The sequence below is a fragment of the Rhipicephalus microplus genome, chromosome 4, assembly GCF_043290135.1.
Source record: "Rhipicephalus microplus isolate Deutch F79 chromosome 4, USDA_Rmic, whole genome shotgun sequence".
In the NCBI taxonomy this organism is placed as follows: domain Eukaryota; kingdom Metazoa; phylum Arthropoda; class Arachnida; order Ixodida; family Ixodidae; genus Rhipicephalus; species Rhipicephalus microplus.
Window position 1 is genome coordinate 31712901 of NC_134703.1, and position 144179 is coordinate 31857079.

The following is a 144179-nucleotide window of genomic DNA, read 5'->3' on the forward strand; positions in this document are numbered from 1 at the left end:
GCTAAGCCAAGGATTCGTAATGGTATTTTAACGCTTCTCGGCCATTTGGCTAGGACCACCAGAAAAACGTCCCCATCCACTGGTGCACGCTCTCTGCGTCCTTTTCTCCTCTATGGTCTTCTTCATCTACTGCTTCACTCCTGGAATACGTGCACTGATAACTCCGGCGCGTTATACACTAACCAGGCCGTGCGACGGGTACAAAGAGAGAGGGGGAGCGAGAGAAATAAACGAAAATAAAGATACCAATAGAGAGAAATTCGAGGAGGAAAATGTTTCGCGAGGCGCGATTCGAATCCCCGTACACACTCTCCGAAGGCGAGCCGCTAGCATAGCACCTAGTGAAAGAGCAACAGGGTGGGAAAGGAAAGTCAGGGTGTAGAGGAAGGAAAGGAAGATATAAAAACATCGCATAGAGAGAAACAGGCACAACGAAAGGCCGAAAGAATGATATTTCAGCAGGAGCACTGTGATGAAGGCATGTCCTCTTGCCGAAACGTCAGTGAGAATTGCGGTTTATAGATTTAGATTTTTGTCTCCTTCTTTAGTGCATTTTCTACCGCAACCATTGAACCTCCTTTTCGTTATATATATATATAAAGGAAAACAATTTTATACTTAAGGGCTCGTTTCTCGTGTTTTACACAATATTAATGAGATCTAACAGACAATAATGCCAAGGAAGCTATAGGGGAAGTTATTAGGCCAATTGTAATGTAAATTGTTATTAGGCCAATTGTAATGTAGACAGAGAAAGCATTCGAGATAGACGTAAAAAAATGGCAGAACGCGAAAGAAAGACAGAAACAAAGAGAGTTTGGGTGAGAGCGGAAATGCCACCAGCTCCGCTGTTACCTCACTCTTCGCAAGACTAATGTGGAACCACCCCACTTTTTCTTTTATGAATGAATCGAGAGATAACTGATTCAAGTGATCGTGGCTGTGGACCGATGATGAGAAGGCGCACTCTTGCGAATATTATTTCGTAAAATGAGCGTTGGACTGAAAGGCACTGACAGAACGACTGATCCAGTGTGCTTACGCAATTGCTTCACTGCAGTGCAGACGGGAGACTCTTGCTCCCATTCCCACTCTACGGCAAGGACACGGGGATGCTGAACGACTCTTTCCGGGCGAAGATCAACAAGAGATTGGCACCACGCTACTGATTTGATTACAGCCGTTCTCAATCAACGCCGATAAAACATCTTAAGATTACCTACTTGGAATCGGTGCCCAATGGTGCCGCCAGCTGCCCGCTTGTTTACATTAAACGTTTTTGTCGCATTATCAGGAGGCCTTGATTAATGCATGTTTCGGAGAAGGCATCCTACGGAATCGGGGCATTAAGGCTGTGGCGTTTTAAAATATGAATCTTTTCTAGCGTAGTTTCTCTAAGCACCAACTTTGCCACTAAGAATCACTTTCAAGAGGGTATGTTTGTTCGTAATCAAAAGTTCTGAATTGCGTACACAGGGCAATGACTAAAGGAGGAGATGACCGCTAGGGAGCTTTCATGAGGCGGCGCGCACATGAAGGCTCCCTAGTGATCACAACCGCGCAGTGCCACTATGCGTGTATCAACAATAAACTTCTCTGGAAAGCAAGTTATTTGACAGGTGAAGTTTGCAGACGCTGTGCTCGTGGACTCACGAGGCACTCTTCAAATGTTTTCAGCTTATCTAATATGTGTTGCCAACTTATCACTTATCGTACATGAAGGTAACAGTGCCTGCACCGATTATAGGTTGACTGCCACATGTCTTAAGATGAATCGCGAGCCATCCAACACACACACACACACACACACACACACACACACACACACACACACACACACACACACACACACACACACACACACACACACACACACACACACACACACACACACACACACACACACACACACACACACACACACACACACACACACACACACACACACACACACACACACACACACACACACACACACACACACACACACACACACACACACACACACACACACACACACACACACACACACACACACACACACACACACACACACACACACACACACACACACACACACACACACACACACACACACACACACACACACACACACACACACACACACACACACACACACACACACACACACACACACACACACACACACACACACACACACACACGTGTGTGTGTGTGTGTTTGACATCTCAGCGGACATTCATTAAAACTCTTAGGCTGAACCCCGAAATGCGGGGAAGTGTGTGTGTGTGTGTGTGGAAGAGACACCACTTAGCGGTTGCCTTATTTTTTATTTCCAACGGTTTCGATCGGTGGACCGGTCTTGTTCCAAACTCTCACGAAGACTGGTCCACTGGTCTAAACCGTTGTAAACAAAATTAAGGCAACCGCTAAGTTGTGTCTTCTCTTCCCAATTACGTGTGGCCCATTAGAAAAACTTGTATATATATATATATATATATATATATATATATATATATATATATATATATATATATATATATATATATATATATATATATATATATTACATTGTGTAGCATCTTTAACGCCTGTAATTTGTAAGCCTTCTTGTCGAGCCTATGTATTTCGTACCAGAGAAAAAGGATATCCTGTTAACAACTCTTTCTGCAAGAAACATTGGCCACTCTGTGTTCCTTGGCACGCGAATGGGGTTTCCTTTCGCTCTTACAGCAATGGCATAGGCTAAGACGTTTGCGAGGGGCCTAAGAAAAAAAGTTTACTTTGAAACGTGCTGTAACTTTCTTTTTTTTTCTCTGATATTTTATGGAGGTGCGGGATTACCGCCACTTTTTTTCAAATTAGACCTAAAGTTGAGTACAACACTGAAACTTTCTGAGTAATACTTCACCAACACTTTTAACGTTTAAAGAATGAGCAGCTTCTGATAACCGATTGAACTGGTGTTAAAAACTGACGTCGACGTCATGTTCACAAGACTTGGTTAGAGCGATGGAAGCCAAGCTGGACAAAAGATCGTTTGGACCGCTAGCATAAAAATAGCGGTAGGAAGGAACCTTGCTACAAATTAATTCTCGTCATTTTGAAGATGAAGCACTTCGCAAGTTCGAAGATGAAGCTTTTCGCAAGATGAAGTCGAAATTGCAAGTTCTACTGCCACAGAAATGATCCAGCTACATTGTAGATTTCATGGAACTGTGATAGTTGTTTTGTAAAACTTTCCCTTTTATTATCGCTTTACTAATAAAAAAATAGCCTTTAGTGTTTATAGGTGAGCTTATCTGTTTTTGTTTCGATAAAAACGGTGAACGTGATGACGCACAACAGCGGCATTCTTTAAGATGCTCTGCTAATGCCTTATACAAGAGAGAGCGAACATATTCACGAGAAGGCTAGCCGCGATTACCGAGCGAGAGCAAGAGTACGATGCTTGCGTCATCGAATGCCGGCTTCTCCACATCTGAGAACCGGGAGATGCGGGAAAAGCAGCGCGAGTCCCCGCGCGTCCCGCGTCCCGAGTGATGCCCGCGCCGCGCGAAGGGGAAAAAAAGAACAACTTGGGGGGGACACGTGACCAGCATCCGGCCAATGGCGTCCGCGCAGCTCCCGCTCGCGCATGCGCCGTCGGCCACCGGCGGCGGACGCGCGGCCCCCACATGCGCGCGACTGGCAGAGCCGCGCCGAGTGTATTGCTAGCCAAGTGTGTTGTGCGTGCGAGTGTGTGCTGAAGCCGCGCCTCCCACAACGGTCGTATGCATGTTGTGCTGTGAGTTTCCAAACATGGCGCTGCACAACGGAGTATTGGATTCGGTTGTCATCCACAACGGCAACGGCGAGCTGGCACCCGTCAAGGACCACGACGCCATCAAGCTGTTTGTGGGCCAGATTCCGCGTAACCTGGATGAGAAAGACCTGCGGCCGCTCTTCGAGCAATTCGGAAAGATCTACGAGCTCATCGTGCTCAAAGACAAGTACACCGGAATGCACAAGGGTGAGTCGGTGAACGAGCCCACAAGGTGGGCACAGAGTGCTTTGCCGCGTAGCAGCAGTGTCAAGCCGAGAAGCCCACGCTGACGGCCGCCGAGCGCTTTGTTTGGACCGCGTGCGCTCCCGCTAGCGTCGGCGGCAGCGGGACGCTCGTGAAGCGCGCGTCTTTGTTTCGGCACCGAGGCCAGAAGCGTTCGCTCTTACGTCACCAGACTCCTTGTCACCTGCGCCACTCATGGAGCCTCGGGTGCCCCGCTTGTAGGCGCCGCCAAACTCGGCTGACTCGTGGCGAATTCACCCTGTCAGCGTGCATTTGCATTTGACATACAGCTGACATACAGCTGACATTTGACATACATTTGCATTTGACATACACTTGCATTTGACATACAGCTGTAGCGGAGGGTCGGAATAAGCATCCCTAAACCTGCCGATAAGCTTGTAATCCGCGTTTGGCATCTCAGCGGACATTTATTGAAACTCTTAGGTTGAACCCCGAAATGCGGGGAAGTTTTGGAAACGGCAGGCACGCTGCACTGAACAGTTATTCACCTCTCCACGGGACAGTTCTGCATTCTAGTGATAAGAAGAAACCAAATACGAGCCACTAGTTTCTACTTGCTTGTTTGCACCGTCGATTTTTGCTATGTCACTAACTAATGCATCGCGAAAATGCCACCAAGACGTACAAACTCCATTCGCATTAGGTTCACCTATTACGGCGAATCGAATACCGCATACTGCCTCTGGATACGTCCAGACATTTTCCTCACGGCCTACGTTTCTGTCATTGTTAAGCTGATTCGCGCTTGACAGAAGAATGGGGACATCAGCAGGGAGGTGGGGAAGAAAACCGGGAATCCGGTTTGCTACGCTGCTCATGGAGGAAGAGAGAGGAAAGTATAATGCATAGAAAGTGCTAAACAACACCTGACCATTACTGTTGAATGTACAGGATAACGCCTATCAGTACTAGGCACTCTGATTCGTCCGTATATTTTGTTCGCCAGAACAGCAATGATAAACTAGTTCGTGTCATCTGCGAATGCTTGTGATGTCGGTACTATTGAAATATTTCTTTTGGAAAAGTTCTGTCATAAATATATACCTGCAAACGCAGTGACGAGCAGTTTTCGCTAAATGCTGCATCGCGGTTAGTGGAAGACGTTGTACTGAAGCGTCTCTTCGAAACCCCATTTAATATGCACAACGTTGTCATCCGATACACATTGTGGCAGAATTTCCTAAAGCTAAGCCATAGATGCTATGGTAACGTCACACCAGCCGAGTTGTGGTCAGTCTTGAACCAAGGTGTGTGATGATGAACCAAGTGTGCGCATGACGGTAGCCCATGTATGAGCAAACACATAATCGAAGTTCTCTTCGTTACTGCAGATCGAAGCGAGTATCGTTTTTCATACGGAGGAGGAACACTACCTCAAAGAGGTAGAGTAGCTAGCTTAATTTATTTCTCTCTAGCGCTAGTATATGGGCACCAGTGTGCGCCATCTACTCGATGGTATGGTAATCACGTTTGAATACATTTCAAGACAGCTCGTCTTCCGGTAATTCCTGGAACTTTAAGACGTACTTGCGCTTTTACTACTCACAACATGCGTGATGGTGGTCTTGGTGCTGGTGCAAATACGTACTCAAAGTGGCATCGGTCATTATTAACCTCGCAGAATGCCCCTCGTTGACCCCTAAGTGGTAAAGCAGCAATGTGACTATACTGAGCACTTGGCAGAGATGAAGATTAGATACACACTAGACTCATACGGTCTGTAGCAATCATAATTGTACATAGTCGAGGTGCACCTCGAGCCTCAGACAAAGTTAGTCTTGAAAACATTCTGGGTTGCTAATACGTAGATTGGTTCTATTCACCAGGACATACGGGTTGTAGAGCAAAAAAAAAATAACAGGTGTGCTTTGTAAAGCTGCAGTGTGTGGGAGCTTCAGTAGTGTATAATACACGAAGCACGTAGTGATACGCGCCGAACTTAATTAGCTGTGTGGGTGTGGATTACTTGCTGTACAAACATTCCTAAATGCAGTGTGGAATACATGTTCACGCCAAGCGCTCCTTGTAAGCAAGCATGGCGCTTATGGGTACATGCATCATTCTATGATTGTGTATTATACATAAGCTATGCACTCTCCATCAGCAAGTGCACATTACAGTGCTTGTCATACTTCGCGAAAAGATGGAAAATTCACAAAATGCCTTCTGAGGTATATCATTTCTTCTGATTTAGTGATAAGCGTGCTTATCGTAGCAGCCTCATCATTTGTTGGGTTTGTGGGTCTGCATACAAAATAATAATAATCGTAAGAAACTCTGCCGTTGTCGTTGGTCGAGCTTTCCAGCCAGTTATCTCAAAGCGCTGCACCTCCTCTCTGTTCATGCTTATCTCACATTACCATCACGGCGGCGCGCCGGCCGATGACACTTCTTAAATTGACTTTTGATGTGCCAAGCGAGTCAAGAAACTTGAGGCCACACAGCAACACCCAGGGTTGATTGTCAATTCCTTCACGAAACAACGGGCCTATCTCGATATTTCATGTAGCTCTCCGATGTCGCCAACAATCTGTTACTCATGTTTTTTTCCTTTTCAATGTTCTTGTTCTTTATTTTGCGGGAAACAGCGCCGGAGAACCTCGTCTTTTTTTCCCCTTCAAATTGACGTTAAAGTGAGATAAAACCATTTATTCGACGTTGAAGTGCTATTTTTTGATAACTTATTCTCTGAATTTTTCGTTTGTTCAACAAACGGAGAAAGTTGGCGGCACGTGCCCGGTTATAACAAAAAGAATAATAATAGTATGCGGTTCTTGTCACTATAATTGCGAATGAAATAGTCCGTGGAACCTTATCAGCCTTTGTATAAATATCGTGATAGTTTTATATAAGGTAGTAAGGCATCAGTATTCCCCATTTCGCTTCGTACTTTCTTCGGCGCCATTTATTTTGAGTGTGTTCGCAATTTTTCAGGCTGCGAATCTCTGAATCGAAGCGATCCCGCACGTGGTGTTTTATCGACCCATTTTATGATTGGCACTGAGGTATAAGCATGCCATCCTTGGCGGCGGCATTTCCACGAAGGTGAAATGCTTGAAGCCCGCACACTCAGATTTAAGTGCAGGTGGGGTCCAAACGTGCGGAGCTTTCCAATACGACGCCTCCCACTATCGTACCGGAGTTGCGGCATGTAAAAACCTATTATTATTATTATTATTATTATTATTATTATTATTATTATTATTATTATTATTATTATTATTATTATTATTATTATTATTATTATTATTATGGAATAATGCACACTACTAAAATGTGATTGTTGGTAAGCTATTGAACGTGGATGGTGCCCAATTGCCTGTCAAGTGAATAGACGGGGGCTACCCGTACACATGTTTGTCTCATACTTCAGAGATTTATTTCTGAAAGAAAAATATACGTGTTTATAATACTTCCAGCACTTCAGAGGTTCCGCAGAACTGATCAGGAATAATTCTTATGCGTGCTCCTCAAGACACTGGCGCACGGGAAGACGTATGCTGGAAGTTGGGAGAAATCATTTAGCAGGGAAACAGGGAAAGCGACTTGGGTCAACGTCTTGACATGTGAAATGATCTTTGTCGCGGACTCTATGAGGACAAGTCCACTAGTACTAACATTGCTATTTCTCAAAATAACACGTATACTGGCTCTCATTTCAAGCTTTCTTGCCGTAGCCATTTCGTCTTGTCTTTTTCTCGTTCAATAGTTTTACGAAAACAGCGATGACTGCTACTTTTCACATAATAGAGACAAACAACGTGAATATACATTAGCAGATAAGAAGCGAATTTGCCGCTCCAACACATTTTATCTTTGTGTTTTCTATTGTCTTTAGCTTTAACACACCACACACTCATAATTCCACTCAAGCCATTCATCTCTACACCACCACACTTCTCCGTCACAGTAATATTAATTCTTCCAGCAGTGTGAATACCAAGTAACAGCCGGCCATGAACGTAGTCAGAGAGGGTCGAGTCCACGCTGGAACTTATGCTGTTAAATTTCGTGCATACAATGCATGCGTACATACGAGTGAAGAAGCACACACATCCCGGTGTTCGGACCCTTCCTGAAATAAAGTCCTGGCTGCGACCTGTGGTCGAACAAGGAGCGCCCATTGCAAGTCATATCTCGCTACAGGATAAGTAGTAACAGTAGCAGTTGCTGCAGCCAGGACGGTCGTACAAAACGTCGCAGCTCCAAGCCTGAGGCGCCTTGAATACGTGTGGCCAGACGTGCCTCTCGGTTTGCAGCAGAGAAAGGAGCAAAAGCAGCGGCTGGTGCCGGTCGGCGTTCGATTTCGTCCGCACTCCCTTATTGATTAACTCGCGCTCGCTCATTGTTCTTGCCCCAGCGCACTATGGACGCCACACTCCGTCGACAGAAAAGAGAAACGTTGAAGCAACGACGGACGAAACCGCCCGCACCACGCACTCGAGCCGAGAGAAGCCCTGCGGGTGGGCTCCTTGCTTCTCGTATTGTACGACGTGCTATAGTTGCGGAGGGTGCGACGTCTCGAGCGCAAGTTTTGCGCGCTGCCCCGCAGTGCGCGCACTTATCGGCTAGCCGGAACCACGAGGTCACTCCTTCTTCCCTTGTGCCTCGGCCACTCAAGTCACAGCCATCGCTTTCCTTACTCGTTTTTTTTTTTTTTTGTCACGGTGCATGTCGATTCGGCTCCAAGGCTTCCTGCACCGCCTTTCCCAGTGTGGTGACGAGAGAGAATAAAGAACGCTTGAAGTGAGAAGGGAGACAACGGTGTCTACGCATCGCTTATCGAGCGAAGACTCCGCAGGCAGTGAATAAGGGATAGAGGGTGGAATCCCTGCGTGATTGTGTATATATGACGAGATTCCGTGCTACGTTCTGTCTCTACCAGATATAAGATCTAAGTTTTAACTAATATTTGGTGACGGACGGTCTTCATGCAAAACAAATGTATCTGTTTATTCAAGGCGAAGAGTTCTTATACCTTCGTTAAACGGCTGTCAGTGATAGAACAAAGTCACGTCAGCTGATACACGTGTGGAGGCAGCTGGGAATTTCGGTTAGCGCGTTTGTCTAGGCTATATAGCAACGTGTCGACTGGATGTTTTCACTATGCACTGATGCCGAGTCATGAGATTATTTCCGTAGATGTAATAAACTGCTCTGTTTTGCATATTCATGCAAAATGGCGTAGCCCCTGATCAGCTGCAAGGCACGCCGACGGTTCTCACACTGATCATTCGAATGATACTGAGAGGACTGGCAGATCGCTTGTGCAAGTTCTCGTATGTGTACACGAGGGTGGCTTGTTCACTGCGGAGTGGTAAAAGACACACCTTGTTGACTTTGTGGCGTCCGTCAACGAACTGAGACAAGTCGCGTGACAACAAGCGATGACATTACGTAATGACGTCGTCAGGTTGGCTGGTTTTGGTTACAGTGAAACACAAGTGAGGCACGGGAAGCTTCAACTGAGCGGTACGTCTTTCAAGCGTCTTTCATCGTGTCAGCTGAAATTAAAAAAAAAAAAACACGCCTTGCACCGTAAAATGAAAAAAAAAACACCAATGCCGTCTGAGGATACATTGAACCAAAGTCACAACAGCCAGCCGCAACGGGAGTCAATAAATTGTCAGTATTTTTGTTTAAAACAAAAATATATAAACATAATCATCTATATTCTTATCTTCCTATCTTACAGCTTACCAGTCTATATTCCCGTCGACACGTTGAATGTTTGAAGTTTCTTATACCTTAATTATTTCCCGATGGTTTCCTTTACTCAGCAAATATATAGCACACGCTAGACCAACGACCACCCGAAATAACCATGAGTTAAACATGTCTACTTTCGCTCACCGTACGATGACGTTTAAATATAGTTTTTTTGTTCATTCTATTGAATTGTGGAATTCTTTGCCTGGTTACGTTCGATCTTTGTCACTGGATGAATATTTATTGTATATTACTAACCATTGATGTAGAGCGCACTTGTTATGCCCTTCTATGTATGTATTTGCCTACTCCTGCGATAGCCCTGTGGGGCTGCAGTATGTTGAAATAAAAAAATGGAATAATAAGAAATTTCACAGATAGGGGTATGTGATAAGCCAGATTTGTTTTCAAAAGAACGCAGGCTCTATCTATTACAGTTTGAAAACTGCAGTTACTAGGTAGATCGGACGCGTGTAAATGTTCGGAGCACCGTTTAGGGTCGTAGATAATGTTGGCCTGGAGGTGAGCGACTTTGAATGAGAATGCCGTGTTTGATCTGGGATTGGTAAAGCTGTAAAGGGCAAACAATATACATGCTCAACAAGCGCATGATATGATGAGCTGTAAACAGTTGTTCAGAGTGCATTTTGTGATATGCCCGTTAGCAATCGTTTCTAGCACGTCCTTTCGTGGTATTAACAGCCTACTGATACGTCTCTGTATATTGTACTGCCATGCACCAAAATGAAGCATTTTTAGTGCAATTTAAATAGCTTTGCGTTTTGGCAACGAATGCTGAAGGTTTCCAGAAAATGCGAAGTATGCGTACAAGTTTAGTTTTCAGATAGTTTGTGTGACCATCTCAGAATTAATTGAAGTAAATGGTGCCCGATGATATTTGTAACATCTTATGTAATATCTACCTAAGGTTATGTACAGCGCAGACAAAAATAGCTTAAGTTTTCGCTCAGGGGCATGTGGCTTTAATCTCACTCGAGTGGCCAAATCCCCGTCCTCGTTGGGCAGATTAAAAAAGACGCCATAAAAGCACGTGCCAGTATTTTAAGTCAGCGCGGTCTTCCAGTCCCGACGTGGACGCGGCCAGCAACTGCGGCGGACCCCTCTTAGGGGTTGTCTGACTAGTTCTCCGGGACCAAATAAAGTTTATTTCACTTCACTTCGCGCACCCACACATACTGTTGTGAATTCATATATATTTGTGTCATAGTTGTGCAGAATAAAAAAAAATTATGCGCTTTCTAAACCGCGAGCACAACCATCCGAGTGTTTCCGACGTTACGTGCCGCTTTCGACTGCGTCTTGTGAATAGGACGACACGTCAGTTCATAACCCTCTTTATCAGCCTGTGTACGTGAACGCAATACACGGTTTGTCTTCCTGCTGCTGCCTGCGCCGTCCCCACGCCTCGACGTTATTTGCTGACAAAGCAAGGGCGCCGTGCTCCCAGCGCAGAAATGGAGCCGCGAACAAGAATCGGCCCTCCTTTCACTCTTCCCAAACCGGGAACAAAGGGCGTTTTGCGGCCCGAAAAGCCCGAGCGAGGCTCCACGCGTGGCTTCGCGATTGCTTGCACGATGTGTTCGTCCCTCGCGATTCATCGTTAGTTGCCCGACCAGTGCCTGTTTTTTTTTGTCTTTATATTTCAGCCTCCCTCTATAAACGCTGTTCAGCGGGCTTTATCGTGTCAGTTCTTTTCTTCTTTTTCCTTTCATGTCATTCGGATTGTGGCTGGCCAGCTTCACCGTTAGCGAAGGCTGGCAACCTCTATTCTGGCTTTAACGTGACACTAATGCTTAGCTATGAACAAAGACGACTAAATATGACCGTGACTCAAGACTACACTCACTCTATACATGGCCCGTCTGCTAAACGCTATAGCTTTGCCTTCTGAAGGTCTTATTTAGTGAATTTCTGTACATACGTATGCATGCGTAAACGAACAAATGCCCAGGGTGGTGGATAGATGTCTGTGTTACAGGACGTGTCGACTGCCAATACGATGGTTGTGTTGTAGTAACAGCGCGACAATTGCAGTAAGAGACAAGAAAGGTAGGAAAGAGCGCTCTTCCTATCCTAATCGTTTCGGACAGAACGTCATGGCAGAAACATGTAGAAAGATTCCTTCATGACACTTTGAAAAAAATAATTGACTTTTCAAGACCCGTTTCTTGTAAGAAGCTCTTCCGATTGGGTCCAGGAACTATAGGAAGGATTTCGCTTCTCTGCGGCGGGATTTTCTATAGACGTTGTGAATCTTCATTTGTCTGTTCCTTGGGATGGTCTTATTTTGGCTGTGAGGAAATGTTTTGAAGAACGGAAGGTGCACTTTCAGAATACTATATATACACGAACTCTGACAATTTTATTATGCTTTTAGAACTTTATCTCAATTCGGCTACCATTAAATACGATGGGCAATTCTTAATCCAACGCACTGACGTATGTATGGGTTCATCATTGGCCACACTTCTTTGTGACATCTTTTTATCTGTTATTGACAAACGCATTTCTGCTATGTGTTCCTGTACGCCGTGTGTATCGTTACGTTGACGATTACCTTCTTCATGTTGAAAAAACTGGACAAATGTGTTTTAATGGCAACGTTGAAGCTGTACTAAACGTCTTCAAAGAGTACTCCTTGGGACTCAAATTTACGTTCTAATTGCCTAAAGACAACGGCATTAATTTCTTAGACGTTCACCTTTCTTTTTCTGATGATGCTGATATTTGCTGGTGCTATCAGCCCATGAGTGCAAAGAATGTCCTTCCTTTTGATAGGCATTCAAAAATTAGTAAAAAAAGAGAAATATCCACCTCGTGTATTCAAGCCACCCTTCAGAAGTCACGTGATCAAGAGGATGAGGTCCGCCTTAAAAAAAACAGATTAAAAAACTAAAAGATGCTGGGTATCCCAACAGCATCATCACACCCATTTGCGAATCCCTCCTGCAGAAATCAAAGTTATCGAAACAGGACCAAAAGAAAAATAGACTGATAAAAAACATTTGTATGTTATACTGTATGTACATAAGGTACCCCACAATTCAAAGAAAATAGCGAGCATATATGATATTAACTTGTTGTTGTCAGCCCCTTGCAAGCTTTCAAAAGTGTGTGTACTAAACAGCAAGGGGAGGAGTCGTTCTTGCACCATTCGTTACGAGCCGGTTTACTGAATGCCAATCTAATGTTGTGTATGATATATCGTTGACATGTGGAAAAGTAAACATGGGACAAACTGGACAATGCTTCAATGACCGAGCAAGACAGCATGCTTTAAATGTTAAGAGTGGCTATGGTAGTCTCATGGCCGTATACTGCAAGGATTGTAAGTGCAGTCCTATGTTCCATAAAACGCGGTTTTTGAAAAAAAGCAAAGGTGAAGAATGAAAGAGAGATAATAGAAGCATTTTTTCGTCAGAAAGGCCAAAGATCAATGCATCAGTACATCATCACTTCTCCTCCTTTACGAGAGAGAGAGTATTATTTTCTCAGTTAAGAATATTTTGTCTTGGACACACATGAGTCGTCGCGCGTTAGCACTGTTCTTGCACTCTGTATAAAAGCGGTCGTAGCACCTTCAATAAAATTAAATGAGAAACAGCGCTCTTTTCTCTCCTTTTTATCTCTACCTGCAGTTATCTCGCTGTTACTAGAACACAACCACAATGAACCAACTGGCCCAAATTAAACTCTTGTTGCAAAAAATTTCATATTTTCTGGAAAAAAAAAACTGAGTGCCCTCCTAAATAATTGTCTCATTTCAGCGCCGTCAAGTATACATGTCCTCACCCCGTTGCCGAAAATGACAGCGTTGTTTGCCTCCAGGGACGACATGACTGCCTACCTGCTCAACTGTCGCAAAATTTTCGCTCATGACTGTGTACGAAACCGCAATTTTAACCGAAGATGCATCCATTTCTCCCGTTCATGCCAACTCTATGCATCACTATTCACAGCGAAATATTTCCGGAGGTCCACAAGATCGACCACGTGAGATGCGGCATTCCGTGACAGCATTACTCCCCTCCCCCCCCCTTTTTTTTTTCGTTGCACTGGTAGGTTCGAAACCATTACAGGGAGAAAACCGTCGCTTGTTGCAAGGGTCCCTTTTGTTTCTATTTTAATGTGGCGTTCACGTTGGTACGAGTGATGTTTTTCTCGAAATCAGTCTGGGAACGACCATTGGCATGGAATAATTGATCTGTCACGCGACGTGTGGCCAATTTCGACGGTGAACGTTCAAGCTATTGCGTTAGAGGCTGGTATAAAGCTTACTAAGCTGGGGGAAGGGGAGAGACAGAAAGATTAAGTGAAAGGCACAGGGGTTAACCAGAGAAAAATTTCTGGTTTGCTGTCCTGCACCGGGGAAGAGGGATAGAAAAATATGGAGGAACGAAAAAGAATGAATACAAAAAACGCGTACACACTGAAGCACGGGAGTTTCATAGCAGTTTTGCGAGTCCGGTTGACTGCAGAAACTTCAGCAGGGCCTTCGTCGCTCTTTGGTTGGAGGTATGAACGTTCCAGCACTCCAAAATTGACTGCTCGGAAAGTGGCTGGTCATTGAGCCGTGCTAACGTTGCCGAAAGCTGTTGTCTTTGGGAGATGTATTGTGCACGATCAGAAAGGTCGTGTGCGATGGCTTCCTCGCTGACACAGTTATCACGCGCTGCAGTGTCTGCCATTCCGATTCGGTTAGCAAGACTGTTCATGAATGGCACTCCAAGCCACAAGTGGTGCAAGACCGTTGGTACGGGTCGGGATAGTACAGATGGAATACGAAGTTGAGGGGACGGATTCAGAGAGTGAAAATGAATATGCAGAAAACCAGCCGTGTGCTTTGGGAGAAGCGTTTGAAGCACTTATTTCACTGAGCTATATGTAGGATGACGGACAAGGTATACGTTTAAAAAGGGTTTCAATATTACTGACTGATGCAAGGGGCGTGAAAATACTTTTTCGTGATTCAGGAGTAATTCGCTCACCCTCTTGCAATAATTCAGTGCGCTCAATGCAACCAAGGGTTCATTATACTAACCTTTTTTTTTTAAGTTTTTGCGCTTGAAAGTTATCAACCGATTCTATGGTCGTATGTTTTCTGTATACGTTGAGTGTGTTCCATCCCCGCGTCGTCGTTGGGGCGTCTCAATATCCGCTGCAGCAGCAGAGGAGCGTTGGTCCACGACGCCATGGAATCACAGCGATATACCGCCCCCCAACGAGACGAGGAGGAGGCGATCGAAGCGATCCTCCGCATGCAGAGGGGAGGAGGGGGTTGCACCAAGCAGAGATTGAGCCGCTCGGATCAACCCCACAGACCCATTATTTTCCGCTGGGCTGAAGGCGAAGGCCTGCCCCTCCGTTTCCTGCTTCACTTTCAGGCGTTCTTCTTTTTTTCGTTTTATTTGTACGGCTCATACTGTACTGCTCACCGGAGCAATGTTTTAGAAGGATTGATTAATGGCTGCCCCGAAACCAAAGCGCAGGAAGCGTGCGAGTAGGTTTTTTTTTCTCTCCGGCGCTTCATTTCCTTCTATTGACGCTTATCATTGTTTTCTATTTATTCAACCTTCGGTTTTATGCCCTTTTACTTTCTCTATGTTCCACGTCCACTGCGTTACTGCGGGTTCCTATATAAGCTCAACGCGCCAGCTCTGCTCCTTCAACGTACACCACTGAACCAGCGGTCTCGATAGCCGTAGCTCTCCAAAGGCATAAATTGCTAGCTTTAAATATAAGTGCTTGCCCCTAAACGGTGTCCGCTCTGAGAAGTTCGTCGGTAAGGGCACAGCGCCTGAAGGGTCTCGCTTTATGAAAAGCATTTCATCGGCTTGGAAAACCGTTAGAACGCAGAACTGCATTGTACGCGGCTTTGCACGCGCCGATATGGTCTTGTGTGCCTGTAGACGAACTGGAGGAGTTCCTCAACGCGTCCGCTGGGCCTGATGTTGTGTTGAAGCTTGGTTTATTATTGGGGCACGCTGAAAAAACCTTTTCATTTCCAGTTGTTAAGGCTACGTTTTACATATTAAAACAGACGTGTAGAAAACAAACCAGGAGCTTCTGGATCGTTAATTCCCTCGTTTCTCTCTTTTGATATAATAGGTCCCCTTTCTTTATGTTATAAGCACTGTAAAACAGCTGTACTTCCTTGCTCTGTAACAAAGCATTTCAATCGCAGGTACTGCACAGTTGTACACAACTATGCCACGCAAAGTTTCCACGTAAAAACATCTGGAAAAACATTTGGAACGTACGCAACACCGCATCTATACAGGCCAAGCACCTCCAATACGCCAGAAGCCCTATCGCGTATCGCCTTCCGAAAGAAAAGTCATCGCTGAGCAAGTTGAAGACATGCTAAAGAAGGGCGTCATACAAGAATCGTGTATAGTCCGTGGACAGCTCCTGTCATTCTAGTCAGGAAGGATAACTCATGGATATTCTGCGTACATTATCGTCGCCTAAACGCCATCACAAAAAAGACGTCTACCCTTTGCCACGTATAGATGACGCCGTGGACTGACTGCATTCTGCCTCGTATTTTTCTTCTGTTGACTTGCGTTCTGGGTATTGGCAAATTCCTATGCACTCCTCAGATAAAGAGAAGACGGCCTTCGTAACACCAGACGGTCTTTTTGAGTTTAACGTTATGCCCTTTGGTTTGTGCAATGCTCCAGCGACATTCGAGAGATTTATGGATACAGTACTCCGTGGACTAAAATGAGAAATTTGCATGTGCTATTTAGATGATGTGATTATCTACGGAAATACTTTTCAAGAGCATAAACACCACTTGTCACTCGTGTTTGAATGCTTACGCGAAGCTGGCCTTGTTCTAAACTCAAAGAAGTGGCATTTTAGAGAACGTCAAGACCTCGTATTAGGCTTTCTCGTGGACAAAGAAGGCGTACGACCAGACCCACAGAAGACCGCAGTGGTTCGCAACTTTGAACAACCATGAACAGTGAAGGACCTGCGAAGTTTTCTTGGTCTGTGCTCATATTTCTGCCGATTTATTAAGAACTTTGCACGACTTGCCTCCACACTGACGTCCCTTCTTCATAAAGACACACCGTACTTGTGGGATAATAAATGTGAGGCTGCATTTCAACAGCTGAAGTTTTTATTGACTTCAGGGCCCATCCTGAAGCATTTTGATCCTGACGCTTTGACTGAACTTCATACTGATGCTAGTGGGCTAGGTGTTGGTGCTGTGCTGGTCCAACTCTGCAACAGCCGTCAGCACGTCGTAGCATATGCCAGTCGCACACTGACCAGAGCAGAGAAGAACTACACCGTCACCGAGCTCGAGTGCTTAGCAGTCGTCCTCGCCATTCAGAAGTTCCGACCGTATTTACATAGCCGCGAGTTCACCATAGTGACCGATCATCACTCACTATGCTGGCTTGTGGGACTTCGCGACCCGTCTGGCCGGCTGGCTCGTTGGGCGTTGCGCCTCCAAGAGTACAGGTTTTCTGTGACGTATAAAAACGGACGATGTCACACGGATGCCGACTGCTTATCCCGCCTTCCTTCAGTACGCACCAATGCTGATGACGACGACATTGATGACTATTTAGTTTCTGTATCGTCCGGCTTCCCAGATACCAGCAGCTTCAAACGTGAGCAACAGCGCGACCCTACCCTGAAACCCTTGCTCGAAGCTGTACATAACTCCGCCGACAAGCACTTTACAATTTCAAATGTCTTGCTGTATAAAATAAACTATTCAGCCGGTGGCCTCCCGTTACTTCTGTTGGTGCCGGAAAGCCTGCGCCAGGTCGTCCTTTGTTCTATGCACGATGACATAACATCCGGTCATCTTGGTTTCACACGTACGCTACATCGACTACGTGAGAGGTTCTACTGGCCGAAAATGTGGAAGACCACAAAACAGTACGTCGCCAGCTGCGCTATATGTCATCGCCACAAGCGATCCACCACTGCCCCGGCAGCTTATTTGCAGCCCATCCCTCCACCGACATCCCCTTTTGAAAAAGTCTTACTCGAACCCCTTCTCACTCTTACAAACTTCTTACGAACTTACTCGAACCCCTTCCTAAGGCTCCATCCGGCCACCGATATGTTATAGTGTGCGTGGATTATTTAACTCGTTATATGGAAACGAACGCACTGACATCGGCCACAGCAGCTGCTGTTTCTTCTTTTCTGTTACAATGGGTCATACTGCGTCACGGTGCTCCACGGGTTGTCATCAGGGACCTTGGACGACAATTTATCGCCGATGTGGTTGAAGAAATTTTGCGCCACTGTGGCTCCTCTTATCGCCACTCCACCCCTTACCATCCGCAAACTAACGGTCTCACTGAGAGAACGAATCGAACTCTTACGAATATGCTATCGATGTACGTTGATGCCGACCGCCGAAACTGGGACGCCGTCTTACCCTTTGTTACTTACGCATATAACACCGCCAAGCATGAAGTTACTGGACATTCGCCCTTCTTTCTGCTTTACGCACGAAGCCCACGGCGTTTTCTAGACACTCTATTACCTTTCTCGCATCAGGAAGATCTGTCCGTCGCTCAGACGTTGTGTCGTGCTGAAGAAGCACGTCAACTAGCGCGCCTTCGAACATTGTCTTCTCAAGAACACAGCAAGAGTCGCTACGATGCCAGGCATATCCCCGTAGAGTTTTCTCCTGGAGACTACGTCTGGCTGTGAATTTTCTGTTCGCAGAAAATGATTGTACCAGAAGTTTCAAGCAAACTATTCCGGCCCATTCGTGATAGTCACTCGTATCAGTGACGTGAATGACGTTGTCGCCCGAGTCACAGCCAATAACAGGCGTTCGCGCCCGCCTCAAACTGTACCATCATAGGCATATTTAACTCGCTCGGCGAGCTTCGTCTGCCGCCGGGGGAAATGCAACGAAGATGCGCGAGCTTACGTGGCGCGGAAGAAGAAGAGTAGTGGAGCGGTGCTTGAACTGTGGGGTTGGGTGAACCGGACTAGGCCTGTCTAAGAAGTACGCTGCTCTTTCCCAACGCCATTTTCACCTCATCTGTAAATAAACACAATCACTCGTGACAACATGCTTTTTTTGTTTTTTTTAGAAATTTAGCCACCAACAGATAACTGTTGTATGTAAAATGAGTCGGTGACTAGATTAATTTTGTGCAATAAGGTGACTACTCGTACAACAAATAAATATTTACATTATAATTGCAAATATTGTCTTTAAAATAGACAGTCAGCAATTCTAACACGTTATCTAATATTAAACTGAGTCTGGAGAAGGTTTGCATCCAGGCATTTGAACTTTCCGTACATAATAGACAGTCGATCATAATGCTTATCTGGTGAGAATAGAGGTTGATGACGGTCAATCTCGGAGTTCCAGAGACGCGCTGAGGTGAGTCATAACGCGATGTATTTGTTCATCTGCGTTTTTTCTATGATACCTGCGATTAGACAGCGACTGCTGCATTCAAGGTTCAAATCAGTTTGATTGTCTGCGTGCGCGTGAAATCACATGTGTAACTTAATTAGTCCGTTCTTGAACACATGTTTGAATTGTGCGAACAAAACACGGACGAAAAAGAACGAACAGTACATCCTGTTCCCTCTGCTTCGTCCGTGTTTTGTTCGCGCAACCCAAATATGTGTTCGAGAATGCACCAGCTTGCCCAAATTAAAGCTTCACTGTAATTAGTCCGGCAGTATACACTACGAATAAGGTTATGACCCCAACCTCATGTAGTTGTTTAATACGTTGCTACCAGCATCACTGCTACGCCTTTTGGTGAAGCTAAAATTTCTTGAAGGGCGCTTGATGGAAATGGCAGCAAAAGCGTGCAACGCTGCTTGTAGTTGAACAAAATTTGTAGCCTCGAAAATATTTAGTGGCCATGCATAAATGTATTTGCTATGCGGGCTAACAATTGGCTTATAAGTACTACTGGAGTGTCTCATACCTATAGGCCACTACTGAATGCCACGATTAAAGGGAGGTTCAAAGCATACAGGGAAGTTTCATACAGCAAAACCTGATTCTGGGAACAATTGATGGTTAAACGAGCGTCACCGCGACAAACTCAACTATTTCTTAGCATTAGCATTGTCGGCGCCCACTGCCATATTTTCAAAGAAAACATTCGCAGAAAAACGAGCATTGCCAGATTAAGGAAAATGCACTGTAGCAAAACAGCCATTTGGGCTAGTTGGTGACGAATCTGTCCAAAGGCAAAAAGCACGGCGCTGTACGGAACACGCACAAGAGACAAGCGTGTCGTACGCCAGTGCCATCATTCTTCTCTCGGTCTTTGTTCTGTACAGCAACCAACTTTTTGCATTTAGAAAGAACAGATTAAAATAGGTGAAGGCCAAAAAGCCCTGCATGGAACACTCCTCAGTAACTAAAACCTTCGTAAATATGTAACCAGGAGTCCCAACAGAATGCGGCCGTAAGATTAAAAAAAAAATGTCTCATAAACGAACGACACCTGAGCAATGTATGGAAGAACTTGCAGTACAATAGAAGGGAAAACGCCTCGAGGGACGCGGCAAACAGCGCAGCATAGAGAGCCGTGCAAAAGAGCTTCCTCGTTAGTTCTCCAAGAGAGCAAAATATTCAGCGCAGGCAGCTTTCTTCTGATATCCTTCTTAACGGGGATGATGAGTTCTTATAAGCCCTCCGCATTCTGGATGTGGCCGACCCCAATGCTTCATTACTGAGGCAGCGACACGCGCTGTTCTTCTCTGCACTTAACATCGATTTTCCGATATCGAGCGCTCGCTCGCGAGAGAATGAAGCAAAAGTTTCCGCTTCGCAATGTTTGAGTGGCAGACAGCTTCAGTGATTGGGAGGGGCCCCGATTTCGGAGCTGCGTTACCTTGCGACGCCGCCACCTCTGTGGTCACTCGGAAGGTCCGTCACCGGGGCGAGCATGGTGCGTTTACATTGCGCCATCTGTCGCTAGGACGGAAAATTGGTGCTTGCATTGTTGTCTACTAAATGTCCGAAAAAATGCTAGCGCGACAGAAGAAAAGTTTTCGAAGGCTTATTAAACCCAAACTCGCATAATGTAGCAACCATGCACCAAGAATGAAATAAAAAACTCGTAAAACAACTTTGAAAGCATAGTGTGCAAAAACGGCAAACATAGGTTCGCTTATTTCTGAGGCATGCGCAGACAAGTTCTCGTGCCTTCTTTCTTTTCGACCTCCGTGCGCCTTCGTCGCTATTTGGCGTCTGTGCTATCCTCGCTTGTTTCTTGTGTCCTTGTTTGCACAACCTGCTATTACGCATCTCAGTTATCTCTTACCAACTACGTCATCTCGCTGTTATTCTAAAGAACTTAGAGAGAAGCTTGAGTTGGCATGGAGCGCGGAACAATCTTAGTAGCTGCTGAGTGGGCTTATCTCGGTTATAACCAACTGTTTGAAACGTCGACCCGAAACCCAATGCGTCACGCTTCAATGAATACCACGTACGCTATGAAGATTCTTAAGGGAATTCTAAAACAAATAATGCGTGATGTGGTAGTAGCAAAATGGCTCCCTGTTGTCTTAGAGCGTTTTTCAGCAGCATGACTTCAAGCTTACTTGGGAATATTAGGCACCTGTCTCTTTAGCAATTGAAAGACCTTGGTTTCAGCAGTACAGTCATTGCTTTAATGTCGCAAGCATTATTATTGTTGTTGTTTAACGTCCCAAAACCATCATATGAGAGACGCCGTTACGGAGGGCTCCAGAAATTTTGACCACCTGGGATTCTTTAACGTGCACCTAAATATAGGCACACAGGCCTCAAGCATTTTCCCCTCCTTCAAGAATGCTGCTACCACAGCCGGGATTTGATCCCGCGACCTGCGGGTCAGCAGTCGTGGGCCTTAGCCCCTAGCCCACTGTGGCGGCAATACCGCAATCAGTGTTGCCGTTGGTGGCTACTTCGCGCCAAGTTGGCTATAATTTTCGGCCCGTTTGACGACCAAAATTTTTACTTGGCTCCGTCACTATATTCTGGCTACCTTTAAACTTCTCGTTTTGCTTATTCAATTGAATTTGTAGTCAAGAGTCTGTCCGTAATACCACGCGTGTCCTATTTGGATACCAGTTAGGCAGTAATATTAAATGACATGGTTAGTTAAGAGTACTTTTAGGTTTAGTTCTGTCGCCTTTTGAGGAGGGGGAGGAGGAGGAATGTTTAAGCGGAAGAACAGGGAGGTTAGCCAGTTCTTAGTCCACCCAACGGTAACCTTGTCCGCTGCTAACTGCCTTCGCATAGAAATTCAGTCAAGGCTTTATTGAACCTTTTAAGTGGTAGTGGCTTGTTGTTAGTGGTTCATGAGGAAAAGGAAGAAGGCACCTAATTTCTGTCTGCCTACAGGCCACACGGCGCAGTGCCGAGGCAGTGGCTTATCGAATAAGCTATAGCACCTCCGCTCCTGTTGATTTTTTTTCTTCGTGCGTGCCACTTTCTTTCCGCTTTTCATGCCGTCTTTCTTTTCCTTTTGCCTCCTTTTAGTGCAGGATAGCAAAATGGAAGCTACAATTCCGGTTTTCGTCTTTCCTGCCTTTCCCTCATTTTATTCTCCCCCTCTCTCTGAGTTTCTGCGGCATTTTTTTTTCTGCCTAACATGCTTAGGCGCTTGATTACGTCATGTGAGCGAGCGTCAGGGTCGAACACCATGTTTTTTAGTGCTTTAATATTAGCATTGCTTTCTTGTATATTATATCCGCTTCTGCTTTACTAGTTATGCACCTATCGTTGCTCATGAAGATGCGAAGTGAAGCAATACACATCGAAAAGTCTGAGAGTGCCACACGTGAAAAAGACGCATGCTCCGAAATCACCTGTAGGTGTTTCAGGCAAGCCTTACCCTCGTATTCACAAACGCTCCTCGACTCGACTTTCACCCTTCACTTGACAGAGTTGAGCACTGCGCCGCCGCTCGACTGAAAATGGCGCCGCGCTACTCAAGAATCGCAGCAGATTATCGCTGATGTGCAGTGACTTGTCGTGACTAGAGACGGCGCTCCCATCGGCTTTCTCAAGTGAAGATGAAGCGTTGAGTGAAGGGACGTTCTAGAATACGGGGGTGAAACACGCACTTTTTCTGAGTAGTTCGATAAACCTATCTCAACAGTGCGTAAGAAAACTGAACGTGTAAGCGTAAAACCAAGTGCTGTTCTTTTTTTTTTCAAGTACATAAATGGTGCTGATGACATTTGGCGTGGGCTTGGGGCCATTTAGAACGAGCGCACGGCAGCATATATGAATTGACAACTATATGGCCCGAATTAGACGTGCGCCCGGTGCGTGGTCATGAACACTGAACTGTCAGTAGCAGCCTCTTCGCTAGCGCCCTTAGGCTGCAGAGTTATAACTTATCAGATGATACTGTAAGGTGTCGATGCAGCAAGACCGTGCTATTGCTTCACGTGATGCGCTGACTGCTAAGCAGAACTAGCGAAAAACAAGAACCCTACACAGGAGTAGAATACTGATTACAAGCGCGAAATCATGAGTTTGATCCATTTACAGGGGAAGTGATTTGATTGATTGATTTGTGGGGTTTAACGTCCCAAAACCACGATATGATTATGAGAGACGCCGTAGTGGAGGGCTCCGGAAATTTCGATCACCTGGGGTTCTTTAACGTGCACCCAAATCTGAGTACACGGGCATACAACATTTCCGCCTCCATCGGAAATGCAGCCGCCACAGCCGAGATTCGATACCGCGACCTGCGGGTCAGCAGCCGAGTACGTTAGCCACTAGACCACCGTGGCGTGGCTTACAGGTGAAGTGGCCCGCAGAAAATATTGTTGGTTTTACTGAATCATGAGATACGACAGACTTATACTGAAGTTGGGTTTCTCAGGAGAAGCGCTGGGGAGTTGGCTGCAAGCACATTAAAACATAGCCTTTTTTGTTTTTGTTCTTTCTAAGACTTTTTTTTTTTCACAGTACTGAGCAGCTAAGTGGACTCACGTGTAAATAACCATCCGTTTCAATGGTTTTTTTTTTACCTGCGTATACGAAACGCTTGGTATGTTTTCGTGGCGTATACGTGAAGTATTTCGCTCCCCATATTCGCGACACGTGGCGTCTCACCCGCTGCCGTCCTCGCTATATAAAACCGTTCATTGTGTTGTGTCGGTGGCTTCTCGAAGCACCGAAGGGAACGACAATGCACGCCGGCGGCACAACCGGGTTGTAACCTGACCGCAGTTCACCGGAGACAGAGCTCGATGCCTCCGACGCCCGCACCGGCCGGTCGATAGCGCAAGTCGCATTCCCGGCGAGTAAGCTTCCCCAGCGTCCCGCGGGGATTTCTTCTTGGCGCCCCCCCGACGTACGTGCTTGCCCCAAAGCAGACTCGTTTTCCACCTACCCGTGTAATCCTCTTGTTGTTGTCTTTCGCAGACTGACCTGCTCAGAAGCAATCTGCGATTTAGCGTTCGCCCTTTGTTCTAATTACGCCGTCAATGTCGCTGCCTGGAAACTTCGTTTGATTCTGCTGCTGCAGCCTGCTCCTAGCTCATTTGTAGATTCGCCGTAAGACCTGCCCTATATCGGTGCCAACCAAGTTTATTTTACTTATTTTTTTTTCTCTTCTCACGAGCCTTCCGTTGCTACTGTTGAAGAGCGGTCTCCGCATTAGTGGACCACGTGGAACACAGCAATTCGGTTCGATGGCGTATACATTCTCAATGACGCAGTCATCCGTTATCATTACGGAGATGGACGCAAATGCTGAGCTGCCTGTTAGGTGTTTAGCGTACGTACGTACGTGCGTTGCGAACATTGACTGTGAAATTTGTGAAAAAAAAAAACCGAAAGTAACAGAGTTGAAGCATCATCTGCTGTTGCTTGTCAGATTTTTAAATAGACGCCAGCCAGAAAAATGAAAAAAAAAAATCTGTGCAGCAAAGCTCCGCATTTGCACACCCTTCCCTGTCGATCAGTGAATGTATAAGCTGTGTCGAAAACGTTTTAGGCTGTACTGTGCCTCATTTAATGTTTTCTTTTCTTTTTAAGGGCGAAGCTCCTTAGGGCGTGGGTTGTTTTCTCCTTCGTATGTATGTATATAGCCACCTCTAGTTGATGACTTGCTCAATAGATAACGTTGTGTGTATATGTCCTTGGGAATAATATAACTAGATGCCGTTAGTGGTTTTCACAGCATATCCACGTAGTGAATGATGATGAGCAGAGCGAAACGTCCGTCCGTCCACGTATCCAACCGTCCATGCGTTCGTCCGTCCGTTCGCCCGTCCAGCCATCCGTCCGTGCTTCTATCCGTCAGTGCTTTCGTCTGTCTGTGCGTCCCTGCATTCTTTCGCCCATCCGCTTGTCTGTTCATCCGTCTTTGCATCCGTCTGACTGTTTGACCATGCTTCCTTCCACGCTTCCATATGTTCGTCCGTGCGTCTGTCCATCTGTCCGTTTGTCCGTCCGTCCAGATGAACGAACAGATGGGCGTCTCGCCTTACTGATCATCATTCACACCGTGGATATGCTGCGACTTTTTTTCAGCGTCACTAGTAGGAGCTAACATAACTTTCTTGAAAGAGAATATATACGTATACGTAATCGCCTATACTGATCTTGACGAGGGCTACTTCAAAGACATTTAGAAGTTTGGATGAAACTTTTCGATTAGAACCAGAACACCAAATTATCATATACCGCAGGACACTCTCTGGCTGCCAATTGAGGAAAAAAACTAAAATTTTAAGGAAGTTTTACAAGCGCACAATGTAGTCCGCTGGTGCAGAAAAGCGTAAAAGAGTATATCCAGTAAAGGACCCTTGCAGTCGACGTCAAGACTAAGTAGCTAATGTTAGTCTTAGAGCTGTTTTGACGACAATGAATCGAAAAATGGTGGCATTCCTTCAAACCCAAGCATGAGATTGCGCTGGACTGATAAACGCGTTTTTCAGAATTCGCCGAGACCATTAGTGTCGTCATAGAAAGCCTTCGCACACCTCTGACACGCTGACCATTATCCCGCCGCGCTGTGTCTGCCTCCTGCCACCTTGAGTATTTTCTCCACAAGCTCGCGCAACGTCCCTCGGTGGTATTTTTGGTGCGCGCGCACTATGTCTTCATTAAACGCGCCTTTTGTACGACGCCTTGTATAGCAAGGCTTTATCACAAGAAACCGGCTTTCTTTCTCTTCTCGCCCTTTTCACTCCGGGGTCATATTACTGAGCCAGCTCCCATTTGGGATGGTCCCAAGGGTCACTGTTATTAAGGCGCGCTTTTGGCTTTGCTGAGCGTATACTACGGGTACATTATTTTTTTTTTTTCGTTGGTTGCTCGCTTGTATATACCACCAACGTCCGTCCGTGCCTGGCACAAGGTGATTACAGCGAGGCAAAACGAGACAGCACTATGCGGTGCCCTCTTGTGTACTTGACGCGCACGTCGCGCCTTTCGCAATGTATCCATCATTGCATATTCCTCGAGCTCTTCTTCTTTTTTTTTTACGTTTATGTTGTCGCGTGTGCGTGCCGCCACGAAACCTCGACAGCCTGCACGGCGGCAGGGCTTTCCATTCTCAGTGATTTCCTGCGTGCTCGGTGGCTTTTCCGGACGATGAAATTTGGCCGCGCGCTCTTCCCTTTGCCTCGATGTGGGTATGGCGGGCAACATGCTCTGACGCATGAGCTGCGGAGGAGGAGTGGCACCGAGCCTTATTAAAGCTGTGCAGCTGTCGTATAACGTGGCCGTGTAGCGTCGGTGCATGCGGCCAGGGACTAAACAAACATCTTGGTTGCGTTATTAAGCCTGACCTGTTGCGTATAACGTTTATATATCGGCACGTTCAACGCTACCTCTTCTTCGCTCTATCTTTCGTGTTTGCACAGCAGAACTTGCAGTTTAACTTAGAGAGGTTCGTGGGTGTGATGTGTTTACGCAGGACAGCTGTCCTTTTGTCGCCCGTGATTAGCAGCAACACATATCTATTCAAGGTGAGGGTTATATATATATATATATATATATATATATATATATATATATATATATATATATATATATATATATATATATATATATATATATATATATATGCAGGCATGGTGGTTGAGTGGCCGTAGCGTTGCATATAGTCCAGTAGATCCTCCGTGAGCGGTCACAACGTGGTTTATTTCGACGTTTCGGCCTAGAGTCAGGCCTTCATCAGGATTCCTGATGAACCATCAGGAATCCTGATCTGCCGGGTTCTGCCGGGGCTTAGACTGCACGCTATGGCTAGATGTTTCCGTGGTGGAGGGTTTCAGTTATGTAACCGTGAAGCACCGTCCTGCGCGAGAAAGCCCGCGAACTGAAACACTTTCGCTGCTGCACAGTTTTAGTAAGAGTGGTGCACAGCTTCATTACCGCCATCTTGTCAGGCGCTGCTGCGGCTGCCTCTCGCTGACGAGGCGTGCGAATGACGGCGTGCTGTGCGCTGCTTACTGAGGTTGCGAAGCGAGTTGTTTGAGGCGCAAGCGGCACATATCGTCTCGGTATAGTTCACCGAGAAAAGCGAGCCACCGCGTACCTCGGGACTCGAAGCGCATGCAAGGCGAAGCTTCGGAGGACGGATTGCTGTTCATCTGATTGATTTGGGGGGTTTAACGTCCCAAAACCACCATTTGATTATGAGAGACGCCTTAGTGGAGGGCTCCGGAAATTTGGACCACCTGGGGTTCTTTAACGTGCACCCAAATCTGAGTACACGGGCCTACAACATTTCCGCCTCCATCGGAAATGCAGCCGCCGCAGCCGGGAATCGAACCCGCGACCTGCGGGTCAGCAGCCGAGTACCTTAGCCACTAGACCACCGCGGCGGGGCTTGCTGTTCATCTAGCGGCTTCGCCTCGGTCATATGCCGTGCGAGCGGAGGCAATCACAGTCGTCAAATTTAGTGTGTGCACTCGGCGCTTGAAGAAAGTCTTTCTGGAAACTCGTTTTTCTCTGGTCAAAACTCGCCTCCTCTCGCTAGGCAAACGAGAAAAAAAAAAGGGAATAAAAAGAGCGCAGCGCAACATGAATGCTTTGACTTCGCGCTTGCCTATTCACAGAGAATACAATTTAGTTAAACGGTGCTCGTCACTAGTGCATTCTACGGTTATGAATCCCTGACAGACACAAAGCTTTTATTGAGTTGCGAAGGCGAAAAGAAGCCCCAGCTTATTTCACCCAGCCTTCCACTCACGGATCTCTTTCATGTTTACTGATTCAGGCAGGTCCCTGTTAGTCCGGTCCAAGAAGTGTAGCACAGCCGTTGCGGAATTTGAATGCTTTTGAACTGCGATTCTATAGGGTCCGTGGAAGCGATTTTAATATATGAAAGAGCCACTGGGTGGTTTATTATGTGTGTGACGGCATGTCTATATACAGCCTAAACACTTCCTCAGAAACACCTTCCTTTGCAGCCTCTTTATTTGAACTATTTGACTTTGCTCTAGCGCATCACATATTTTTTTCAGCAGCAGGACAACGCCACCTGCAGGGCTAGGACGTCGTCCATTTTTCTCGAATAAAGCTGGTCGTTTTCTTGCTGAGCGCCACGGTATCCTAAAAACCTTCATGTCATCTGTCTAACGAACCACCTGGCACCCCTGCCGCGCTTGCCTTCTCTTGGAATGCAGTGTTTGATAAAGAGGGGTACAAGGCATACACATACGATTTCTCTATCACTATTCATGGCATATTTAAAAAAAGTTAACAGTCTGTCTGTAAGGGTCGTCTATCGTACTGCTTTTTTAAGATCTCTTTTTTGTGATGTTTCACTACCCTCCTCCATAGGGTTTCCTAAGTATGCACTAGAGCAAACTCTGGTGCTAGTGTCAATGGAAGCTGCAACGCACTGCGCTTAAGAGAGCATGGAAATTGTGGGTAGTACACAGATTTGCCTAGTCTTCGTACTTTACGTTCTTTCTGGCTTCGTGTGGCTTAAAGCTGTTTTGTCGCAAAACAACAGTATGCAAATGTTCGGCAGTTACGCTTCGCCATCTTCACTTTTCATGATCACCATTTTAAATCAGCTCACGAAGTTTAAGATGGTTTGTTGTTTCATTCGAAAAAAAAAAACCAAAACAAAGCAATAAACGAAGCCACAAGTGCGATTCGCCACCCAAAAGCACGAAGACTAGGCAAATCCATGCCATAACCATACTTCCCATGGTCACTGAGTGATCGCAGCGCCAGAGTCTCCTCTAGTTAGTTTTGGGAAACTCTATGCCGTCACCCCTTTTTTGCAGCGCAGGGTAGCCAGCTGGCCTGAGAACCAGCTAACTTCTCTGTTCTTCCTTTCCTGCTCATTTTCTCCTCCTAAAGTAGGTTGTCAAAACTTTTGATGGAACAGCAGGAGATCAGAGTTAATGAGAAATATTTTATAACCTGCTCCAAAATGAGTAAGTGAGGGGACGAACTGCAACACGTACATGTTCGCTGAACTGGGCAGGCAAAAAGTAAATAATGATGACCCTAGGAATGAACATGCTGAAAACTAAAGTGGGGATCCACAGTCTCGGAAGGGGAACAGTGGTTTGACATAGGTAGCAATTCATTGGGAGTTGTCAAGGAATCGCCTATTTATTTTGGGTAGTGACCGCTGATCCGAATCATGAGAATAAAGTAACTAGAATAAGGATTGGCTAGAACGCATTCGGAAGGTATTCTCGGATCATGCAATTGCAAATTTTGACAGGCACTCTACCAGTTTCACTCAAGAGTCAGGTATACAACAGCGTCGTCTTACCGAGGCTTAACTATGGGGCACAAACCTGGAGGCTTACGATAAAGGGTTAAAAAGCTAACCAATATAAAGAAGGAGCAAAAAAAACATACGCAACTGTAAAAGTAAAGAAAAAATAACATGGTAACGTAAAGTGAGCGTATAGGATTCGCTTTTGTAATAGAATAACGACGCACTTCGTGAGGCTGTAAGATCTTATAGTCGAGTACAACTTTAGAACACAGGAGAGGCCTCGCCCAGATGACTGAAGCGCAGCAGCCGATTTGCTCTGTGACTGAAGAAATAGTCCCACAAAAAAAAAAAAAAAATGTGACTGCTTCTAAAACGCGTATTTGTCGGTATAAGTGAGATTTGTGTATCGTGAAAAGTGTTTTGGTAAAACTGTAATGATGGAAATGCTACAGCGCATGCCGGATCACACATGCCAGATCGCACATGCCGATAAGCAACGTCCCTCGCACGTCACGCTCGATTTGGGAAGTGGCATAGAAACACATTTCAATGCTGGCATATCCCAACTGAAACACCATTGTTCCCTGATATTGTTGGCGAGCTCAAAATGCTCATTCGGGCAGCTACACACTCAGCTATCTTATCACACTGCTGCCAACGATCGCTCCTTTGCGCGCTGAACTGAAAACAACGAAGGCAGCAAGTTCACCGTCGGCCGGGCCACCGGCCATCCGGCTCAAGACGTCACCTGAAGTGCGCGCCTATTGGTAGAGGCTCGTGTGCATCCGCCCTTGGGGGAAAAATGCCGCTGCCTTCTAAAGTTGCGCCCGACTATAGTTGTGCGAAAAATCTACAGAACCAAAGCAACACTGCAGAAACTTCTCAAAATCTGAGAGTGATGTGTTAAAAGCGTTTTCACACCTAGTCATTTTTGCGTAAGCCAGCTAAAGATATCAAGATAATTTTCAGAACAATGAAAGAAATCACAGCATATCCATGGAATGAATGATGAGTGGGGCGAAGCTTCCATCAGTTCGTCCGCGCTTCCGTCCGTCCGTCCGTCCGTCCGTTCGTTCCTGCTTCCATCCGTCCGCGCGACCATCCATCCATGCGTCCATCCATTCGTCCGTCCGTCTGTCCATGCGTCCATCCGTGAGTCCGTCAATTCATCTGGCTGTCTGTCTGTTCGTGCGTCCATCCGTCTGTCCGTCTGCTAGTCTGTCTGTCCGTCCGTCCATGCGTCCATCTAGAGAACGCTCCAAGTACCGCCATCTCCCATCTCGCATCCCCTGTGGCACATACCCGCTCTAGAGCGGGTATGCGCCACCGGTGGCTACATACATACATACATACATACATACATACATACATACATACATACATACATACATACATACATACATACATACATACATACATACATACATACATACATACATACATACATACATACATACAAGGGATGGACAGATCCACGCCTTCAGGAGCTTCTCCCCTAAAAGCCAACGTGCGTAATGATCTTCGAGGGAATCATGCGTTAAAAAAAAAAAAACCCTTCCGTTCAACATGTCTATAAAAAAAAAATGCCCACAAAGTAGGCTGCCACAAATAAAACGGGGAGGTCACCGAGGAACCCGTTCTGTGTCTCAATCAGAATAAGTGCATCGCTCATTCGAACCACCGGCCGGAAGACGTAAGCGCTTGAAATGGTTGCGCGGAGAAATGAAGAACGGCCGCACATCGCAGGGAGCGCGTGCTCGTTTCATCTTGCGCTGTCGGGCGGTTCTGTAAGGCCTGCGAAGGCTGCGGAGTTACACAAGAAAGAAAGGAAAGAAAAAACGACACTTCCTCTGACGGTGTTCGCCCAGTGGTCAGCCGTTTTCAACAATGGCCGCGCGAAGTTTGATTTATCTTCCCCGTCTGCCAGAGCGCAGCTGAATTGCCCGCTCGCCCCAACAAAAGCGCTCCTGGTTCGGCACAGCATGACGCTTCGTAACTGCTTCGGGTAGCAGCGTTTCCGATGTGTACCAGCCGTGTTACTCCTTTTGCCACGATTGTGCTCACCGCCGAACGCGTTTGACCTAAAGCTTACGCAAAGCCCTTCGCTAGAGGCGTAAGAGTTGTTCGCTCAATCAAGGAGGCTTATGCTCGTGACAGCTCGTGGGTTTTGTGCGTATAACATGGAATGAAATGATGCGCCGAATGCCCGCTTTCATTTTCCCCCCTCGTAATATGAATGGAAAGATTTCGCTGCTCTTCGTAATGATCGATTCCGGATAAAATCGAGAAGACGTCACAATCACATCGACTGCCACGAATCGGGGTCTTTTTTAAGGCCACAGATGTTCCTAATCACGTTTTCAGAATGAAAGAAAAAAAAATTTGCAGATCCCACGTACAGTGGGAATCGATAATATGCGAAGCACTGATAAGAAAGGTTGATATGTCACTTTAAAACCAGCATAACGTTACGAGGTGGAGGTAAACGATGGCGTAAATGACTTCCGTGTCGTGATTATCATGTTTGGATGTGTCGATTACATTCGTCATCCATTCACGTCACGTGATAGCAAATTTTGTATATGTGGAGCTATCGAAACGGCCGCGAGCACGCTATGAGCGTCGTATGGTGTCATGTTCGTACATCACACGCGTGTCAGAATTATCATGTTTGCACCAGTCATATATTTCGTCATCCAGTGACGTCACGTAACAGCAAATTTGGTATATGTGGAGCTAGCAAAACGGCCGCGAGCGCATCATGAAGGACCCAATATACTCCAACGTAGCGTTGACGCGCGTGCACGCTGGGCACGGTGATGCTACGTTAGCAAAACGCGAGCACTGTATAGTCTGACGCCAAGCGCGACCAGCGTCCGTCGGCGCGGCCCGACGGCCACCGGTGCGTAATGTGGCTTGCTGCATTTCGCGCCGATGCGTTACACAGGCAACACTGCGTCTCCCTCTTTCTGTGACGGAGGGACGCCGGACGCGCTGAAACGCGCATACGTCAAAGCAACGTAGCGCGACCCGCGCCTGCGAGTATATGGCAGGACCGGCGCCTGGCGTGGTAGCGCCGGCGTGACGCGACGAAATGAACGCCGGCGAGCATGCGCACTGCGTCACGTCGAAATGTACTGGCGGCTTGGCTGTGGCATGTAGTCATGTTCCCAGATGACACGCATCTCATGATTATCATGTTTGCACCAGTCACATACCTTCGTCATCCATTGGCGTCACGTGATACCAAATTTGGCATATGTGTAGCTAGCGAAACGCCCACAAGCGAATCATTTGAATCACCAGTGTGGCATGTAGTCACGTTGTTACATGACACGCATGTCGTGATTGTCATGTTTAGATGTGTCATTTACCTATGTCGTCCATTTGCGTCACTTAATACCGAGTTTGGTACATGTGAAGCTAGCGAAAGGGCAGTGAGCGCATCATGAGGGTATCATGTAGTCATGTTGTTAGGGGACACGCATCTCATCTTTATCATGTTTGCACCAGTATCATAACTTCGTCATCCATTCACGTCCCGTAATACCGAATTTGGTATAAGTGAAGCTAGCAAAACAGCCACCAGCGCATCATGAGTGTGGCGTGTAGTCATGTTGTTACATGACACACATCTCATGATTATCATGTTTGCACCAGTCACATACCTTCGTCATCCATTCACGTACTGTAATACCAAATTTGGTATATGTGACACTAGCAAAACGGCCGCGAACGCATCATGAGCATAGCATGTGGTCATGTTGTTGCATGACACGCATGTCATGATTTTAATGTTAGGGTCTGTCGCTTGTGTTCGCCATACAATTAGGACATACCATACCAGTATTGCAACATGCCATTGTACAAAACCACCGCAAGATCTGCAGGACCATGGATTGTAAATTATGACATTCATGGTACACATCTCATGATATTCACGTTATGACTAGTCATATATGTTCTTCATACAGTCACGTTATGCCATACCAAGTTTGGTATCGATACCTTTATTGAAACGGCCAGGAGAGCTGAAAGTCATAGGCGGCTAGATGGACGGATGGATGGATGAATGGTGGATGGATGGATGAATGGATGGATGGATGGATGGATGGATGGATGGATAGATGGATGGATGGATGCGCTCAAAGTCGCCGAAGTTCGCCAAGAAATGCTTCGCATTAAAAAAAATATCCACCGGAAATATTACTTTGGCTCAAATGAACGTAGTCGTGTTTGCCTTTTTTGGAAATCACCACTAATGCCGGCACTTTCCACTTAGGTCTATTTTCTGTGTTTAGGACATCGTGTTTCAGAGTGCGGTTTTCCTATATTTATATTCTTGCGTATATACTGCTCACTCGTTACTACCTATGCAATGAAGCATCCTACACAAAGAAGGCGCGTTGACAGGAAGAAACATTTAGTCAAAGAAACAAAGAGAGGGAGAAAAAAAGAAATATATATATATAAAGAAAGATCAATAAATAAAGAACAAAAAAGGAAAGAAAAAATAATAAAGACTAAAAGCTCACGTGAAAAGCAGTCTCGTATAGGATTGCTATCCTATATCTCTCATTCACGACCTCTCAATTTTTAACGCGATAACGTTAAATAGCTCGCTTCACAGACATTCCAGCGTCATTGGTTGTGAGCTAATAATCATCTTGTTCGTGACCGGAAAATTAAGGAAGATTCAAATGAAAGAAATAATTGAGAAATCCTGGGTCCGAGTGAAGATCAAACCTGGGTCGTTTTCGTCGCAAGCAGCTGTTCTACCACGTAGCCACGCGCCTTTTTTGTTGTTGTTCTTTACTTTAGGTTGAATTTCACGCACGGTATGACGAGGTAAATATATTACAGTACACAATAAACACGACAGAACAATTACTACGACCGTCAAGCACTGCTGATAAGGCACATCACACCTTAAAATTCTTTCATAGGAAGCAGGGCTTCTGTCTTTTATAACCAAGAGGGGGAACGCATTCATTTCTTCTTACTACCTCGAGAAACGTTGATATGCTTTCTTTAAAATACTGTCTTGCGGGACTCATGTCAGGGGCACAGTGAAATCCAGCCACTCGAGAGTGCCCGTTTGCGAACACAGTAAAAATAACTTCTGCTCAAAAATGCAGGGAAAGTAACTTTCATGCTTTACCACAAACACACTCCTCCTGTGTAAATGCTTCAGAATACAACATAAACACTTTCTTTAAGAATGCGTGGTACAAGCGTACATTACCATCGGGAGTCGCAACATGTGATAATTATGATTTGAAGCCTGTTACACGTTAGCCCCGGCACGGTGGTCTAGTGGCCAAGGTACTCGGCTGCAGACCCACTGGTCGCGGGATCAAATCCCGGCTGTGGCGGCTGCATTTCCGATGGAGGCGGAAATGTTGTAGGCCCGTGTACTCAGATTTTGGTGCACGTTAAAGAACCCCAGGTGGTCGAAATTTCCGGAGCCCTCCACTACGGCGTCTCTCATAATCATATGGTGGTTTTGGGACGTTAAACCCCACAAATCAATAAATCAATCTGTTACACCTTAAACAAGGCGCACTGGTTATTGCGCGTATTCCCCTAAGACTACGTAGTGGGTGCACAGTGATTTCTAAAAGATTTCACGCGCATAACTGCTCCTGGTTTGAAGCAACTTCCTACACAGAACGCAGCCATATGCGAAAGCTTCACTGACACAAGCCACTTTCAACTTCACCGATTACGTTGCAGTAATCCACAATTTAAACATTTCGTGAAGCCCCCATACAATAAAAAGTATGCTCTAAGTGGTTGAAGTACGTACTAGAAAAAGGACATCGCGGTCGCGTTTAACTCTTAAAGGCAAAGCTTAAGGATCCTCCAATTTCTTTTCGATGCATTTATTTCTTAAAGTTGGTGTTATGTCCCGAATCATGATTGTTTGTTATCGTTCATAAGCATTGTATACTTGGCACAGAACACTCAGTGTTGTTGCGTCTTACAAAAATTGAAGATTTGTCACCACAAAGTTTGATCAATATGGACTGATGCTTGCAAGACCATCATTTTTTTCAATTATTTTTTCCAATGAAAGAAGTTTGCGTGATGTCAGAGGATTTAGTTAACCACAGATAGCAACGCGGACATGCCGTACTGTGAAGCTATAGCAGAGGAGCGCAATTGATAAAGAGAAACTGGAGAGAGAAAAATGAATAAGACTGGTAAGTTAAGCATATATTAGTAAGGGCTTTGATTCTTTGCTATGGGGTTGAAAATAGGGATCGGAAAGACAGCCTAGAACTACTATATATATATTGTCGTCTTGATGGCGGCGCATTGGATTACTACGCACGTCGTAGTGATGGGTTCAGTTTTGTCAAGCTGTGGTGATTTGGCATGCTCACAATCACTGCGTAACCATCCTTGAAGTGAAAGAAACCAGAGGGATGCACGCGTACACATATAATTTCAAATATTTATTTTCTAAACAAACACATAATATAAGTTCACACAAAAGCTCCTGTCCCCAATGCTACATCTCAAATGGCTGGTCCGAATTCGGCATCGTTAATTGAAAGTCCAAATCAAACCCGATTTCGCTGCACGTAAAACAATAAGTCCCGAAGGTATTTTCGTGTGTGGAACTTGGGTCCAGGGTTGTTTTTAACACTTGCTGGAGCTCTCGGGGCGTAGTCAGGGGAGGGACTTGACACCGAGGACCAGAACGCGTAGCCGATGTGGGCTCTGAGCAGACAAAGTCACTGCGCTTCTTCCTTTCACCCGATCAATGTTCCACAGCCTCGAGGCTCCAGGTCAGCTTCTTCGAAGGCACGCGGTCCTTACCCGAGATTCGGAGCCTTTTTTTCCTGCCGTGCCGGTGCGCACGGTGTTTACTCTGAACATTGTCCGGCGCCGGGATTGTGGGGCCGCGCTGAGGGCAACATCGCGTTCTGCTGTACGACACGAGGGGCCAGTCCACAGGACCGACTTCCAATTCGCACTGGCTGGCGATGTCGTCTCTTGGCGCAAGTTCGCTTGGCACTTGTTTATTCCATGAAGCCCGCTTGAACATGCACACTCATGACACTATTTCCCAACAACACGTTCCTGCGGGAATCCGGCCACCGATCGAATGCGTAATATGCTGTTCAACTGTGAAGGCCTGTCTCAGATTTCAGCGCCTCCTATATTACTACTTTAGCAAACAAACTACAGATTGTTATAAAATATGAAGAAAAAACTCAATAAAGAAAGAACTACATCAGTCGTCTCTTCTTAATCGAGAAAAAAATGACGAGTTTATTTCATGATACATCCATCTGTGCTGAAAGAGACACCAAACATTGATAATATAATTTATGCGGTTCAACGTCCCAAAACTACCATATGATTATTAGAGACGGCGTAGTAGGGGGCTTCGGAAATTTCGACCACCTGGGGTTCATTAACGTGCACCACCCAAATCTAAGCACAAAAAGGCTTCGTCATATATATAACGTGTGTGTGATTTTGCCTTTGCTCACCCGTGAAAAGCTTAATAACCTCTTTAAAAAATTTTTTACACGAACTAATTATTTCCCAGTTGTATAGCATTGGATGACGAGAACCGCATATCAGTTTTCAACTCGGTTTCCAGATTGTTACGCAACTTGGTCTCACGTGGCTGCAATGAGCTCGTTAGCAGAGTAGCCCGATAGATTAAACGGGGTCACGGAGCGTGGACGTAAATCTGGACAGGCCCGATGGCAAAGCAGCGACGTGCTCCTCGGCGCGGATGCTCGCCCGTTCGTCGGCGCACGTGACGCCATTGGCGGGGCCGAAATTGCGCGCTGGCTCCGACCAATAATTTCATCCCGGCTTTGTTGCCCCTCCGCATTGATTGTCTATCGCGCCAGAAAAGATGATCGTGAACGTAATCTCGGCTGCGCAGAAAAAGGACGTGCAGTAGTGGGTGCAGCGATATCCTTGTATGGCAGAGTGGGACCTTCCGATTTATGGCCGCTAAGCCGTCTTAACATCCGTGTGACTATGCGCAGCACGAAAGGCTCAGTATGTGTCTTTTAGGGCTGAGACGCTTGCTTGTTATGTATTCGCGACTGAGCGATTCTGTGTCATCGTACGCTTTCTCAAAGTTTCACACTGAGAGAGCTTCCCGCTCTAGGACAAGTAACATGCACAGAAACAAATTATAAGTCGTTAAACATGCGTACGGAGAAAGCAGTAGAACATTCTGGTCTATAAACGAGATGTTAGGAACGTGACAGCGATAACTTCTCACAATGAGGCTCCAATATTTTGCGCAGTTCCCCTAAATGAACAAGGGCGACCAGGTAACTGGTGAGTACCAAATAGTCTGCCATTCTAAGTAGCCTGCAAGCCTAATCATGATGGTACAGTGGTTACGTCACTCGGCTTGGCACTCAAAAGTTGCGGGGTTTCATCCCAGCCACGGCGGTCGCATTTCGACAGAGGCGAAATAGTAGACGCCCGAGTGTTTAGATTTAGGCGTATACGTTGAAGAGGTCCATGTAGTCTAAATTTCTGAATTCCTACCATACGACGTACCTCACAATGATGTCGTGGTTTCGGCACGTAAAGCCCCTGATAATATTATTTTGCGCCGGTTTGATTATTATGCAATATTACGAGGAAAATGTTTTTTTTTATTTTGGAAAGGGAGGAAAAAATTTGCTAGGTTATACCAGTTGATGGCTTGAAGACATTTGATAAAATCATATTTTTATTGCAGTAACCATTATTAACGGCAGATTTTTGCCGCTGCTGAAGCAATGTAGTATGCGTATAGGCATGCATGTCTATGAACTACACAATCAAAAGTAGTTCAAAATGAAGTCTTTTCGAAGTTCTATTGCGTTTATGTAACGACCCATCTCCGTGATTGGCGTAGTGCAGTGGCCATATAGAGCCAATAACTGAATAGCGAAAAGAGGGGCAAATATTTGCGAAATTCGGTCACATTGTCGTAACTTAATGCTCTGTTCTTCATTTGATGTACCGCGCCGAGAGGTGGACCCGGTACTCACAGTGCACCTGTTATAGCAAACAAAGGGCAAAGACGGTTGAAGTAGATCGCTAGGAAACACTGTACCATATTTTAATCTTTATTTATTGCTCACTATTCAGAAACACAAGAGGTAATAAGCGCTTCGTAATTCTCTCTGTATACCTCTTATTACCCCAAAGAGTGCGTTTCTAGAACAAGAACAAATGTTGAGTTGATCTTGATAAAAAAGGCGAGTCAGGGGAGAAAGGCGGTACAGGAGAGCGTTCGTGTGTGAGCTTTTTTTTTTTTTTTGTAGTGCAGTTCATGGTAAGTTCAAATGTACTGCCTGCAAGCCCAACGCAACGCTTTTGTCGACTTGGTCAGTTTTTTTTTTCAGCGCCATATGCAAATGAACGACACTAGTTGGGCATGCATGAAGCAGTGCCCGACAGAAACAAACTAATAAGCACTTGAAAAAAAATGGCAGTGGCTTAGCTCAGCTATGCCAGGATATACGTAGTCTTAGCAAAGGTTCAGCTGATTATTCTTAGCTTTTCAGATATCACGCTTACAGCTGTTGCAATGACACACACTAGGTATACGCATTATGTGGCACATGTATATTTATTTTGCCGGGCAACTACTTCGCGATCCGATGAGTTAAGCCTCTCCGCTCTACTGCACCGTTGAGCAGCATTTGCACTCTCCTTCTCCATGGCTATACCACAGTGGCAAACGCCAGTGAGAGTCGCTATCAAGCCACTCCAGGGCAGTGTCAGATGGTGACTGCACAGGGAAGGCGTGCCCGTTGGCGTTTATATGTCGACCAAGGCTATGACGGTACTCCTCTGGAAAGCGCACGCCGGCGGCGGCGAGTCGCGCGCGGCCGCGGCCGAGTGCGAGGGAGGCGCCGGCTTCGGTGTGTGACACCGCTGATCGTCTGCGCAGCGCATCGAATTGCGCGCACACAGGTGGCGGCGGAGTATCATTGCGCATGCGCATACTAGTGCCACGCGAAATTGGCTCAGCGGGGCCAGTGTAGCTAACGCTACAAAAAAAAAAAAAAAAACCACTGCCATGCACTTTGGTTACATCAAGAACCCAGTGCAAATGGGAGGAAAAGGAGAGTTAACATCACCTTCAAATTGCGGCGATGACAGACAGCATGAGTGGCTCTGATCGTATTCTTTTTTGTTTGTTCTCTTTCTCTTCTTTCCAAGATAAGCAGCAGTTCGTCCCGGATCGGGCTGGCGTGGCAATATCACGGTGGCCATTCACACCCACGTCGTATATTCTCCTTTGCGGCATCTCTCGTGGGCCCAGTAAAAGACGATTCGTCTCGGAGCTCAGCGGGAAGCGATCATTCACGCCGTGCGGCGGCGCGTCGCTTGTGCCGTGAGAAATTGAGATAAGGCATCGCGGCACAATGCTGCTGCCACCGCTCAACGCGCACCGCATTGACGGCACCCTTGCGACCGATGGAAGCGTTTCGTTCGCTCCACCGACCGATTGCTCCGATTGTTCCGCATTCGAGGGACAAATAACAGCACACGAGGCGAAACTCGGGTGCACGGGAAGAAATATCCGCGTCCTGAAATAATAATACGGTGCAGTCCACGCGATACACCGCTTTAGCTAGGGCACCCGAAAAACAACACGTTGCTTTTTTTGTCCCGCAAAAGGTTTCTGTACCGCATCTATAGTTATGACATGTGGCAATAACTCTGTAACGCATGTTATGGCAACAAATTACTTTTACTGGAATCGTGGTCACTGACAGCTCAGTCATTCATAATCAGTTCCGATAATATCTTTGCCAAAACGCTGCTGGGTACCAGACAGGACGGTCAGATGTGGAGTACCAATTCTGCATCTGGGCATCAGGGGTCACGCGTCTACACGTACGAGCAAGGCTTCAGACAGCGGCTACACTGACGTCAAACTACCTTCAAGGACGAGGACTGGAGCTGTCATATGAGAAATGCTCACTAGTTGCGTTCACGCGCAAGACAATGACGCCATACCGCATCAGAATTAATGGACACACAATCAGCTATCAAAAGACTCACCGTTTCCTGGGAGTAATAATAGATCGTGATTTGTCTTGGAGTCCTCATATCGCTTACATGAAGAAGAAACTGACCATGATCACCCACGTCCTAAGGTTTCTTGCGGGCAAATCATGGGGTGCATCGGTACGAGCCATGCTTCAGCTGTATGCTGCACTTTTTCTTGGCTTCATGCGCTACAGCCTACCTGTTCTTGGCAAGGCCCGCATAACAAACGTACACGTCCTCCAGTCATTACAAGCTCAAGCACTGAGAATATGCCTCGGGCTGCCGAGATGCGCATCCTCAGCAGCGACTGTCGCAATCGCTCATGAACACCCTATCACAACCTACATTCGTGTCGATGCTTTAAGAACGCACATAAGACATGCCACCCGGATTCAATAGCATCACCTCGCCTCCTTTCCAACTTCCAGGCCATGCTCTGCGTTCTGCTCTATTATTGCCCCACATCGCACGGTGATTCCCACGAACTTCACGCACGCAGCAAGACCGTCGTTACCATTGTGGTGTCTACATCCACTGGAAGCCCTGATAACCATCCCCGGATTGCAAAAGAAGAAAAATTTGTCAAATTTTGCCCTAAAACAAACAACATTACTGTTTCTGCAAGAGAAACACAGTGGACGCATTCACATTTACACGGATGGGTTGGTCACTTCAACAAGTTCAACAGGCGCAGTGGTGATTCCGGAGAAATCCATCACGATAAAGTTCAGGACCTCGCATCTGACATCATCCACGGCGGCAGAACTCGCCGCCATTCGTGCCGCTCTGGAGTTTCTAGTTGAAGAGCCGCAACAGACATGGTTAATATTCTCCGACTCCAAAGCAGCTCTCCAGGGAATTACCTCGCCATATCGTCATGGACCAAACGAACAGCTAATTGCGGAAATACGACTGCTTCATCACCGGGCTATAGAGAAACAACATGACATAGCGTATCAATGGATACCAGGCCACTGCAGCATTGATGGAAACGACCGTGCAGATGAAGCAGCCCGAACTGCTCATGATGATGCCCCTTGTGTAGCTATACCAGTATCAAGAACGGACGCCGCTGCAAGGCTTCGATCACTTGCACGAGAACTGACACTCGCTCAGTGGAATTCACCGGCATTCACCAACGTCCACCTTCATAATTTGGACCCGCACCTACAGCTCCGTCTTCCATCAGGAATAACCAGAGCAGAGGAGACACTTTTGTGCCGTCTGTGGATTGGGGTGGCCTTTACGAATGCTTATTCGTTTCGAATCGGAATAGCCAGAAGCCCGACATGTGACAACTGTGGCTGCGCAGAGACTTTCTCTCATCTTCTCTGCGAGTGTCCCCGCTTCAGCGTGCCAAGAAAAGAACTGTCAAAAGCTTTAGATAGAATAGAAAATCGCCAATTGTCGGAAAAAAGGGTATTAGGACACTGGCCGAGACCGTGCTCTGCACGCAAGGCATTGAGAGCGTTGTTGCGCTTTCTGCGGGCAAGTGGTCTTAGAGACAGACTGTAAACAGTGTCGTGGATCGCCTGGTGACCTTCTCTCTCTTTTTTTACAACGTCTCTTTTCTCTCATCCTTTATCCCCCTTACCCCCTTCCCCGGTACAGGGTAGCCAGCCGGTCTGAGAACTGGCTAACCTCCCTGTCCTTCCTAATTTATTCCTCCTCCTCCTCCTCCTACAACGGCCAACTGATAGACGTCATTAAAGTCTCCTTGTATTACAGCAAACTGTTTTATTTTCTTTCTTCAATTGCAACCGATGATGTAGCAAGGCAGGAAATGCCGATGAGTCTAGGCCGTATTTACATTGAGACACATGATAAGTGATAACTAGAATATCCATCATGAAACCGGGGAAGATATTCGGGACACAACTTTTGAACCGACCCTCTCTCCCACGGCTATGGGCCTGTCCTAGACGCTTACAGCTTGCACAATGTCTAGGATGAATTCACTTGTCAGGCTATTATACGCAGGAAACTGGGCGAAAATCCGGGAGTAAAAGGAGCAACACAGCGTCGCCTGCCACTTCGATAACCTGGTTCCTAATGAAAACAGTCTTAGAGAAAGACGGCTGCGTTTGAATATACTTGTACGTCAACTGCAACTTAGTCTAGAGAAAAGAATTACGTAAGCCTGCCGCATGTAAATGCGACACTACGTTGTCTGCTTGGGTCCCTTTGAGAAATAAGTCCGCCTTCGTGACAGGCTTTCGATATTTCTTTGCGACTCAAGGTCGGGCCGGTTATCGCATTCGGAAAACAAATAAATCGTCCCTCGCTTTTGTTTCATTACCTATTTTCAGTTTTCACTGCAAAAAAAAAAACAAGTTCATTGTTTTCTTTCTCGCCTGTTTCTAATCACAAGAAAGTCCGAATTTCTGCATGTTTAGAAAAGAGTTTACCCGAACAATCATCTTGGCGCAGTGCTTATTTCTGCTCTACACAATTACATTCTCCTTGGCCACTCTTTCCTCACTATCCAGTGTTAGAAAGTATCTTATTACCAACCCTCATGAAAACGGCATTACACTGCACTGAACGTTTGTTACCCTGAAAGGTTAAATATTCTGACTGATTTTTCTGTAAAGTAGTGGGTGGAGGTTCCAGATATTAAGCACTTGGCATCGGTGGTGTTTATTCAGTCAACATTGTAAAATTCTCTCAGAGGGTCCGGCAAGTTCGCGCTTTCACCGATAGAGCAAACTGCAAGTGCGGCTTTCTCTTTATAAAAAAGGAGAAATATGAGAACTAACAGGCAATAATGTCAGGGAAAGTATAAGGAATGCCATTAGAAGTGATTGTAATGTGAATGACGAATAGCGGACGAAATGATAACTTTGCCGCGGCTAGTTACCTTTTCATTCAAATTTCTTTTATCACATTTACATTACTATTACTTCTAATGGCATCCCTTATACTTTCCGTGGCATTATTGTCGCTTAGTTCTCATTATTATTGTGTCTACAAAAAAAAAAGAGCCTCTAAATTTACACCAGCATTTATGGAGAAATACGGTCATTCTGAAACATTGAACAGCATCAACGAGTATGTTGGGCCCCTTTCAATTGCTTGCCCCCCCTATGTGGACGACCTTTCAACATATGTGTGTTTGTATAACGTACTTACACATCTTTAGCGTCATTTCGTATTGTTTAGCACAATAAAAAAGCATTCCGCCATTACCTTCAAACATCCATTCCCACGTCATGCGAAGGATCTGCCAATTTTTCTATTCTTCAGTTTCTTATACCCTGTACAAGGTATACCAAATCTCCTTGTCTTTACTCCTTTTTGCTTTTTTTTCTATATCTCATAACGTCAACCACTAAGGTGGAAGACCGTTGTGTGATATTGAGTGTTGTGATTAAACCATCAGGTAGCATAAAGTTCTCGAGAATTCCCGTCTTTTTCCGTCGAAGATCTATCGGGAAATGGCAGCGCACGTTTCTTTAACGTTCCGCCTGATTGCGTTAACGGGATACTCGGTTACCTATTACACAACGAGATTTCTTAGCGAGGGCATATTTATCTGATACCCTGCAAGCCACTTTTATAATTGTTTCGCCAACGTATCCTCGCTCGCGCGCAGTATATATATAGAAACAATGCGCCACTGTATTCGTGCACGAATGCGTCACAGCAAAAAAAAAAAAAACTAACAGAAAAAGGAATGCCGCACCCTGCAAGAAGGGTTATGCAACAATGCAACACTTTGCCGCATGTATTTCGGTTACGGGTGCAGAGCAAAAAGATATCCCCACCCCACCCCAATCTCTGATTTCGTTTTTAGTATTATACTTTTCTGAAACATGAACTGAAGGTCCTGCTCGCTAAACCAATCAGCTGTTCGCGACTCTCGCTACTTCGTGAAGTGCCGCTTCGGACGGTAATGAGGGTGCATCAACCCATTTGCCATCTCGACCATGCGCCGTCGCTGGGACTTTCACGGTGCGAGATCGTCCGTCTCCGTGAAATGGCCCATTACGGGCACCATCTTTACATGTGAACAGCTTTATGATTCCCGAATTTAACACACACAAATATGTGCGTACGTGGTAGGATGCGAATGTTTAGTCTACACAGTTTCTGCATGCTGAAGTTTACTCTGTGATATCGATTCCTCTGTTTCGTAGAGTATCTTGTGCTTCCCAATATGGCGGGAAAGAGGGAAAGAGCTAAAACCTAGCCCACAAAGTCTTCTGTCAGATGTCCTTACTTGCCCACGATTCACACACACAAAAAAAAGGTCAGCTATTTGACCGAGAATGCTCGGAATTCCTAAACCAAAGGTTGCTGCAAGGTGATTTGTATTCATCCACGTTCGTTTGGACCTTTGAACAGCGCAATAGTCCATATATAAGTGCAATCTGCAGGGGCCGTCACTACTGGTTTGTAAGGACGCTTCGGTCCACGGTGAAGAACATTAGGTAGTCAAAAGTAATCCGGAGACCTCAACTATATACAAATTACTTCATAATAAGACACGGGAAAACACAGCATTAATTAGCATTTTTAAACAAATTTACAACTACGCAAAATGGTTTTTAGCCATTTCTTTTGCCCTTTATCTAGTGGCTAACGTACTCGGTTGCTGACGCATAGGTCGCGGGACCGAATCCCGGTTGCGGCGGCTGCATTTCCTATGAAGGCGGAAATGCTGTAGGCCCGTGTGCTCAGATTTGGGTGTACTTTAAAGAACCCCAGGTGGTCAATATTTCTGGAGCCCTCCACTACGGCATCTCTCATAATCATATGGTGGTTTTGGGATGTTAAACCCCACATATCAATCAATCAATCAATCAATCAATCAATCAATCAATCAATCAATCAATCTTTTGCCCCTTACCTTGCGGCTTACCGGGTGACATTTGGCAGCAGACATAAGAGTCTGCGTGACATGCTCGCTGAAACTTCGAAATCTACTCGTCAGCTAGTTGGTCACTAATTACGGCAAACGGCAGCGCACATCGGGTGAAGCTTTATTGTTCGCGTTGTTTGTGCCTTTATTTTTGCGTATACAGCGCAAAGAGAAATTGCGTACGAAAACAATGCGACCGAGGTTTGCCTGCAGTGCTGGGTGTATTGCATATATAGCTAAAAATTTCGCAATAGCAATATATCGGGTCTGTTTGCGCTCTCACAGTAGATTGATCCTCGGGTATTTTCATTTGTTTCGATTAGAGAAACGCATACGATACGACGTTGCATTGGGAAAGCTTCTTGCGCCCGTTTAATGCTGCAAAAAAATGCGACAGATTGCTAATGGAGATGTAAAATCCCTGTTGAATACTGCAAGTTTGCGGCACACGTGGCTGCATGGGCTGGACCCGTCTCGTCGTCTTCGGCCTTCGTCCGAAGAGAGGGGCTTTGCCTACTGAGGCTGAGGGTCACTTTCGCCGAATATTTTTGCTTTCCGAGTCTGCATGCAAGACTGCTTCTTGCGATCATTGGCAACGATGAAGTGACAGAGCACGTTCTTTGACACTGCGCTCGGTATACAGCGCGCACAGACTGCCGCTATAGCTGCCGCGTTAACCCACCTTGACGACAGACCCTTGTCAGAACAGTCAGTGATCTAATGCCGACACCATTTGTCTTTACACAGAAGATCAGTCAAGGCTTTATTGAACTTTCTAAGTTCTAGTGTCCTAGTGAATAGGCTATAGCGCTTCCACTTTTGATCAGTTTTTTTTTTGTCGCATTTCTACGTTTCTCTCCACTTTCATTCTCACTTTCTTGCCCCTCCCCTTAGTGCACGGTAGCAAATCAGATGCTACTATTCTAGTTGACCTTCCTGCCTTTCAATTTATACGCTCTCTCTTCCTTAGTAGATTATGATACTCGTAAAAAAAAGAATTACTGTTTTCTTACTTGCATGATGGCGTGAAGCGGCCACAAACAGTTTCCTACACCCGCAGTTGGTGGATCCTTCAATAGCGTGCTGCGCATTGAGCTCTCTTGATCAATTATGGTCGACTGCCGCCTTCAGAGCTCTTTCGAACGCGCCTCGTAAAACCACGGGCACGTCTCAACCACAGATGAACCGTCAGTGACAGCGCTGTTGCAGCGCCCTATAGCACCGAAGCACTTCTCTGTATGGGCTCTAAGAGGGCGATTAGCGAACAGCTTTCCGAGCATCGAATGTCGTTATAGCCTCGCGTGTGCTGCCTCGACCTTCAGTGATTTCATCAGTGTCGTTTATTTTTAGGCTGACCACTTTTTTTTTGTAACTAACGTCGTGCACGACCACCTGGATAAAGTTTCGTATTTAGGAACAGCGAAATACAGTGTCCTAAGCAGTTTTCTGCAGGTGGAAATAAATAAAGCGGTCTGCTTTTTAGTGCAATTGACTACCTTTGAAAGACGTAGCTTGTTTCTCATTTGTCATCTCTGCCTGTGTAGCTTTCGGCTAGCTCGTCGGAGCGCAAAAATGAAGAAATCGTTTGTGGCCCCTTCTTGAGAGAGGAGGAGAATGTAACGACTTTCATTCAATACGGCAACATTTGGAAGGATTGGCTCCTTCCCCAAGGTGGTAGCCACGAGTCCTCGTGCTCTGGTGGCATCCTCAGCTTGCGAAACAACTTTGAAGTCGCACATCATGGAGGCTGGGCGGTGTATAGTTTCCCTCTGCTCTCCGTTAATAATGTGCGTTCGAAATTTCTCGTGGCGATCCGTTCATGATGCGATCAACTGCAATACTGAATTCAGTTGATCATTACTTGCAAAAGAGTTTCAGGAACCTTTCAAGGCATTCACATTCACAGCGGTTATGCAGGCCGGACATGAAAGCTTATTTTCTTTTCACTCCTTTCTTTATGGCGATGATCGCCTTACGTGACAGATAGACAGACGAACAGTTCTCCTGTTCAGTGGGCCTAGAAAGACTTTCGTATTGAAAAGAAAGCGTTGTGATATGAAAAAATTGCAGGACGCTTGAGGGTCACATTCAAAAGTAGCTTGCTATTGCATAATTAGGCCTCGTGTTCCTCGCTTTCTGACCTAACATGCTTCGGTTCTCGAGGATTGCGTCAACCGAACCGTAAGGAAGCGAACGACGGTGCGCGTAACATATCCCGCGTCAATGTGTCACTGAATGCATAACTTCAAGCACAGTTGTTAATTGTCCATAAATGTTTCATATGAAAAACCGCGAAGGGCCCACTTCGCACCAGTAAGGCAACACTCGCACCTACGCAGCTCTTCACTTTATGACGGTTTTGCTGTTGATGCCCCGCCGCGGTGGTCTAGTGGCTAAGGCACTCGGCTGCTGACCCGCAGGTCGCGGGATCAAATCCCGGCTGTGGCGGCTGCATTTCCGATGGAGGCGGAAACGTTGTAGGCCCGTGTGCTCAGATTTGGGTGCACGTTAAAGAACCCCAGGTGGTTGAAATTTCCGGAGCCCTCCACTATGGCGTCTCTAATAATCATATGGTGGTTTTGGGACGTTAAACCGCACATATCAACCAATCAAATCAATCGGTTCTGCTGTTGATGATGATCAAATATGTCTGAGCGCCTTTACTGCACCCACTCGTTGCGCAAGTCGCATCTTTTGATGCCTGGCACGATTCCACGCTTCTGCCAAGCAATATCATTCCACTACATGACATTTATATAGTTTCCTTTTACGAAGAACTTTCAACAAAACTCGTGGCTCTCTGGCGCCTGCTTGCGACGCAGATGGCGTGGGTTCAATCCTCACACAGATCCGGATAATTTCATTATTCACTTTATTTACATCTTTCTCGCTTTTCACCCAAAACCAATGATGCCAACGCCGATGCCGACTCCGACGCCCGAATTTCTGCGAAAGGAGCTCCTTAACCCTATCGTTTTAAAATAGCAGTATGGGCGTCCGTCGAAGTAGGTACATTAAACAATCAGTCAAGAGGAGCATGATGATTACGACAAAATAATGGATGCACAAAATCACTCGAGGAAGTTCGTGTGGCAGCAATAAGGCAGATAAGAGATTATATGGCAGTCATGTTTCTTGGATGTACCGACACACACAACCAAGTGTTTTCAAAGGGGTCGATTCTTGGTACTTCTTTTTCTTCACGACATTTATTAATTTTCACGTAACAAAACAAGTCCTGCCAAACATTTTCATCAGTCAGGTGCACGCCTATGCTGTCAAGACAAGAAAAAAAAAGAGACTGACCAATACTCAGCATTATTACTCCTACCAATCAGTTCCTTAAATGAACTGAGCGAAACTCGACAGAGCTTGCCGACACTACAGTAGTCTCTCGCGCATAAACTATAAGAGAGGCTTTCGAGCTTAGAGATTTCACTTCCATAGGCCGTTAAAGTTTCAGCCGCACAGATTTTTTTTGCCAATTGACTTGGCGATGTTGACCGGCGCCGCCGACCGACCCGCCTGAAAGGTTGCTGCAGCGGGTTGTTTACACTCCCCAGGGCGTCACTTTTTTGATCAAAGAAAAGCGTTTTTTGTTTTCTTTCTTTGCACTCTAGAACCGTTCCTATGGCGACGCGGGGGGGGGGGGGGGCCTGTGCCCACGGTATCTGCTCGTTTTACACAGCCGCGAACTGCCAGCTCGGCCGCGCAGGAACAAGCAGAGCTGAAAAGGTATAAGCATGCTTTTGTGCTATAGCGTACGCCCAAGCATAGGTAAAAGGCAAATACTTTAGCCAACAGAGAAGAAAAAGAGAAAAAGCGCCGTGTCGCGTTGCCGAGCACCGAATAGCGGGAGAGGCCGGCGAAATGCGTGAAATTGCTCCTTCGTCTTTACGCTCGTAAATCGAAGCGAGTCCTTGGCAGCGTCTCTTCGCCGAAGCGTAAGTGGGTGCATGAACGCGTGTTCGTAAGCCTATACACTGAGAAGGCTGGCTGAGTGGCATGACAGGTGGCGAAAGCGCATCTCTCCTCCGAAAGCACACATCGGTGCGTACAACCCGATTCTCTTTTCTCGCGTTCTTCGAACCGAAAACTAGAGAAAGGACGCGCCTTTATCTACTGCGTTTTAAGCAACGCAATGCTTTTGCCTGTACAGTGTAAAAAAAAAAGGAGGGGGGGAGTGCTGAAATCCACGTTTCTCGAACTTTATAAGGCAGTTGGGGCTAGTGAAGTTTAGTGGCGTATATCGAACGTATCTTTAATGAATTATCTCGTTAAACTAGAAATGTGAGTCAAAAGGGCGAAACGCTTTAACCTGGATTATATGTTTCGCTTCGGGGAGAATAAAGCGGCCTCCAGGTAGTGAAAATTGAGGTGTTATTTTTTTGACATTGTTTTCTAGATGTTTCAGCATGGCTAGAGTTACAAGTCGTATGCGAGAAAAAAATACGTTGCACTGTGCGGTTTAAAGGCATCGTTCATGTGGGTAGACCATGATCATATTCTTAAATATTTAATAGTGGGGTGTCATAACTGAACGACCATTTTTTCTTTTGTTCCCACTTCCTACCTCGGCTTGATTATCTGCTCGTTATACATTAAGGTTATGTCAAAGATAGGAGCACTCAAAATTTTTTTTTCTTCACTCGAGTTAACGCGTGTTTTTCATGCTACCGACTTTTGCTACTGAAGATAAATGCTAATAACGGTCGCCAAACTTTTGAAATTCAGAGGAACTATAATTTAAACGAACTTGCTATCATTCTAAACATCGTCCCATGTTATCGCTTTTTCCAAGCACAACTAAAAAAATTCACTTCGGAATAATTATTCCTGCCTTACTAATTTGTAGTAATCTTTTTCGCATGTGTCCATATTCGAAGCTTTATTTGTTGCATAATTACCTTTTTTGTACATCAGGTGATTACGTCATTCCTGTTTTATTGTTTAATAACAGTGGCCACTTGCTGTGATAATATATTACGTGTTAATATGTATGTTTGCTGATCGTTCATAAATAATTCTAAATTATTAGTTTACATTGCTGGTGCCATTTCATGTTTTTGATATTCTAATGTTGCTAATGTTGTTAGGGACCCGGTAATAATTATGTTGAGTCCAGAAAAGTGTAAGATACATGGTGTAAATGAAGACTTGACACACAACCTTTATCCCGGTGGCCCTTTAGTATATACAGATTTTAATTGAGAAGTGAACGATGGTGTTGTATTATATTTATGACCCTCGTGAAGCTTTTCTCTCCAGCTAAAAAATAAAGCGTTTCCTCAAGTTGAGCAATTTATAAAAGCAGCCTCTGAAAATTGCCGTTTGCGTGCTTAGTGAAGGCTTATCTGGAGGAAATGAAAAAGAAAAAAGAAACCATGAGCTCTGATTTGTGATATCGCTGCAGTTGACTGACGGGCCGCGCAGTCCGAAGGGCACAGCTAGGAGGGCTGCTGTTGCACTATAGGCTACGAGAAAACGGTGGTGTTTTAACGCAATGGCGTTAGAGAGCTCGTGTCGCAGAAATGCCGCCGTTTGGCGTTGGCACCATTGGTTGGAAGCACAAAATCATCCGTGAGCAAAAAAGCTCGTGTCAGAGATTACCGCTGGAGGCTGCTACTTGCCCACGCGTGCGCGCACGATCACACTGAGAAAGCCACGCAAAGAAAAAAAAGAAAAAGTTCTCAAGGTCACGAGGTGCGGGTGACGTAGTTTCCTTGCCCCAGTCGCCCCTCTTTCCTTAGCTTCCAGCGCTTTCGTTTGCAGCATGTGACAAACCTTTGTAAGTCCACTCGCACTGGACTGATTATCAAAATTTTTAGGGCTTTGAATTCGCGAGTGAGTGAGTAAAAACTTTATTGAACATGCCCGGCGTCATTGAGCGGGGTGGGGCTACAAGCACCCCGGCCTAGGTGACGGCCTCGAGTCCTTGGACCCGGGCGGCATCCCGGGCATGCCGGACGGCCCACAGTTGATCGGCAAGGTCGTGGCTGACCAGAGCCGCCTCCCATCGCGCCTCGCGGTTTGAGACCGCCATGTCTTCCGGGTTCGTAGGGGACTGCTGCGCGTTACCGGTACACCTCCACAGCATGTGCTGCAGCGTCGCTCTGGCTCCGCACGCCTTACACGCGTCGGACGTATAAATGCCTGGGTAGCAGAGGCGAAGGATCACCGGATTTGCGAGGCAATAAACTTTTCTATTGAATTAATTCCATGGCTACTTCAAAAAGTGTTGCAGGGCCTCTTCAACACATCTTGTTCGACAGGTGTCACGACTAAAACGAACCCATTTGGCGATTTTAGGCGCATTTGGGAGGCCTCAAACTACTTCGAAAATGTCGAAACAGGCCGGGATAGTGCAGCTATCACCGCTAAAAACACACAGGAACTTTCAAACAGCTCTAAAAATAGACAAATATGTCCATCTAGCGGAAAACATATGCCTTTCCAGAGGCGTTGATCAAGCAAACAGCAAACGCTAGATAATGTGCTGCCATCTGTTAGGCATTGTGAAACTCTTTATGGCCTCCGAAATGGCGAGCGCGTGGCGTGCATCTTGGAGGCCACGCGACTCTTGCTTTAGATCAAAAACCTGTATAAGGGTGTTTTTGAATGGTATTGATTACATTATCAATTGAACTCTTGGGCCTGCTGGTGGAAGACAAGGCCTTCGTTTTGACATTTAATAATGCGAATTTCATGAAAGCTTCTGGATTAGACTGGATGTGGATGCGAATACAGCTATTGAATTGTTATATATCAGTACTAATTGACAATCTACAGCACCTCTCATTTTGTTATGCGGCACCACTCAAAAGAACACTAAAGAGAAAAAAAAACAACTTTTCACGTATAGCAAAGTACAATTTCGCAATCTCGAAAACACCACTCATACCACGACATGATGCTTAAAGGTTAGAAAACGCACCAAATGAAATTTCAGGTGGTGACGTCCCGTTGAGATTTCCGCACCAAACACCGTGACGTCAGAATATACGAAGGCGTCTACCGGGTCCTAAGTAGCTTCCAATCGATAAAATTGATGTATATTTGTAATCTTCGGGTGCCGTAAACCTAGCACAATAAATTTCAGAAATTTTCATCAAGCCGATGGCACGAAAATACTGAAAATAGATTTAAAAATTTCTTAAGTCACGCGAAAATATCTCGGCGCGAAATTATATATGGAACATCCACCTTGATTTTCTCTGTTAATAATAAACTTACGGCAGTGAAACACACCACATTAGAGCTCTCATGCAGAGTGTAGTATGTCGATCTAAGCCAAGTCATTGTTGCTCTTTTGTCACTTTAACGATAGGGGCAACAGCTCTGAAGACGTGCATTTCGTCCTTTCCCTGCTACTATTTTTATGACTGCACAGCCGCTTTCATTTGATCGCTTATTCTCCTTGAGCCAGAAGCGCATCACCCCAGACACTCCCCGACGCAGGGGGATTTCTTTCGGAGATGACAAGATGCCCGAAAGATCTGTTTGACGTGTCAAGGATTGTTCTGGGAGAGTATAACGTCTGTGCGATATCATCGATGCGTGCTGGGAGGAAAGCAATGTGGTAGCTTAGTGGTTTCAAGCCTGAAGGAATAGCGGAGTTGGGTGGCCTTCCTTGCCTCTCTTTCTTTTCTCGTTGTTTCTTATCTTTCTTTTTCTTCGTCTCTGCTTCTTGTATAGCTGTTTTCATTTTGTCCTTGCTGCTTTCTATTTTTATTTCTCTATTGATCTATTTTTTTGTCTTGCGCACTCATTCTAAATTTATTTCTCTTTCTTGCCTTTCCTTCTGTGTTTTGTTTCCCCTTTTCTCTCTTTCATTGTTCTTCTGCCTTGCTCTCTGTTTTTTCGATCTCTTTATTGTTTCTATTATCGTGTCTTTATCGCGTATTTATTTCTCTAATTCTCTTATCACGTCTCTTCATTTTTTTTTCTTTTTCACTGCGCCTTTCTCTCCCTTTCTGTGTGCCTCCTTATTTCCGTGCTTCGCTCATTGTTAAGTCCCGTGGTCTATTTTTCTTGATCTTTTTTTCGTGATTGTTGCTTTCTAATTCTCCCTCTTTCAATTTTTTTCAATGTTTTCACATCTTTATTCTAATCATTTCTCACATCTTCTTCATTATTCTCTTCGTTTATTTAGCTTTCTTTCTTTCTTTCTTTCTTTCTTTCTTTCTTTCTTTCTTTCTTTCTTTCTTTCTTTCTTTCTTTCTTTCTTTCTTTCTTTCTTTCTTTCTTTCTTTCTTTCTTTCTTTCTTTCACGTATATCAGGTGCTCCACTTCGTGGAGCAGTGTTCTCAGTAGTGGGTTACAAGGATACCAGCGACTCACCTCCTGTGGCGGATACCCACCTGTGGATTTCTACGGACACCAAAGTTTCTACGGCTGACCTAGCCAGCTCAGCTGTTAGAAGTAAAAGAAACTAAATGTGTAAAAAAGAAAAGGGAACGTAGCACTCGCATTCTTAAGACACAATGTGCGTGCTCAAGGTTTTGGAGGTCTTTGCTTCCACAGAAAAACTAGAGCCACATGTTCTCTGCGTCTGTGCAATGTCCGTGTGACTATAAAAAAAATCTAAATAGAAGCGGCCTTTGCATGACTCGTTCTGTTGACTACTGACATGTATGGAGTGAATAAATCGAATGCTTTGTCTCAGACAAATGATCTCAACGAAGGTGTAGTTCTCAGTCCAGGTCCCATGTGGCAATTTTGCGAACTTTGCCAATAAGCTTGAGCTGTTAATTTGGTTCTGAGCGGGAAAGCACAACCTCGTGCAGCTTTGATGTGAATGCGCAGCTAATGGGCACTACCTTTTGGTTTTTGTCAAGCCCATGCAACGTAGTAAAGTTTCGGGTGTTTTCCGCATAGCGCGCATTGGTTTTCATACGCTCCCAGAAAAGATTTTGTGAAGTCGGCTCAAATTCGGAGATGTATCAATCTGCATTTGTTTCCAGGCAACTGATTGCTGTCTACATAAAGCATTTCCGGTAACGCGGGAAAAGAGCGCCGTGGAAGACGCTTAGTCTAATCCCTGCCATGGCATCCGTCATATCGATGGAAGTGAAAATTACTGCGGCCCATGTACTTCGGTTCAAATGCACGTCAAAAAACCGTGGTCAAAATTTTCAGAGTCTTTCACTACGGCGATCACATAATAATATGGTGGTTTTGAGATGTTAACCTCCACAATTATTATTAATAAACGTTAAGCCTAGTGTGGTAGATTACTCAAGAGCCAGTGCTGCTCACTAAGATTCGAATAAATGTGTAGTAACGTAAAAGTAATAAGGGTCGCGATATTAAACTTCCTCACCTTCGGTAGCCGCTCATATGTTTGTCCTCACACAGATATATACGGGCTGACAAAAAAGTGAAGTACGCTAATAATGTCAAAGGCATAGTTAGCTTAACGGTTACATAACCACCGCCCAGGTCGAGAAAACCCCCGTCGGGTAGATGAACGTTTCTTCCTTTCTTTCTTTCTTTCTTTCTTTCTTTCTTTCTTTCTTTCTTTCTTTCTTTCTTTCTTTCTTTCTTTCTTTCTTTCTTTCTTTCTTTCTTTCTTTCTTTCTTTCCTGCTTGTCTGAGTCACCACTCTGAACGGTGCCGCACCCCGCAAAAACGCTGAGAATGAGGGGACACTTCACGTGGCGGATGGCGTTAGAAGCAAATCGATAGAAACATTGGGAAGGGAAGGGCGGTTGTTACAAAACGTTGTTGCCGATGGCACTTACTGCCTGCTGTCGCTAAATGGAACTCCTGACGAGATCTTCCTGACGTGCTCTAGTGCCATCGTTCACGTCCTTTAGTCTCGAAAAAGAAAACGCCTTAATGAATTAGGCCGGAAAATCATATAATAATTGTGACACGAACTCTAATGTAGGAATGAAAACGAAGCAGGAAAAAAGTAAACTCAGTTGACATTTGAATCGCTAAAGCGGTCTCTACCTACCTGAGCTTGAAGTCGCGGCTCTTATTCCTATAAAATCAGCACTTTCAGTGTTACTGCCTAAAGCAACGAGAAAGGTTCCGGAATGAAGAAATGTGAGATCTTTCTCGAAAAAAAAAAAACGAGAGAAAGAAACTATAACAACAGAGGTGCACGTGTCGGGTTAGATGAACAGGAGATGCCATTTTCGCCAGGACTTATCGACGATTCAATTATTTCCGTATGCCATTACGGAACAGGCGCGGCTCCCACGCCACGTATAGAATATGGCGATCGTTCTCTCGACTCGCTGTTAGATCTCCTACGCTCGTGCCTCTCGAGCCGAGTCGAATAAGGGCGTTTCACGCGGGAACAGTTCCCACTGCCGGCGGGAATTGGCGGAAATGATGGACCCGGCGCAAACATTTCCACCCGCATTATGATTCGTCTCGGCTGTCCAGGGAGCGAACGTAAGAGTGCTGCTGTCTCCGTGTGCGTCTGTGCGTCTCAGTGTGTCCACGCTGGCGGGCCGTAAGTGCTCAAGTCGGAGAGTTCCGTCGCAATGAACGTGTCTCCTCGGAAACACAGAATCACCATTGGCCGCACGAAGCGTCACCCGTAAGCCCGCAAGTGGACTACTTTGAAGTCAACACTGAGCTGGACATTTATGCCATCATTCTGATTTGTCGCCTGAACTGTCATGATTACACCAAAACGCAATTCATTCATTCATTCATTCCGATGATTCATTCATTCATTCATTCATTCATTCATTCATTCATTCATTCATTCATTCATTCAATTCACTCAGCCTTGGTCAACGTGCATGAAGCGAGCATTGGGACACCGGCTGGACTTCGATTATTGTACGTATGCCATGGCTGGCCCTGTCACCTTCGTTTGTATAGTGGACGTCGCATCATAAACACCCTATTTTTTAACATTCATTTATGCTAGCAGGAACGAATTTCACACGTTGCCGTCTGAATTGCTCTTGACTTTGGTATCGAAGAGAAATCGGTCTCTTTGCGACATGCCTCAATATGATTTACTATATAGTAGCGCTCTTTTATTTGCATTTCACAACATGTTACTTTCTTCGTGGTGGTTATCTAAAACAAAGCACATGCTACTACAACAACTACAGTCGTAATGACTATCCTGATAGGCTATCCTGAATATCCTGATCGCTCGCGAGTAATGCCCCGGCGATTCTTTGTAGCTAACGTGGTCATACGGGATCATTCGTATAGAACACTGAAAAACTTGCCACCATCCTTCGTTTGCCTCTTAAAGGGGCTCTGCAACACTTTTTTCCAAGTAGCCATGGAATGAATTCACTAAATAAGTTCATTGACTCGTGAATTCACAAACAGCCACAAATGTTTTTCGAATCTGTGCAGTACGAGCGGAGTTACAAAGCTTTGTCGCACACTGTGATTGCATTCTCTCTTCGTTCGTCCGAAGAAAGTGCTGGAAGATAACCAGGGAGAGATGGCATGGAGAAAGAAAATACACCATGTGCATCTCGTGAGCTTGAACACTTTTTCTCTACTTTCTTCAAATATGCAGCTTCTCAGTGCGATCCAGTAACGACAAAAAGTGTCATGTTCAAACCAGCCAATGGCTGATACAGTGGCTGTGACGAGTGATTTTTGACCTTGTAGCATCATTTGTCGAGAAAACAGAAAGTAATTTTTTTTAGCTGACTTAGAGAATTTATTGTGAATACCAGGCCGCTTGCTGCATTATAATATTTGGCTTGCGTGTTCTCGGGAGCTTCGACTACCGATTGACAGCGTTATCTAATCATGCTCATAAAGTGTTTAGGATCCCTTTCAGTATCCGTATACTTAAAACACTTTAATATGAGGCTTCCCGGCTGCAAAATAAAGTGCATTTGAGGATATAATTTCATTCTGGAAGTTTTTTTACTGCTTCAAACTATAGAAAGAAATGTGGCCTTTTCGCAGCATAGGTGAACGATTAGGCGATAGCAACAAATTCAAATGTTGCCCCACTGCGGTGGTCTAGGGAATAAGGTACTCGACTGCTGACCCACAGGTCATGGAATTGAATCCCAGCTGTAGCGGCTGCATATTCGATGCAGGCGAAAATGCTGCAGGCCCATGTGCTGTTTGGGTGCCCGTTAGAGAAAGTCACAGTCGAAATTTCTAGAGCCCTCCACTACGGCGTCTCTCATAATCATATCGTGGTTTTGGAACGTGAAACCTCATATATCAATCAAACAAATTAAAACATTATACTATGTAAGGATAGCAACTTTAAAAGCAATCTTATTCGTAGTCCCATTACCTTCCTAAATACACACGTGCACTGCAGCGTGTCTACATTCATAACAAAGGGGCTCTGCAACGCAAACTAAACCTGTTGTTTTAATCTCTTCTTCTGGTATGAATGCACCAAGTTTGTCGCAGAACGGTAAAAACAAAGAAGGGGTTCTTTCAATTCGATGGTCAAACCACTTGGGCTTCGGACTGGTGTGACACACAACGGCCATTTTTGTGACTGGAAGCTACGTTTTCTCGCGTGACACTGACGACGATGACTGTGGATTTTGATTGGCTGACAAGGCATGACATATGTGATATTTATGTGTCCCCGTCCAGGCTCCACCGCTGTGTGCTCATAATTATTTTAAAAAAAAGTTATTTTCTTTCGTTAGATACTGAAGGATCCCCGTTTTTAAACATGAACTTAAAAAAATCAAAATCGCGTTGGATGCTCTGCGCATCAGGTCCCATGATGAAATACTTCCGGTATATGTCTCGATAAGGGATGTGGTTGTCAGAACTGGCTGTTGACATGAGTGGCAGGACGAACTGCCAAAAGGGGAGTCCTTTCTCGTCGTAAGCACTTCAAGTAAAAGAAATCTGAATAACTAAACTTCGTAATGAAGGAGGAAAAGAATATTAGGACAAAAGATATTAGGCTATTTTGGAAAAAAAACAGTGAAGAGGAAAAACATTTTCTCGTGGATTAGTTGATCGATGTTTCGCAATGCCAAAAGCTGCACTTTTTTTTTGTGAGAACTCGCTTGAAAACAGAGAAAACGTACAAAAAAAAACGTAGGAGGTGACTTCATATTGACGTTGCTGCACTCCTCGCCACGACTTCATGGATTTTGGCGGTTCCTGTGGGGGTCTACGCACTTCTCAGGCGGTAATAGACGATGTGCGTTTTGCGCTTATGTAGGTCGGCAGACTTGACGCATCAAGTTCGAGAAAATTTGGTTGAGCAAACTCGCAATGACTGTGGAGATTTTGCGTCGCAAAACAACGACATGATTATGAAGAAAGCCGCAGTGGAGGGCTCCGAAAATTTCGCCCTCTTGAGATTCTTTCGCATGCAGCTAATTTGAAGCGCAGCATTTTCGCCTAAATCGAAAATGCAGCCTCGGTGGCCTGCGGCCCAACAGTTGAACGCAGTAAACACATTGCTACCACGGTAGGTGTGTGTTGAGGTAATAATGAGCGAAATAGGAGAGAACATTGTTTAGAACTACTAGATAGAGCCAACCACTGGGCATGTTGATTTTGCATGATTCCAAAAAGAAGGCACGCTAAGAAGACGACGGATGAAAATGGCGACGCAGATCCTCCAGCGAAGTAAGACAGGCGTCCTGTGTGTGTGTGTTGCCACACACACACACACATGGCACAGGCGTCCATCGTCTTCTTTGCGCCTTCGTACAGATAATAATTCCAATTAATGTTGTGTATAACAAAAAATAAACGAACCTTTCTTTTCGTTCGCTCAAGAAAAGAAATAAAGATGACTTAAAAATTTATTACGTCACGTGCACTTTAATGTGCGGGAATATTGGCACAATACTTTTAATTGAAACTTTGGCATTCGTTTCATATCGTATAATGAACCTGTCATAACAAAATTAATTAGAGTACTCATTGAACAAGTCATGAATTTAACTGCTCCATTGTTGCACCTTAGCGTCCGTTCAACGGTAACTTGGAATGTCGCACAAAACAAAAAGAAAAGCAAAAACTGCGCATTCGAATTTCTGCGCATTCAAATATGTAACGGAGGGGCCAACAAAAAAAAAACAACTGAAAACCACCACAGCGACGCATAAAACTAGTCTGTCGGTCCAGATACGTTGCCCAATTCTGGCTCCTCATTGCATGATTCTTCCAGTAACTGCAGCTTGCACAAGAGCGCCCACTTTTTGTTTTATCTCACTTTGCTACCAAATAGCGGAACAAAGGATCGCTATGGGCAATCAAGGAGCGTCATTGCGTGGAATGGCAGTGGGCTGCCATTGCGACTGATAGCGTTTTACCCGCCGTCATTCGCAGTTGAGAGCGTAAGGCTCCAGTTGCAGTGACCATAACTACTGGTAGTCTCCACTGAGAGATAAAAATAAGAGATACAAAATTGGAGCGCGACAGTGCGCTCAAGTGTCGTGCAGGATGATGGAAGCTGATCCTAACGAAGAACGCACCTCTAACCTTCGCAGAAAGAAAGGAAAAATGCGCGATATCTCACGTATTAAAATGCAGAGACGTTAGATTACGGTCAAGATTTCGGTAAGATACGCCGAATTCCGCGAAACGCCAAGCAGCTTTTATATATTTTACCTTACGTAAACAGTGCTGGAAATAATAAGCATTGTCTGCGCTCTAGTCAAAGACAATTTTATCGCAGTTACTAGCTACGAATATGGTTACAGAGTGAAAAATTTTAGATATAGATCTGAGTAACCTTTTACTCAAATATTAGCATGCATTTGAAAAGCGGGCCTACCTTGACCATATGCAAAAAAAAAAGAAAAAAAAAACAGCGGGAGAGGTACGGGGGATGTTGTCGTTACGTTTCTTCACAGAATATGTTTTGCTCACGGACGCAGCAACGCTTAATATTCACGCTATACTGTCTAGAAATACGCGAAAAATCAAACAAAAAACAAGAACAAAAGAACTTAGCCGTTATCAGATGCCTTGGGGTAAAATGTGAGACGCCATGAAGGCGCGCGATCACCGCTTCAAGCTCGAGCTGAATCGCCGCTTTCGCTTCGCCGCCGTCGCAGTGAGCGCCCGAGACGCGGTCATTTCCCGCTTCACTGGGCTGAATTAAAAGACCGTCTAAGAAAGGACTTCCGAGCAGATCTGTCTCCGCGTGGCGAGCACTGAGGCGGTTTATTGCCAGAGTTCTCTGCAAAATACACGATACATTGCACAACTATCTTGAAACTTGCAAAAGGTCATTTGCGTGCTCCTAATTATTTACAATAAAACAGTGTGAAACCAAATGCTTCTTATTATCAGGAACTTATTAACAGCATCTGTGAATAATATCGAAATGGAGAGAACGAGAGAGAAAGAGAGAGAGTTATTTTAATTGTGAGCTGAAGATGTTTGTCTGGCTTTTCGCCTGACGTGGAAATAGGGCATAGTCATGCGGTTATTGATTGTACATTGACAGCAATAATAATAATAATAATAATAATAATAGTAATAATAATAATAATAGTAATAATAATAATAATAATAATAATAATAATAATAATAATAATAATAATGGGTTTCTTTCTTTACTCAACTTCTGAGTATCTTTTTTAGATTTCATTTGCTCGACGAGCTCAACTATGCTTTCTAACAAAGCCTGCGGACGTCGAAGCTAAAGGGCAACATACGGGAGAAACCATGAAATTCAACATACTGAACGTAATACACACAGAGGCGGCGAAGCCTGTACGCAAGAACGCAACGAACCATCGCCTTCCTGAGATATTTGTGTACGTGCGTAGGTGTGAAACGTGGTCGTTGGCACACGCCGGACGCCGTGCCACGCTTTTGCAGTCTTCCCTTTGAGCGGCGAGTTTTCGGAGGTCGAGTCTACCAAGTAACCGGGTCACGTTAGCACCCTCGTTTAATCCAATTAACTCTTTGACTCCACGCAGCAGCGACAGGCGCTGAAAGGCGCGAACATTAGCGTGGTCTCTAACGCGTCCTCTTGGGTGCTCAGCGGACTTTGTGGGGTCGTTGTTCGTAGCACCTCGTCGTATACTTTTTCATTCATCGATTCGTCAAAATACCTGACTTTCGGAGAAGAGATGGCTAGCAGAATGCCGCAGTTTCGCCATGGGCCGGTGCTCATGCAGTGAACGCGAGGTTGTGTTGCCGGAATGGTTATGGCCCTAAAAAAAGCTGCCTATAGTGACTTTGGCTCTATTTGTTTGCCTTGCTTCTCTTGCGAAAACTTTCCGCCGTGAGGATATCGGGCACATAAAACACTTACGCGGCAAGAAATACGTGCGTAAGGAAAATATGTGGCACGTGGACTACGTTCTTCGAAGCTTAAAGAACGTTTAGGGAGGGAACAAGATGTAATGGGGGACAAAAAAGCACCACTTAAAAATCTATAGATACGACCATTGATTTTTTCAATTGACGTGCGGTATATACAAGCAGGAACTATGTTCAAAAGCCAAGAAAGAAAAATAAAGGACCACCAAGCCTATGCGGAACGATCAGCACATTCATAGCGAAAGCCGAAAGAGGGGCCTTTCTAGGGCCCATTTAAACGTTACATGCACTTGGGGCAAATACTACGAGCCTACTTGCGTGGTACCCACTACACCATAAATCATAATTTCTGCGTAGTGAGGAAGCGTTCACTATTCATGTCATTATTCGTCATTCCTGGGGAAGAAAAATGTGACAGCCGCTACACACTCGTAAGACGTCATGAAAGATTCGCTGATGTTGAGGCTTTCTATTCCGTCTTCGCTATTTCACACAATAGTGGTCCCGGACATCGGCGCACAACTATACGGTGCCAAAAGCGACCTTTATTGTGATCTCATAACAGCTTTCAGTGTAAAAACAATTGTTGCACACAGAAAAAACACGTCATCAGACTATAATACCACGTTTTCCATGAGTGATGATGCATGCAACCGTGGCAGCCGTGATTAGCGTAAAAAATGCCGTTGCTTGTGTTAAGTCGCGCAAGCGTTAACAAATTGAAGCTGGAAGATCTTGAAGTTTATTATGGTTGCTGGTAGCTTGTACCTAGTCTTTAGTATAGGTGCTGCTAAGTTATCTTTAGGTTGCTTCTCAGCGCAGGGTTTCTAGTTTAACCCCAGACAGTCACAGACGTTGCATGGTTGTAAAAACTCCATAGACAGAGACTCACGCTGAAACCGAGCATTCGCACTTCCTCTAGCTGTCTCACAGAGATACTTAAGCAAAGCTGAAACGTTTTGACATGGTCTCAATCCCGGCAGGTTAATCCCGATGGTCTGTTTAAGCTTTTCTCATTTAGTGGTTGCGTCTGCCTATGGAAACATTAACTAGTGTTTGCCGCCCGTGTGTTGCGTTTTTCATTTTTAGTGGACAAGCAGCGAGTTGTGGAATTCGCCCAATGTCTGTGGCACAAAACCGTTCAAGGTGGGTTTCGGTGCCGCCCATATTGAGCAGTTAACCTCCGCGTTTTTAATCTTTAACAACTAGACGAACGGTCTTACGGTAGACGCATACGCATAAAAGCAGTTGGGTTGGTGATTAAGATGTTTCGTGGTCTCAATAATACCCTTCATGGTGTACAAAAACAAAACATCGGTTTAACAGCCCAAGGTGACGGCACGCAGATGTCTGACAGAAAATAGTCTATATACAGGAAATTTTTATGGATGGCTTAAACAGCTTAGCTGGTAAAAATAAAAGGTAATAAATCTTTAGGGACTTTTCATTCATAAGGTTATGATGTGATAAAAACGACAGCTGCTTATATAGAGTCTATAAATAACTTAAGTAAGGAAATCATCAAGACGGATTTGGTAATATATTCTGTTTTTTACGTGCCAAAACTGTGATATGATTAGGGGGAATGCCGTAGTGCAAGACTAGAGATAAATTTCCACCACTTGGGGCTCTTTAACGTGCACCGAAAATTTAATGCATGCGTATTTTTGTATTTCACTCCAATCGAAATGCGTCCTCCGTAGGCTGGAATCGTACCTGCTACCATGAGCTTAGCAGCTTAATAGGTCAGCCTGCCGAGTTACGAAGGCGGATGGGGGTATTTGTAGCTCTCAATTTAAGAAGCCGTGACAACGGGATAAAGTAACAATGAAGTGGTCAAAAAAAAACAATTACCGCGGGTGTTATGCGTGTCGTGACGACATCTGCTTCATTCACCCGGTGCATTACGAGCTGTCTCACAGAGGCGGCTGTTCTACCGTTCATTTTATTGGGCATTCTGTTAAACTTGCAAGAGCTACGAATCGAGAAACGCAAATGAAAGTGTGCCTCATGTATAGCGCTACTTCACTGTATAGGGCGAGTGTACGAATGGGACAACGTGCCCGTACTCCCTTGCCGAATAATTCTGCGTCGGTTGCCTCGGTTCCGGACTACACCACCGCAGCAAGAAAGCGTGTGATGGGGAAAGGCGGTTCGCCCTCTTCAGCCCGTGGGGTCGCTGAACATCGGAGCAGCCGGCGGAGCGCGAAGCGAATGGATGCCGACGCGATCGGCCAGGCGCACCGACAGCTCGGCCCTCCCCGTCGGGGTAACATCCCATCCCCCGAATCCCCGGTTCGATTCGTCCCATGGGCGTTCGAATGCATTGCGAGGCCGGCTCCTGTCGGGAGCGACCTTTCCCTCGCAACGCAAACTAGTGCTTCTATCAACGGCACCGAATGCAGTATACGGGATGCGAAAAGCGATTGCGCCTAGTTATTGCTTACAAGAAGCATTGGCAAACAGCGGTGTGTATCATCGATGCCGCTGCTGCTTCTTGCACAAGCCTGATTTTGTGCAGGATTGAAGGATAAATAAAGAGATATTGTGTCTTAAGTTTTTCGTAGATCGTATGTAAAATGCACGAAGTATGCCTTGCATGACACGCAATAGCACTCGGTGCAGGCAAAGGAGTACAAGCACGTTGTCACATTTGTAGACTCAACCTACAGTGAAATAGCGCAATACATGACACACCTTTATTTGCATTTCTTGATTCGTAGCTCTCGAAGTTTAACAGAATGCCCAATGAAATTTCGCAACCACTGTAGCAGCCCAGATACGTCATTCGAGTGTATCTATCGAAACTATCACCCTATATTCGACGCATCGTGCAATAATTGCTCGTTGACTTTAACAAGCACCCGGGCGACATTCGGGCAGTGCGTTAGTGCGCCTCACTGGTGAGCCTCCGCTTTCAGACCATGATTCGAGGTTATCTTATTGTTTCGAGAAGAGATCCCGACCTATCAGTCCTGGTATGTCAGCTCACCGACCACCTGTTTGTGAGGAAGAACACACGACATGCATGGCACGTACAGTGCTTGGCGATTGAAAGCGATATTCGGAATTCTTGGCTGCTCCCGCCGCACGGTGGTTTAGTGGTTATGATGCAAGTGTGCTGACTCGAATGAGGCGGGATCGAATCGTGTGGCGGCGAAGGTCGCATTTTCATGGAAGGCAATAATTCCTGACACCGGTGTGCTTAGATTTAAATGCACGTTAAAGAAAACCCAGGTGGTCAAAATTTCCAGACCCCTCCACTTTAAGTATCTCAATCGTATTGTGGTTTTGGGACGTAAAACACTAAAAATTATTAGTTGCGTGTAGCTGCTGGATGTGAGGGTGACAGTGACAGTGAAGGTGTTTATAATTGTATCTGCAGCATGACCATCCAATCTTGTGTCACACAGCATGAAGGAACAAAGAAAAAAATCCATGCTTGTTGTGAACTGCTCCGGCATTTCTACCCGCAGCTCTTGGGCGGTCACAAGCGCAGTGGTTATGGCGGGTGCGCTTGCAAATGGCTAGGCAGTCCGCCACAAGTGCATGGTTCTTGGTGGCGCCGGTGGAGCTCTAAAAACCCGGCAACCACGGGCTGCACAAGGTGAAGTGGTTGGACATGGCAGATGCGCGTTAAGAAGAATCATAGCGCTCCACCGGCGTCATCGAAAACCACACACTGGAGCGATTAATCGCCGGATGCAGTCACCATGCGTTGGGAACACTCCCACCCTCACAGTCCCTTTCACCTCCAGCTGTCACGTGCTTGGGGCTTTGTTTTAATCACCGAGCACTGCACAGTATTCTTGCAGCTGACATGCAAAGCTTGGATGACATGCTTTCATTGGTTTTTGATGGTTGCTTGGCTCTACAAGCTTGACTTATGCAGCCAAATTAGGAGCGAGAACAAATGCCAAGTTTGTTGACACTAAACGCTGAGCAACAACTCTTTAAAATGTGTGCCAAAGAGAAAGCGTCACCCTAACGTAAACCATTTTTTAGATGCGGAAGCATCTTATACTCGCGCCTTGTAGTGCGCCGTCCGCGCCGTCCGCGCCGTCCGCACCGCTTCTCGAACATTCGACAGCTGACGCGCGCGCATGCGCCGTCGCGCCGTCGCCCACTCTTCCACCATCTGTGCATCCCTTCCTCCTCTACACACCGCGCGTGCTTCACTCCTCCACCATCTGTGCACCCTTCCTCCTCTACACACCGCGTTCGACATCTACAATTCTCCTGATTCTCCAGTGGACGCGCATGTGGCGTCGCGCTTCGAGAACATTCAACAGCTGACAGTGCATGCGCCGTCGAGCTGTATATATACTCAAGGTCGGCGCTCGCTCGCTCAGTTGCCGCGCGTCGGTTGGTTTGTACGGCGCGTCGACGTCCAAGGTCGCGGTGAAATGAATTCCAACGAATCCACAAACACAATGATCGACGTCCCTTCGACCAGCGCCGCCCTTTCGCATACGTGTGTACGTGTTCACTCATTTAACACCCCCTCCTACAACCACGTTAACCAATTTAGCCATCGACCCAAGTAAGTCGCAATTTAACACCCCATTTCACAACCACGTTAACCAATTTAGCCATCGACCCAAGTAAGTCGCACTTTAACACCCCGTTAACCAATTATATGCTCCGCATCCTCCTCAGTGTTCCCCCGAGGGAAGCTGCGGGCAATTTTTTTTTAAGAAGGGAATCTTCTATATACGTGCGCACGGAGGGGCAAGGCGGGGAGAGGGGGGGGGGGGGCACGAAATCATTTAAGAGTGAAGGGAGGCGAGGTGTTAGGTATGTTTCATGTTTTTTTTTTTACTGAAACGGACCTGTCGCGCCATAGTTTAAACAGCAGGGTTATGTCCCCACCACTTTTTTACACAAATGGCGGCCTAGGACCCCTGACGTTGCACTCTGAGAACTGTTTAACCTTCTAACTTCCGTAAACCAAAAGCCGAGGGCAGGCTACTGTGAGAAGCACTTCATCACTTCATTTTAATGTATTCATCCAATGTTCAGTTTTTTATCCATTATTCATCAATTGTTCAAACTTTGCACCCCGCCTCCACCACCCGTTGGGGAAGTTATGGCACTTTACGTTGTATATAAAACATGAGGCACATTCGAAAAGCTAGCACCGTTTGGCAGCACACACACTCGCACAAAAAGAATGTCTTTCATTAGTTGCGTCTCTTCGGGCGATTCTCGTTCCGCCCACGCCTTTTCCTTTTTCTCCATAATTGCGTTCTATTTTCATCACTTTTCTTAACACTACATCAACTTCCTTGAACCACTTTGGTAGTTCACCACCTGGGAATAAAACCATATCACAACGATGGCCTAAAAGTTTTCTTTATAACTAGGTGAGCAAAAATAGTGGCATCGTATTGATCGTTCTTCTTTTTCTTCTTCAATGTAGTATACTTAGGTAAAGTGGCCCGTGATAATGTGAAAAAAGAAGTCCCTTTCGTTAAGTTTTTAAGTAGTAGTCCGCAAGATGCTCTTTCTCATCTGAGTTGACCCGAAAGCATTTCTAGTCTTCGTACGTTTTCGTGCTTGCCTTATTTAGCACGCTTCCTTCTTTTTAGTGTCCCAGCAAGAGAAGCTCATGGTAATTTTTGGTATCGTCCTTGCGTGCACTTTGCACCATCGGACAGACGGCTGGTGCATCTAGCGAAACAAAATGTCGTGGGGAGTACGAATAAACATCAAATCGAATTTTTTTGGTTCACTTGTTGAACTGTTTGGTTGGTCAGGATACCATAACTGCCGCACTTGATCATGCACTATTCTGCGTCCATTTTTAAAATGAATGAAATCACACGTACAGCCTGGAAGCCACACGTACGTATACTAACAGCGTAGAACAAATTTTCAAGCACATCCGCATACGTTCTGACGACTGGTCCAGTGAGTGTTGCACTGGTAATGAGAGTGAATTTGTCGCGCTGCATGACACATGTAAACTGTAACGTGGAGAGGCGTAAAGACGGAATTCATGTATACAATAGTAGCTGCACGCCAGACAGAAGTCAGAGGTTTGAAGCTATGAGAAATTCATCGGCGAATGTCGCTGGAGCCAGCTTTGCTCTGACCACCAGTGCCGCTGGTCAGATGACGTCTACTGCGAAATTTTTATCTGCAATGATTCATCTTCAATTAATGCTGGAGTTATTCCAGACAGTTGGCGCGTTTGATCAGAAATTAATAACTTTGAATACGGTCACGCGAAGTATGGCATGTGCGTCAGTTTTCTAGCCCATCTTCATCCTCATCGTCGACAACACTCTGCGCTCTTTTCCACCCTCTTTTCCTTTCCTAACGCTGAGTAGCGGGTCAGAAAATTGATTCAGGTTGACCTCTCAGCTTTTCTCTCATACTAAGCCTCCCCTCTCTTTCCCATGCCCCATTTCATAGGGATCCAAGATGAAGGCGAGAAAAGGTAGATGGAACCTTGCGATGAGAGACTCGTAATCAGGGGCAGGGGAAAAAATTGACTCCATGCACCCATTCCCTGTGTATGCGAGTGTCTCACTTCGCAGAGAGATACTTAAATTAGAACTCAAGAATGTGGGTGAATGTTTGAGGAAGTTGATCATTCATACGACGCTTGTGTGCAGTCAAGTGAGCGGAGAGAATCCACTGCGTCACTTTTTTTTTACTTACTGTTATTATTATTAATTCTTTTTGCAGTAGAACGCAAGCACACACGTCAACGTCGTGCCTCCGATAGCTCCGGTTTGAAATTAACAAGTCGATCGCATTTTGACTCTGCTAAAGAGACAGAGTCGTGTATTCAGTAACGTTTCGTTTTTTTTAGTAACTTATCATTCACGCAATCGCGTCATTCATCTATCAGTTACGCGCAGTGTTGCTGCGGTAACGCCAATTCACAACGCAGCTCGCTATACGGCTTCTCACGCGTCGCTCCGATCAAGCGAACACAAGCGATGCCGATTACTCTGACCATCGATCGCTGTCGCTGAAAGCAAAGCGCCGCGCCTCGTTTGCACAGCGCACACATCGACAAACAAGAGTCGCGCCCCGACCGGAGATGGGGGCCAACTTCGCTTTTATTCTAATTGCGAATAGCAGCTCTTAACCAATTGCTTCCAGTGCCGTTCAAAGGGCGCCTCCGTTCCTGAATCATCCGGAGGAGTCGCGTAAGTCTGTTCGCAGAGGTAGAACGTTCTAGCTTTTCATTTTGGATTCGATGCAGACCCGGCCACCTTGCGCCGTTTATGGGAGCCCGTGCACGTTGTTCAGCCACGATGCCGTTGAAAGGCGAGCGAATCCAGGCAAGTGAACTCGACAAATAAGGAAATGCCTGTGACGGCAGCAGCAAGTGCATAAAGGCAGATCGAAGGAGCGTTAAAGGTTTAGTAGGTACGAGCGTGAACGAAGCGCTGTATTGTGGAGCTGACAGCTATCTTCCTCAAACAGTCGGCAGGTCGATTCGTTTCAATTTTCGCATGACTTGTCACTGGGCAAGCACGTGACTTCTTTAGTTCTAAATTATTGATGGGTGAATGAAACAAGAAAAGAAAGAAACACGTGTGCACTTGTTTTATAGCGAAAGTAGCTATCAATGTAATAAGGCGAAGTAGATGAGTAAAGAAAAAAAAATAAGGCAGCTTCGCACTAGCGCTGCTAACATTGAAGATAGTGCGGAGCTCGGAGGACTTGTTTGTTTTTCTATTTTTCTCTTTCTTTTTTATAGATTTTTATTTTCTCTTTATGTGTATATTTCTTTCCGTTTCTCACTCATTCTTTCTCGTTCATCCTGTCTTTTTTTTATTTTTTTATCTCTCTTTAGTCCCGGCTTCTTTTTTCTGTCTCTTTCTCCCTCTGTATGTATATTTATCGCCCTTTGTATGATTATCGTTACTTTTTCCTTCTCTTTTTTGTTTTCTCTCCTCTCTTTTTTCAACTTTCTTGTGTTTCCTTTCTAAACTCTGCGTCACTCTTTACCCCCGAATTCCTCATCCTTGCCCTCAGTTCCCTTTCCCATCCCCTTGGTATGCTATAACATACAAGGCAAGGTTATGCTCTGCTAACATGTCTGCCTACTAATTGCTCGGCAATGATAACCGAGTGATTAGCGATTACGATACCCGCCTACGGATCGTGGATAAACGCGTTTTCGAGCTCCACTTTGTCAAGACTTTTTTTTTCAAGAATTTCTTTTTCTCTTGCTGTCTCTCTTTCTGTCTTTTTATTTCTTTCTCTCACTCCATTGAACTCTTTTTGCCCGTCTTTTTTGCTCTGTACATGTTCTCTCACCCAGCAGAGATATATTACCCAACTATGCGTTGACACCAGTGGTAAACTCGAGATTCGAGACTACAGTGCAAAAATGAGATCGGTTCTTGGCTTGATAATCTTAAGCTTTGATTGCAGCCTAAAGAACGAGGGTATGCTGAGTACTCTAGAAAAGACACGTGCAAGCAGTTTTCTTGGCTCGTGCGCCTGCTCATAATCAGACTCTGCTATACTGGTCACAAAATTGAGAGCAGCTGTTACAGCCTACAGAAAAAAGTGAATGGCGAAAAGCGGTGTCTTCGGGCACCTTGGTTCCCTTTTCACAAACTTATTATTTGCGCATTAGGCTCATGCAAATGTGTTAATCTCGAAACGTTAACAAATTGATCGTTAGCATTGAAGATATATTTGAGTCCCACTACCTATTGCTTCCATTTCGCGATCAATTTAGCGTTTTGTTGATGCTTCCGACGTATACTTTCTCAAAGTGTCATTTTAAACTAATCAGCTTGGTAATTCAGCGAGCCTAAGTTGCGGCTACAGCTGTTTCCAATGTAAAAACTCATATTTTACGGCCCAACGTTCACAATCCACTGCCTCGTCAGGACGACCATCTGCTTTCAGACGATCTTACGAACGTTCCCAAGTAAAGCGGCGATGACAAGTTGTCGGCTTCTCGGGTGGTCTCCCAGCTTTTAACGTCTTTCTCCGATCTTGTTCGAAATGATTTTGCCGTCGAAACTGTTCCACCTTCGTCGCCATCACCGCCACTGAAGGAAAGAAAATCACGGTCAGTCGATCTACTTTTCCTGCCGTGCACTGTCGAGGAGACGGTGTCTGCGCAGTGGCTCAGGTGCTAAGCCAATATACGCTCCCACTCCAGGACTCGGGCCAGACGCGAGAGCACTGCAACGGTGCACTTCGGACAAGAGGCAGCGAAGACTGAGCCGAGCCAATAAGGGCGGCTGCCACTAAGCTCCCCCCCCCCCCCCCTTTTTTTCGCTTCTCCTCGGAGCAGGGCAACCTGGCTTTTCTCCTTTCTGTTTCTTTTTTTTTTTGCCGGCATGGCCGCCAGATGGGCGACCACCACGCAGATGGTCGCTTTCTCTTCGCAATCGGTGAAAAACAATAGAGCCGGCAGTGAATGAAGATGGGAATCGGTCGCCACCTGATTTACTTCAATTCTCGCTGGCTTGCCTGTTTTTTTTGTTTCTGTTATTCCCGAAACGTCTGTATCACCACCATTACCGTAGTATTAATGAACTAAAAACAAGAAAAAAAAACGAAGTAGGTTTGGGAGAGCACGTTAATGAGAACGGCTGCATCTTTTAGCCGCGCAGGGAGCTCAGATTTCAATCTAGTACTCGTAGCTCTTTAAAACTGCCTACCAACAGTGGCAACGTCTTGGCATATTCGAATTTATGAATGGGCGTATCGTGCTTATATGACATATACATAGGAAAGAGAGGTAAGTCGTCGTCACCGAAATCATTAGTGGAAGCAGGGCCGGATTAACAATGTGGAGGGCCCGATTAAAAGAAAATAAGGGTGGGGATGGTCCACGCTCACCCTCTTTATTTCTCGCTTTGTCATGTGGCCATGCTTGAGACTTGACGCCTTTTTTATTTAGCTGCAAAGAACACAAACCATATTTATTCTGACTCTCCGGTGTGGTTAATATGGATCAGCGTCATATCGGATATTTTTGTTGAGCGCATCATTCGATATTTCAAACAGGAACCACTCTTTATGCGCCTTGGCATTGCGTGTTGAACCATAGCTGCTGAAATCTTCGTCAGGCTGCTGTATGCATGTGTCCATCCACTGGATCAGCTTCTTCTACACGATGCATGGTCTTGGGCGAGGAAAATGTTTTTAACATGATAGCGATAAGAGTTCGTTTCACAGATATTCCGGCATCAGTGTCGTTGGTTCTGAGCAAAAAAAGTCATCTTATGCGTGACCGAAAAATCGAAAACGGTGCAAATGAAATAAATGACAAAAAATTCACCAGCTATTACGTACCTGAAAATCGACGTTATGCGAAGCATGCGGAGGAAAGGTGACCGTGTTGCAATTTTTTTATTGAGCGACACGTCATGAAATGACGCTAAATATATTCACAAATGTTGCGTGCACAGACATATGTTGCAGATGTTTATATAACCAACTGTTTGCACTTGCGCAACGTTGTTAACTAGCACATGCGTACTAGCAACACCAGAAGCTGATATGAGCACTGATGCTCGCGAAGATGCTCGGCCTTGACACTGCTACATAAATCAACACCACAACTGACGTTAACTCGACGTGACGGCTATATTAAAGGGGTACATATGTGTTTATAAAACTGGGTAGGCATCACTGCAACCACTATTGACGCTTAGCGAAGATTAGAGTCTATTTGAAAAGTATAGTTCCGATACCTTGCCTAGCTCTGTGGTAGAATGCTTGACTGCCACGCTGGATGCTTGGGTTCAATTCCTGCTGGGACCCTGAAATTTCTTATTTGCATTCGTAGAGGGGTCAACGCTGTCTTTGTGAAGTTTTTCTTAACAATGACATTTATTCTATGCCTTCATTGGGTCGATGCTGCCGATGTTGGGTATTGCTTAACGCTCACGCGTTAAGATATCCCGTGTGTGTTCTCGTCGTTACTGGGTTGATACTAAGTGTCAATCACCTATGGCACATACCCGCATACCAGCGGCACATACACGCCGGTGGGTATGTGCTACTGTCTGGTGGGAAGTGTTTGACGACGTACGCGACGGGATTGTGACATTATCAACGTATTGACCAGCGGGTCATATTCTTCAAACCATCTTACCCTCCCACGCTGGTTTTAGTTCACGCCAAATTAAGGGGGTGGCCACGAGAGCACCCAAGCATAAGCGGCTATATAGATAGATAGATAGATAGATAGATAGATAGATAGATAGATAGATAGATAGATAGATAGATAGATAGATAAATAGATAGGCTAAAAGTCGCCGAAGTTCGCTAAGAAATGCTTCACATAAAAAAAAAACCTGTGTCATAGTGGGGATTTAATCCGGGTCGTTTGCCTGGCAAGCGGATGTTCTACTACAATGCCACGCGTCTGCTTGACAATAAAGGGAAAATAACTTCCTCCGCTTGTAAATGCAGTGAAAGTAACTTTCACGTTTTGCCAATACACGCGTCCTGTACACATGCTTCCTAATACAACGTGACACATTTTACAGCAATGATGGGTGGTACAACTGCCCACTGCCAACGGGCATCAGAACATGCGACTATCATAATGGCTTCATGTTGTAATGCCGGTAATCCACTACGAAAGGCACACACGCTACTGCGCCTATTACCTTAAGGCCACCTAGCGTGCACAGCAAGTTCGAGAAGGTTTCATGGAGTGTGTGCTTGAAGTACCCGCAAAAAACAAGACATCGCTATCGCGTTAAGCTCTTAAAGGCGAAGTTTCGGGGTCACCTGATTTTTACCACAGACTGCAGAACTGTGAGTGGACTTCCAGGTTATGCACGTTATGCAACAAACAACCTCTTAGAAGTATGAATATTGATTAATGAAATAGATAACCTTTTTCTGTCAGTGGAATCCAGCAGGAAGGTTAAACATTTTCGAACAAAACAAAAATACGATCATTTTGTGGCTTTTGGGGGGCCCCCTAACACCAGAGGGCCCTGTTCATTTCAACCCTTTGAACCCTGGATAATCTGCCTCTGAGTGGAAGATGTTGCATCTTGAGGAGTAAATTTTTTGGTCTCTCTGTATGAGTGCGTGATGGTGATGTAGATGGCCGTGCGATATCTGCCACCGCTTTCATCGACTATGCGTCTTTTCGGCTGTAACGCACAGGCCGATGGGGATAGAGTTAGTGGTGTTGGCCTCAAGCTGCTAATACGTCATTAAGCACTTTCCTCTCGAGATTTCTGACACTTTGTATAAAACGAGCGAGCGAGGTTTCACCAATAAAGGAAACAAGCCGCTGAACAGTAACAACCCTTGCGTGTGTAGTGCGCAAATGCACGACTGTCAACGAACACGTGTGAAGGGTGAGTAGAGTGAATAGACAAACATGCCGGTAGAATCTCCGAAACGCTGGACCAGTGTTCGTTTTTATTGTGTTCCGGTCTGATTGGCAATGGTAACCATTTCGGGTTATTGATTTTTCGCACTACTGATAAGTTTACATTTCGCTCTGGCTTACACCTGTCGGCCACGTGCCGATGTTCGCGCATCGGCACGTTGTCGGCAACATGCGATGAGCTGGCAGGAACGCTCGTGAGCATACGTCAACTGCTAACAGAACGTCTGAGCTGCAGCGGCGTACAAGAAATCCTCGTCAGAAAAGTGCTTTCTGTGGACCCGCGATTAGCAATGGCTTCTTCTCGCATTTTTTATTTTACCAGCTAAATATCGCGGATTTTTTTCTTCGTTTGGTGTATTGATCAAAACTCACATGTGAGTTCCATATGTTTCCGTAACATATGGAACTAATTCCATATGAAACATAATTTCATATGAAATTTCATATGAAATTCCGTAACATATGAAACATAATTCCATATGTTTCCGTAAAAAATACACATGTTTTTATATATTTTTCATATATTTCCGTAAGATTCTTACGGAAACATACGGAATTATTGGACATTGCATACGGAACGTTTCAGTAGGGGCAGCTGGAATCTATTGCATACGTCTGGTCCTGAGACATCGAACATTAAGTACACTCACAAGCTGAAGCTTCTTGCAGTACACCGCTTCGGTGTATCGTTTACGGCATACTCGGCTGCTGGTCCGAAGGTCGTGGGTTCGATACCGGCCCCGGCAGTCGCATTTCGATAGAAGCGAAATGCGAGGGCCCATGTGAGACGCCAGCGCTACTGAAAGAGCGCCAGATGGTCGAAATTTGCGGAGCCCTCCGCCACTACGTCCAGCAATCATATCGTAGTTTTGGAACGTAAAACCCCAGATAATATATTACTATCATTTGAAGCTGCCTGCACGCAACCTATAGTACAGCTTATACGGTGATAATATTCCCAGCTAGCCAAGCCAAGCTTCACACGCTGATCACTGTGTGACGCGCACAGTTACTATACCCGAACGTCGCGTCCCAAATCAACTCTGCAGCAAGCCGAGCAGAAGCATCCTATTTGTGACGTAAAAATGATGGTGGTGGTGTGCAAAACTTTATGTGAAGGACAAAAGGTAAAACAAAACTTTAGAAAGGCTGCCCGTCCAGTGGAGGCCCTCGCAGCCAGTATCTGTCGGCTAGGGGGAATTCAGAGGTCAGTGCGAGTAGGAGCAATAGGAAACCCATAAGCTCCAACCGAACCGCGAATTGTAGTTGCCTTGAAGCCAGTTCTTGCAAGCCTGGTGGCTTGCGTAAGCTGGAGTTCCCACAAAATTTTCGCGGTGCACGTTAAAAAACCCAGTTGGTCAAAGTATTTACGGAACCCTCTACTACGGTGCCTTTCATAACCATATCATGGTTAAGACACGTTAAATGCCAACAATTATTTTTTTCTGACCTAGTTTTCTGGCGGTTTACAACTTGGTGTTCTCGTCATAAACCCTCAGATAGGCCTATCTTTAGAGTACGTTTAAAAAAAAAAAAAACTCGCGTGTTCTTTTTCGGTAGACAAAACGCATCATAAAATTGATAAGAACAGCCCAAATTACGCCCAATAGATAAAGATTACTGAGGTACGTCACCTAATAAATCACAAATGCTTTGCCCGAGTCCCCTTCGAGACACGCTTGGTGAATACACGTGCGACAGCACTGCGAGGGAACGCAAAAAAAAAAGGAAAACGGCAAGGCCGAAGAGGTCGACACAGTGCACGGCAGCACCTTTGTTTACCAAGTCGACTGCGCTGGTGAGAGCAGCTTTTTTATTGCGCATTATTTGTGGCGCACTTTACAGCATGTCGCGAAAATCCTCTTACGGCCGTCGCTGTCCGGAGGGATGTTTCGGTACGGTTTAAGTCGCGCTGCCAGCAGCGTGACAGGTCAAGCCGCTCACGAGTGAGAATTCTTTTTCATTTTTTATTGTGCATCATCACATGCTTCGTCGAAAACATGCCAATCTTTTCAGGGAGCCCACGCGCACAGCTGCTTCACAAAGTATGGGAGGAAGGCGCTTCTCACGCATTGAGAGATGATGACCAGCTATTCCGAGAGCTGAATATCCACTACATATGCGCCAAGCAGGTTGAAATGTCTGGTTCTCTTTGAAAGGGGCTTTTTTTACATATATCGGCTCTCACTGTGACATGCAAGAAAACTAACGCAGTTTTGAGCTGCTGCGGAGAAAAGGAAGACAGCACGTTTTGGAAATCGTCCTTGCATGCAAACGCCATCGAAGCAGCTTCACAGTCTCGTGCAAAGACAGGCAGCAGTAAAGGCTTTTCAAAGCTCTTAGGCTGAATGTTTAGAGTAACGGTGATTGGATATATCTCATATTGGAAACGAGATAAGCAAAAGCAAAAAGAGTGAGAAAATATCGGTCTATTCACGGAGTGAATGATGATGAGTGGGGCGAAGCGTCCCTCCGTCCGTGAATTTGTCCTTCCATGCTTCGATCCATCCATCCGTGCGTGTGTTTATCTGTCCACCCGTCTGTCTGAGCACACGGGCCTACAGCATTTCCGCCTCCATCGGAAATGCAGCCGCCGCAGCCGGGATTTCATCCCGCAACTTGTGGTTCAGCAGCCGAGTACCTTAGCCACTAGACCATCGCGGTGGGGTGGACCAACTCATTAGTGCATTTTGAGTATATATCATGGGTAGAACCTAGCGAAGAAGAATATTTTCACGAATGCAGTAGGAGGGAGAACCACTTGCTTGAAGACAGCCTATTTTAAGGGAAGAACCTATCTAAGGAGGCAACGTTCCTTTTCTTTTTTTTGGCAGGGGGGGGGGGGGGGGCACTATGCGGCTGATACTGTTGAAGACCTAATTCCATGTGCCACACGTGGGTGAATGACGTTCATGATGAGCATTTCAGGCTTTTTCATATACTGACCCGTTCGTCGTGTTCGTCGTACAATAATGCCCTCACGTTCAAATTTGGTATATAGAGATGGTAGATAAATAGATAGATAGATAGATAGATAGATAGATAGATAGAAAGATAGATAGATAGATAGATAGATAGACGGACGGACGCATGAACGGACGGATGGACCAAACGTACCCTTGGTTCACTAAGGAAGGCTTTGCATTAAAAAAAAAACTCCCAGGAGCCCTCCTTTTAGGGGGAAAACTGAGATGGGCAAAGCTTGGACTATGCCCTACAACTTTCTTTCGATTGATCTTCGTGTTTTCCTATCCTAGGTGGAGGCGAAATGGCTCGTATTTGTTGCTGGCATGACATGAAGGTGCGTGTATACGCAGTTGGCATCGTTTCGTTTGACTGATGTTCCAGGTCGCTTTTTAAATAAAACAGTCACTTCTGCCATTTATATTGTGTCTGGAAATACTGATGTATCAAAAAAAATATTTACATTGTGTTTGATTCTTGCCGTTATAATATCTGCAATGTTCACGTCTAACCGCACTACAGCATAGCAAAAAGAAAAAAAGAGCAGGAAAGAAAAATACATGGTTGGTATCACTCTCATAGAAATCGGTATAAACCGAAAGTGAAACGATTCCTTAGAGATGTAATAGAGTGTTTATTGTGCATCCATATAGGAGAGCTTGCCTAATGTACTTTAACATTCAATGCAACATTGATGTTGATGGCGATGAAGAATAAGCACGTTAGCCCATGCAAGGCAGCGGATGAAGATGACGATCATGGAGTCTTCTCTTTCTGTCATGTATGCAAACGAACGTAAGGCGCTGGAAACAGAGGCTCAACGGCAACGCCAACGAAAAGCTGCTCCGGAGGCGAGGGCGCGAGAAGCGGTGGCTCAATGGCAACGCCGACTGGTTTGTGAAGTATATGACGTCTCAATACGCTCCACGATGCATTTAGTACGAGTGGAAACAACCAACTACTACCAGGGGAACTTGAATAGACCTCGTCTTTGCTAATTTTTCGCTAGATAGTTCACTAGATTTTAAAGAAGAGCCATTGGCTACACATTTTACGAACCCCGAAGCAGTAATAATAAAAGGCAAAACGATGTGCACAACTCCACACGATACACCATTTAAGATGAATAAAGATATTATGTAACTCTTGAGCTCGTCCAGCACCCAGAAAACTCCGGCTACCACTCGCAGTCACTTTAAGTGTTTCCACTAGCCTGTCCACTCAGATACATGTCACGGTAGATACGTGTCAGGGTAGATACATGTCACGGTAGATACATGTCACGGTAGATACATGTCACGGTAGATTTGCGGTAACACCGAAAAATCTCACCACTCCACCTACTCATCATTCTTTACTTCGTAAAGGTGCAGTAATTTTTCTTTTAATAAAGAAACTCGTTAGCAGACGCTGCCTGCATCAGCGTTTACCCTCGTGGGCGAGGGCACTTTCTGATCCCTTGCATGTGACTGGCAGTTTAGGGTTCATCGCAGTAAGAGCGTTTGTACAGTGAACTCGCCACACAGTGATCGCCACACAGTGATCGCCACACAGTGTCTCGCCACACAGTGATCGTGGAGGTGGTATATCTAAAAAAAAATCTCAGCATATCCATGGAGTGAATAATGATTAGTGGGGAGAAGCGTCCGTCAGTACGCCAGTGCTTCCGTGCGTCTGTCCGAGTGTCCGTCCATCCGTCTGTGCGTCTGCGTGTCCGTCCAACTGTCCACATTGCCCCACTCATCATCATTAACCTTGTGGATATGCTGTGATATTCTTTAAGTGCGCACGTGGCTTTGTGACTAGCTACGCTTCTACGATGCTTTTAAACGAGTAAAAACTACATCGTGAAAGCTCTTCTTGACATTTTAATATGTTAAGTAGTATTCTATAATAGGTGATCGTAGTTTCGAAATTCATGCAGTAATCGTGTCAACCATGCGTGTAATTGAAAACCTCCTTATAACTTATTTTTATCACTGATTTCTTTCGGCTGCTCAGGTGTGAGCCATAGTTTGCGAGCCTTCCGAAACGATTTACGCGTTACGATTGGAAGGCAGGGGCGATAAATCTGTTTAGAGACACTCGCATAGTTATGGTACGAAGGAAACAAAGAGAAACATAGAAATCCGGGAAGTTAACCAGAAATACTTGCTTTGGCTACCCTACACTCGGGGATTTCGGAAGGGTATACAAAAATGAGAAAGAGAGAGGAGGGAAGAGATGAAAAAATAAAGCGAGAGGTCACCAACTTACTGCAGCGTGTAGAACTCCACCGCAAGTCATAGGTGTTCTCACGAGCCCGTCGTCCTGTAGGCTTCACTGACACTTATAAGGCGGGGGGCAAAAAAAGAACGGGAGCTCCACCGCTGTGAAACCCGAAAAAGTGCATAGCACGGGCGCCCAGTGATTCCCGTTCATAGAGTTCACACTGCTCCGCTTACCAAACCGTACCAAGCCGTCGATGACGTCAGTGTTTAAGGTAAGCATGTACAGTTTTTCCCCTGCGCGTGCAGATTGTTTTTATGGACATTCGTAAACTCGGCGTGCGACATATGCATAACTTTTTGCGGTGCTTCATCGACTGCCTGCTTGTTATATCGGCTTATATATGCGTCGTTTGAAGCGTGTTTTGCGAGGTTGTTTCCCCCATCATAAGTAGCACTGTGGTGCTATGAAGGCGCATTCTGTCGCTCGGCGAGGTGATGGTGCCCTCTCTTGCGTGGCTCTGGAGTCAGCCACAGGTTTTTGAAACGTCTTGAGCGATTTCTAGTTAATCATAGAGAATAGCTCTTGGTTATTTCTGTTAATTATATTGTTTTAGACCTTGTTCTTGTTTTAACAAGGGTTTGAGCATTGGTAGCCCTGTCAAGGCCAGTATTGAGCGCTTTACTGCTAGCGTGATCACGCCGTATGAGATGCATAGATGAACGGCGAAACCGGGCACCTAGTGCGTAGCGCACTTAAAAATGGGGGGGGGAGTCAAGTTAAAAGAGAGTTCCGAAAAGCGTCCAGTGCAGCATCGGTGATACGCTGGTACCCAATACTTTTTGGCTGATTGAGCATTTGCACCAAAGGAAAGAAGAGAAAAACTGACCTTCTGGCGGGTTACGCAAGGCGGGCTAGTAATCAATGGCTTAGGTGAACGAAATAATGAATTTCAAGGGCAGTCGTGTACAGCAAAAAAAAAAAAGGGGGGGGGGCGAAACGACATTAACAAAGTATTTCATGTATGCGATGGGATCATTTCACGGTGGACAGAGTAGGCAGTAGATCATTCGCAGAAGCCTTCATCACGTAAGGAACTTATGATACTGCGATGACGACGAGGTAATATATCGACAAACATTGAAGTTTAGCAGCCTTTTTTTTTTGACAGACCAACCTCGAATAGCGATTCCACAGCACGCGCAGGTCGCGGACTCGAATCCCGGCTGCAGCGGTCACACTTCCGATGGAGGCGGAAATGTTCTAGGCCCGTGTGCTCAGATTTGGGGCACGTTAAAGAACCCCAGGTGGTCGAAATTTCCGGAGCCTTCCACTACGGCGTCTCTAATAATCATATGGTGGTTTTAAGACGTTAAACCCTACAAATCAATCAGTCAATCAATCAGTCAATCAATCAATCAATCAATCGATTCCCCAGCTAAATAATTTTCGAATTCAATTATGGGTCGAGCGTGGTGTTTCCTTCAACATTGATTCACATTCAGCGAGCGCATTACGTAATAAAAACAAGGGGGGTTGACTGTTCTTTGGATTTCTGTGCATTTTAGCGTCTAACACAAACAACGAGCCTAGCTAAGTGTTCATAAATCTTATTGTGCATTGTTGTTCTAACGCATGATAAATTAGCGTGTGTCTGAGGCGCATACCATGAAGCTTTGGTAATTTTTTTTTACGTTTTGTAACATTTGGTACATCTGATCATTTGGAAAAAGAGCATGTACCAGTGGATAGCGCTTATGGCCGATGCTCCAGCGCGGGGCTGCATTACTCTGAGACAATTACACGGGGCTTAAATCAATTTAAATAAACCTCGCACTTCACTGCATTTACAATTCTCATCGCCCTTCTTATTTCGATAAGTTTCATTTGTGTCCAATATTATGACTACGTATTAAATTGAATTAGATATACATACGTTATCTTTACACCTTGATTAGTCTTCCACCGTGACGTTCATGGAAGTTATTTTGTGCCATTCAACTGGCACGTATGCATGTATGTTATTGAGAAACGACAGCTGTCAGAAGCCTGCTTGGCTGTTCTCTGCGAGGGAATTTTATTTCATGAATGAAGAGGCTAGCATAGAAGGAAGCAGGAGTTTTAAAATGAAAACCGGCGCCTGTTTTGCGTTTGTCAAAAACGAACAATCTGCCTTATGTAGCGATGACATTTGTTTCGTTTCAATAGATGCGACAGTAAGGTTATCGCCCACACCTGACGTACCCGAGGACAGCATGCGTCCAGGAAAGCCTGCGCGCCAACCTCGCCTCTCCCACACAAATAACGTCAAACGTGCCACTTCGTATGGGGCCATGACGTTCTATTCGCAGTTCTCTTTGGCTGTGTAACAAAACTCCCTAAATTCAGCACCCCGTATGCTTAGCGCATTTGGCTTTCTTCTAAATCCTGCTATCAATTCCTATGGACGTTCGTCTAAGCTGCAAATGTCACGGAACAATGAGCCGTCGAATCGAAGGTGTCTCACATATTTCTGGCGCTTTTCAATTCTCAGAGATCCTTGGAAGAAACGAGATAGCGGGATGTGCTTTGTGGACATTGTGTACGTTCAATGTGTTCATTATTTCGCCTACCTGTCTGAATAGCATTTTTCTGCTACGCTAAGTGAGAATTTCACCCTTCTTATGCCGTCAAGCATTTCCTTTGTTCAGAGAACGGCGCCAGAATTTCTTCAGACCATTGTAGAAAAAAAGAATAAAGGATATTCTTCGTGCTTGGTTGACACTGAAAAAAGGGGGCATTGTTGGAGATATCACGATTTAATTTCGCTGAACCGTGCTTGATGCCTATAAATGACAATAGGTGGCAGTTATTCATTTGGTACGTTCATAACCTTGTCAGACATTGCAGCAAGACGAGTGGGCATAGAAATCTTTGAATTTATTGTAGAGAAATCGTGCGAAAAAAGAAAAACCAACCAAAGAAGGACACATACAATACTGACATACAACAAAAGTTTATTCGTCAAACTACGCAACATATACATGCGCAGTTTAAAATGAAAAAAAAACAAGGCAAATAATTTGCCTAGTCTTTCGCGCTGTTGTCCTTTAGTGAGTTGTACCAACATGCCCAAGCAACCACTTTAGCGGCATATGCATTACTATACACACTTTGTTGTTCAGTTCCATCACGCAAAGCACAGTGCCGTTCGTCATTGAACTTTGTATAGCCATTATCCAACAGAAGAGCATTCCAGTCCCTTCTCGGTCCACACACACACACACACACACACACACACACACACACACACACACACACACACACACACACACACACACACACACACACACACACACACACACACACACACACACACACACACACACACACACACACACACACACACACACACACACACACACACACACACACACACACACACACACACACACACACACACACACACACACACACAAACACGCACGCACATACATACATACATACATACATACATACATACATACATACATACATACATACATACATACATACATACATACATACATACATACATACATACATACATACATACATGCGTACATGCATACATGCGTGCATACATACATGCGTGCATACATACATGCGTGCATACATACATACATACATACATACATACATACATACATACATACATACATACATACATAGTAATTTTATCCGAAAGTACAACGTTCCCCAACCATTAGAACTTGTTCTCCACACTCTTCGTTTGCTTCGTTTTCTTCGTTTGTTGTCATAGACACGAAAAGTGTCTATGACAACAGGAAAAAAATCTATTCTCACTTGTATTGGAGTACTGCTAAACCAGCCAGTTTTAGTAGATGCCCTTCACAGCACACGGACAAAATTATTGAATGATCACGGGCCAGGAAGCTATTGAAGTGAAAGATTTAGAAGCCTCATAAAACAAAGAAATCGAACATCAGCAGTGTCAACCCTTGTGGTACAAAAAAAAGTCATCCCGTGACAACGTCGCCATGCGGTGTCATCATAACGTCACAGACCACCGCGATTTGTGCAGTCACGACGCGCCGTCATCATCACGTCACAAAACTTAAGTGACCTAACTTGATGACGTCATCCCTTGATATCGTCATTTGGTTTCACGTGAGCAGATCACGGAGGCGCCGCGAAACGAGGGGAGGAGCCGAAAAAATTCACTCTTTCGACTGGTTGTTTTCGAGCGCTAAGATGCTTTGAAAAATGTACATAAAATAGCAACCAAGAGCAGCCACTAAAATTATGGGGCAAATACATGATCAGGAAGGAGAGAGATGACTGCATACACACTCCGTGTTCTCATTGTAGAGCCTTAAATCTGCTGAATTCACAACTTTAAAACACGGTGGAGGGCTCGCAAATGGCTGCCCGAATGTGCCGACAGTCTGTGATGCTGCAAATAGTCTAAAGCACGTTATGTGGAAAAGGCTTTCGGAAGAGGGTGGGGGGAGACCACTATATCTCCTGAGAAGAAGATAGATTTGGCCTTTAAGTCGTTTTAGGCGATTGCATGAGAGGTCCTGAGCATTGTGTCTTTTTTTTGCACCCAGTAAATCTGTTATGTACGTGAGCTGTAACCTTAAACTTACCTGCAGTTAGTTATTTGTAAGCTACTTTTATGAAATGATACGTTTGAACCGTGAATGGTGGCAGTTGGTGACGGTTTGAGATATAACTATTCCTTTGCGTTGTGTCTACAATGATGTCCAAATAGTTTTAGAATGAATAGAAGCTTACAAGCTCAACAATGTATAAACAAATGTAGGCACCTCCAATAGTGTAAAGATGAAAGCCATTAAAGATGTAATCGTGCACCAGTACTTTGAGCTGTTTTTACGTAGAAGAAAAAGAATGTGTTTTTGTGTATCACGGCGTGAGTTGATGCGGGCCGGTAACGTCAAATGCACCAACCCAGCTCTTCTCAATTCATTTACATACGTCCACAACATCCCTCAAGAGCGAAGGAAGAATTCTTTTTTCGGAGGGGATAGGATCAACCATACATCACATATTTGTGCATTTGTTTGTATGTAAATACGTGAAAAATTAAAAAAAATCTTTTGGAGGCGGTGTTGAATTCCCCTCCTACCCAATTAACCCTCTTTCCCCTCTGCTTGCTGCACCAGTGAAATCACTATTCGTAACGAAACCACTAGTTTGTCAGCCCATAATGGCGGCACGAGAACACGTCTGTAAAAAAAAAAAGTCTACAGGCTTTTGACTTCTGCATCGGCTTGGTGGAAGTCGGGATTACTTCAGCGAGCTCACGCACATATATAGGCCCACTCCTGTTTCGTTTTCTCAAGGTTGCTTGCTCATCGGAAGTGTGGCTATACTAGTAGCGCTGGTAAGTAAACAACTGAATCACAAAACAGTCAAAGTGAGGAGGGTTAGGGGGTGGAAAGAGGACTTCGATGAACCCTCGGGCGGCCCTAGATGACCGCACACATGTGCTTCGGTGACCCCTCTGGCCCAGCCCAATTTCCGGAGCTGTAGTCTGGTTGTGCGCTGCGCACAACAGGCTTCCGTAACTCCTGGGGTTCTCACCCTTCCCACAGGGGTTTGCGTTTGGGTAGTGTAAAAAGACACGATTAAAGTTGGCTGTGCAGCTCGAGATCGAGACGTCTGCAACACAAGTTACAGTGAGGAGTTGCAGACACAAGTTGCAGTGAGGAAAGGTTTCGCCATGCGTTATATAACTGTGGCCGTTTGAAGTCAGATAAAACCTGATCCCGATAAAACCAAAAAGAGAGCGGAGTGGATTAGGGAACAAACGGGGGTTAAGGATATCATAGTTAAAATCAAGAAGAGGAAATGGACATGGGCCGGGCATGTAGCGCGTAGACAGTATAACCGCTGGTCATTAAGGGTAACTAACTGGATTCCGAGAGAAGGCAAGCGAGTTAGGGGGAGACAGAAGGTTAGGTGGGCAGATGAGATTAAGAAGTTTGCGGGTATAAATTGGCAGCAGCAAGCACAGGACCCGGTTAACTGGCGGAACATGGGAGAGGCCTTTGTCCTGCAGTGGACGTAGTCAGGCTGTTGATGATGATGATGAAAACCTGATCACTTCAGGAAAGAGAGTTACACTGGTGGGTGGAGTACATCAGGCGGGATTTTCTGTAAAGCAATGTTACAATGCAGAGGATATACTACTCACTAGTAGTATTTTTTTAATGAAATCGCATTTCTTAGTCGGGTTATGTCAAGCATCTGGCGTTGTCCGCAGTGATGTCCGCGTGCTGGCAGAAGTTATCTTTTCGCTCTCACTTCCTCTTTTACAGCAACAGCTGTTGGCGCCCGCGCTTATCCTCACCCCTAGCAACCATAGCATGTGGTGCGAGAGAGTGTAGGAGAGGGTAGGTGCAGTGCAAGGAGGTTTAAAAAATGCTGAAGTGGAAGCTTTTGCAATGTTTCGCCAGCACCAGCAAAGCCAGCTTTTGCTCTGAAAAGATCTCAGAAACATGCTATTTTCTTGTGGTGCCCACGTAGACACACTTAGGCGTCAAGTGGCTTTGATTTGTTAGTTTAAAAGCTACGGTAATTATTAATTAAAAGATACCCGGAAACGTGTGCTCGAGACGCTGCTGTGAAACGCCAACGCCAAGCCGAGAACGCTGGCGCTCCACTCTCATATCCGTTCGCTAATCACTCTCGACTGTTCACTGGCTGGGTGCCTCTTAAGGCGATGGCAGAAGTCAGTGAAGGCGAATGTCTGACAGCAACGGCACCCTCTCTCCTCGCAAAAATTGCATTCGCATTTCCTTACGATTCCCTTCTGGAAGGTGGGGGACACTTTTCGAAAGTCTGCCCTTAGGTATGTACTCGCTGTTGGGCTTGTTGGTGAATGCCTGGAATCAATAGTCAACTTCGCATTAAAGTCACGACCACTTTGAATGATGGCATCAGTGATATCATGAAGGCAATATTTTGTTCGTTAGTTCTTTCAAGTTCGATACCCTGTAGGGTTCCAGCAATGAAAGCAGAGCGGCCGTTTTGTATCGACATGTGAGTGAACGTCCCAACGTATACGAGGGGAATTGCACACCTTAACCTCGCTCAGGCTTACTTCTCTGCCTTGTAATTAGTTCTCTTTCTGATTTCATTCATTCATTCATTCTTTTTTTATTTCTGACCTCCACTGCTGGCACAGCACTACAGGAGCATTGCTGCAACCGCAGCATCTGTTGATGTCTAGGACCCTGCCTAAAACCAAGCAAGATTTCGGCAATAAAGTTTTACTGTGAAGCCACAATGATGATAAAAAAATGTACATAAGGCCGCAACAATTACCTGCCACATAAGGTGGCAGGTAATTAATATTTTCAACCCTTTTCAACTGACGGCTGAGTGGAATGAAGATTATGCATATGTGCACAAGTTCTGAAAACAGTATTCCGCAAATATGTTTCACATTTTTGCGGAATACAGTACTTCGTCTCATCCAAAAGATAACGCGTTCCGACTGATAACACGCGTCAGCGTCTTCCTTTGGAATCGACACGCAGAAAGCGCCGTGGGGGAGCGTGCATCTTTGGTTAATCGAGCGCACCTTTCAACGTTGTCATTGACGCAGAGCCGGATGGCATGTCTATATTAGGCCGCGCATACCGTAACGTTGGTGCATACCACGTCGGAGCTCGCAACTAACGCAAGGCGTCGCCCCGCAGAGCAATGCCGGCTGCTCGAGCGCTCTACACAGACGCGGACGAGGCTCAACTCTTTCCTCCATCACAAACAAAGAGGTGGAGAGGGTAAGTGCGTAAACAAGGAGGATTAGGATTAGGATTAAGACGTTGTAGGTAGCCGGCGGATCTAGCCTTGCGTAATTTGCAGGCAATCGCCCCACCCGGTGTCCATTTTGCGGATTGTAGCTAATGTCCTTTTGTTTGTTTTTTAACTAAACATGGGTAGGTTCTTATAACGTCGCGCGTAGCACGACGTAAGTTTGCATAAGCTGGTCTCCTCTGTGCGAGGGGGAAGAGGAACTGCAGGAGGGGTCAGTCTAATCAACTAAAAAAAGACAAAATGAAAGACAAAAAGAAAGAGTAAAAGAAAAAAAAATGACATTCATGTTTCGAGAAATTTTTTGTCATTTTCGCAGCAGATATCAGTACGTCTAGCACAAATGCGAAGTTCGAGGTCGACAGAATGTGCCAAAGAAAAAAGCACTTACGGAAACCTCGCTGCATCCCCGCCTCCCCAGCGAATTGAATTCTTCATCTCGGACGAGATTGCTCCCAACACAAAGGCACGATCAAAAATACGGCGTAAGAATATCGCCAAACCCGCAAGCACATTCCCGCGTTTCTGCTAACTTGTGTGAGCTGTCTTGAAATGAACCGCGCAAGAAGGCTCTGGAAAAGAACAACCAAAGAAAATCGCGCCAACAGCGTGAGGTTTTTCCTTAGCTCGTTGAATATTCATAAGTCCTGCATGCCTTTAGATAGGAGAAGCGGCATGTAACCCGCTTGCAGAATACCTTTCTTTGCACCTTTTTTGTAGGAAAAAGCGTGAGCACCAAAGGGTAGTGCTTCTTTTTTTCTTCACTGCGTGATCGTCATCACAATCCAGTTTGTTCTGCAGAGAAAATGTATTTTCATTCATTTAAGTGAGAAAGAATATTAACGAGCGTTCATCATACGCCAAATAAATAAGGCTTAAATAGCCTGTGTGTGTATACGATGTTAAGGAAAGTCATGATGTCCTTCTTTCGAAAGCGTAGACGACTGCTCTACTGCCACTGTCGTTCAGATTGCAACGGATCGGCTGCTCAACCGAAGCTCGAGAGTTTGATCGTGGCCGCGATGGTCGCATTTTCATCCATGGAGTTGAAATGACAGAGGGCCGTGTGCTGATGATGCCAGCTAGTGTACGTTAAGGAACACCAGCTGGTCAAAATTTCGGGAGCCCTCCACTACGGCGTCTCCCAGAATCATGTGGTGTTTCTGGCACGTAAAATTTCAGATATGATTAATAATACATTGCAACGGAGACTGACTATTTAATAACTATGCGTACTGCATACCTTTAGTGCATAAGGTTTTAGGCCCTTAAACAATCTTTTGACATTACCATCAATCAAATCTTTTTTTTTTTCGTGATTTGGTGTTCTTTGGCCATCCCTGGCGCTTGTTGCATGAAACACCGCATATTATCTTTAACAATGATGTGTGCATAAAGTGTATGTGGACATACTGTAGTGCATACTTGTACGGCGTACTTTGCTATTTAACGAAATGACGATGAATTATGCGCCGTGGGTACTTCACCACTACACTCGCAGTAAGCACTTTAAAAGAGTTCACTACGAGCCCTAAGACTGTTACTCCTCCAGCTTACTCAGTGAGTGGGCTACGTGTTCCGTAAAGACCAGACGTATTATATCTCTGCTTCTTATTGCTTTATTTTACTCCACGTCCCAAAGTATCGTAACGGCAATTACCCATAAGTAATGGAAGATCGATACATTTCCAACCAATTGTTTGCCCCCTTCCCCCTTTCCGGCAGTTGTAGACGGTTCGGGCATGCGTATCGTAAGCAGAATAAACAACGTCGTTTTTTCGTTTATTGTTACTTTCGGGTTTATGAAAGCGCCATTCCGGCTCAAGCATTCTCACTCTTAATATAGCAACAGATATAACGAATAACTCTTTTCTGTAGTTTCTTTTAAGAATAAAACTGGACGCTTCTGTTGATCGGTGATATCAAAACGATCCCGCAGATCACTGAAGCAGGGAGGTAGTTATATATCTATCTAGTAAATGATGACATCAAGAAACCATATTATACTTCTAGCTATTCTTTTAATTTGCTTTTTATTTGGTTATTTGCGCCTGAAATGATTGAATGTGACGGGACAGGAGCAAACGCGTAATAGGCGCACCTCCCACGTCGGAACCGCCACGCTTCAACCCAAAGGCTTCAACTTAATGGAAGAACAAACGCGGTGGATTAGATCATAAAATGCACGGTTCATATATGCCTCGCGTGTGCATCTTTCGAAAATAGTGATCACAAAAAAAACAAGAAGGGTGAAATTGAAATTTTCATCGCTAGCTCGAACAGATAACTTTCTACGAAGAATGGCGATACTGAAGCGCTTGCGTGAGCCCGAAGGGTGGCCTATACTTTTCTCTTGCGTACTGGCTCACACACTCTAATGCACCCAACTGCAGTTTAATATTGTGCAAAAAGCGGCTGTGTATTTTTTCTCGTCGAATAGATTCACGGTGACAGGTCCATTTATCAATACATCGTCGACGTTATCGCCCCTTCGAACGCATGTACGAATTCACCTTGCCGTGTCGTTGCTCCTTTATTTATTATGGCACACTCGGAACACCAGTCTTCGATGTGTTTCACTTTTAAGGATGGAGTATTGATTGTACCACTAGAAAAAAAAGGTAGATACAGCTACGGTCCATTATTTCTTCTCATTGCTTGTTTAATATCATTTGCCCCTAATTGTTTTTTGCTTACGTAGACACGAGGACTACTTCTTTATTCTGCATGTAATTAATCTTCTGCGCCACGAGCAGCCACGAGGAACCATTTGGGCAAGCATGGCTTGGCCCGGGCAACAGATCATTTATTTTTTAGGCACATGAGATCGGAAAAATTGGGTTTTCGTACAATAGCTTAAGTTCCAAGTATGAACGGTTGTCGTTAAAAGTGCACTGGTTCTGCATCTGGCCGCAGAGAGAACGAACATTTCTTAGATTCCTACATCTGCGCATAGAAATTTAAATTAGGCCTGGAATAGAAAACGAAAACGAAAAAAAAAAAACCTCGCTTGCCACCGTAGTCGCCACTGTGCACTTCGATCATAATTGCCAGAGAACACCTGTCCGTGTCGCACGGAGTAATTACTCAACAAGACGAGCAAGACGGCAAGAATGTACAGCGGCAAGTTCTCATAGCAAAATAACTACGTAGGCACTAAACAAGCCAATGACGCTGGAAGAATCCTCCAGAGCTGCCGAGTGACGTGCTCATTAGCGTTGGTTCCTCCGTGTCGTTACTAATTATGACATTCCACTCCGTGAGGTGCGCGGATAATCACTCTCTTTTTAAGAGGCGTAACAACTTTCTCGCCGTGTTTGTGGGTTGCGCATAGAAATGACAAAGCGAACGCCACGCATGTTTTTCGTGAGAGGACGTGAAAGATGGAAGACGCACGTTGAGCACGCGCATGTCGTCGTTCACCCAACGCGTAACGTGGACTGTGTGCATGGTCTTCAAGCGCTCTGTAGACGCCGTTCAGCCTAACCCGACGCCTGCGAACGTGCTGGCAGAGCCGCCTCTATAGGGCTGCGGGTTTCTTTCAATTACGTGTCCCCAATTAAGCCGCCGGCGTGCCAGCAAGTTTGCGGTTTGCGGCCTAAGTAAGCAATAATGACGACAACATCCCGGCGGTCAGCTTTAATTTGCCGCTGCCCGCTTCCGTTTGTTTTGCTCCCCGAGCCGTTTATAATAACGGCGTCGGGCGTGCTCAAGGGGATGTGTACAAAAGGCGCGCGCGTGTTCGTTCCGTGCAGGCAAAAGGTGAGTCTGAGAACTATAGCACCGGAAACACGCTTCGAAGCGCCGTACTTTCGATGAATTTCTTTCGTGTTGCTGAGAGTAGAAGGTATGAGAACGCAGATACGGCGTGTATGCATTTTTAATCATAACGAAGACCGCCGAAATGGCCGTGCAAGTTATGAAAGCCATCCCGGATTATCACAAGTTCAGCACAAGAGTCTCAGGGTTAGTTTCGTAAGACTTTAGTGTGAGACTGTAGTATAAATAAAACCTGAAGCCCGAAAGAAGGAAGCACAGACATAATTTTTCCTACTGTGCTTTAGTAAAAGCTCCACGCCTCTGACATGCGATGGAGTTCTACACGCTGCAGTGAAATTACTGTCAGTCTCTCCTTTCTTATTTTTCTTTTCTCTCTCTCTTCCCTCTTTCTCATCTTTCTTGTCCCCTTCCCTAATCCTTCCGTGTAGGGTAGCCAACCGGATGTCTTTCTGGTTAACCTCCCTGCCTTCTCCCCTTTTTGTTGCTTCCTCCTTCCTCCTAAACAGTACTTTTTTCCAGACAGGACAGGGCACATTACTTTGCACACATGGCACCATAAGCTATAACGTATGTTCAAGGCGCCCAATTACGGTCTTGTGCACCGATTTCGCGAATGTAGTTGCTTGCCTGAGAGATGCGCAGAGTAACGGGTTCCCGTCAAAGAATCGCGTAGCTTTTCAGCTCATGTGCGCATGGTTGCGGATATCGGCACAAACCACTTGGTAACAGCTGCATCAGATACATCTACACCCGTAAGCAATTTCCCGAAGCTAGCTGCGACGTGCCTGTAAATTAGACACAGGCTTGTCTGCTCTTGCTTTAGGCCTTTGCTTGATGTTCACTACTATAGGCGTTGTTGAAATCACTAGCTTTCTGGGCTACATTATTTCTTGTTTTGGACCAGTCTAATTAAATATAAAGTAATGCCACTGACAATGGAAGCCGCCCGTTCAAGCCTGCAATTACGTTGTTTCGCACATAAGCAAATCTCATCAGGCACCACGAAAAAAAAAGGAACATTCAAGTTCCACCATGTAATGCGCAAACAAAATGATTAATGCGAACCTTTTTTTCTGCTCGTACATTCCCCTCCCCCTTTTTTTGAGATCAGTATTTAATGTAACCCTAAGCTAAAAGCGTTGCAATCCTTTTATAAGCATGGATGGAGTTACTATTTTCTTTCGCACAAGAGGTTCTTGAATTTTGTTTTAGTTGCTTTTTTTCCCTCACAGACTCTCATTTTATCAATCCAATTTACCTCTTCTGGCAATCCTGTTCAGTGGAGTGCAACGCAAAGGCACTGCTTCCGGTGAGTCAACGCAGGCTCTCGAAATGAGTCAAGACGGCTCTCACAGCCTCTAACTTAAAGGCAGCGTCAAGCTGAAGGGATTATTTGCACGAGCAGGAAAGTAGTCCTCGGCAGACGCTCCCGAAGTGCGCCAAAATCTGCGCAGTTCCTCAAATGCTTTCGCTCCACGGCTTCTGCGTCAGCGCTAACGTCGCCTCGTGAGCGATGTTCGCAAAGCCGCTCGTCGAGAAGGCAGTATGTCCGAAATCGACGGCGACAATTCCTTCTCATTAACGTGCAGCTGGCTCAGCTTCCCGCAAATGGAGACACGTGACGTTCTCTAAACCTGAAGCTACCCTGCAGAGCAAGCGTTGTTGCCTTTATATGGTCCGCAGACCTTCGATATTCATCATTACTTCCAGCCTATCAGAATGAATCTCTACTTCCGGATGATGACACTACCCCCGCTGATCTCCAGAATGAGCGGATTTCATTTTATGCCTGCAAACTTAACAGTCAATTTCGTCACCCCATCTCACTCGCTGCATGCCTCCCTCGGCTGTATTTCCCATGGCTAGAACAAGTTAAACTACAAAGTATGGAGTGAGAGAAAGATAGAATAAATTGAGAAAGGCAGGGAGGTGAACCAGGACAGTAGTATCCGGTTTGCTACCCTGCACTAAGGGGAGGGGAAAATGAGAAGGGAAGCGGAGGGAAAATCAGGCACGTGAAAAAAAACAGAATCAATAAGACACTAACATGCAAAAATAGTTAATAAGGCCTTGATTGATTTTGCTGTGCGAAGACAAATCGAGCACTGACTGTTCTGAGAATGGTGAGTCGTCAAGGTGGCACAGGCTACAGCTAACTGCTGCGTTAGAACTCTCGAGTCACCAAAGTAACATATAGGGGTAAAAACAATGTCCTTGCAACAAGTGGAGTGGTCAAATTGGATGGTACAGAGTGAAATAAATTCTGTGTTTCTTTACAACAGTCAGTACTTGAGGAACCACTGTTTGTTTATAAACTACTAGTGAACTCCGTAGAAGTATGACCACATTTATTGTGCACCTCAATAAATCTAAGGCAGAAAAATGACTTCGTGTGCTAGCATGTAATCTCACGTTGGACTTGTGGAATTCACCGACGTATTCAAGTTCGCATCTACGTATTTTGGATTTGGAAATTCGATTACGGATCTTGTCAAAACTATCACGGTTTAGTTAAACCCCGCTGATTCACCTGTGGCTTGTAGTGGCATATGTTATACATTACTGAAGCAGCTAATATCCCATTGTGCATACTCTGCGGGTACATAGAAATCATCGCGCACCTTCTTGTGAGTGTACGCGCGTTAACGCCCAAAAAGAAGGCCTCTCAGCCACGATGGGTCAGTTAGACAATCGGCCTATATACAAAGCAACGTTTTAGGGCACTCGCCCACGCGGAAGTCCACGTACGCCGCAATGAGGGCGCTGCTGTGGTTTGTTGGAGGTCGCGGTTTCGAATCCCGGCTGCGGATGCTGCATTTCCGATGGAGGCGGAAATCTTGTAGGCCCGTGTGCTCTGATTTGGGTGCACGTTAAAGAGCCCTAGGTGGTCCGAATTTCTGGATCCCTCCACTACGGCGTCTCTCATAATCATATGGTGGTTTTGGGACGTTACACCCCACACATCAATCAATCAATCAATCAATCAATCAATCAATCAATCAATCAATCAATCAATCAATCAATCAATCAATCAATCAATCAATCAATCAATCAATCAATCAATCAATCAATCATGTGGTTTTCTGGAGAAACAGCACTGAAAGACGCGTCGTGACAGTCTGCCGTGTAGTGGTTATGGTGTTCGGATGTTGTCCCGAAGGTTGCCGGTTCGACTACCGCCGCGGCGGTCGCACCTCGACGGAGGCGCGATGCTAGAGGGCCGTGTACTGTACGACGTCAGTGCACCGTAAGTTACATAAGATGCTCGAAATTTCCGGAGCCCTCCACCACATACGGCGCCCCTCGTGATCATATCGTGATTTCGGAACGCAAAACCTCAGATATTGTTAATGACACGTTGTGGCAGTTCAGTGACCAGGTTCGCGTGTGGCTTCTACGCAATACTATAGGAGTGACTTTGCAGCGAAGCTACAGAGTCTCCCTTTTAAAGATGATAGCCTTTCTTGGGGACCTTGAACAAAAAAAAAATTTGGTCTGTCTGACTATACATTTGTCTGTTGTCCGCCCTTAACGATGCCTCAAACGGCACCAAACGGCCGACCCCATCCGCAGCGCCAACCAATTTCGCTCAAGATTTAGCGTTAATAGTTGTGCGATTGTCAACTAAAAAGCAATTATTGCGCATATCTGAGGCGTCATAACAACACGCCGATGTTTTGTGTGTCTGCCCTTATACTAGGAGAGGCACACACAAGTAACTCTAAGGATTGTAGCATTTATCGCGCTGCGCTGACAGTGCAACGCGATGCTCAAGAAGGTAAGTGTTTCCAACGCTTTGCTACGACTACACGGTGGTGGCACCTGCCCGTCGCTTTGCGTTCTACACCTTATCACTTCCGAGACAGGCGCGCACCTTTCTCTGCGGACATGAACGCCTTCGTTTTGGAAGATAACTGCCAGATGGTGCTCAAGTCTAACGTTCCTCGATGCGCTCGAGGCACTCTAACGCCGTGCCTCCAGAACACAATTCACCGATTTTCATGCGTAGAACATCAAATAAACGTTTTGTTCACTCTCTCCGGACGCAAGACTATCGTCTTTCGACGACATTTGCAGTGTAACATGCAGATTCGGGGCCAACGTTTTTTTTTTTATTCTTAAACATCCCCTTTTTCCTTTCTTATACTACCTCCCTCTCTCAATGGGCGGCGCGTTTTTCGTTTTATTTTTTGCTGCTATGGAAATGCATTTATGGCTGAGAATGAAATCCGTGTCCTCGAGCTCCTTCGCGAGACACCTACAAGTCAAACAAATCAGAATGAGCTATACGGATGGTGGCTCTATACGGCTGAAAGATGTAGCGCTCGGCAAGCGATCGCAAGATGGACAAAGTTAGAAAGCCGAGATAGAAGCACGTACGAGGCTCACTGGAGCGGCTTAGCTGCTCTGCTGTGGAGGCTGGGGAATCAATCGCAGGTCCTGTTTTTGAGAGAAGCATAATGCGGAGGCCACCAGCAATGGTAGTCGGTAAAATCAAATCAAAATTAGCTCTAATAATACAAATAAAAATGTTTGTACCATATGTTTGACCATATCGCCTACGTCACTAGTTGATGGATTTTAATCTATTTTCTCAAAAAATAACTATGCTTTTGTGTGGATTGTTATCTTGCTACATTTTTTTTTTCGCGCCGCGGGTCATTTGCGTACGCCATATATGTTCATATGGTGAAAAAATGATTGACTGGCACGCATAGTGCTCTATACACTCGCATTCTGAGCGCGTGGGTGCCTGAGCTGAACCAAACTACCGAAGAGAAAATTTATTATTTTTTTATAATAAACGGCGGTCGTCTTACGTGACAACCTTCACGCTTATTCGGGATAGAAATACTCATATCTTTTTAAATAACTTCATGTCGGCGTCGCCTTCTCAGTCGCTGTTTGTTCTGCGCTAGTCACAATGCTCGAGGAACGAAAAGTTACCACCGCGCTTTGATACAGCGGCTGTTTCAGGGTAGTATTCTCCACACCGCGCGCGAGCCGACGCAGATCGCCATGAATTCTGGATTGGACGTGAGTCCTCCCAAACCGGTTGAGAGGGAACGACAGTCTCCTTCTCGCACACCTTTTCCATTTTCTGTCTCCGGTATTCCTACTTGCATACGGTTATTTTTTTTTTTTTTGGGGGGGGGGGGGGGGGGCGACTTCTACCTACAGGCTGTGAGTGCTCTTACAAAGGCTGGAGTGGTCTTTCAGTTCCTTGCTTCCCAGTCCACTGCTTCTGTTCGCAGTATGGCGTGAAGTACACGCTTCTCCCTTCTTTTCCTGCAGGCACATCCTGCCATACCCTGGACTAACCGTGCTTTTTTTTGCTGCTTTCTAGTTCTGTCTCCCCGCCGGGAATTCCTTTTGTTCCGGCGGTACCCCTGCAGGGGCTTATGAATATTGCATCACCAGAGAGTGTGCGACGGGGGACCACAAGCGCAGGAAGCAAACCAAAATTGAAATTAACCCGAAAAAAAAAAGGGAGCGAGACAGACAGTGGGCAGAGCTATAAGGTTATGCACCGCAAGGTATACGTGGCTGAGGGGCGAACGTCGAAAGAAAATACGAGAAAGTGAATTCGAAGAAACCCCGCTCTCATAACCCGAGAGACAAGCATGGGATGCTTACTCTGTTGCCTTTCGCGATGAATAATGAACTTTTCCGATCCCGGTTTCAAGGACAAAAAAAAAAACTGCCCCACCCTAGCGAGCTTCCAAACCGGTCATATGAAAAAAAAAGAATGAAGCAAGATAACAATCAAGTGTGGCCGCACGAAAATCGGAGAGCCTGCCGTCATTTTTTGCTTACACGTCTTAGGTACTCAACACTCACCTAGAATACAAAGGAGCACGGGGAATCAAACTGAAAAGAAAAACGCATGCTAAAAAAAAAAAGTTTTTTCTTCCAAACTAGAAACGGTGGGGAATTGCGTGTGTCTGTCTCAGCGAGTGGCTGAATGCAATAATCATCAAATGAAATCAGGAAATGCTAGGAGGCTCAATTGATTGAGTTCAGAGTGGCGAAAAACAAGCCGCTCTTTTTCGCCGAAAAAAAAAAAATGTGCCGTGATTGCGTGAAAGATTAAGCGCTTTTTTTGAGGAGCAGTCTCTGTTGAATTTGGTGCAAGAAATTTTCCGCGTTCCGTGCTGCCACAAGGCAGAGCGCCGATGAGTAAATATAAGTAAGAACAGAAGATGGGAACTAATTACGAGTAAAAAGATAAACGAGTAAAACTTGAAAGGACGAACCAACAAAGCGAGACTGGAAAGGGGCATAGAAAGATCGCCTTGTTGGATCGTGTTGCAGTTTTTTTCTGGTTACTTATATACGTAATAAATAAAGCAGTAAATTAAATGTCTGCTCCTAGTTATCAGCGAAGAAATAAAAGAAAGTTTTACGGAGAGTGTTTTATTTTCTTCATTGGTAAGTATTTTTAGAAACATTTTTAATTTCTGGGAAAGAATTTATGTTACGCTGCAGCATAGCCTCTTAAGCTTAAATGCGTTACTGTTTTTTTTTTCTTGAGAGAAAATATAATTAGGATAAGGTTGCAGTGTAGCACCGGCCATTCTTTTCGACTCTCATCAGAGCACACACTGGTCACTTATAAATTATGTCCTAAATGCTTCCACAAGAATACAACTGACATGCTTTTTAAGATAAAAGGCTGCATAGAATGAAAGCAATCCTGATTTGATGTGTCCACGCGTACCTGTTAATAATCTAGAATGTTATCAATACTTTATGTCTAATTTAGTGTTTTATATACTTTTGTGATTTCCCCACAGGTAATACTCATGCGCTTGCAGAGCTGTACATGTCCGGCTTATGTTGGTGCAAAGTGGCGACAGATGATTTTATATTATAACTGCTCAGGTTAGGAAAAGGGGTGCAACTTGATTGGCAGTGCAAAGAACGAAAAAATCCTGCTTAGGTCGTACCATGGGTTCGGACGGTCGATGGCATCGCATATCTGTATTATTTTAGCAGGCTTGGTACTTGGTATCTCTATTGTTGCAAGAAATTTTAGTTTCTATTGTGAACGTAAAAAATTATTACACAAGTTAGGAATTTTGTAGAAAATCTTGTTGAAATTTTGCAGAGAATGCAAGCTAACGCAGTTGCTCCTGCAATGAATGCATGGATCGTTAAACTGTATGGAAAGACCTGAAAGACATGGGGTACCATAGGCGCCTCCCAGACTTGGACGGGCAGGAAGAAAGAAGCCTGCCTGCCACATCATGGACTCTCTTGACGGCCCATGGTTGCTCTCTCTTATTCGCACTTCTGAAGGTCGAGCATCACGTGGTCCTGTTGCAATTCAGTTATTTGCGGAAAAACTTTGCTGCGAAGTAACGTTCCCGAAAGCGTCTTGAGTACGTGCTACCATTTAGTTTCTTTTTTTTTTCATTAAGGGTGAGGCGCTTTCATAATTTACACATGTTGACTAGCAATTTCTGAGCCGAAAAATGGTTGTATGGCATCAAATCGTGTCTAACTGGCATGGCAGTCATGTTGAACAACATTACGAACATTCTGTGTGACAAATCGCTCGTACACAGGTGTAAATAAGTAGACAGGAAAAATCACTCATACTCACCACTCTGGTTTTTGTAGGAGTATTTACTCATGAACTCCGATCAGCTACCTTGATGTGGAGGAAAGAATAATATTCATTTTTCCTTGAATGTCGTTACTTTCGAATAGTTTCAGAATTAATCAGAAAACATATTGGCTTGATATCTGTCGTCAAAATGCGATATGCGGTCTATAGTTCTGGTGAATGATCAAGGAATGAGTGTGCGTCCGCCAATGCTCACAATCATTCCCGAATACATGTCATGAATTTATTCAGACAAGGTGCGATTATTCTGCTGATGAGACAATATTTATCAACGTGGAGAGGGAAGAAGAAAAAATGATCGAGAAAACCGTGATGCCGCTTTTTGATATCATACCGATACACTTGTGTACCTCTCTTACACTGTATTATTACGCGAACACATGAATATAAGAATCATTGCCTGGGCTTGACGTGTTTAAAATAACAACATGATCACAAGACAAGTCACAATGGCTAGCTGTTGTTCAGCTTCGATCAACGGGGTTCATTCAACGCGGGCATAAACTTGAGCACACGGGAGTTCTTGCAATTTGCCTCCTTCGAATCACAGCCACCATGACCGGAAATCGAGCTCAAGTCCACGAGCTTAGCGGGATGACACTTTCTAAACCACCACCACGGGTGAATTAATTACCGATTTAAGTTGTAGCCAAGACCACTCATTAAGCCTAGTCATGCATATTACACAAAACATTTATTAGGATCAGAATACGTTTACAAGATCAGAATAGGTTTACAAGTTATTACCAGTATAAAATAGCCAGCATATGACGGAAGCGAAGTTATCGCATTCATATAAAACCATTATTTATTCACAAAGCCCTCACAGGCTCCAGCCGGTGTATTGTGTGCTGTGGGAGGGGGGGGGGGAAGGGGAGAATTATACAGTGCATAATCACACTAGTTGAAGCATCAATACACAATTATACGTGTTACAGTGCATAACAGCGTTATTTATTCGCAATAGAATGACGAATGTCGTGACGAATGCAAGGATACAGTTCAGAGCTCTCTATACTTGGAAATCTAGATTTCCTTACAACTCAAGAGTGCTCTATGCTGTAAGAGATTTGAAAGACTTGCCTGGCGTATACTTCCGATGCTCCACATACGCTACCATCATACTGAATAGTTCATGATTAGATTGTGCTGTACTAGCTAATTGTCTTAAGCAGCTTTGTTCTCGTAAATGAAAGTTCGAGCAGAGTTGCGTCTCATGAAGCAACGGAAGGCTGCTCCGTTTTCTGTAGAAGTGGTGTGGGGAGGTGCCTAACCACCGCATGTCGGCTTCGACGACGCGTGCAAGCAGTCAGTGCACCACGGAATAGAGCGAGGCCTCCCAGCTCCAGCTTCCATTTCGCCCGACGAGGTTCTGAAAAAAAATGCGACGCTTATTGTAAAACTTGGGGCAACACGGCCGAGCCCTGCGGCCACAAGTCGGCCGGAAGAACGATGAGATAAACGTAATGAAGTTCTTTCTCGCAGCCTTCGCCAAACGGCTGCCGGTAAACTCCGACTGCACGCGTTCGTAAAAGGGCTGTACAGGAAACAAAACATGTTTCCAGGAACACATTCATTATCGCACGAGTCTATTTTACGTCTGTAAATATATTCACGCATTTTGAGTAATGAAGGTTCTTTTCGCGCAGAAATTCAGTTAGCTTTTTGTAAGCATTTCAGGCTTGCCTCTATTTAGAATGTTTCAGTTTTTTTCTCTGATCAAAGTACATAAAAAAATAAACGGGTGTTATGTACGTTTTACGTAAGTCCTCTGCGATTCCGTCTTGGTACATCTAGTGATAGCAACTTGTGTGATCTCATTAACATCGATAGTAAAGTCACGCAATATTGCTTGGCACGAAATGTAAGCAAGAGCTCTAGCGTCCACGGAATGAACTGTTGGTTCTTGCTTGTGCGCTCCACCTGGTTACCACTGATCGACATCAGCGTCAAGCAAATGTTTCAAAGACAAAAGTTGTCTTCCCAGCAACAGCTCGGCATTGGTTCGCGAACACATGACACGTTGCACTAACACCATTTTCGGATCAAATGTAGCTTTCTGGTTCATTTATTGTATATTCAGGAAAACACCATGGTTCTGAGGTAAGAGCTGGAAAACCAGCTAAAAGTGACAATTATCGATAAAGTACAAGGGATGGCGATGGAGTTAGAGTAGCCACATAATCTGGCACACGCCTTTTTTAAAATTGAAATTTAAAAAAACATGAACGACTTCTCGTCGTTGCTTGGCGACCATTGTTCCTGTTCACTCGGTTATTAAAAAGTAAACAATAAAAATTCGTAGTAGCAAAGTAGTCTTGCATTTGGTGCATCCATAAATTTTCGTTTTCACGCAGTCTACTAGCCCCATATGGCCGCAATGAACAAACGCCGTGCAACTCTGTTGCGGCTATATGCAAAAAAAAAAAAGCGAGACAATGGTGGTAAGGTTAATTGTCACAGGTCTGGATGTAATGTGCTTTCTTCGGTGCTTTTTTTTTTTTGCATGCATCAGTGAATCGTGTCGGAGTTTTCATCCTCACATCACCCTTTGTTCCATGTTTGAAGATTAAGCGAATGAATACAGCATACAGACAGGTTTCGAAAAGAACGAAGACCATCTCTTTGGTTAAAACTATAGAGCCTACGCCTACACTGTCACATTTATTGGCTGGCCATCGATCTTGAGTTCACGCTGGTTCACTTTAACATTTCATTTACTTTGCACGTAAACTTGATTCACATTGACAATCGTTGACAGTAATTCACTATCATTCACTTTAATTGATGATTTACACTCTAGATACCCTTAACTATTTCGTAAAATCATTTGCCATATCTTTAATGCTTTAAATCGCTTTGATTCAGATTTTATTCCCCTTTAAGTATCCGTAATACTCTTTTTCGGCGTGCATGTATGCGTCACGCAGGTCTCTTAGTAGCATTCATGTTCGCGATACCAAAGTCGTATTTTTTTTCTTTGCTCATCAGCCATAAGAAGCTTTTGTTTTACCAGTTACACAATTGAAATGAAGAGACACATCCTTGATTGTACCGCTCTACGTATATATGCTCTGTTATACTTTCTTTTCGATTGTTTTACCATCTGTAGGTATTCCTCAGCAAACTCCACATCTAGTTCGCACTCCTCTGGTTAGATCACGTTTTTCTTTTGCTGTCATGTCCACATGCTCACGTTTTGCCGCTACAGCAACAATTCTACGAATCAGTCGCGGACACGCCCTTACAGTAGAGTCCAAAATGAAACGACTCGTCGCATGAAGACTGCTGACCTGCGCTCGCTTTTTTCTATCAGAGCTGTGATCTTCCTGCACGAAGCCGACGCGAGGAGGAGTTAGATCAGATGTCAGTGCCTCAGAGAGAACTCGAAGGTGGCTGAGTCGCTAGCTGTCGTGTATCGATGTTTTCTGTGGCCTGACTTCGTTCGACCTTAGTCGAGTGACTAGCCGGGGATGCAAGAAAGGAAGACTGCTTGTTTTGTGTCGTCCCTCCCCTCTCCTGATTAACTCGTTCTCGGCTCTAGACGCTCGTCCGGGCAACAACTCGTTTCCCGAGTCGATACTTGCTCCTCCCAATTAGCGTCTCCCGCTTCAAGCACGGGGACGCCTCCCGGGGATCCAGTGATTAGAGCTCCTTCATTGATTTTTGACTCTGGCGAGCGCCAAGTGTAACGATTAATGGACATCATTTGGTTTAGCCCTCGTTCACCGCCTTCTCTTCTTGTGCAGTCAATGTTCAATTTCCTGTGTTCTCCGCGAAGTTCTACACGAGTGCAGTGCCGCGATTTGTCTTTACGCCGTTCTGAGAAAGCACGTGATTGTGAGAAGCCTGCAATCATGATTCCGCGATTGGGTCTCCTTTCCGTAAGCAGGGAAATTACGGAAAATGTAATAAGGACAAACAAAAAAGGCTGTTACTTTCCCTGAATATTCCGTAATAATGTTTTATGATAAATGCTCGTGACAGCGTAAGAGCTAAGGTAAGAAAGTAACTTATTGCAAACCAGCTTCTGTTTTTTCAACGGTAGCGTTTAGTCGCATCTATATACGGTGCTTCTTGTTCACTAATCCGCTTTGCTTTGGCAGGATGTAGTATTCTACATCATGACAAATCTTGTTCTACTTCAAGAACTCTAAGAGTATGCTGATAAAAATGCATGCCATCGTGACGCGATGTGCACTTCGTATATAGTTTACTGGTCTTGAGGCCACTACAGAAATGATGGGGTTTCTCTATGTTCTTCACTGTCAGTAGATATCAGCTAGGACTCAGAATTCAAAAAGTACTATTATACAGGTATCACTACCGAATTCCACGTAACGCGGGTGTTTACGTCATGTAGGGTTGATCAATCATTCCTGTGGATCTTGATTAAAGCGTTTCTTGATTTTCCTGGCCATGCAGGTTGCGCCTTTCTCACGTACTGCGCCCGGGACAGCGCCATCAAAGCACAGCATGCCCTCCACGAGCAGAAGACTCTTCCTGGGGTAAGTGGTGAACCCGATGAATCCGCAGTTTCTCTTTATCCTTCCTTTCTTCCGAATTAGCTTCACCAAAAAACAAATAACTCGCACCGCAATTCTCATTTATATTTCAGTGCTCATACGAATGGGATGTTGCTAGCCCTTTTCCTGGACGGCGCTTTTTTGCTCAGCCACAGAAGCTATCTAGGCGATTGTATTTGTGTAAGGAGCACGGTATTATGTCACGCATCACTAATTTATGAGGTAAAGCCGGATATAAATTCATGCGATAGCGTCCTTGCGCGCGACTGGAGTAGGTTTGGTTTCAAATAAGCGAGCCAAGTGTCATAAGACTCGTCCTCCAGAAATCGGTTATGTTGATTAGTCGGACTAAATTCCCGAAAGAAATCGAAACGTGCGCCGCTTTTGTATACGTTTGTATTATTCCAACGAGAGTTTTCCTATATTCATATTGAGCAGTATCGCGGGCGTTCGGCCATTAGTATATCCGAGTGGTTCTCATATCAACAGGGGATTCAATAATGTTACAAGAAAACGGCAATATATGATACCGAGGTGTTTATTATGTCTTTCATGATATTGACGGCTTCGATACGCAACTGGTATATGTTCTTAGAAGAAGGTGTCCAGTTTTAAATTCGCAGAATTTTATGACTGCAAATGAGCTATCAGCTTAAAACGTACTTCCTGGCTAGTCGGTGAGTCACGTGGCAGCGCACACCAGGTTACACAACAAACGCGAACACAAAGGGACGACACAAGAGCCGAACTTCAACTGATTTTTATTACGGGATAGAATCGCTTAAGTAGGCATGCGTCGTGCACATATGACGTGTGCCTAGTGCAACGATCAAAACCAAGGGTGCCTTAGCAGAAACCAAATTGATTATACAAGAGCATAACGCAGCAAAAGGTAGACGATAATATGTAACAACGGCACGTGTTAATACCTATATAAACTTTACTTAGAAGCTAGAACAACCGGTGGGCTACTAATGCATCCTTCCTTCCAGGGCATTTGTCGTCCATTTGTGTGAGTTTTCGTTGTATAACCTAGTGTGCGCTGCCACTTGCTGTAATGATTTGAAAAGCGCTAGCGAAAGAAAGGCTTAACAGGCAGCCTGGACAAATGACTACAAATAACTAAAACATTTTTTTAAAACATTTATTGGTAGTTCTTTGTCATCCGCTCTATCAAAGTGTCCGTTCTAGGGGTTCTTTTCCCGCAATCAGCTTTTACAAACATGCTGACTTGACAGTTTGTCTAAATGCACCATTTGAGGTCCTGCTTGATTGCGAAGATCGAAAGTAAAAAAAACAAGATGTCGTACTCACGCTGCATGGTGTTTGGCTGATGCACTAAGGTAACGATAACTCGCTGGAATACCTTGATCTGACTTAACTTGTATCTCTCGTTATTGAGACGCATCTGATTTGTTTCTAAGTTTGTGCTTTCTAAGTTTTTACTTTAATGGCGCACTTGTGCTAAGAAAAAAAAACTCTGTTTGAAGCCTTGAAAAATTGAAAAGAAAAACGTAAAAGCTGATTAGCGCGCAAAACAGTGCGCAAAAAAAATAAAGGGATAGAGAGAACGAAAAAATTGGGCTGCTTTGTGTTTTTTTTTTGTGCACTGCCCCTTCCCCCGTTTTCTTTTTATGGAATGGTCAGGTGGTTAGTATCCCTGACTGTTTCTTAACTGCATCTTTGGTACATGCGGTCAATTTTCATAGCGAAGTAGACCACTACACAACCCTGTTTACAATTATGATAAAGAAATAACTGCGGACCTGCATGACGCGAACATGTGTATAACGAAGACAAAGACAATAAAACAACCTTTGGGGCTGGTTTAGGTTTCTTGCACTCCCTCGCTGCCGTTTTCCGCCGTGCAGAAGGGTAAACGTAAGGCGTGATCGTGACTACATCGACATCGGCAACGTTACACACCATTAGCGATTACGACAAAGCAAGATTTTCTCTACGCGTCACTCTCATTGCTTTCTCGTAGGTACAGCGTGGTCAGCAAGCGTGCTGAGACGCACTGACGGGCACAGGCGGCAACAACTGCTCGGCCGAAACCGCATGGGCACACTGCCAAAGCGTATTTTCGTAGCGCAGAGAACTAATCGACGAAGACAGCGCTACGTAAAGTCACCCGCGCGCAATATTACGTCACATTGCCGGCAGAGTGAACCGTCACCTCCGGAAGCTTTTCAGGCCTGCGCGTCACGTGACGTGACGTCGACGACGTCACATCGCGCCGGCCGGCCGGCCGCCCTTCGCTGGGTGGCTGCGCCAGCCGCGAGCGCTTGCCGCGAGCGCCCTTCACGCCTACCGACTCGGGCGAGGTTCCTTGACACCATGTCCGCACGATTTATCAAGGTATCCATTGATTGTATGGTTTAACGCGCCGACGCAACGCAGGCGATGAAGCGCGCCGTAGGGGAGGGCTCAGGATCAAGTTTTACTACCTGGGAATCTTTATTGTGTGCCGAAATCTCGTACACACGGGCGTTTTTGCTTTTCGCCTCCATCAGAAATGCGGCCGCCGCAGCCGGGTATCGAAACTGCGCCCTAGTGCTCAGCAGCGCTACGCCTTAGCCACTGAGCCACCGTTGCGGGGGAACTTATCAAGGTATCAAGAAATAATGAATATCGTGAATGGAATAATGCGTATTTATTTATCACAGCCAGACGTCGTCTGTACAAATATCACAGTGCACATTGTTCTCGGTCCAGGCAGACGACAGGCAACACAAGATGTTGCCCTTAATGCTGAAAATATGCCAAAAGTACAAAACACAATATCTTGCCACATAAAACTCAGAAAACAAAACAGATTGTAACAGCAAAAACATCCCCGAGCTTTGGAACAGAAAAAGCACACTTTCATTTAAATTGTAGGTTAGAGGAAAACATACCATTCGTTTATCATAGTAGCAGTAGCAACACAAGGTATCAGGTTCAAACACTTGCCAAAAAATACAATACATAAGAACACTGGTGACTAAATTGTGGTCCACAGCATGATAAATGACAGAAGGAAAAGTAATTGTACTGCCACAGGTAGGTGCATGTCCTAGGGAAAAAATCAAACAAAAATCTAAGAAAAAACAAATCACAGTGCACAACATGTCTGTACACAGAGTGCACAAGGAAAGTGTACACAGCTTAGGTACCAAAACGGACTGTACAACTGCTACAGTGGACACCGAGGCAGTTCGAGTTAAAAAAAAAGAAAAAAGTACAGCACCTTTAAAAGCTAACAACTTGTAAAGAGATACAAAACTGGAAACAAGGCTCAAACAAGGGAATGTATTGCTTGAGCCAGGTGGCAATAAGTGCAGCGCTCCTCAGACAGCATCGACTGGTTGTTCAAAATTTCCAACAAGGAACTTACTTTTTGAACTGAGTCTGGTACAACAGCGCTACCAAGGTTCTTGATTGGTGAACCTTGATAGCAGGCAAAGACTTCAAGGTTTGCAAACACGGTCAATGACGCATTCAAACAAGGTTCACGATAGTCGATAATGTTCAAAAACATGGAGCACTCTTCTTTATGAATCACAGTCCACTTCGGAGACACTGACACCCCTTGCAGGCGAGCCCTTAGTTCTTCGAGGGACGAAAACCGGTCTCGTTCTTGCTCCACTTCATATGACGCCAGCGACTCTTCTACAGCACGGGCGAGTTGGGAGGCTTCTTGTCGGCTCCTCTTGGCGTCAGGGGTTTCTCTCGTGCTCTGGTCTCGCAGTGATAGGTAGGACGGACAGCCGGGAAATACCGTTGGGACAGATCCAGGACGCAACCGTGGTACTGGGAGTGCAACTTCAATAACTCTCCCTGTCCTTGGATCCGTCTACGATGTCGTCTTCTCAATGCATGAAGCGTCGAAATGATCCGCGCACACCTGCACAAACGTTTCAAGAACGTCTGAGACGCCACTTCTCAAAAGAAAAAAATGCGCTCCCGTTTGCATGACCGTGTTTACAGTCCGTGTAGCTAAAACAAAGTCTACCTACGTTTCGCAAGCATCTAAATAAAAGCGCTGCGCTAAGCGGTACAAGCAACATGAAAGGAAACACGGGAGCGTGATGTCACCGCACTCCACGAAGCGCTTCCACCGAGAGCTTGCAAGAATGGACGACACCACGGCACTGTTAGTGAACAAAGCGCAGCTGACCATCCTTGCTGCGAACGCTGCTGGCGTCAGCGCTTCGCGAGGCCCGGCGGCCACACGCTCAAGTATTTCCCATCATAGGTGATTTCTACCCGAACAAGCAACGACAAGCTAAGAACAGGAGCATCTCAAATTCTTACCTTAGTGCACGAAGTCGGCACGAAGTCCTTCCTAGGAATGGCGCGTAGCCATTGTTTGAGAGCGTCGGCGTCTTTAGGGAAGGAAAACACTTGTATCTTCTTTCCTGTTTTGTAGTTGCCGGTGCATCCGGGGACACAACACTTATTCGGCATTGTCGCATCACTCCAGCATCACGCACGGAAACGAAATTGCCGCAAAACAACAACGGAAAGCAACAAACGTGAAACACCGTCAACACCACGCCGCCGAACCGTCACCACCGCCGCTCGCGCTGCGCTCGCTGCCGCTGCGGCTTCCCCGAGAGTCGGCCGGCCGGAAATGACGTCAGATTGCTGGGCGCAGGCCTGAAAAGATTTTCCGGGGGTGACGAGTGAACTGGAGTGTAGCCGAATAGGGACGCGGGATTCGTTGTTTTATATAGAGCGCATGCGCAGCACGCAGTGATGTGGCGCCGCGAATTGTCATCGCCGCGGCCTTCGCCGTAAGTGAGCGACCTCGCTAGGGTGGTGGCATATGAACAATTGGGGCCGCCTTTTACGGGTCCTTTAAGGCATGCGTTCATTATTTGCGCACCTCACTATTTGCCTTACCTTAGCCTAACCAGAGTCTCAAGGAGCGACCAGCGATGTGAACGCCATTTCGCGCCATCGTGCAACTGTAGCGGTCTGTATGTGCTCACATTTGACCACCTCAGCTTGTGGCAGCCCACTTAATCTCGTCACAGCTCGTCATTGAGACAATTGTTCGTCCCTCTCGTTACTAGAGGGCTACGCTTTTGTACGTACTGATAAAAGAATTTGTCATAGCCGTGGTGTGCGGATAAATTGTTTCCATCGAGCAACCGCATTTCATTCGCATGGCGGAATCTCACCAACTCACGACATCATTATCTTCCACAGAAAGAGCCTTCGCAAATGGTGGCCAACACATCTGCTAGGAGTGAATAACAATGAGCCGTAAGAAAATGTTGTCGTTACGGGAAAATAATGCGCCTGTGCTGTTCTTGTTCTGCGGATCTACAATGTACATTTCAAGTTTCAGTCTACGATATAGACATATTATCATCGCTACGATTGGGAAAAGCCATCAGTTAATCAAAAATATTACCGAAGCATAAAAATTAAATTGAAATATCACTTATTTAGGAGATTCTCGAAGACATTTTGGTAAAACGACATCATTACTTCAGCGCATTCTTTGTCAGTATCTTCCGTCGTCTGCATGAGGAAAGAATCGAAGACACTAATACATTTTATCAATGCACCGCACTGAAATTGCACATATACCACTTATAAATACCGGCAAGATCGTTTATGTTGGATCTGCGGATATGCGAGGAATTACCAAGAACGTTTATAGCTTGCTGAGTATACCACAAATGCAGTTGATAACGCTGATCTCTTTTTAATGGACAGAATGAGCAAACTTCAGTGCGCATCTCTTGTGTACGTCTGATTTACCATTAGGTTGCCATTGAGTGATTGCGGCTGAAAAAAGATCGAGGAACTCAGATGGGATATAAATGGTTTTCATTATTATATCTGCTGTTATCTTCCCCGGTTTCTCATTTCTCGCTTAAGCATGCGAGCATGCGCTTTCTCGAAGGATATCAGCTTTAAAGTTGCACGTAATATTGTTACGACGTCAAAACAGAGATCTTGCCGGAGAGATTGAGACACCAGAAGCAGGTCGATCTTGTCTTGTCTTGTCTTGTCTTGTCTCCTAGGAGATCTCTTTAATTAGAACGCGCAAGCGAGTTCTTCTTTTTCGTCCATTTCGTAGTCCTTCGTGGCACATGCACAACTGCCATCGTCTTTCTTGAGCAAGCACGTGACAATATTATCCAAATTAATTGCATAAAAACGCAATACTTGGCATTTTCAATATTTGATTTTCCCGAACTTCGATGATGACCTCACGCATTTGAGTGGTTTTCACAATTTCACGAGTGGCACCTTATATATGCGTTCCTAACAATTTTTTTTATCTGGAAGCTGCCGTATGTGCTAGGTACGTCTATTTACGAATGCCATCTTACCTCTTCTCCACTGACACCAAGACGAGCTATCATGTACCGTGAAGCAGGGCCTCCTCAAGCTGTATTTACACGACGGGTGAAATCGCTGTACGACCCAGGGGATCGCGTTCTACGTCACTTTACGTCACCCAATCCCGCGTCTTCACTTCGGTCCGCGTGGAGCGATTTGTGAAACGACGGAAAGCCTAATCACAGTTGGGATCCTCGGGCAGCAATGCCAAAATCCTCGCTTGTAGTGTGAATTCTTCCCTGTCGTGTGAATGCTGATTGCGGAGCGATTCGGAACACGTCGTATGTAACGTGACTGATGCGTTCGCGAATACGCCCCTCGTGTGAATACAGCTTTATAGACGGTTTTCCGCAGCTAGTTTGTCTATGCAAATCTAGATGGCACGACTGCACCGAAGTTCCACGGCCTTGTCCTCGCTGGCGCGGCCGTGATGTGGTACGTGGCAGACGTTGCCCTGCAGCCTACGGCGAGAGAATGGGATGGTAGTGATTCTTGAAGAAGGAAACAGACACCTAATTTCCGACAGCCATAGGCGACACGGTGCAATGCCTAAGAAGAAAAAAAGAGAGAGAGAAGCGGGCGGCGTGGACTTTGCACTGCACCCGCTTTGCTGACCTTCAGCCCGGGAGTGGCACAGGCCATCGGCGACGGTGAAAATTTGGAAAGGAGAAGGCCATTAGATCACGTGTTCAAACGTGGCAGCGCCCGTTCGGCGCTGCGGAAAACCGTCTATAAGTAACGTTACCTGCATATAGACACGTTCAGTACGAGCAAAAATGTTCAGCAAAAGTTATACAAAAATCATTGTGAAGATCATAATTATGAAGATCATTACAGTTTTGATCACCTCGAACATATGTGGAGAAAGAATAAGGCACAGTGCTAACACAACAATGGGATCATCTGACAGCTTCCACTGGTAGATCGGCCTTGATTGGGGTTTAGCAGATAGAAAGCTATATTTGTTCACAGTTGTCGCTTTCTGAACTAGGCATGGAGGAAAATAACACGCTATAGAAACTGTTTGGGGTTTAAATATTCAGTAAATTGTATCTCTGTCATCACAGTCTAGTTATTTCACACTCTAACGCGCAGAACAGTCGTATTTTAAAAACAAAAAGCTGAGCTAGTTTTAAGCATTCATTCAAAAAAATTCCGCCATATCCACGAAGTGAATGATGATGAGTGGGCGAAGCTCCGGAGGTAAACCTGGTAAACCATGAATCCTCTGTACATTTTGCCCACTCGATTTTATTACATCGCTCCCCCTAGCGTACGTCGCCGCACTAAATCGAACGATTGCCTTCAACCAATGACACGCGCCACATGTGACATCATTCCTATTTTATAAGATCTCGCGTCTTTCATCAACTACAAGTACCGCTTTCTAGTTTATAACATCTTGCATCTTTTCATCATCAGCTACAAGTACCACCATCTAGTAAACACTACAAGAACTAAACGAGAGGTGGCTACATACAGGGGACGGTACCGCCATCTAGTGAACACTGCAAGAACTAAACTAGAGGTGGCTACATACAGGGGACGGTACTGCCATCTAGTGAACACTGCAAGAACTAAACTAGAGGTGGCTACATACAGGCTACAGGGGACGCACAGCCCACGCCCTAAGGAGCTTCGCCCCTAAAAGACAGGACGTGCAAACGCGACCACAAGAAAGAAATATTGCTGCAGATATACAGGTGGGGCATTACAATGTGCATCGAATCATGAATCGTGGCTTTCTATTATGTTCTACGTGACAGCCTACTTGTATTTTGTTCTTGATAACCTTTTTTCTATCTTATGCATTGATTGATGGTGGTTAAACGTCAACGTTTTTGCGGTTTTGTGGCCTTTTAATTTTTTAAAACTATATGCGCCCTACGAGCGCTCTGCAGATGGCAATGCACACACACCTGTGCTTCGACCAGAAACCCCGGTGAGGTGAGGCTCAACGACAATGGCTGGACATTGCTCGACGCTACGGTGCTTCATCCCTAAAAAAATGCGACAGCACAAACAATGTTTACGGCGTCGCGCGCATGTAGAGAGAGAGAAAGAGAGAGATGCTGCATGATCTTAAACCTCTTTCATGCGTAGAAAAATTCACAACTCCTGAGAATGGCTTGGCATCCCTTGTAGTACATAGAAGGTGACGCTGAGCGCTCAAAGACAGCAGCGCTCTTTTTCCACGCTAAAGGCCTGCCATCAGAATTTCGCCGTCGTCCGGATACACGCGCGGAACAGCTCGGCCGCTCGTATACAGTGCAATAAGAAAGGAGTGCGAATGTTCTCCGCGCCAGCACCACCGTATTGTTGGGATCACAATCCCCAGAATAAGGTCCTCGCCGGGGCACGCTTTTTTCACCCACTCTGAGGTGCCACTGCCGACAGGCGATTTTCTGAAGTTCTTCAACTTATTTGCGCTTCCTTTTTTTTTGAGGGGGGGGGGGATATTCCTTCTCTTTTGCGCGCCTTGTAAGCAGGAGCGAAAAGCGGCCTTGAACAAGCAGGACGCGATGAGACGACGCGCTGAGGCGCGTCCGAAGGCTCTGACAGAGAGAAAGGCGCGCTGCCCGCGCTCTCTGAAGGGACGACCCCACGCGAGACTGGATTGTGTTTGCCGACGCACGAGCCAATATTGACCAGGCGCGGCCGACGCGCTCTCCCTTTCTGGTGTGTTTTGTGCGCGAGAGAAGGGAAGCGCTCTGGAAATGAATCGCCGATGGACGCCACGATGCCAAATAGGAAAGGTTCTTCCTCAACTATGGAGCACAGAACACGCGATAACGGTCTAGCGCGCTTCCCATCGAGGCGTCCTAACTGTTCAAGTCTGTGAAGAGATGTTTGTGTGCTAATGTGCCTGGTGATGTGGATTGAACTCTTAGAACTGTAGAACGGGTGAATGTCCAATATGCTTCACCGAGTTGGTTTACGCCGTTTAAGGGGCCCCTGAAACACTTATTTGAGTAACCATAGAATTAATTCAGTGGAAAAGCGTAATACTTCACAAATTGAACGCCGCAAAAATTTTAAGAATCCGCCCAGTACGAGCGGAGTTACAAAGATTTGTCACACGCTGCAATCGCATTCTCTCTTCTCTCATCCCGACGGAAGCGCTGGAAGCTGAGCAGAGAGGGATGGGAGGGGCAAACAAAGAAATGCCACTCGCGCCTCGTGACCTTGAGCATTTTTTTCTTTTTTTCGATTACGCGGCTTTGTCAGTGCGATCGCGCGCGCATGCGTAGACAAGCGATCGCCTCTCGTGGCAACCTCTGTAACAACTGAGCACGCCATGTTCAAATCAGCCAATGGCAGATAGATTGGCTTACTCGGCTTATTTTCCATGATTTGTCGAGAGAAGAGAAAGCTATTTTTAGCTGACTTTGATTATTTATTGTGAATTCCAGGCCGCGTGCTTCACTATATTATTTGGCTCGCGTGTTGTCAGGAGCCTCTACTACCGATCGACAGCGTTTTCTGACCATGCTCAAAAAGTGTTGCAGGGCCCCTGTAAGGTGATCGGCGAACATTTTTTTAGGGGCGGAGCTCCTTATAGCGGCACCCGTTCGTCCCCCGTAGTATGTAACAAGTATAACATTTTGACCTCCAAGGTGGTGCCGGTGAGAGACTTCTTCTGTGCGTTGTTGAACAATAAAAAATAGTGCTCAATGTACATGTCAATGGCTGCTAATGGGGAATGAGAGACAGGAGCATTCGGCTTTTAGTTAACGCGCAGGCTGCGATCACCATTAGCAGCCATTGGCATGTACATTGCGCACTATCTGACAAGAAAGGGTGTCTACGTTATACTCGCTGCGTGTAACCTCCTTAGCTTTAGAAAGGTTTAGCGAGCGTTGAGCCGCAGTGCCATGAATACAATGAACTTGTATATACCATGAATGAACTCGAGGTGGTTAAAAATGGGAAGTAGATACGAAGCGCAAGCCGTAAGAAAGTAAAAGCCGAATTCTCCGCCTCTCATTTCCCATTAGCAGCCATTGACATGTACATTGAGCACTATCTGACTGAAAAAGTTTGCTACGTCATACTCGCTGGGCGTAACCTCCTTGGTTTTCGAAAGGTTTAGCGAACGTTCGGCCGCAGTGCCATGAATACAGTGAACTAGTATATACCATGAACTCGAGGTGGTTAAAGGTGGGAAGTGGACCCGAAGCGCAAGCCGTAAGAAAGTGTGCGTGTGCCACCTATCGTTTAGTCCTTGGAATGTTTGCTGGATGGCGGTGCTTCTATATGAAGAATATATGATGAAAAGATGCGAGATGGTGGTACTTGGAATGTTGAATAGATGGACGAACGGACACATAGACAGATGAATGGATGGACGCACGAACGGACGCAGGGGCGGCTGCATGGACGAACGCTGGGACGGACGCACGAACAGACGCACGCACGGACGGGCAGATGGACGCATGGACGGTCACACTGACGGACGCATGGACGGACGGAAGCAAGAACGAATGGACGGACGAATTCTTCGCCCCACTCTCCATCATTCACTCCGTGGATATGCTGCCATTTTTTTTTTATGAGTCGTCACAGCATTACGCGAAATAAGTGAGAACATACGCCTATTTTAGTTTGTCGAATTTCGTTCGACTCCATCAAAACGGGTCTCGTAGCTCTGATGGAAATGTATATACGTTAGTGTAATCTTCATTTTTGCAGAAACTTGAGTACGTGAGCGACCAGATCAACCCGAGTTGCGCCATTCTTTTCACTTCGCTTCACTTCTCTTCACTTTACTTCACTTAACTTCTCTGCGCTTCACCTTATTTTATCTTCTGAGAGTGCCCCTTCACGGGTACTACATAAGGGGTGGTGTTTAATAAAACTATACAATGATGTTTTTAATCGCTTTGGAACACATTGTGCGTTCTTTATTTTTCTTTTTTGAGGCCAGACTTGCTTCTTCTGGTCGAGTTGAAACAAAATGCAAGAAAAAAGGAAAAGGAAAAAGTAACAGGCACCTACCAAAGATAAGAATAAGAATACCAAAGGTATATACTGCCGTCACCACGGCGATATATATATATATATATATATATATATATATATATATATATATATATATATATATATATATATATATATATATATATATATATATATATATATATATTTATGTGACGCTACGATGAATGGGTAACGTGGCGTGGCTCATACTCCATGTTTATTCTACTCTGACTTCTTCCTCATCTACTTCTCCTAACCATCCCTGCCTTCTTACGTCACAGGATTCCCCCTCCCCCCGAAAGATGGCACCGGTTACAAGCTACAACAAATTGCAGAGAATAAACAAAATAATGGCCAAATTCACAGTTTGACGTCCCGACAGAGTTTCACAATTTCACTAAGTATTCAAGGCCGAGGGAGCAGTCCGGTGATTTTTATGACGACTCTGGTGGACGGGCTTGACTGTTTCGTTCCGGACAGAGCGGGCTACACATGGATACTGACAATACTGCTTGAACTGTTCTGGGGACTAAGCAAGGTTGGATCGCATTGTTGCATCGGCGGCGTCGTCGGGATTGTATTTTTCGTCGTGAATGGTGCAATACCGGTGCTTCTTGCTTTCGTGCTTTTTGACCGACTGGGACGAAGTGCCTGAATGCTTGCGGTGTGCAAGCAGTGCTTTTGTGTCTTTCTCGGCGTTTTTTGTGGTGGTGCAGTCGGTGTAATAGCAGGTGCAGGGAGTGTTTCTGGTGACTTTTCTTTGTGCGAAATTGCCTGACGTCTTGAATCGGTCCTTGGTTTAGAGATCTTATTTTCCGATGTTCTTTTATTGGTGAGTGCGCTTCCGTTGAATCCTGTCGACTCGTGTAACGGGTGAGACATGGCGCCAGTCAGAACACCAGTTTATTCTATACTGCTCAGTACTTCTTCCTTCTCTACTTCTACAAACTATGAAGCATGAACAAGTGGTGTCTCATCATAGGAAAAAATATCACAAAATAGAGTAGTTCCTTGTAACACGGCAGTTCCATGCACTTGCACAAAAACATTCACAGGGAAGGCAGTCCGGTGAGATCTAGGAGACCTCAGGTGGACGAGGTTGGCTGTTGCGTTCTGGAGAGCGTAACCATGAATTCGACGTGGAAAATGATGATGACACAGCCTGGATATTAGCGAAAAACGAACAAGGTTGGGAGTCTTTGTAGCGTTGGAAGGTTGGATGTCTAATGCGTTGGATTCTGAGTCGTGGCCGCGACAGATGCATTGTAACTAGTATGCGTGCTTTTTGAGAGATGGTGACGACTAAATGCCTGTGTGCTGGCGGCGTGCAAGAAGTTGCTCCGCGTATTAATGGGCGTTTTCCGTGGTGTTGTCGTCTGTGCAACCGCTGGCGCAGAGAGCGTCTGTGACGATGTTCCTTCATCCGGAAAGGTCTTTTTTCTTGAAATGGCCCTTGTATCAAAGTTCTTAATTTTTTAAGTCGTTCAATTTGGTAGCGTGTTTTCGTTAAAGTTTTCATTCGTCGTCGTTTTTGTCGGTGTATCCGTTGTAGTGTCTGCGATTCTTGGACTTGCTTTTGCTGGCGTTGCTGCTGTTGCTGTGAAACGCATTGCGGTGAGATCCCTTCTTGAACATCGCGCTCGTTTTCTTCACAACTTGATGTGGGGCCAAGTCGGCAGCTGGTAGTTTGTGGGCTGTTGTCATGCACTTCGGGCAATGAAGATAATGCTTCTGAATTGGTAGAAAGTTCTTCAGAAGCTTCTTCTACCCTGTTCACTACGAGAGGCTCTTGCGCATTGCAGCGTGTGACGTTCGATGTGTCGGAGCCTTCGGTGTTGCTTCCACTGTCGAGTGTGTATGGACTGGATGGCGATATATGAACCCGTGTGGAAAGAGCACGGCTCGACAGGGTTTTTTCCCGATGCGCCAGGTCATATATCATAAATACGGCGTCCTTATAAGGCAAATGGTGAGCGTTAGGAGCGCTTGAAGAACCGCGTGATGAAAACCCAGGTGGTGGACCACGTATGCGAGACGGAGAGTGAACGGCATCAGGTGGTTGGGCAACGTCTCGTGTCATATGCTGAAGCGACGACTTTGAAAATACCGGCTTTCGTGAAGGGAAACGCGCTTGACGGTTGGGTTTTTCCCAATATACGCATGGCCTTCTGTAAGTAAACGCATGTGCAACTTTGTCTTCAGCCACTTGCCGATTCGCGCTGGGCTTTCGAATGGTTGAGGACTGCTTAGGAAATCGACGATAGTGTGCGGTTGTCTCTAGATGGTTGGCAATGAGTAGGTCTTGGCTATAGTCATTAAAACGGGTAATCATCTCCTCTTTGATTTTTTGCCATGACTCGTCGTTCTCAAATATGTGAATTAGGTAAAATTTGAATGCCTCACCGGTGACGTAGTCGCTGAAGTTCGTAACCATCTCCCGTTCCGACCAAGATGCAGCGGTAGCGTGGAGCTCGAACAGGTTGAACCAGTCCTGTACGGGTCCATCGTCCGCTGATCCGGTGTACTTGGGGATGTCGAGGTCAGCCGATGGTTCCTGTGACGTAAGAAGGCAGGGATGGTTAGGAGAAGTAGATGAGGAAGAAGTCAGAGTAGAATAAACATGGAGTATGAGCCACGCCACGTCACCCAGTCATCATAGCGTCACATATATATATATAACCTACATTCCACATGCAAGTACACAAGCTGATAAAAGCTCTTTTCATTTCCTTGTTGGGTTTTTTCAGTAAGTAATGGCTGCACAAGGGACTCTTACATTTTTTTTAACAACGTGCGTAAATCTAACGCGTGCATATATATATATATATATATATATATATATATATATATATATATATATATATATATATATATATATATATATATATATATATATATATATATATATATATATATATATATATATATATATATAGGACTAATCGGTTACGGTTAGCACAGCCTTGTAGGAAATCAACAGATAAACATATTTTTGACAATTTCAGATATATTAGCAAATCGCAGTAGTGAATTAAACTAACAGCATATTTTGCTAGTTTTTCAGCGTATTGGACGTTGCTGATTTACTGCAATACCTGCTTTCTTTATTTCCTTCCATTCACGCAATAATTGTAATGTCTAACATATGCTTGAAAAGGCGTGCACTTTTGTGTGTGTGCGTGTGTTCAGATTTATGCTGGATAAGATAACTCGTTTTTCGTGTTCACACGTACTGTTTGTATTGTATTTCGGAACTTGAGGGTCTGGGCTTGCCTTCCATTACATCTATTGACGATTCAGAGGCCTGTGTGTACAGAGCTGCATCCAAACGTAAATGGCGTAAAGAGTTAGAAAGCGAATAGCTTCCGGCTGCCTTCCGGCGTCGAATAAGTAAGTGCTTCCTGCTTCTAAATAACGAATACATTGGTCGACTTCCTGCACGTGGTAGAAGCAGCCATCCAGCAAAGATGAGCTTTTCAGCTCACTAGATCAAGCCTCTCTTTGATGTTTCTCATAATCATATGGTGGTTTTGGAACGTTAAACCCCACAAATCAAATCAATCTCTTTGATGTCAATTCTTTCTTTATTCATTTTTTTTTTCTTATGACTCGGTGCGTTAGCAGCTGATGATTGTCTCCAAGGCCGGTGTTCAGGATACATACATCGGTCGCCTTACGTAAAGTATAATTGACACAAATTATCACCCAAGGCCAGCATTAACATATTATCCACGGCTCCTTTGCTCGTGGCTGGATTGTTGTTTTGCTCGTAACCTATATATGATGAGTTTATAGGCCTTTCCCTGAACTCTGCATCAGTACTATTCTTCGCCAGCATTCGTACGCCCCGAACAGCTGCTCTCGTCGGACCTTCTCACGTACAATACACTATTATCCGGTTGAGCCTCGCAAGCAGCCGGAATAGCGCGCTGCGAGGACTTGAAAAAGTGCTGTCGCGCCGGTAGGCACGGAAACGCGCTGAAATATTGAGCGTGGAGTTTTCAATGATGCAAGAGCGCGGCCTACGGTGCTCCGCTCCTATTTTTCTATGACGCGCCGCTCGGCGTGGCGCATATAAAAGCAGCGTGGCACGCTTGGAGCCTTCGTTGAGCCCCTTCACTTTCTCGACCTGCTTAGGGCGAAGTGGGAAACCCTAGCGGAGACGGCTGCAACCCAGAGCTTTCACGACGGCATCCATTTGCATCGCCGCTCGTTTGAGTAAAGTTCAAGGCCGACTCAAGGAGGCAATCAACTCACGTGTAGAGATTATCTAGAGTGTATAAGGGTGGGGTTCGATTCTGGCCGGCTTCGTGGAAAGTCTACAGAATAGAGCCTACAGCTCAGCGCTTGTCCGGGGCTCGCGTCTGTACGACGATGGATGAATAGGTGGTTGCTATATATGAGTGTCTCCTTTGTAATGAAACAGGGACATGAGCGCCACCAGGTTTGTAAAACAGATTTCCTTTCATGTTGGTCGAATACCTCAATTAAGTCGATCTTACTAAAGAGAGAGAAATATAAAACATGAATCCATAAGCCAGCTCTCTGCTCTTATTGCAGAATGCCCTAAATTTTACCCATTTATTTTGTCCTTCAGCAGTATTTTCCTGCCACCGATTTTCTAACTCTCTATCGCGGGCGTGTTCAGCTTTCCATTGTTGTTCCTAGAGAGAGAGAGAACACAAGGAGAAAGGCAGGGAGGTTAACCAGGGCTGATCCCCGGTAGGCTACCCTGCACTAGGGAAAGGGAGAGGAGAAGGAAGGTTCAGAGGAAGAGAGAAAATGTCACTGATTGGGCCGACGCGTAATAGTTTCACCATCGCAAACGATGAAACAAGCCGGTGTCTTTGCGAAAATGCAACAGTGCTTTCGTTGCCTTTCGGAAATTGGATGGGCAGTGCCATGGTCCCCATACTTTCTCGACAGTGAAATCACTTCTGTCCAGTTGATTTAAAACACTGCGCAGGTGGGGCCTCTTGTTTGTGTATGCCGGGCAGTTCCTAAAACACAATGCTTCGTGTAGGCTGATGTTCCAGTGTACACCCGAGTGTATATATTGACATTCAATCATAACAAGCTCCGTCCATTCCTTATCTTCCCTACGGCATGCACAATGTTATTGGCGCAATGGGACGGTGACTGGCCAAGGTCGGTAAACCCTACCTCGGCCAGTCGCATGTGCGGTAACCTGCGCTTAGGATTCATGGAAAAATTGCACGAGTGGGGTTTATTACCTATACATCACGCGCCGCATGCTTTCGTGTGTCTCATGTTGTTGGCATACGTTTGCGCAATATTTGTTTGTAATAAATACAGTCAGTTTCGCTCCACAAAATTCCTGTATTATTGACATTTGCAAGAGCACAGGATTTTCGCTTTGCACGGCACTTACGAGACTTATTATTACACCAAGAAGTATAAATAAAGAAGCATCAAAGTATTTTTTTAGTTATCTAACAAATGAGATACCACTGCACAGTGCATGCGTTAAAGTACACTGTTATGTAATCGCTGCAGTCTTTCGCAACCACCACATTGTGAGGTACGCTGTAGGGTAGCACGGATTAATTTCCACCAGAAGGGGAAGGAGACGACAGCGATGAAGAAGAGAACGTGGGCTGATACGCGGTGATGATTGATCCGCCCGACTCATGGCCGATCCCCCAGACTGAATAGGTGCCAGTGATCCAAGGGGCATCATCATCATCACCATACGATCTCTTGACTCTTCACTGCGCAGTGGCCAATTTCAACAGATCTACTGATAAATATTACAAAGTCTCTCATGCATTCGCCTAAGACAACAAGAACGGGAAAGCTATCCTCTTCGCAGATTGATCCTCCCTCTGCACTTAACGTGGCTTCGCATGGCCTCAAGCATCCGAGGCATTGCAAACTTTTTGAACCTCACCTAATTTCGCATTGTCTGCTTGATCGGGTCAGCTTCGACCATGCGACGATATCACGAGATGACGTGAGCGTGCGACGCCAATGTGACGTCATAATGACGTGGCGAAATTTGGCGATTTCTGACGTGACGTCATCGCGTCAGAATGTTTCGTGTCACTCGTGCAGACGCCGCCGAAGCGAGATGCCCCCGACGTCACCTCTCGTGTTTGACGCGGCATGCGAAGCTTTCTTCCGTACAAATAGAAACTGCAACACTCTCGCTGTAGCTCTCACGAACGGAAATTTACCATCACGACAGTAAATGCGGTCGCAGCAGCCAAGTTCGCCAGAACAGTCAAATATCGAAGCACGCTGCAGCGAGCTTATCGGACGCTTTCTTCTCGAACTTGTCTATCTGGGACTCCGCACACGGTTCCGCTGAGCGGGGATTGTCAACGTCGAGAGGAGAGGGCGGGGAGGATGACGCGCTATCCGTGACCGATGAGCTCGTTTACAGCCTTGTCGGCGCGACGTCCGCTCATCCGTGACGGCCGTAGCCGACGGTCTCCGCGAAGGGGGTCGCCCTCGGAATTCCGCTCACGGCGGAGGTTCCACCCTGCGCTCCGAAGTTTCTGCGGCCGCCCGCCCATTGATTACCGCGCCCGTCTCTGCGTCAACCCCCTTCGACGTAATTCCGTGCACTGGACGCTGCGCACGTCGAGGCCTCTTCGCTATTCGCTTGTATACGTATATACGGCCGAGAACGAAGGCGTTTTCTGTATACGCGATGAACTTTATGCGCTGCATCGCTAAGGGGTCAGTATACGTTACCGAACTCGTGACACTTGTGCGTCGTGGTGGTGTCGCTTCTCTCACGTGTGTCAGTAGAATCAATAAAAACTTGCCCTCGGGTGAGTTGATGAGAGTTTGGGCGCCCAGGCGGTATAGTGGTACACAAACAGTGAACTGACTCATTTCTTTCACTCTTAGTTTGCAGCTGTGCCAAGCATGCCTGTACACCAAGTATTATACCTAAATATATCAAAGCCGTAGTAGGCCAGGAAAACGGAAGGAGAAAATTAAGGCAGTTTCGCGCTAGTGATGCCAAGCCAGTTTAAACAGTGGAGCTAGGAGGCCTTTTTTTGTTTCTCTTTATTTTTTTCCTTCCTTTCTTCTCTTCCTCTCTTCTTCCCGTTTTCTTTCTCTCTTCTTCCTCTCTTCTTCCCGTACCATTGCTGTGTGCGTCTTTCTACCTCAATTTTCGCTTCCTCTTTTTTTATGTCTCCCCCTCTGCCTATTTTTGTCTTTCTTTCTTTCTTTCTTTCTTTCTTTCTTTCTTTCTTTCTTTCTTTCTTTCTTTCTTTCTTTCTTTCTTTCTTTCTTTCTTTCTTTCTTTCTTTCTTTCTTTCACTCACCCTACGCATTACATCCCACGTCGGACAAATGGTCCCAGCCAGATAGCGCATGCTGGGTGCGCATGTTTATCGACCGAAGACGAATATGAAGAAGAGCGCTGACCGAGTTACCGCGTTGCATAGCTGTGCCAGGTGCTCGGCGACACGAGATGCCATGTACGCGACAAACTGTTCGTGATGACGATAGTTTCCTTCAAAGTCTCGTAACGAACCTCCAGCGTAAACGGCTTCGCCGTTAAAGGTCGCTTACCGTCTCACGCTACGGCAAGACGTTACGTTTAACGAGAATGCTGGCAGGTTTTCCAAGCGTCGCACTTTCTTGTGCAAGCAGTATCTAATGATTCAAAAGAATTCGCGAGAGGAAGAAAACAGCAGAGAGGTTAAAGCCAGTGCGGACTACTATGTTAGCATAATAGGTATGCTACCCTACAGTGGGGAAAGGTATGTAGAATTTTGAAATGACGTGAAGAACACCCGTCTAACGAGTGCGCTGAAAAGGTGGAATGACTTACCAGCCTACGCAAGCCTACGCTCTGTCAGTAGCATACAGAGAGAAAAATCACAGCATATCCACGGAGTGAATGATGATTGGTGGGGTGAAGCGTTCGTCAGTCCGTCCATGCTATCGCCCGCCGATTCGTTCTTGCTTCCGTCCGCCCGTGCGTCCGTCCATGCGTCCGTCCGTGTGTCCGTCCATCTGTGTGACCGTCGGTGCATCCGTCCGTCCGTACGTACGTCCATTCTTCTGTTTGTCCATCCGTCCGTCCGTGCGTCTGTTCGTGTGGCCCTCCCTCTGTCTGTCTGTGCGCCCATCCGTCCGTTCGTCCGTCCGCCGTTCGTCCATGCTTCCGATGTCTGCCTGTCTGTGCGACCATCAGTCCACACGTCTATATGTATGTACATCCATCCGTCCGTCCGCCTATCTAGTGAACACTCCAAGTACAGCCATCTCCCATCTTTTCATCATGTATTCATCATATATAACTGCCACCATCTAGAGGACATTCTAAGCACCGCTCTTTCAGGTATGTGCCACCGGTGGCCACATACACCATCGAAGGATGGACAGACCCACACCCTAAGAAGCTTCTCCCCTAAAAAGAAAGGCAGCGAGTTTAACCAGGGCAGAGACCGGTAGGAAACCCTGCATATAAGAGAAGAAAAAAAAAGGAAGTTAACGAGGAGGAAAGAGAGGTCTGTGTTGTCGCCTGCGCTTGAAATTAGAGGCTGTCCAAGTGGGGATCGAACGCGAGTACCTTTTGTAGGGTACCCTTAGGAAATAGCAGCAGCACTTTAGTTGCCTCTATAGGAACTATGACTAGTGTGAATTTTGTAATTCACGTCATCATGTGGGCGCCAGCTCTGCAGCTGCAAATGCTCTGCGAAGCTTTATATTATTTCAAAATAAATAAGTAAATTTCAAGACACACTTCTCTTCGCGAAAATCAAAGCTATATAAAGAAGGTGCATTGGGCATATGCGTACATTGCTTGTTAGGTGCCATCATGAACGGCGGTTTTACATCTTCTTCGTTAATGGTCGTGTTCTAGAGAAATTCCTTAAAAAAACCAAGAAATGCTTGCGTCCTCTCTCCGTTAGGTTATAATATTTCCCGGCACATATCGAGGAGCTGTCAAAACATGTCCAAGCATCCTCGACTCAAGCGTCGGAAAATGCGCCAGCTACAAACGATATTGAAAGCTTCCCCGCCGACATTGCTCCGGTGGCGTGGCATATGAAAACTAGAGCGAACAATGGAGAACAATGGTGAATTTTATCATCGCTAGTGCGGAAGTCTTTGTTCACAGAAATATCATGGTTCTCGGCATTCATGCAGGACGCGTATTGAACTAATAGGAGTCTTAATAAGCGGGATGAGAGGTATAACTAAGAGGTTGATGGCGGGCAGAATAACAGGAAGATGGATGTACAATTTGCTGTCTTGCATTGGCCCAGAGGAGATGCAAATTCGAAAAGAAATAATAAACGTGGGACGACTAGTAGGAACAGGGGGCTTTTCAAAAAGAGGCACGCACCCCCAATGCACACATTTCTATCAATATATGGCCTCCGCAGGACATGGATGAACGGGTGAGAACATCTCTCACCCACAAGCTGGAATGATTTGTCATGTGGTGTTGGTCACGTACGTTGTTGTTAGTGGTTCATGAGGAAAAGGAAGAAGGCACCTAATTTCTGTCTGCCTACAGGCGACATGGCGCAGTGCCGCACGTACGTGCGACAGACATTAAAATATCACTACTGAGAGTGCTAAGGAGCATAGGTGTGCGCACGAGAGGGGCATGAAGGGGGGGAGGGGGTTCTCCCACTTTCACGGCGATTTATTACCGGAGGGAGAGGAGGGCGGAATCCGCACCCTATATTGATTTATAGTAAACATTTTGTGCTCTTAATAATATTATTGATACGGGACTTTTGTTATTACTAAATTTTGGATTCTTACTTTTGCATTATTACATTATGCTACATGCTTTGTCTGTCTGCTATCTGACGAGGAGTAGCCGGGTATTTTGTTTGTGCGCGAACACGCACACGCACGCACGCACACGCAAGCACGCGCAGTGGTGCGTTTTTCTTAAATTTAGTGACTAATAAATTCTTATATACAATGGGCATAAAAAAGAAAAAAAAAACTATTGCTTTCGGCATCGAGGCATCGCTAGATTAGCTAATAGAAACAGTAATATAAATTATACGGTGCTGATTTGTCTCTTTGAAAAAGACGTGTGCTTAGAACAAACACATTAAAGCGATGGTGACACGTATACGGTTTTACTCCAACTGCTCTGAGGCGCGGGACTTTAATGACAGTCTATCAGCTTCCCACGAACCACGGCTTTCCGGTATAAACTCAGCGATGTTTCTATTTAGGATTTTTAGCTAACTGTTGTTGGGCTCAGACAATATTGACTTTATTTCTCGTCAAGCGAGATGTATGTTTTGAAGGCGTAGGAAAAGTAAATATTCTGCGTACGTCACTGCGTTCTTTTATCAGCGCCACACTTGCATTATATATATATATATATATATATATATATATATATATATATATATATATATATATATATATATATATATATGGATGTCGAGACAAAAAGCACTACACGACAGCACCACTACACCACTCCTCAAAAGGAAGCCTGCCGAACTACGAAACCGCATCCCTCTATTGCGGACCCCCGGAACTACCTACGAACACGTTCGCCGGGAGCCCAACGACAAAGGCCTGCCGGACATAACTACAACCTGCGCACCTCATCAGTGCCATCCCCGCACCCAAAAGAAGATTTACTTCTGAAATGTAAGTCCAGCTCATCGCTTCTCAGTTGCAGTGTCACTTTCCTTAAAGTACGAAAACTTGCTGACAAACGAATTAGACGTGAAATGCATAAATCAACATTGCAGGTGTACCTTCGTGCTAAAATAGCCCCCAAGGGTATGACACTCTCCCTCACACCAGCCGCTACAAACCTATAGATGAACACGGCCAAATAACAGAAAACTGTCCTCCTTGAGGAATCTCTTAAATTAACAGAAATTTCTCTTAATCACAGTGATAAGCAGGTAAAGAAACTGGTCGCTATGACCAACACCATTCTCCGCCACAACACATTATTGAACGAAGAAATCACCCGATTGACAGAATTTGAACGGAATAAATACCAAGCCATCATGACCACAAAAATTCATAAACTCAAAAGAGACCATGTGCGCAACCCCGCGTACCCTGATATAGTCCCTTATCACTAAAACACCACCACCCAGGAAACCACTAATGGTACAAACGAGCACCTATCTAGGAACACATCCTGTGACACTGTGGTTGTAAACCTATCGGACACGAGCTTGTCACCTGACGAAGAAAAACTGCTATCTAAGGGACAAAGGTCTGCCCGACCACAAAATTTTTCGATGAATTCCACTTGCTCGGAGACCTCGATCACTTCGCTTGAAACTTAAGGTTGCGCGAATATTTCTTGGACAGGCCTTCTAACCACGAAACAATTCACCGTCGTAAAACAAATGATTGGACACCGAACAGTAATCGAGACAAGTGCCTGGACCTTTATATCACCGCAGTACAGAAAGATATAGTACACGAATACCACAGACAGAAAGGAAACCTAGAAAACTTGACAAAATTTGAAAAATTAAGCATGAGAAATCTGGCATCTAGGATAGACATAGCAATAAAACCCGCAGACAAAGGAGGAGCAATTGCAGTCCCTAATACAACCAACTACTTACGAGAAGCATACCGCCAACAAGACGACTCAATATTTTACGAATGCCTCCCAGGTGATCCGACAGACGAATACAAACGTATCGTATCAACAGAACTAAAGAAACTGTTGGATGCAGAAAAGATAACCAACACTGACCACAAACTGATGCGAGCAGCATACCCTCGTCCAGGTCGCTTCTACATCCTCCCAAAAATTCATAAACCTGATAACCCAGGTCGACCAATCATATCAGGCATCGGTACAATAACTGAACCCATATCAGGGTACGTGGACAAACTAATAAGCCACATTCAATGTGCCCTCGCGTCGTACATAAAAGAACACACATTTTCTTCGAGACATTGCAGGTCTGTGTGTGCCGAAAAACTTGTACTTGGTTGCTCTTGATGTCTCTTCATTGTATACAAATATTCCTCACGATGACGGCATAGCTGCATTATAAAACATGTACACAAACCATAGACAATCTAACACTCCAGATTTCTCTGCCATCGCAACTTTGACGAGGATGGTCAGCGAGACCGTTATGGGCACCAAAATGGCACCTAATTATGCCCACGTATTTATGGGAAAGCTAGAATCGGAATATATTGCACAAAGTTCCTTGAAACCAATGTTATACAGAAAAATCATAGACGACATCTTTGTTATTTGGACCCACAGCGAGGACGAACTTCTCAGCTTTATCGACACTTACAATGTTGTACATCCGAACATACACTTCACACACACATACTCGCAAGTAACCGTAAATTTTCTTGATGTTACCATAACGATCGAAGAAGAGAAGCTCTCTACAACCCTTTATCGCAATTCAAAGGATCGACAACAATACCTCCATTACCAAAGCGATCACCCGCGCCACTGTAAAAACAGTTTTCCATACAGCCAGGCTCACCAGTTTAAGCGAATCTGATAGAGACGCTGACTTTGACACGAGCTCACAGAGGCTAAAACTTATGCTCGAGAAACAAAAATACCCCCCACATGTAATTGATGACACTGTTCAAAAAGCGAGAAAACTAAAGCGTGAAGACGTAATTTGAAGCGACCACCGCACGAAGACCCACAACGAACAAACCTCTGCTTGACTTACAGCACAAACTTCCCCAATGTAAACGAAATCCTTAAACGACATTACAACATACTGGAGCAAAGTGAACGTCTCAAACGCGCATTCCCATCCGCTCCAGGCGTCGTTTACCGACGACCACGCAACCTCAAAGACACACTTGTCCTCTCTCAAATCAATACCTCACCCCCAATAATTCTTGCCGACCTTGTTTAAAGCCACGATGTCTTGTATGTAAGGCGATGCGAGAAACACACAACGCAGCCAGCACACAATTCAAGTTTTCGATTAACATACGCGGAAACCTAACATGCGATTCCTCTAATGTGGTATACCTACGCGAATGCAACGTGTGTAGTATGCAGTACATCGGACAAACAGAAACACCATTTAGGAATCGCTTCAATAATCACAGAGCCCATGCGAAATCAGCCCAGAGTCTACCTCTATCAAAACGTCTCAATCTTCCCGACCATATATTCGACAAACTATCAGTAACGCTCTTAGAGGCGGGATTTAAATCAAATCGAGAACATGAACAACTAGAGTCATAATTTATCCACCGATTTAACACCCTGGATAGAGGAATAAATGAGAATCCTGGTACACTTGCAGCAATTAAAGCATTAGAAAACAATAATGACAATAATGAAAATAGTAACTGAGTTCACGGCACTGCATCTGCGAAGGGCACTGGACAACCCAAAACAATTCCAAATGTAACTACTCTTCCTAAGTACAGATGTCATATGTTTTCTGTTTTTACTTTACTACCCAATCAATTGTTTCAAGCATGACATGCCCAACAGCAACCCCTGTACACAGTCGGGAGGCCCCTACTGCACGCGTAATCCAGAAGCGGGCAAGCAATTCGCATTGCGCCCGCTTGCCAGCCTCTGCGGCAATACGCGGCACCCCTCTTTCTATGACGAAATGTCGACGGGCACAGAGTAGTTAAATGCTTAAACTTCTTGAAAAAGTTCTTTTTGCACCACACTCAACCACCAGAGCCAGGAGGCGCCGTCTGGTCGGGAAGAACGCGTTAGTGAAAGGAAACATACACAGACCGCAGAGAGCAGAAAGGTGAAAAGGAGAAGGGGCAGAGAGATGGAGGGGAAGTGGAAGGAAGAGTGGAAAAGGGTGCCCCGGGGGGAGTCCACCTTATACTTTTTTTATCTTTTTTTCCTCTTTTTTCTTTTTCCTTTTTTTCTCTTTGTCTCTCCTCCTGATTTGAGATTGTATAAAGCTGAACACCAACAAACTGTACCTTCAATCCTGATGAAGGCCAGACTCTAGGCCGAAACGTCGAAATAAACCACGTTGTGACCGCTCACGGAAGGTCTACTTGACTATATATATTTATTTATTTAATTTTGTGTGTGTGTGTGTGTGTGTGTGTGTGTGTGTGTGTGTGTGAAAAATTACGCGGACCCCGATAGAATAAGAAATAGGGAATAAAGACTTTTGTTGGTTTGGCACTGTATATTTTCACTGACGTCTTGTCTGGTCTACATATACATTTTACATCAACAACGAAGTTTTCATCAACGCTTAGGCACGATCACGAGAAAAAACTTCATGCCACTACTAGCGAATTCAAAACTCCAGTGGTTGCCGAGTGGCGCTGATGTGCGATCCACTGTGTCGTATAACCGTAAAGCGGCAGAAAAGAAAATCGAGAGTGAAACGCGCGGCATTCAGAAAGAAGTGCGTCGATCTAATAGAGAGGGGTCTTCCGTGCCTTGCGCCTACTCAAAGATTTTGGGTGGGCCTTTACGGATGCACCACCCCCTCTCCTCGCTTTCTTTCGGCAGCGTCACGTTTTCACGACAGCTGGGCGCAGCCAGCCAGCGACTCTGGCATAGGTGCAAATTCGGGCGCCGTCTGCCGACGAGCGACCCGAATGCAGCCGCTGTCGTTCGGAAAGCTTCTTTCCTGCATAATACTTACTTCTCCATCCGCACTCGCTGTGTTTTGCTTTGTGCTATGGACGTGACCGTGTGTCTGTTTGTGCATATGATGATTTGCATTCATGTATGTGCGGAGGCTGTATAGCAAGAATAGTTCATGTGTTAGTGAGCCCGAGTAAACGGCGAACTGTCTAATCTGCGGAAGGTATTCATTGCACGCTCTTTAGGGCAAAGTTCTTCCAAGGAGCAAACTCCAGCCTATGCTGGTGTTAGAGAAGTTGTTGCACTATTTACTAACGTGTAGTCAACCCTGTTCTGCTTCAGCTGTACATGATTAAGCAACCTTATGCTGACCAGTCGAGAACAACCATCCGTCCGTGTGTCACAAACACTAATCGCTCTAAGAAATGAACGTAATGCAAAATTAATTACGATGCACGGGAAGGACCTGTGGGGTGGTTAGTTTTTAAATCGCGAAGCACGATCGTAATCTTTGCGTCTAACCCACTGGGCCACCTAGCTAAACACACGTGGTTGCTCAACATGAATACTGTATGTACCATAAAAATGTGTCACACCGGAAAAACTCTGCTGCCGAACGCAAGGAAGAATAAGAAAGACGCCGTGTGAACATAGGAAATTCCCGGAGAAGAATCTAAAGGCATTTTGTTGGTTCCTTAGCAGAAATTTATTTCTCTAAACAAATGCACTAGGTGCACAGAGTGCAAGTTTTTGAAATAGATACGTTAACATATCCGAAGCATACTTTTCGCTGTAAACAAACTCTGTACTTTTCATGAAACATGGGTTTTATATGAGCAGGACGTTTCATGGTTAACAAAATATAACAAGTTGGTGATTACGTACCACATTTATTGCTGGTAAATGGTGGTCAACTGGTGTAACAAAAACAATTAACGCAGCATCTCATGACATTAGACGACATACAGTACAATATCAAAACGTTTCTGAGCCCATAGCCATCGGTAATTTTACAGAGGTGCGTTGTAAATGCGTTAAAACGTTTTCTAGTAGACAGCGGGATTGCTGGCAATCATCACAAAATAAGACATTTATGAACACGCAGCTTGTTCCGCGCACTAACCTCTTTTCTCCCCTTCATCCCTTCCCCAGTGCAGGGTAGCAAACCGAATGTGCGTCTGGTTAACCTCCCTGCCTTTCCTTGCATCTTTATCTCTCTCTCATCTCTCTATTTGTGGCACGCGTTCGGAAGCGTACTGTTGGATTCCCATGAGCCGATTCATCCCCACAAGTACTCAGACGTGTTGACTGCTATGTTGTGCCGATTCAATTCGTTGATGACCAGACACCTTAACAGAGACATTGTTCATAGCATTTCGGGCATTTACTTTTGCGTTGAGACGGCGTTGTTTGATGTGTGCGTGTGAGCGTATTTTTACATGTGGGCTCGGGGTCATTGTTTTTAATGTATAGTGCTCTTCATTTCTCCTTTCTTAAGTTGTATGTTCAGTATTCACTCAATGGCTAAAAAGACGTCGGCGCCTTACTTTTGCACCTACATGTCCTTATGTATTATATATAAAGAAATAAAAAATAAATAAAAGAAATCATACGTAGTGAGGAGCATCTGCTAGATAGGCAAATTGGTGTTGCTGGTAGGCTGCAGTATGGAGGTCTGCGTAGCTATATCTGTCGGTGGACAAAGACAACGCGATCATGTCATAGGAGTTCTTCATCCCTTCAGGAGGCCTCGCGAGACTCATTTCGCGCATCATTACGATGGCTACGTTACGCAACGATATACTATTCACTCATATACTGTGAACTTTTACAATAAAAATTCTTTGGTGTTGCCACTAAGCTGGTTCGCCATAGTAGTGCGGGCTCAGCAAGCACCTCTTGGCAGTCCAGAAGGCCCGGGTCATCGCCGAGAGGCTCCGGCTTCCGGCACCTTGATGGGTTGAGCCACGTGCTTGAGCTAGCGAGGCCTCCGGTCCCGTTCAGCCTCTGCCACTTCTGGACCAAAATAAAGTCCTCACTCACTCACTCACTCACTAACTCACTAACTCAATAACTCACTAACTAACTCACTCACTCACTTACTCACTAACTAACTCACTCACTAACTAACTCACTAACTAACTCATTCACTCACTAACTCACTCACTAACTAACTAACTAACTAACTAACTCACTCACTCACTCACTCACTAACTCACTTATCGTAGCATAGCAATAGCATATTTCCACGTCTAGCTCCGGCAGCAAGTGACCGTGAAGGAATATTGACACAGGAACGATTGAAAAACGGTCTGCAGTCCACGCTGTGGCCACCAAATCCAATACAACATTGCGTCGAAAGTTTGAATGACTGCAAACGGCACTGTACGAAATACCTGGGAGCAAAAAAAAATTAAATGCACTGCCCCGAAATGTTATGTATTCGAAATGACATTGCTAACTGCCATGTGATGCTGACTTTGTGCGTCTAGCTATATATGTTTGTTCTTTTTCACCTATAAAACTGTAGTGACATCACCTTCTGCTTAGTAAGCTACAGCTTTCACTCTTTGGCATTGTTCATACGAGCCTTATGATGCATCTCGCACTTTTGAGCCTTGTTATGTGCTTTTCTTCTCCAGACAACTCAATCAACGTGTTGAGATGGAATGAAAGTTACGTCGGTGTAACAACATCAAAGAGCAAATATTTGGTAACACCATTTAGCGCTAAGTCCACCTCGGTGAATATGTAATTATGCTGCTCGGTCACTGACCCGAAGGACACGGGTTTGACCCCGGATGCGGTGAACGAATTTCAGTTGAGGCGAAAGGGTAGAGAGGCCTGTGTGACGTCAGCGGACGTATAGAACACCGCATGGTGAAACTTTCCGGAGCCCTACACTACGGCACCCCTGATATCCATATCGTGATTTTGGGAGGTAAAACCCAGATATTATTATTAGTCCGCTCTAACAACAGGTGGCTATATGTAAGTAAATGCAGTAGACTGCGGTGCCGTCAGGGATCTTTGGGATCTTTGGGATCTGAGTCACGTAGAACTTTGGGATCTGAGTCTTTGGGATCTGGGATCTGAAACTTTGGGATCTGAGTCACGTAGAACTGCGTAGTAGAACAAGGTGGCGAGCTATACAAATTCGATTTCAATCAAGAGGCATTGAAGAGCTGCGCTTGCACCCCGCACGCACAATAACTAATAGCGAGAGGGCGTAATGACGGAGATTCCGGGACCTCTTTGTGCCAAAGTGGCTTGGCGCGACACCGCCATGAGGCTTCTAAGTGGAGCGACGCTGTGCGACCTCGAGAGCCAGCATGGCGGCCGCCATATGACGTGCTTCCGCGGGAGCAGGAAGCGAAATCGGAGGCGAACCCCTGGTGCGCACTCGAGTTTTCCCGCCGGTGGTGCGGGGCCTCCCGGGGAACCCCGCACGATGTGGGGCCCGTCTCCTCGGTAACCAGATTAGGAAGCGGGCGCCCGCGCTGGGATGTTGGCCCCGTAGCGGCGAGTGCCACTTTTCGAAAGCTCTCCTATCGAGCAGCTATGCTGGGCGGCTCGCCATTCGCTTCTTTCGTTTTGTATTGAGAGCCTTTGAGCCGGCGTGTCAGGAGGCGTTTATTGCAGGCAATGGTACGGGAAGTAATAATGCTTTTTTGTCTCCCACGTACAAGCCTCTTTATATATATATATATATATATATATATATATATATATATATATATATATATATATATATATATATATATATATATATATATATATATATATATATATATATATATATATATATATATATATATATATATACCGGGTGTTCAAAATTAAGCTTTATGATTTTTTTAAAATTAGGCGCTCGAAGGCACGTGAGAACCACTTGTGCAAATAAGTTAAGCGGCCAGGGGGACAGAAAGTTAGATGATAATTATCGCTGTCAGCAGCCCAATTAACTAAAATTTAATAATTAACTTTTTACTGGCTGCGGTAAGTTGGCATGTTTATATTGAAAAAATGTAGGCAGTGGTGTTTGTACACAGTTTCAGTTGGAAGATTTTTTCTAGCACGCCTGTGTTCCGAGATATCCGGCTCCAAAGTTTAATTGTCTTTCGCACGATTACGCATGCAAGAGGGTGAGGGTCCGCGCAAAGCTCCTCCCTAAAGTGACGCATCTGTTGCGTGTGGTGTTTAGTGTGTGAAGAGGGTGGAAGCGTAGGCATAGGTGATAGCAATTACCCTTGCCCTCTTCGGCCGGCGAAATCAAAATGTGACAGCGCGGTGCGCCATGAGCCTTACGCATGATCCTGATGAACGCGATAACAGGAGACCATTTTTCGCGACGTTTTTTCGTGACTTTAGATCACACTGAGACATCTTCTTGTGAACGCGTTAGCAGGACCGTCCTGCACTAGGGTGCCTCCGGTTAGAGCACAGCGTCTCTGCATTGAAGGTCTACCAAGGAAATCCACGTGGAGTCCTTTCGAGCTAATATGGCTGCTTCTGGCGTGAGGTATTCTACCAAAGTAAAAGTAGACGTGGTGCTTGCAATGGCTGAAATGAATGGCAACGCTTCGTTAGCAATGGAGCTTTACGCGTCTCGCCACCCACACCGTCCCCTTCCAACAAGGCCCACTTTCACAAACCTGTTTCGACGCTTCTGCACAACAGGCTCTGTCCACCTTCCGAGACGGACCAGGAAGGCAATCGTCGATGAAGACTTTGAAATCGACGTTGTCGCGTGCGTAACCTCGATGCCAGAGCTCAGCATCCGACAGATTGCCGATCAGTGCGGTCGCAGCATCGGAACAGTCACAAATGTTTTAAGAAAGCACAAGTTCCATCCATATCACGTTTACCTTCATCAGGACCTAAATGAGGCGGACTTTGAAAGGCGAGTTGACTTCTGCAATTGGGGCCTCATCAAAACTGATCAAGAAAATGACTTTTTGCACAGAATAATTTGGACTGATGAAGCTCGGTTTTGCCGAAATGGAAGTGTTAATCTTCACAACGCCCATTATTGGGCACAAGAAAACCCACACTGGCTGAGGCAGCACAAGCATCAAGTTCGCTGGAGTGTGAATGTGTGGTGCGGCATACTCGGGGACAGGATCATCGGACCTCACTTTTTTGAGGACAACTTGAACGGAAAGATGTACACAGAAGAAATATTAGGTGTTGTCATTGATGATCTTGTCTGCAGTCTTTCCCTGAATGACCTGCGCCAAGTATGGTTTCAGCACGATGGAGCACCACCACATTTTTCTACCAGGGCGAAGAACTGGTTGGACAGACGTTTTCCACAACAGTGGATTGGGCGCGCAGGAGCGATGTTTTGGCCACCAAGATCACCTGACCTTTCTCCGCTCGACTTTTTCCTTTGGGGCTACGTTAAAGATCGAGTTTACGTAACAGAGCCCAGCGATGTTAATGACATGAAGGACAGGATAACATCTGCCTGTGCGAGTATTCCTGCAGAAGTACTGCGCCGAGTCATCGAGTCGACGCGACAGCGGTTCATGCTTTGCGTTGCTGCCGAAGGCAGGCATTTTGAACACTTTTTGGGGCATTGACGTCTTGAGAGGTGAAGAGTTTCGATGAGATTTGTGCATGACCGAAATATGCTTATGTAGCAGCAGGAAATATGCGTTAGCAAGGATAAAACTGTTTCAGTTATTATTGGTGGAGTTGTTGCTCTTGTTTCAATAAAAGTTACAGTACTCGGACATCAGCAGTCACGCTATTCGCGTAGCCCAGGCAACGACCACGCATGCTTCTCTAGTGATTATTACGCACGCGCACTGGCATCCAGATTCTCCGCTCGCACCATTATCTCGGCATGGTATCTGCCACTATCGTTAGAGGCTCTGCAGTTGCGTGTTACGACACTGGTTGCAAGCGTTCTTCGATTTTTGATTTCGACGGCCGAAGAGGGCAAGGGTAATTGCTATCACCTATGCCTACGCTTCCACCCTCTTCACACACTAAACACCACACGCAACAGATGCGTCACTTTAGGGAGGAGCTTTGCGCGGACCCTCACCCTCTTGCATGCGTAATCGTGCGAAAGACAATTAAACTTTGGAGCCGGATATCTCGGAACACAGGCGTGCTAGAAAAAATCTTCCAACTGAAACTGTGTACAAACACCACTGCCTACATTTTTTCAATATAAACATGCCAACTTACCGCAGCCAGTAAAAAGTTAATTATTAAATTTTAGTTAATTGGGCTGCTGACAGAGATAATTATCATCTAACTTTCTGTCCCCCTGGCCGCTTAACTTATTTGCACAAGTGGTTCTCACGTGCCTTCGAGCGCCTAATTTTAAAAAAATCATAAAGCTTAATTTTGAACACCCGGTATATATATATATATATATATATATATATATATATATATATATATATATATATATATATATATATACTTCGGGTCACAGGTAAGACATGTTATTTGGTGCTCCTTTAGGCGGCCATTTAAAGACGGCAATTTTATTTTTTTTTCCGTAGGAAAGGTCACTTTCTGTGCTGGCAATGCAAGATATGCGTAATCCGTATTTGCGAGAGGAAGTTTAACGTGGCGTAAGGCTCCACGCATGACAAAGTAGGTTGCAAAGGCAACGCTCAATTTCAGCTATAGCAGGATTGCTATTTTTACGTAACCAGCTCTTCAGAGATGGAACTTGCGTAAGACCTGATTCTGAGTAATACGCGCTTCTAAATGTGCTCCTCTACTTCGTTTCTCCTATCTTTTTTTGGTTTGCGGGAGTCACTTTACCGCTGTTCCGAGAATACTTGAAATGCGGCAAGAGAATTTGGTGCATATCTTGCTGTGAAATCGCACTGAGCTTCTGCGAAGCCGACGTCACTCGCTCGGAATGGTACTGCGCTGATCTTGATTGATCGCTTTCTTCGTACTGCCCAGTGGTAGCAAAGAAATAAGAAGACAGTTGTTGCATGTTTGAACATCTTCACGAATGACTCTTTTTCTCGCCCTACAGACGTCCGTGTTAGTGTACTAAAATCAAAAGGAAACAAATTTTAAGAAGACCGAATGACGCGGAAAGACGCGGTACGCTTTAGGTCACTTTTCTTTCTTGCATGGGTGCGTGCTCGTTTGCTGCTGACCCCAAAGGTCGTGGGTTCGATTCTAGCCGTGCTGGTCACATCTCGATGGAGGCAAAATTGCTAGTCTCGTGTACTGCACGATATCAGTTCACGTCAAAGAACACCGGATGGTCGAAATTTCCAGAGCCCTCCGCGGTTGGCCTTATAATCATGATCGTTGTTTTGCACAGTATACCCCACACATTATTATCTCGCATGGGTCACTTCGTTCCCAGTTACTCATCGCGCAAGAAGTAAAGCAACGAATGTGCGCGGAGAAATGAAGTAATAAATAAATAAATAAATAAATAAATAAATAAATAAATAAATAAATAAATAAATAAATAAATAAATAAATAAATAAAAATAAATAAATAAATAAATAAATAAAGTAAATGAAATAAAATAGTGAGTAAAATAATACATAAAATAAATAAATAAATAATAAATGAAGTATATGGAGACCTTTTTCAATCGTATTAATGAGCTCATAAAAGGCAATGTAGCCACTTCTACTCTGTTTTTTTTCCTTGCTTGTACCTATAGTTTAGTCCAGGACCTGTAGACATGTCCTGGACTAAACTCATCAGAACTTGAGTAGGCCGCGATACATTATTTAAATTATCGCTTATATATTTACCTTGGCTAGAACTACTGCACGCTTGCGGCACTAAATAACCGGAATCGACTCAGAAGAACTCGCCCCACTCATGAACACCGATGTTTCAGCATGCGAGCCCTCTGACGAATTTCGTCCTCTGCTCTTCTTTAACGTTCTTCCTCATTTTCCCTTTTTTCGTGAGATCTCTCTTGTATGATATATTATTATTATTATTATTATTATTATTATTATTATTATTATTATTATTATTATTATTATTATTATTATTATTATTATTATTAAAATAATAAATAAATATATAAAACATCACCTTTTATCAAAACAGGGTAGCCAGCAGGCCCCAGATCTGACTATGATGTCTGTCTTTCCGTTTATTTCCTCCTCCGCCTCCTAGAGCGTATTATCGTTAGCGGAACAAATAAAAAAAATGTTAGGCCTGCGTGGAAGGCACAGCACATTCACAGCGAAAGCTATAAGAGTAGCCTTTCAGAGCCTTTTCTAAATACTCTTTGGGTACCTGATGCAAGCAAACTTGCTTTGGTACCCACTACGGAATTAAAAATCGTAAGTTTTAGGTAGTAGGCCAGCATTCGCTATGTGCTATCCTTCGTCATTCTTCTGAGAAACGTGATATCCGCTAAACACTTGAAAGGAATTTTGTGCCAATCATTCATGCAGTGGCTGACGACGATGAGGAATTACGCCTGACGTGGGTATGCGCCACAGTTAATAGCTGACCAAGAACAAGCGTTTGTAATGGGTTGGAGCATTAGACGACCCACTCGTTACGCTATTCGCATTGTGTTCCTATACTGTTATAAAACGCTTTATTACTCATATTAACGCGATTCCTTTTCCGTCATCAAGCCTGCCTAAGGCAGAATGCCGGACTGGCACGCTGCAGACCCGGGTTCGAGCCCCACTGTGTGCCTGGTGTTTTTTTTTTGTTTATTACTGTTAATGTACTAACTGTTATAAGTAGTCCTTCTTTCCCAGAACTATTTCCGATTGGAATAAACTTCAGAATTCACAAGTTCTAGAGCCTTCTCTAAGTTTGTTTGAGTCCCACCTTAATTAGCATTGTATACCAATCCTCTGTTTTTTTGTTAATTTTTTGTGTATTATTTGTAACAACTTTTTGTACCCGAGAAGAAGAGCCATTTCATCTGTGTTGACTTGTACAGTTGGTTGTTGTAAACCATGTATCCTTTTTTATGCACTGTGACCCACCTGCTAAAATCCCTATCAGGGATTGCAGTATTTATTTATAAATAAATAAATAAATAAATAAATAAATAAATAAATAAATAAATAAATAAATAAATAAATAAATAAATAAATAAATAAATATTGACTTTCTTTCTGTCGATACTGGTTACGGGGCAGTGACGGCAGCGGCAGACAACTACGGTGCCACTCGTGACCCGTGTTTTGATCTCGTAACAGCTTTCGCTATAAAACATATCACTCTACGCATGTTAGTGATTATGGCGAGCAAGAAAAATGGTGGGAACGTCGCATCTACAATGTATCGTCGAATCGCACTTTAACCAGCTCTGAACGTCCACCGGGGATGGACCGAGAGACAGGAAAACATGTTCCGCAAGTCGCCCATCGCTGTCACTATAGCACGAACGTCACTCCGAATATTAACGAGCTTTCATTTCAAGTGACTTTGCGTTCAGTATCCTGGCGAAGAGTTCTGTTTTTCCAGAGAACCACCACTTCAGGGCTCGTTCGAATGCTGACGTCCGCATTCACACTTTACGCCTGAAGCACTAATGTATATAATGCTATGCTGGGCTGCATAGGAAAGTTTGTATAAGGCCGAGAATAATGATAAATACACGCCGACCATGGAACGAAAATAAGTGCGTAATCAATGAAGATTTAGTTAACCAAACTCTCCAAGGTGGAGTTGCCGTCCTGAGCTATATCGACAAGCACAGGAAAGAAGGAAACTTCGAGGAGATGTGTCTCTAACAGTGCAGGCCGCTTTTTTTAGTTTCACGGGCTGCCATCACGGCCAAAAGCTATACAGTGGATAGCATAGGCTTCATGAGTGAAAAAAGTTAACGGAGAAGAGTGAATCGTGATTGAGGTAAGTATCTGATCGCCCCTGCTCAAGCGTTGGTTACTAATAGATCTTTCTTTCTTTCTTTCTTTCTTTCTTTCTTTCTTTTTTTCTTTCTTTCTTTCCTTCTTTCTTTCTTTCTTTCTTTCTTTGTGTCTTTCTGTCTTTTTTCTCTCCTTACTTCTTTCTTTCTGTTCGTTCTTTCCTTCTTTCTTTCTATTTTCTCTTTCTCTTTTTTCTCTTTTTCGTTCTTTCTGTTTTCGTTCTTTCTTTATCTCTTTCCTTATTTCTTTCTTTCTCTCTTTCTTTCTTTTCTTCTCTCTTTCTCTATTTCTTTCTTTCTGTTTTCTTTCTTTATCTCTTTCCTTTTTTTCTTTCTTATATACCTCTTTATTTATTTCTTTCTTTTTGTTTAGAAACACAGATTTCAGAAACACCTGCGAGTCGTTGCACGGCTGCAGTCTTCTGAAAAAATGGTCATCGGGTCAAAAAAAAAAAAAGAAAGAGTTCCGGCTGGATTCGAGTCTATGTGAAGTGGCTGTTAAATTGCTTTTTTTTTGTTAACTTGTCTGCGATAATTGTTTGAGTTAACTTTTCACTATGAATTAGGCAGAAGGTTTTGAAGGTAGTCAGTGTGTGTACACAGCAAAAGTCTCCACTACATCGCAAAAAAAAAAGGCCAAAAGATACCTCTCGAGGTGAGTATTTGGCTTAAAATATTAAAAGCAAAGCAAACCAGAGTGCGAACACGACTTGAAAAGACTGCCTCTCCTTGAATGTGTCTTACTACGCAAAAAAAAAAAGTATTTCAAAGAAGGTGAAAGGTATGCTGCAAATACCGAAGCTTTCACATTCATCTGAAAACAAATGAACGGTTGAAAAGCCTGAATGAATAGATACGTAAAGCGGGTACAAAAAAGCGACAGCAAGCATCCATGTGCGCGAAGCCCGGTGGCGTAACCTAAAAGCTGCCATCGCTTATACGGTCGCGCTTCAGGCAGCCAGCGAGAGCGAGTCGACGTGTACGCTGGAAGTCGGTGCGCTACTCCAGTGGGGCAGTAAAAGCATTTTCGTATCCATTACTCACTGTCAGCCGGGGCGCCCACTTTGGCCCCGGGCTGGGTTCAAACAACCCCGCCCCTCTCGTGCTGTGCGGCCGCGGGACATTCGCCCACCGGTCGTATAGCGCCGGTGTCGCGTTGCCTACAGCTCCGTTGGCCCGCTAAATTCGGCTGACGGAGACAGGTCGCGTGCGGCGAAAACGTGCGGCGACTGGGAGAAAGCTGCAAGAGGACAGAGAGCATTTGGCGAATGGTGCACCACCGATCGTCTCCTCGCTTCGTGCCGCCGTTGCGTCGGTCGCGTCGCAGCTCTAACCCGTGTACCTCTTCGCTTACCCCGCTTTGGGCCCTTTCTTTTCGGTGCATGTATACAATTTCTTTCTTGCTTTTCCGCTCTGCTCCGGACGATTGACGCCCATCGCCGAGCTGCGCGGAAAATTGTGCAGGTCGATATTCGATTACCCCTGGCGAGTGATTGGTGGAAGGTAGTATGGAAGGGGGGGGAGGGGAGGGGGGGGCAACCTAGGTTCGAAGAACGCGCCCATAGACTTGGGAAAATGGGTCCGAGCACGACAAGAAACGAGGAAATAAAAGAGCAAGCCATCGCCCTCTTCGTGGATTTCTTCGTGAAACGAATCGGGCAAAACTAAAATAAAGAAGAGGTCCAGAGGCTGTGTTTCGGTTCCCTCTTCACTCCACGGGACGTAATTTTTCTCGGGCATATTGTTCGGAGCTCTGTTTTCTCGACAGCCTCTTTTGACGTCTCATACTTACAAGACACGCTAGGCATAATAGTCGACTTCGTGTATACCAAAGGCGTGAAAGGCTACTTTGGTAAACGTGTTCAGCCTCAAAACATTCGCATTACTTTTTTTTACGGCGGCTGTTCTAAGAGTCAGCACTGCCGCCAGTTTCGTTAGCCTGGGGTACTGCTTTGGCAGCGCAGTCAATAATCTAACGAACTGCCTGAAGGAGACAGGCCAACGTCCTGTACGATAAATCCCACTGTTGAGTCTGACGGCTGTTCTGCCTATTATGGTGCCTACAATACTGTGTCACTTCCTTACTATAGTCTTGTTGAGCATTGAAACAACACTTAGTTCTATAATTCATTCTCTGCGAGTCTCCTGATGTGTCGAAAACAAAGCCAGCGTTAACACTGACAGCACTGCTGAAGAACAACAACTTATGTCTAAACTGAGCACTTCGTAAGGACGATGGTGCCTTGGCAAACGTGTTTCATGCCTTTCTGCCACACACACACAAAGTTGCATTCCTTTTTCAAGCTGTAACTGCCAATGTGTGTGCTTTAATTGCTGATAATTCAACAGAGTTGAGCAATATTTGCACAATGAACAATAACTTCATTGTCAAGAACTGGCTCGTATTATCAGGGACACCTATTAGTCGTTCCCTCACTTTGAAAATAGTCTAATGCGTGGGCTTGATTTCCCTTGGAGGCTACAAGTAAGATAACGAATTTCCCGCTACAATGCAACTTTAATTTGCTTTCCCGGGTTTGAATAGCCTCTGGGTGTGAGATCTACACGGCATTTGCTGACGGAGCTTTGCATGCTACCCTTGCATGCGACCCTTTCAATGCGACCATTGAAAGTTTTACGTATACGTTTAAGCTAGTTTGAACAGCCAGGTAAACTCGTTCCGTTTCTATGTGCATGCCGAATGCACTGGAATCAGGATTCTTAAAGCATGGCCAAGAAATGAGTTTCCTTCTTAGTAAATATACTTAAGGCGATGATAGTGTAGTGCCAGCTGCCGTTGCATAGAAGGGTACGTCGTTAAGCTGTGGGCACTGACGAAACAATATAATAGGACGAACACCCGCGCAGTTGGTCGGAGTACTTGAGTGCAGATGAATGTTAACTCATAGTCAAGAACGATCGACGCGACAAACACGGGACAGAAAACTATGAGAATACGAGGATGGGCGCCGAGAACGGGCGCTTGTTGGCGGGCTTCCTTTACCTTGTGACGTTGATTGATTGATTGATATGTGGGGTTTAACGTCCCAAAACCACCATATGATTATGAGAGACGCCGTAGTGGAGGGCTCCAGAAATTTTGACCACCTGGGGTTCTTTAACGTGCGCCCAAATCTGAGCACACGGGCCTACAACATTTCCGCCTCCATCGCAAATGCAGCCACCGCAGCCGGGATTCGAACCCGCGACCTGCGGGTCAGCAGCCGAGTACCTTAGCCACTAGACCACCACGGCGGGGCCTTGTGACGTTGTATACATAAGACAAACCGGTAGGTGTATCAGTCTGAGATTGAGAAAACACTACACCAAATGTCACACCCGCGCCCTCTCACACAATAGGTGCGCATCGCAGGGAGTGTGGGTGCGTCCCTTATTTTGAAAATGTTAGCATAATCGCCAGAAGTAATGACCAGACAACTCGGGAGATAATGGAGGCTGTGCACATTTCCAACACTAACTCATGTATTAGTGTTTCATCTATCGCCCTGCAACAAGAAGAAGTATGTAAGCATGACAAAACTTTGCGTGTTGCATCACTTGGTTTTTGTGACTACGGGCCTTTATTTATGTGTGCGTCAACGTGAATAAAGATTAGTGGCGAGTCTGGCGCCCACCCTCGTCTTCTCATCGTTTTCTGTCGCGCGTTTTTTTTTTTTTCGCCGTTCATAACTATGAACTCACAACAACTCGCTTAACTGTCAATGATACGTAATGTTTACTCAACAGAAAAAAACATCACACAAAACAATTATTCACGCTAACATAAAGTTCATAAAGAAGAATTCGACAAATATTATCAGAAACGTGTAATTAAAAGGCCTCGGCCAAGGGAATGTTCCTTGAGAGGTCTATGAAATTATTGTTATTGGGTTGCATACAGACACACGCGTGGACCGAGAGCAAGCAGAAAGTCTGTTCCTTTCTGCTTGGAGGGGCACGACGGTGAACTTTGTGTGAAGAGTGAATAGAGGAAATAAAAATGAGAGTCAGGAAGAAATTAGAAATTAAACTCGTGACAGAAAGTGTAGGACAGAAATAACCAGGAACACGAAAAAAAGTTATTGTAAACGGGAGGCTAAATTCGTTTTTTTTTTTTCGTGAAAGTAAGCAGTTAAAGAAACCGCGAATAAAATCCTGATGACGGAGTAAGCGTGGGCAGTGCACACTGTTTCGACTCGAACCAAAAACCGAGCGTTTGTTTGGTGTACGAGTTACATCTGTAGATCTAACTCGTATGTAGCTATTAACTGGGGCATAATTTTATCATATATAATAAAATATGCTCCAGTTAATTGCTTGTGTCTGAACTTGTACAGGGTTAAACAGTATGAGCGAACCCAGTAGCAAGACTTAAAATGTTTGAGAGAAAGACAAAATAGTTTGGCATTTTATTTTACGACTGAGCGAGCTTGTTCATAATTGTCTGTGGATGGTTGCAACAGATCTATGCAAAAATTATAATTTATTTTCTTCGTACAACAGCTTGCTCGCTTGAGACAAGTGGATTTATACAGCTCATATGCAGATAAGTAATGTTGAATAGCTTAAATAGAACTGCAGTATTAGGCGGAAACCGAGTGATATGCACTGTAATGCCACATATTGCATGACGGTGTTACCTTCATGCCGCCATGCGGCTTGCCATACATCCCTGTATAGATATAATATTGCGAAGCAAGTATAACCCACTCCGGCATTAAAAAAAACCTGATCGTTATTGTGTATATAGCGCAATTTAAACAGCTATTTTTGCTTACATTCGTTTTCTTTTAAATCGCGCGTAAGCGCACTTAGCGAAAATGGCCGCCCTTCCCTGAGAACGGCTTCGCTGACAGAGGCGGCATTAGTGCGGTGCCGGCTCGAGCAGAAAGCGACGGACGTGCGGAGGTATAGAATGCGCATAGTATAGGCCGCCGAGGAGCCTCGATTTGCAATTCCCGCGCCACCGAGTCCCTAGCAAAACAGAACCCGACAGGCTTTCTTGCCGCTCTCACTCGTCCCCAGGGAAACGGCAGGCAGACCTCCCGCTGTCGCCAATGATGAAAACGAGCCGCCGCGCACGTAAAAAAAAAACAAAAGGGCACCAACGCGATAGTGGGGAATGTGCGCTTCTGGATACGAGGAAATGGTGACCGTGGCAAGCAGCTATCTATATACATTTATCGAGAGTCGGCAGCAAAAGGGAAAGCGGCGAGAAGAGGAAGCATAATAAAGGGAAAAGGGACAAAGATTTGGCAACCGTGGACGGACAGAAGGGAAGAAGAGCGCGCTCCGATTCAGCAGCACTTTGTGTCGCCGCTTTGTCTCCGAGATCGCCGAATTTTTTCTTTTCTTTTCCCCCGCTGTCAGTCTCTATTCGCCCTGCTTTTGTGCACTCGCCAAAGAAGGTGAAAAGCAAGCCGGGGGGAGTATATATGTGTTTCTAACGTCGTCTCGATCCCCACCCGTTATAGGGAAGGCTACGTAAAATGGGGACCTCTTCTCCGCAAGTAAAAGAAAAAAAGGCATCAGAACGACGAACGGTTGCCATTGCTCGGG

General features: G+C 45.2%; 1 protein-coding gene and 1 long non-coding RNA gene across 2 annotated transcripts; one reads left to right on the forward strand and one right to left on the reverse strand.

Moving 5' to 3' along the window:
* Positions 1 to 3711: 3711 nt before the first annotated feature.
* Positions 3712 to 104910, forward strand: LOC119171599 (CUGBP Elav-like family member 4). The gene is made up of 3 exons (XM_075893009.1): positions 3712 to 3994; positions 102796 to 102878; positions 104884 to 104910. Exons 1-3 carry the CDS (start codon positions 3760 to 3762, stop codon positions 104908 to 104910), a joined length of 345 nt encoding a protein of 114 aa, XP_075749124.1. The 5' UTR covers positions 3712 to 3759.
* Positions 104911 to 105530: 620 nt separating this feature from the next.
* Positions 105531 to 107540, reverse strand: LOC142813876 (uncharacterized). Its single transcript, XR_012894711.1, has 2 exons — positions 107196 to 107540; positions 105531 to 106785 (listed from the first exon to the last, which is right to left on the reverse strand). It is a non-coding gene; the product is annotated as an uncharacterized LOC142813876 (long non-coding RNA).
* Positions 107541 to 144179: the final 36639 nt, after the last annotated feature.

Bases quoted from the DNA above. Each gene is read 5' to 3' on its own strand.
- LOC119171599 (XM_075893009.1), top strand. From the start codon at position 3,760: ATGTTGTGCTGTGAGTTTCCAAACATGGCGCTGCACAACGGAGTATTG. The intron at 3,995-102,795 runs GTGAGTCGGTGA...CTGGCCATGCAG, and splicing joins GTACACCGGAATGCACAAGG to GTTGCGCCTTTCTCACGTAC. The intron at 102,879-104,883 runs GTAAGTGGTGAA...GCTTTCTCGTAG, and splicing joins AGCAGAAGACTCTTCCTGGG to GTACAGCGTGGTCAGCAAGC.